The sequence below is a fragment of the Arachis hypogaea genome, chromosome 15 (assembly GCF_003086295.3).
Source record: "Arachis hypogaea cultivar Tifrunner chromosome 15, arahy.Tifrunner.gnm2.J5K5, whole genome shotgun sequence".
NCBI classification, from domain to species: Eukaryota; Viridiplantae; Streptophyta; class Magnoliopsida; order Fabales; family Fabaceae; genus Arachis; species Arachis hypogaea.
In genome coordinates this window covers 134683102-134827280 of record NC_092050.1, presented here as the reverse complement: position 1 = coordinate 134827280, position 144179 = coordinate 134683102, and the positions used below count along the sequence as shown (strand labels likewise).

The following is a 144179-nucleotide window of genomic DNA, read 5'->3' as shown; positions in this document are numbered from 1 at the left end:
TTGTTACTTAGATTAGGAAAAATTTCTTTTTTTTGTTTAGAGTCTCTTATTATTGTCGTGTTAAAATTTTAGAATCCTTATTTTCTTTTTTTAAAAAAAAAATAGTTTTCAAAAATAATTTCTCTATTAGATCCTGTGCCAAACTTTAAGTTTGGTGTTTTCTTGTTGATTTTCCTTAAAATTTTCGAAAATTTTGGTTTGGTTTTCTAAAAATTTTAAGTTTGGTGTTCTTTCTTCGTGTTCTTGAGTTTTCCTTGTGACTTGATCTTAAAAATTTTTAAGTTTGGTGTTCCTTGGTGTTTTCCCTCCAAAATTTTCAAAAATAGGGAGCATTAGATCTAAAAATTTTAAAATCTTGTGCTATCTTATTGTTTCTCTCTTTCCTCTAAAAAATCAAAAATATCTTTTCTTTTTTTTAAATAAATTTTCGAAATATATTTCTAAAATTCAGATTTTTTATTTCAAAATTTAAAACTTTTTTTTTCAAAATCATCATATCCTTTTTCAAAACTTCCTAACCACTTTCTCTCTCCTTAGTTTTTCGAAAATTTTCACTTAATTTTTATTTATTCTATTTTAATTTATTTCATTTTTGAAATAAATATATAAATAAATAAATAAAAATATTTTTCCTATTTTACATCATCTCCCTTTCTCCATCATGGATCTAAGTGGAAATGAACAGTCCAGGAGGACTCTGGGGTCATATTCAAACCCCTCTACTGCTTCATATGGGAGTAGTATCTGCATACCCTCCATTGGAGTCAGTAGCTTTGAGTTGAATCCTCAGCTCATTATCATGGTGCAGCAAAGCTGCCAGTATTCCGGTCTTCCACAGGAAGAACCTACAGAGTTTCTGGCATAGTTTCTACAGATTGCTGACACAGTACATGATAAAGAAATAGATCAGGATGTCTACAGACTATTACTGTTTCCATTTGCTGTAAAAGATCAAGCTAAGAGGTGGTTGAATAACCAACCTAAGGCCAGCATAAGGACATGGAAACAGCTGACAGAAAAGTTCCTGAATCAATATTTCCCTCTGAAAAGGATGACACAGCTAAGGCTGGACATCCAAGGCTTTAAACAAGGAGATAATGAATCTCTTTATGATGCCTGGGAGAGATACAGAGAGATACTACGAAAATGCCCCTCTGAAATATTTTCAGAGTGGGTTCAGTTAGACATCTTCTACTATGGGCTTGCAGAAGGAGCTCAGATGTCTCTAGATTACTCAGCTGGTGGATCTATCCACATGAGAAAGACAATTGAAGAGGCTCAAGAGCTCATTGATACAGTTGCCAGGAATCAGCATCTGTACCTAAGCAACAACCCTTCCATGAATGAAGAGGTTAAAACAGTAACTGCTGAACTCAGTCCTGTAAAACAAGCTGCTGAATTCAATCAGCAATTGGACTTTCTAACAAAGCAGTTAGCCGAATTTAAAGACAGGTTACAAGAGACAAGGATGGCTAATATACATATAGATGAACAGTTTAAGCAAACAAAGCAGCAGCTGTCAAGGCAAATAGCAGAAGAATGCCAAGCAGTTCAACTAAAAAGTGGGAAAACATTAAATACCCCACCTCAAGGCAGCAAAAAGCTAAGAAATGAGCAAACCACCCAAAATTCACCTGAGGACAGTAAGAGCCCAGGGAAAAATAATTCTGGCACTAAAGCGCCAGAAAATTGGTGGAAGGCTGGCGCTGAACGCCCAGACCATGGCCAAAACTGGCGTTCAACGCCAGAAATACAGCAGGACTGGCGTTCAACGCCAGAAATGGGCAAGGATCTGGCGTTGAACGCCCAAAATGGGCAAAATCTGGCGCTGAACGCCCAAAATGGGCACAGTTCTGGCCTTCAGACGCCAGAAGCAGACAAGGAGCTGGCGTCCAGTTTCACTCCATCTTCTAACTCTGGCACTCAAGTGCCAGTGAGGGATCAGACACACACAAATGCTGATAACAACCCCTCTAAAAAGGCTTCTTCAACCACTTCTGTAGGCAATAAACCTGCAGCAACTAAGGTTGAAGAATATAAAGCCAAGATACCTTATCCTCAAAAACTCCGGAAAGTGGAGCAGGATAAGCAATTTGCTCGCTTTGTAGATTATCTCAGGACTCTTGAAATAAAGATTCCATTTGCAGAAGCACTTGAGCAAATACCTTCTTATGCCAAGTTCATGAAAGAGATCTTGAGTCATAAAAAGGATTGGAGAGAAACAGAAAGAGTTCTCCTCACTGAAGAATGCAGTGCAGTCATTCTGAAGAGCTTTCCTGAAAAGCTTAAAGACCCTGGGAGCTTTCTGATACCATGCATATTAGAAGATAATTGCACCAAGACAGCTTTATGCGATCTTGGGGCAAGCATCAACCTAATACCTGCATCCACTATCAGGAAGCTTGGCTTAACTGAAGAAGTTAAACCAACCCGGATATGTCTCCAACTTGCTGATGGTTCCACTAAATACCCATCAGGCGTGATTGAGGACATGATTGTCAGAGTTGGGCCATTCGCCTTTCCCACTGACTTTGTTGTGCTGGAAATGGAGGAGCACAAGAGTGCTACTCTCATTCTAGGAAGACCCTTCCTAGCAACTGGACGATCCCTCATTGATGTCCAACAGGGGGAAATAACACTGAGAGTCAACGATGATGAGTTCAAGTTGAACGCTGTCAAAGCCATGCAGCATCCAGACACATCAACAGACTGCATGAAAGTTGATCTTATTGACTCTTTGGTAGAAGAGATCAACATGGCTGAGAGTCTCGAATCAGAGTTGGAAGACATCTTTAAAGATGTTCAGCCTGATTTGGAGGATTCAGGGGACATGAAAGAGCCTCTGAACTTTCTTCTGAAAGAGGAAAAACCTCCTAAACCCGAGCTCAAGCCATTACCACCATCCTTGAAATATGCATTTCTGGGAGAAGGTGACACTTTTCCAGTGATCATAAGCTCTGCTTTAAATTCACAGGAAGAGGAAGCACTTATTCAAGTGCTAAGGACACACAAGACAGCTCTTGGGTGGTCCATAGGTGACCTTAAGGGCATAAGCCCAGCTAGATGCATGCACAAAATCCTATTGGAGGATAATGCCAAACCAGTGGTTCAACCACAGAGGCGGCTAAACCCAGCCATGAAGGAAGTGGTGCAGAAAGAGGTCACCAAGTTACTAGAGGCTGGGATTATTTATCCTATTTCTGATAGCCCCTGGGTGAGCCCTGTTCAAGTCGTCCCAAAAAAGGGAGGCATGACAGTGATTCATAATGAAAAAAATGAACTGGTTCCTACAAGAACAGTTACGGGGTGGCGCATGTGTATTGACTACAGAAGGCTCAATACAGCCACCAGAAAGGATCATTTTCCTTTACCATTCATAGACCAGATGCTAGAAAGACTAGCAGGTCATGATTATTACTGCTTTTTGGATGGCTACTCAGGTTATAACCAGATTGCAGTAGATCCCCAGGATCAAGAGAAAACAATATTCACATGTCCATCCGGAGTGTTTGCTTATAGAAGGATGCCATTTGGGCTATGTAATGCGCCTGCAACCTTCCAGAGATGCATGCTCTCTATTTTCTCTGACATGGTGGAAAAATTTCTGGAAGTCTTCATGGATGACTTCTCAGTATATGGAGACTCATTCAGCTCCTGTCTTGATCACCTGAAACTTGTTCTGAAAAGATGCCAAGAAACCAACCTAGTTTTAAACTGGGAAAAGTGTCACTTCATGGTGACTGAAGGAATTGTTCTTGGGCATAAAATCTCAAACAAGGGAATAGAGGTGGATCAAGCAAAAATAGAGGTAATTGAAAAATTACCACCACCTGCCAATGTTAAGGCAATCAGAAGCTTTCTGGGGCATGCAGGATTCTATAGGAGATTTATAAAGGATTTTTCAAAAATCGCAAAACCTCTAAGCAATCTGCTAGCTGCTGACACGCCATTTGTGTTTGACACAAAGTGCCTGTAGGCGTTTGAAACGCTGAAAGCTAAGCTGGTCACAGCACCAGTCATTTCTGCACCAGACTGGACATTACCATTTGAGCTAATGTGTGATGCCAGTGATCATGCCATTGGTGCAGTATTGGGACAGAGGCACGACAAGCTTCTGCATGTCATTTATTATGCCAGTCGCGTTCTAAATGATGCCCAGAAAAATTACACAACCACAGAAAAAGAACTACTTGCAGTGGTTTACGCCATTGACAAGTTCAGATCATACTTAGTAGGATCAAAAGTTATTGTGTATACTGACCATGCTGCTCTTAAATATCTACTCACAAAGCAGGATTCAAAACCCAGGCTCATCAGATGGGTATTGCTTCTGCAAGAGTTTGATATAGAAATAAGAGACAGAAAAGGGACGGAGAACCAAGTGGCTGATCATCTATCCCGGATAGAGCCAGTGGAAGGGACATCCCTCCCTTCCCTTGAGATCTCTGAAACGTTTCCTGATGAGCATTTATTCGCCATTCAGGAAGCACCATGGTTTGCCGATATTGCAAACTATAAAGCTGCAAGGTTCATACCCAAGGAGTACAACAGGATACAAAAGAAGAAATTAATTACTGATGCAAAGTACTACTTGTGGGGTGAACCTTATCTCTTTAAGAGATGTGCAGACGGAATTATCCGTAGGTGTGTGCCTAGAGAAGAAGCACAGAGGATCCTGTGGCATTGCCACGGATCTCAATATGGAGGCCATTTCGGAGGTGAGCGAACAGCCACCAAGGTCCTCCAATGTGGCTTCTATTGGCCCACACTCTATAAAGATTCCCGAGAGTTTGTACGTAATTGTGACAGTTGCCAAAGAGCTGGTAACCTGCCTCATGGTTACGCCATGCCTCAACAAGGAATCTTGGAAATTGAGTTGTTTGACGTATGGGGAATTGACTTCATGGGACCTTTCCCACCATCATACTCAAACACTTATATTCTGGTGGCAGTTGACTATGTATCAAAATGGGTTGAGGCTATTGCCACACCCACCAATGATACTAAAACAGTGCTGAAGTTCCTCCAGAAACATATCTTTAGCAGGTTTGGTGTCCCTAGAGTACTAATCAGTGATGGGGGCACTCACTTCTGCAATAAACAGCTTTACTCCGCTATGGTTCGGTATGGAATTCGCCACAAGGTGGCCACTCCATATCATCCACAAACCAATGGGCAAGCTGAAGTCTCTAATGGAGAATTAAAGAGAATCCTGGAACAGACAGTAAATACCCGTAGAAAGGATTGGGCAAGGAGCTTGGATGATGCTCTGTGGGCTTACAGAACAGCATTCAAGACCCCTATAGGGACTTCTCCATACCAACTCGTGTATGGTAAGGCATGTCACCTGCCCGTGGAACTGGAACATAAGGCCTACTGGGTAACCAGATTCCTAAACTTTGATGCCAAATTGGCAGGAGAAAAACGATTGCTCCAGCTAAATGAGCTAGAGGAATTCAGATTCACAGCTTTCGAAAATGCCAAGCTTTATAAAGAAAAATAAAAAAAATGGCATGACAGAAAGCTGTCATCTAGAATCTTTGAACCAGGACAGAAGGTCCTGTTGTTTAACTCTAGACTCAGGCTATTCCCCGGGAAACTGAAATCCCGGTGGAGGGGACCATACGTGATTACAAGTGTATCACCATATGGTTATGTGGAGCTTCAAGATATTGATTCTGATAAGAAGTTCATTGTCAATGGACAGAGAATCAAGCATTATCTTGAAGGCAACATTGAGCAAGAATGCTCAAGGCTGAAGCTAGATTAAAAGCTCAGCAAGGTCCAGCTAAAGACAATAAAGAAGCGCTTGCTGGGAGGCAACCCAGCCATGGGGCAACAATCCTCTAAGCATTTTGCCCTATTTCTATTTTTATTCTTATTTGTTTATATAGAGTTCATTGGCAACAAGGTAAATAATCATTTACAGAAGACCTCGGCACACAAAACAGAGAAAAAGAGCTCACTGGCAAGAAAACGCCAGTAAAAGTATATTTTGAGCGTTCAACGCCCAAAATGGGCATCCACTGGGCGTTGAACGCCAGTAATGGTAGCAACCTGAGCGTTCAACGCCAGAAAGGGGCACCCACTGGGCGTTGAACGCCAGTAATGGCAGCAGCTGGGCGTTGAACGCCCAGGAGAGCAGCATTTGGGCGCTGAACGCCCAAAACAGGCAGTGTTTGGGCGTTCAAACGCCAGGACAGCAGGGAGGAGCCAAATTCATTTTTCCACACGTACTTCCATTTTAATTTCAAATTTTATATTTCAATGCATGATTTTTACATGAACATGTTAAGAACCCTGATTTCTAAAATCCTTAATTTCTAAAAATCCCTCTTTCCAAATTCAATCCAAACTCTTTTCAAAACTTTTCTGAAAACAAATCTATCTTTTTCACTCAAAAATCTTTTCAACTAATCCATATCTTTTTCAAATCTCCATATTATCTTTTTCAAAATTCAGATTTATCTTTTTCAAAAATCTGTCATATCTTTTCAAAATTAAACTATATCTTCTATCTTATCTTTTTCAACTCAATCTTTTTATCTTATCTTTTCCAATTTTTCGAAAACCCACCCCCCATCCCTTTAAATTTGGGTTCGGCCTCCCTCCTCCTCCATCAACAATTGCACCTAGCTCTCCTTCTATCCCTCTCCTTTCTTTTCTTTTGCTTGAGGACAAGCAAACCTCTAAGTTTGGTGTGTTTATCCGAGATCACTAAGATCATGGCTCCTAAAGGAAAACAACCCACTCCAAGAGGCAAGAAAGAGAGCGTTCCAAAACCACTTTGGAATCAAGGGAAGTTCTTATCTAAAGAACATTCAGACCATTATCTTAAAGTAATGGGTCTGAGATCAGTGATCCCGGAAGTTAGATTCGATCTGAAAGAAGATGAATATCCGGAGATCCAGGAGCAAATTCGAATCAGGAATTGGGAAGTCCTAGCTAATCCTGAAACGAAAGTAGGAAGGAACATGGTCCAGGAGTTCTATGCTAATATGTGGCAGACTGACAAGCAAAAACTATCTGGAACTGCCTTCTATGAATTTCGGACCATGGTCAGAGGGAAGATTGTTCATACCACCCCTGACAAGATCAGAGAGATCTTAAAGCTACCTCAGCTAAAGGATGATCCAGACTCCTTCAACAGGAGGATGATGAGAGCATACATTGACCTGGATAAGATTCTAGAGGACATATGTATCCCTGGAGCCAGGTGGACCACCAACACAAAGGGTGTCCCAAATCAACTCAAGAGAGAGGATCTCAAACCAGTCGCCAGAGGATGGCTGGACTTCATTGGGCATTCTCTGTTGCCCACTAGCAACCGTTCTGAAGTCACAGTTAAAAGAGCAGTGATGATCCATTGCATCATGATGGGGAAGGAAGTGGAGGTTCATCAGCTGATTTCAACTGAACTCTACAAAATTGTTAACAAAAATTCTAAAGAGGCCAGGTTGGCTTATCCAAGCGTGATTTCTCTGCTCTGCAAGGACGCTGGAGTAAGGATGGGAATAACTGAATATATCCTAATTGAAAAGCCAATCACCAAAGCATCAATGGAAAAACAACAAGCACAGGAGGATCCCATCAAGAAGAGAGCACAGGAATTCCTCCCAGAGATCCCTCAATCTGAATACTGGGAGTATCTTGAGACGTCCGTTACCAAGATACGGGAAGCTATGGAGCAAATAATAAAAGAACAGAAGGAACACAGTCAAATGCTGACCTATATGTTTAAAGAACAAGAGGAGCAGGGGCGTGACTTAAGGGAATTGAAGCGCCAAAAGTCTTCTCTTGTAGGACCAAGCACCTCAAGGATCAGAGGAACCCCCGTTCCCCCAGAATAAAGGTTGTTAATTTCCAATTTCTGCCTTAACTCTGTGACAGTGTCCTTATAGAAGTTTATCTTAGGAGTCATATAGTAGTAATTAGTATCTATTTTGATTTTATCTCCAATTAAGCTATAGTTTATTTTTCTCATCATCAGCAAACATGAATAAAGTAGTAGATCTTTTGAATAAGAGGCAATAAAATTTCGAGTTTTAATAAGAGAAATTCTAATTAGTTAAATGTGGTGGCAATGCTTTCTGTCTTCTGAATGAATGCTTGAACAGTGCATATGTCTTTTGAATTTGTTGTTTAAGACTGTTAAATATGTTGGCTCTTGAAAGAATAATGAACATGAGACATGTTATTGATAATCTGAAAAATCATAAAAATGATTCTTGAAGCAAGAAAAAGCAGCAAAGGACAAAGCTTGTAGAAAAAAATATATAGATGAAAAAAAATAAATAAATAGAAAGAACAAGAAAAAGCAAGCAGAAAAAGCCAAAAGCTCTTAAAACCAAGAGGCAAGAGCAAATAAAAAGGATCCCAAGGCTTTGAGCATCAGTGGATAGGAGGGCCTAAAGGAATAAAATCCTGGTCTAAGCGGCTAAACCAAGCTGTCCCTAACCATGTGCTTGTGGCGTGTAGGTGTCAAGTGAAAACTTGAGACTGAGCGGTTAAAGTCAAGGTCCAAGGCAAAAAGAAGAGTGTGCTTAAGAACTATGGACACCTCTAATTGGGGACTTTAGCAAAGCTGAGTCACAATCTGAAAAGGTTCACCCAGTTATGTGTCTGTGGCATTTATGTATCCGGTGGTAATACTGGAAAACAAGGTGCTTAGGGCCACGGCCAAGACTCATAAAAAAAAATCTGTGTTCAAGAATCATCACACTAAACTAAGAGAATCAATAACACTATCTGAATTCTGAGTTCCTATAGATGCCAATCACTCTGAGCTTCAATGGATAAAGTGAGATGCCAAAATTGTTCAGAAGCAAAAAGCTACTAGTCCCGCTCATCTAATTAGAATCTGAGCTTCACTCAAAAACTCTGAGATATTATTGCTTCTCAACCTATTAGTCTTCTATTTTATTTGTCTAGTTGCTTGAGGACAAGCAACCGTTTAAGTTTGGTGTTGTGATGAGCGGATATTTTATACGCTTTTTGGGGTTAATTTCATATAGTTTTGAGTATGTTTTAGTTAGTTTTTAGTCTATTTTCATTAGTTTTTAGGAAAAATTCATATTTCTGGACTTTACTATGAGTCGTGTATCTTTCTGTAATTTCAGGTACTTTTCTGACTGAAATTGAAAGAGCTGAGCAAAAATCTGATTCAGGCTGAAAAAGGACTGCTGATGCTGTTGGATTCTGACCTCCCTGCACTCAAAGTAGATTTTCTGGAGCTACAAAACTCGAAATGGCATGCTTCCAATTGCGTTGGAAAGTAGACATCCAGGGCTTTCCAGAAATATATAATAGTCCATACTTTGCCAAGGATAGATGACGTAAACTGGCGTTCAACGCCAGTTCTCTGCCCAATTCTGGCGTCCAGCGCCAGAAAAGGATCAAAAACTGGAGTTGAACGCCCAAACTGGCATAAATACTGGCGTTCAACTCCACAAATGGCCTCTGCACGTGAATTACTTAAGTCTCAGCCCAGCACACACCAAGTGGGCCCCAGAAGTGGATCTCTGCATCATCCATCATAGTCTACTCATTTTTTGTAAACCTAGGCTACTAGTTTAGTATTTAAACAACTTTTAGAGACTTATTTTGTATCTCATGACATTTTTAGATCAAAACTTTGTATTCTCTGACGGCATGAGTCTCTAAACCTCATTGTTGGGGGTGAGGAGCTCTGCTGTGTCTCGATGAATTAATGCAAGTATTTCTGTTTTCCTTTCAAACATGCTTGTTCCTATCTAAGATGTTCATTCGCGCTTAACTGTGATGAAGGTGATGATCTGTGACATTCATCACCTTCCTCAAACCATGAACGTGTGCCTGACAACCACCTCCGTTCTATATCCGATTGAATGAGTATCTCTGAGATCTCTTAATCAGAATGTCCGTGGTATAAGCTAGAACTGATGGCGGCATTCATGAGAATCCGGAAAGTCTAAACCTTGTCTGTGGTATTCCGAGTAGGATTCAAGGATTGAACGACTGTGACGAGCTTCAAACTCCTGAAGGCTGGGCGTTAGTGACAGACGCAAAAGGATAGTAAATCCTATTCCAACCGGATCGAGAACCAACCGGTGATTAGCCGTGCTGTGACAGAGCGCGTGAGCATAGTTTTCACTGGAAGGATGGAAGGTAGCCATTGACAACGGTGATCCACCAACACACAGCTTGCCATAGGAGGACGTGCGTGCATGAATCAAAAGACAGAGGAAAGCAGAGATTCAGAAGACAAAGCATCTCCAAAACTCCAACATATTCTCCATTACTGCACAACAAGTAACCTTTAATTTATGCTCTCTTGGTTATTCGCAATTCAACTGATAAACATAATTGACTTCCTGACTAAGATTTACAAGATAACCATAGATTGCTTCAGACCAACAATTTCCGTGGGATTCGACCCTTACTCACGTAAGGTATTACTTGGACGACCCAGTGCACTTGCTGGTTAGTGGTACGCGTTGTGAAAAGTGTGATTCACAATTCGTGCACCACGCACATAATCATCAACAACATTAGCTGCTATGCCATATGCTAACATCAGTGCATTTTTGTAGTGGTGACAAGCATCTTCTCCTAGTTGCATCGACCCTCTGTTGGAAATACGGATAGACATTTGAGAGGGTGTCTACTATCCGAAATCTCATCAGAAAATGTCAACATTATATACCAGCTCATCTACAAAGTAATCTTTGAAAACATGATCATGTCCTACTTCTTGATCTCTGTTGATCCATCAATGAGGAGTTGGAAAAGAGCTTCTTTCGATATCTTCTTCTTCTGAATCATTGAACAAACACTCATCGATCCAATTATCCATGAGTATATTATCTCGCCATCTTCTTTTATCATCAAAGTTTCTAGCCATTGACTGAAATATAATATTTAGTATTCTTTTGAGGTGAGAAACTAGTTTTAAAATGGAGTTTGTGATTGTAAATATTTGATAGTTGATATTTATAAGTGTATCCGCAACAAGTAATTATTTTTCAATGGTCATTTTGCAACGTCTATCTTACAACAGCTAGTTTTTTTTTTTTTTTTGTCTAATTTTGAAATGGCTAGTTTTGCAACGGTTACTTTCATAAACAATAACACATAATGCACAATAATGACTATCTCACAACAGCTAATTTTAAAAGTCACATCACAAATGAATAAAACATACCACATCACATACGGTAATACATAATAAAAATAAATTAGACTACTTGTTCGGTAGGTCGGTTACCGGACGGTTCGGATCGCGATCCGGGATGTTGGTAGGGATTCGTCAGGTCGTGGACTGCCGATCGAAGGATGCGAGGTCCCGATGTCCCGAGTTTCTCGTGGAGAGGGGGGTGTCACCTGCAAAGACACTCCGACGCTCTTGTCAGTAATGTGCAGGCGGAAAAGGTAGTGTGATGTGTGACGTACCTCGGGGGAAGAGCCAGTCTTCCCCTTATATACATGTTAGTGGTGGGCCCCCCATGGGGACAGGCCCATATCCTAAAGGATGCTGTCCCATAGCTGTGTGCGAGCCGTACAGAACGCGTGTCCGGGTCGGTTACAGGATGCGTGGCCGGACCGGGTGGAGCTCGGGTGGGTTGACCCGCGGGGATCTTGGGCCAGGCCGTAACAGTGCCCCCGACGCGCCAGTGATGGTCGTGAGGGCTATTGGTGGCGCGTGATGTTCCCGTTTCGTGTGTTGTCGTCGAATCGGCTGACCGTGGGGGAGACGCGTCTCTTGTGCGCGTGTCTTTTGGTTTGCTGAGGCGTCCGTTTGTCGCTTCGTTCTTCGCGTTGAGCATTAAATGCTCATAATGAGTTAAAAATCCTCGTGCGCAAAGACCATTTTGCCCCTGCCTCTTTTTGCGCTCCTTGTGGTGGTTTTTAAACAGTTTCTTTCTCTTTTCCTCCTACTCCTGCTATTTTCACCTTCCTCTCTCCCTGATATCTAAAATTTCTTGTTCGAGCCCCCTCGTGCCTCTTTTTTGTTCTCAAGTTCCTGCAACCAATTCAGGTAATTCTTGGTTCCTATTCTCTTGTGTTTACACTATGTTTTACTACTGCGTAGTTGCTGTTTGTGGTTGTTGCATGCTTGGTTTACTTTTGCCGAATGACTTTCCAATGCTGGGGTAGATGAATTAAGGGAGGGGTACCATTCCTGGGTAGGTTTTTAGGTGATTTGCGTGATAGGCGTAGCTTTTAACCGTATTTGGCCATGATTTGAGTTTGAAAAGGTGTAGTTTCTGGGTTTTTATGGGCTCCCGACCTCATAGACTGACGGAGTGGTACCCCGCTGTAGGTATGCCTCGCATTGTCTCCCGGGCTTCTGCATCTGGCGCGGCCTACGACCCGTATGCCTGGGTAACTTCCGATATAAAGGACTCGCCCAACCAAATAGATCTGGCGGAGTTGACCGAGTTCCGGCAAGCCGGTTACTTGTGTGGGGGAACAGACGAGGAGGTCAACTATGAGGACGCTGTTCCTGCCCCCAACGAGCGTATTTATGAGATCAATTTCCACTCTCCTCGTGTCCCCGATTGGATTTGGTTCTACAAATCCATGTTCACACAAGTCGGCGTTCGGATACCGCTTTCTGATTTCCAAATGGCGCTCCTCAACCGGATATCCGTCTCCCCCTCACAGCTCCATCCAAACAGCTGGGCCTCAATCCGCTGTTTCGAATTGGTTTGCGAATACCTCGAGCTACCGGTGTCGGTGGACGTCTTCCTCTTCTTCTTCAATCTTACTAATCCTTCCAAACAAGGGAAAGCTAGGAAAGGGTTCCTTTCTTTCCGATCTACCCAGGGTAGGAGAATATTCGGCCTCTTCGAGGACTCCTACCATGGGTTCAAAGATAAGTACTTCAAAGTTCGCCCCGTCAAAGGTCGCCACCCCTTTTGGTTGTCGTTAGAGGGGGAGCGCCTTATCCCAACTTATTGGAGTTTTGGGGCGGGGTCGAACTCTTTCATTAAGATGACGTATAAAAGGTTGTCGCCCGTAGATAAGCAAATAGCTTATGTACTTTCTGCTATTTTTGAAAAGAACCCCGTGAACCCCCATCTCCTCATGGGTGAACGGGAGGTCGCTAGGAGCTATATCCGTGAGTTGTCTTGTTTGCTTACCTTCATTTGTTTATTGTTGTTTTCTTTACCCGATCTAACGACTAATGCGTCTGTTGTTTGCTGCAGTGGAAATGTCTGCCACCGTGACCGGAGTTGAGAATTTGATGAAGACCTTTTTTGAAGCGAGTGACGACGAGAATGCCGAAGAAAAGGATGCCGGGAGGTCGGAGGGTCCTTCTGGGGAGAAGGAGAATCAGGCTGTGCCTTCTCCCCAGGATACCGGCGTGTCGGAAAAACATACTGCAGGGGCCCAGGCTTCTCCTATTCGTGAGGAGGTGCCCGTTGAAGGGTAATCGTCCTTTACCCCCCTGCCGGACAGTGACGTGGAGCTCATCCATACTCCCAAGAGGTGGAGGATGTCTTCCAGCTCGGAAGGGGCCATCACTATAATGGAAAGGAACTTTGATGCTACCAAATTTATTGACTCGCAGCTGATACCGGGAACGGAGGAGCATTTTCATGGGACTGAGCTGTCCGGGCAGGCGAGGTGGATGTACCGGACCTTGCTTCATGGAGCCGTGATAGCTCGAAAGGCTGAATTCAAGTTGTCGGGAATGGAGGCGCTCCGGAGGAAGCTCGAGTCCTCTGTCAAAGCGAACAATGACTTCAAGGTCCAAGTTGAACTGCTCCAGGGCCAGCTGTCCGAGATGGGGGGAAAGCTCAGTGCTTCTGAGGAGAAAGCGTCGTCCGTTGCGGAGAAGTTGAAGGCGTCCGATGAGACCGTGGCCCGGCTGGTCGAGCGTGAGATGACCTTGGAGGGTCAGCTGAATGCCGCTCAGGGTCGGGTTGCCGCCTTGGAGAAAGAGCGGGAACAAGCCGTCTCAGAGGCAAAAACCGCTAAAGCTGAAGCCGCAGAGCTTAAGAAGAAACTCAAAGTGACCAAGGAACAAGGGAAGAACACGATCTCCATGACCGAAGATGCCCTGAAGGCTCAGCTAAAGATCGCAGCTCCTGATTTCGACACGTCGGCAATTGGCGTTTTCAAGACTATCCAGGACGGAAAGATTGTTGACATGCCGAGGAAGTGAGATCTTGTAACTTGGGATATTTTGTCACGCATTTACTGAATAACTTATTGCTCATTTTTTGTTTTGACACTTTATAAATTATGCTTATTCAGTCGTTTGGCCGGGTTGTCGTTTACTATATTTGTTGCCGTTATTTCTCTCGGAGGTGGGCTCACGCTCGTTTTCCCGTTTTATGTTTGTTATGGCTTGGACCGCCGTGGTCGTGTTGTCGCCGTCATTGGCTTTGGCCGTAAGGAAGATGGCCCCCGGGGTGATCAGTCCCGGTCTGCCGTTTTAAGGTGCGCTTGTGCGCGGCACACGTAGGGAAGTGGTAGACAAGTACGAAAATTTTTGACAAGTAGGAGTTAATCGTTAGCTAGGCAAATTAATCAATACGGCGAGTATTTGACAAAATAAAAAGGTAAATTATCATGTGAACAGAGCAAGTATTTACTATCTGTTTTGGTTCTCAGGTCGGTGAGTCGTCTGGTCATGAGTAGAACCTTCTTAGGTTACCTGCATTCCATGTTCTAGGTATTTCCTTGCCGTCGAGTCTTTCGAGCTTGTAGGCACCTTTTCCGAGCACCTCTTTAATCCTGTAGGGACCTTCCCAATTTGCTGCCAGCTTCCCTTCTCCCGGGGTCGGCACGCCGACGTCGTTGCGTCGTAGGACGAGGTCTCTTTCCTCGAAATCTCTTCTGAGGACTTTAGTGTTGTAACGCAGGGCTATTATTTGTTTTAACGCCGTTTCTGATAAGTGAGTCATCTCCCTTGTCTCCTCCACCAGGTCCTTTTCCACCGCTTCGTTCACACCTGCGAGCAGTAGCCGGGGGCTTGGCTCGCCGATTTCGACGGGTATCACCACGTCGACCCCGTATGTTAGGCGGAAAGGGGTTTCCCCCGTGGCGCTTGGCTCGGTTGTTCGGTAGGACCATAGGACAGAAGCGAGCTCGTCGGCCCATGCTCCTTTCTTGTTGTCTAGGCGCTTCTTTAAGCCAAGTAGGATGACTTTGTTTGCGGCTTCTACTTGCCCATTCGTTTGGGGATGCTCTACCGAGGAGAACCTCTGTTTTATCCCTAGGCCAGAGAGGAATTCTGCGAACTTCTTGTCCGTGAACTGTATCCCATTATCCGAGATGACGACCTCTGGGATACCGAAACGGGTTATCACCTGCCTCCACATGAACTTCCGGCAGTTGGAGGACGATATTGTGGCCAGTGGTTCAACCTCTACCCTTTTGGTGTAGTAATCAATGGCGACAATGAGGTATTTGACTTGTCCTGGGCCGACTGGGAAAGGTCCCAGGAGGTCAACTCCCCATTGACCGAAAGGTCGAGTGGTCGTCAGTGAACTTAGCTCGGAGGCCGGTGCCTTGTGGAAGTTGGCGTTTTGTTGACACTTTATGCACCTTTTGACAAATTCCTTTGAGTCTTTCATCATTGTCGGCCAATAGTACCCGGCTCGGATGAGCTTCCTCGCTAGGGCTTTGCCCCCGATGTGGTGCCCGCAACACCCCTCGTGGACTTCTCTAAGTACATAGTCCGTCTGGTCGGGGTGTAAACATTTCAATAGGGGCTGGCTGAGTCCCTTTTTGAACAGTTGTCCTTGTATGATCGCATATCTGGCCGCCTCTCTTCTCAAAGTTTTGGCTGCTTTCTCATTGTCAGGTAACTTGCCGAGTTCCAGGAAGTTTATGATCGGGTCCAACCACGAGGGGCTTGACTCCGTCAGATGGAGAGCGACCGTTGGCTCCTTCACCATGCCCTGGATGAGAGACCGGTTATCCGCTCCCGGCTTCGTGCTCGCTAGTTTGGACAAGAGGTCCGCCCGTGTGTTCCTTTCTCTTGGGACGTGTTGGATCGTGACCTCTTGGAACTGACTTGTCATTTCTTTAACCTTTTCCAGGTATTTTTGCAGGAGGGGGTCCCGGGCTTGGTAGCTTCCGTTTACTTGGGAGGTGACGACCTGTGAGTCGCTGCATACTTCGACCTTCGTTGCCCCAACTTCACGTGCTAGTATTAGTCCGCTTAAGAGAGCTTCATATTCCGCTTGATTGTTCGACACAGGGAACTCGAACTTGGTCGATTGCTCGTAGACGACTCCTGCCGGACTTTCTAAGATGACCCCTGCTCCCCCGGACGTTTGGTTGGAGGCCCCGTCCACGTGGAGCCTCCACCGTGTGCCCTTTTCCTCGGAGGGATCACCCGTTACCTCAACCAAGAAGTCAGCCATTGCCTGGGCTTTGATTGCATGCCGGGGCTCATACTGCAAGTCGTATTGGGAGAGTTCGATGGCCCAGGTCATCATCCTACCAGCCAAATCAGGTTTTTGTAGTACTTGGCAAATTTCCTGGTCCGTTCTCACGACTATTCGGTGACCCTGGAAGTATTGCCTTAACCTTCGGGAGGAAGTTAGGAGTGTCAAAGCCAGCTTTTCCAGTTTGCTGTACCTCAGCTCGGCTCCTTGTAGAGCCCTACTCACGAAGTAGACCGGCTGCTGAGCTTTCCCTTCTTCTCTTACGAGCACCGCTGCAAGCGCTTCCTCTGTTACTGCCAGGTAGAGGTAGAGTGATTCTCCGGCCTTGGGCTTCCCGAGCACCGGGGGAGCTGCTAGAATCTCCTTGAAGTGGTTGAATGCCTCCTCGCACGCCGGGGTCCATTCGAATGCTATTCCCTTTTTCATCAGATTGAAGAAGGGCAGGGCTTTTGCTGCCGATGCACCGAGGAAACGGGATAATGCCGTCAGTCTCCCCGCCAATCGTTGGACATCTTTGATACAACCCGGGCTCTTCATCTGGAGAATCGCTTGGCATTTCTCGGGGTTGGCTTCCACTCCTCTTTGGGTGATCATGAATCCCAGGAACTTTCCTGCCTCCATGGCAAAGGCGCATTTGAGCAGGTTAAGCCTCATGCCGTGTTGCCGGAGGGACACAAATACGCCTCCCAGGTCGCTCAAGAGATCGTCTGGCCGTGTGGTTTTTGCGAGGATGTCGTCCACGTAGACTTCCACTGTCTTGCCTATAAGCTCACTGAATATTTTGTTCATCAATCTCTGGTATGTGGCGCCAGCATTTTTCAGACCAAATGGCATTACTTTGTAGCAATAGGTCCCTCCTGGCGTTATGAACGCCGTTTTTTCCTCGTCGGGTCGGTGCATCGGTATCTGGTTATACCCAGCATAGGCGTCCATGAAGCTCAGATACCGGTATCCCGCCGCTGCGTCGACGAGTGCGTCAATGTTGGGCAGGGGGTAGCAGTCCTTAGGACATGCCTTATTGAGGTCAGAGTAGTCTACACACATTCTCCACCTCCCATTGTGTTTCTTCACCAAAACTACGTTCGACAGCCAGGTCGAGTAGTCCAATTCCCAGATGAATCCTGTTTCAAGGAGGCTGGCCGCCTGCCTGGCCACCTCCTCTGCCCGTTCCTGTGACATCTTTCTCTTCCTCTAGGCCACTGGCTTGGCTTCTGGTTTGACGGCCAGATGGTGTGACATGAGCTGGGGATCTATCCCTGGCATGTCGGCTGGCGTCCAAGCGAAGAGGTCGGCATTGGCTCTGATCATCTCCATCAGAGGCTCCTTTAATTCATGGGGAAGGTTTCTGTTTATGAACGTAAATTTCTCGTCCCCATCACCAACCCTAAATTTTTCCAAATCCCCTTCTGGCTCAGGTCTAGGCTTATCTTCTATCCTGGCGTCCAGGTCGGCGAGGAAAACTCCTAAAGCTTCTTTGGACTTTTTCCTGAGAGAGAGGCTGGCGTGGTCGCAGGCAACCGCCGTTTCCAAGTCTCCTCTGATAGATCCTACGGATCCGTCATCAGCAACAAACTTCATCACGAGCATCTTCGTACTAATGGCAACCCCCAGGTCATTGATGGTTTTCCTCCCCAAGATAATGTTATAAGCTGTTGAATCCCGTAAGATTACAAAATCTGCCATGACTGTTCTTCGTCTCTGCCCCTGCCCCACGGAGGTCAGGAGCGAGATGATTCCATCCGGCTTGATGAAGTGGTCTCCCAATCCTACCACACCGTGCTGGTGGGTCGCCAGGTCGGCGTCTCTCAATCCCAGGGCATCGAAAACGTTTCTAAACATGATGTTTGAGTCTGCCCCCGTATCTACCAGGATTCGTTTGACGAGGCCTGTTCCGATCCTGGCCGTAATGACCATGGGTGGGCTTTCCGGCACCTCGTCGAACCATTGGTCTTCTGGGCCGAAGGAGATGGATGGGAGACCCTGGGAACTTCTAGCAGACAAGGAGGAGACCGTTAGGACCTTGGCGTCCTTTTTCTGTGCCGATTTTGACCTTGGGGCGGTATTCCTGACCGTTACTACGTTTACCACCGTGAGGCCGTGGTCGTCACCCTCTGGTTCTTGGCGTCGCCTTGTTGACCGGGACCTGTCCTCGCTATCGTGGTCCCGATTACGTCTCCTCGGCTCCCTTATAAGGTGTGAGAAGTCGGCAAGTTTCCCATCCCTGATTGCTTGTTCCAGGGCGTCCTTTAGGTCAAAACAGTCTTGGGTCTTGTGCCCGTAACCCTTGTGATAGTCGCAGTAGAGGTTCTTGTTTCCCCCCGTCCTGTCCTTCAGAGGTTGGGGCCTCGACAGCATCCCCTTCTTTGCAATCTGTTGGTAAACTTCGGTGATCGACGCCGTGAGGGGGGTATAGTTAGTGAACTTCCCGACTCTGGGGACAGGTTTGGGTGCTTTACCTGGACCGCCGTCCCTGGCGTGTTCCTTTGGCCTCTCTCTGCTCTCGTAGTGCCGGGTTTGGTTGTACGCGGGTTGCCGTTTATTGGCAGCCACGACCCGGCTAACTTCCTCATCGTTGATGTACTCTTTGGCCACGCACTGGATCTCTTGCATTGTCCAGACGGGCTTTGTGGTAAGATGTTTCCTAAAGTCCTCATTCGAGAGGCCGTTCGTTAGACACAAACTTGCCACCGAGTCCGTCAAGCCGTCAATCTCGAGGCACTCGTCGTTGAAGCGATCCAGGTACTTCCTGGTCGGCTCCCCGACTCTCTGGGTCACCCCCAGCAAATTGATCGGGTGTTTAGCTTTGACGATCCTGGTCGTAAACTGAGCTAGGAAGGCATGGCTGATGTCGGAGAATTGGGTCACCGAGCCTTGCGGGAGGTTATTGAACCACCGTATTGCTGGGCCAGCCAAGGTGACCGGGAAGGCGCGACATCTTACCTCGTCACCTACTCCTTCCAAGTTCATCCTGGCCTCAAAGGCCGTTAAGTGTTCCAGGGGATCTTGTGTTCCATCATAATTCATGTCCGTTGGCTTGTCAAAGTGTTTTGGCAGCCGGACCTCGAGTACGGAACGGTGGAAAGGGGTCGCTCCTATTATCACGGGTCCCTGGGTAGTTCTTCTCGACTCGACGTTCTCCCGACGCACGTCCTCGTCGCCCCTGTTCGATGCGTGTTGCCTCTCGCGTCTGGCATAGATGATGGGGTCTCGACTTCTTCTTCTGGCGCGTCCCCATCTCCCTGTGCTTTCCGACTCATACTGAGGGCTGGGTGTGCGCCTTGAGCGGCTCCTCGAGCGGGAACTGGTGGGGCTTTGCTCCAGTGCGTTGGTCGCGTTCTCTGTCTGCTAGCCTGCGTTCCAAGTCTTGCATCCTGTGGCGTAGCTCTTGCATTATCCTGGCGTGGTTGTCGCCAGTCCCTCCAAAGGGGCGTCTTTCGTGAGTTTGCGTCGTGTCCCTTGGAGGCAACCTCTGTTGTTGTCGAGTTTCCGTCGCAACGGCGCCTCCCCCAGGCACGGGGGGTGCGGCCTCGCAGCCTGTCCCAGTTTGTACTAGCACGAAGTCCATGGACGATTCCCCACAGACAGCGCCAATATTCAGTAGGTCGGTTATCGGATGGTTCGGATCGCGATCCGGGATGTTGGTAGGGATTCGTCAGGTCGTGGACTGCCGATCGAAGGATGCGAGGTCCCGATGTCCCGAGTTTCTCGTGGAGAGGGGGTGTCACCTGCAAAGACACTCCGACGCTCTTGTCAGTAATGTGCAGGCGGAAAAGGTAGTGTAATGTGTGACGTACCTCGGGGGAAGAGCCAGTCTTCCCCTTATATACATGTTAGTGGTGGGCCCCCATGGGGACAGGCCCATATCCTAAAGGATGCTGTCCCATAGCTGTGTGCGAGCCGTACAGAACGCGTGTCCGGGTCGGTTACAGGATGCGTGGCCGGACCGGGTGGAGCTCGGGTCGGGTCGACCCGCGAGGATCTTGGGCCAGGCCGTAACACTACTTATCTCTATGAATACAAGGAACTATTAAGTAAACTACTTATTAATTATTTTTTCACATGCAATCTCATGAAGAGCTTGTTGTTTTTTACTCATTGTAGACATGTCATCATTAAGTATTTGTATATCCATTTCTCTTTCTCTTTCCTTAGTTATCCTTTCTATTTTCCTTTTCTTTACATTTATCTCAATTTCTTTAATATACCTCTGAGTTTATAATTCTTGTTCCTTCATTGTTACTTGAATTTGTAACTCTTTTTTTTATTGACATAATCTTTTGTTTATGTTTTCTCTCCTCTTCTCTTTCCTTTTTTTTTTCTATTAGTTCCTTTTCTCTAACATTCTTAATATCTTTCATGAGAGACAGCTTCTTAACAATTAATGATTTCTTTTCGCTAAGATCTTTAGATATTTGTGCTTTTTTTTTATCCTTTTTCTTGCTCTTCTTTGGTCCTTGTGGACGAAGGGGAGAGTCCACATCGGTTTCCTCAGCCAATGATATTTCTGGATTTGATGATAATGAGTATGCTCCAATTACATTGACCTTAGTTCTCTCTGAGCCTCCACTTCGTATTGGGAGTTGGCTTCTCCATTTTTGTTCTAGATGAAGCATATTTCAATATCTCCTAAAAGTGAATTTTTGACCAAAATTTATGGAATAAAATTTATAGGTCAACCCCTATATATCATTAGCGTTCGAACCACTCCTTATGTTTCGACTAGCTTGACCTAGCAACCAGGAAATTGTGCAACTTCCTTATTGATCTTATATCATCGTTTTTTATATGCAACTACCACCATTTTCAGGTCAGCACTAAATTCTATACAATAGTTGTGAATTCGATTTCAAAATGTGTCACTCTTTTAGTCAGTACCAACTATAGGGTCAGTTGAAACATTCAACCATGCACCGAATAATATCTCATCCTCTTTCCATTATCAGTATTGAATACTATCTTGCTTCTTGCTTACAATTTTTAATGTCATCATCATTAAGGTTTGCTAGCATCTAATCCACGAGAGTTGACAAAATCTGAATACTGCGAATTTGGACTAGATTGTATTGGAGTCTAAAGAGATGGGTTAGAAGAGCTCTCAATGCACTAAATTGAGTTGGAAACGGCAATAATGTTGGAGTAACATTTTCGATAGAGGAGTTAAATATGAATGAAAATGGATAATGTGGTGTTTGTGAATTTTAATTTTGTGGTTGGAAAATAGGAAATTGATTATTATAAGGAACTTGAAAATTGAAATTAAAAAGATTTTATAAATTTAGACTTCGAAATGTATTTGGTAGTGTGAAATTTTGATTTGAAATTTGAACGTTTGAAGTTTGAGATTGTTGGATATTTAGAGTTTGAAATTTTTTTTGTAAATAATTAAAAAAATAAATTAATTTGGATCTTTTTTTGAAAAAAAATAATATTAGTAGAATTTTGATTTATAAATTTAAAAAATTTAAAAAATTATAAAAATAAAAATATATATAAATATTAATTTTTAATAATAATAGTAATATAATAATGATTATATGTTTTTATTAATATATAACTCTGATTTATAAATTTAAAAGAAAATTAAAGAAGAATAAAAGAAATTATAAAAATAAAAAAAAATATATATATAAATATTAATTTACTAATAATAACGGTAATATAATAACCATCGTATATTTTTATTAATATATATGTATGTTATATATAATATATGTGCAACGGTCCTTTTCATTTTTATTAATATATATGTAAGATATAACATATATGAAATGTTAATATATATGCAACGTACCACTTGTTAATATATACATAATATATATTTTTATTTTTTTAATAATTATCACATATTAAAATTTGATTAGAAGTACAAAGTCCCTCTTCAGATGGACTCTCCTTCTCAAAGCAAGAGGAGAACCTCCCTTTGAGTTCCACCCCCTTACACCTATCTGCTATAGTAACCTTTAAAATTCATCGTACAAAATTAAATTTTAAAATTCATAAAACCATAAACACCATCAAAATATAAATTAAATTTGAAAAACAAGAAGGAATATATATATATAGGCGGAAAGAGGACGCACACTCAAAATTCATCCTCACCTCCCTCCCGCCCAAGAATCCACCACGATGAAAACCCACTCCACACAGAATCGTGTAATTATCTGCCCAGATCGAGTAGGAACGAGTTAGGTACCTCAGTACCTGTTGGTATGTGTTATGTTGTTATTCCTACTTTTTTAAGTTTACTAAAGAAATCTTTAAAGCAATGGTTGAGTTATATCTGTATGAAGTAAACTAATAGTTTGATCTACCACTCGACTTTTTGAATTGGAATTTCATGTTGAGAGAATCCATTCCCTTATACCAAATGCCACAAAATTCATAAATTCCAATGTTTCTTAAACAACAAAATGAATAGATATACACCAACATGTTAGACAGTTAACGAAGGAAACAATTGGTTCACTTACAAGTTTTGGAAAAATGAAAAAAAGAAAAGGTGTTTGAGATTCAGTTTATTACTTTACAAGGTGTTTAAGTGTTTATGCTTATATTTTGAATCAAGTTATAAACCTTTGTTTCAATAATCTAAAGGGAATAAGAACAAAAATCATTGACCCTTTTTTATGAGTTGCCAAAACACTGAAACAGCATATCTGAAACATAATTTTTCATTCACGGTGTTCACATTTCAAAAACATCACTGGCTATACTCGGTTTAAGTCTCACTATTTTGTCTGAGGAACTGAAGGTCCTTCATTTGCAATTCCACAGCTTCTTTTGACAAGGGCTTTGCTTCCAGAACATAATCATCGCCACCTCCTTCTGCTACTCTCAATGCCTTGTCTCTTACCATCTGCTGGATCTCTTGTTGCTGAACCGATGGAAAAACAGCACTAAGCATTGTGATAAGCAACGTCTCGTCTTCCTCCTCTATAGGATCCTTTCCGAAGCAACAAACATAGGTTGCATCGAGTGCCTTCTCAACTCTAATCTCCATTGGAATAGCTGGTGGTGCAGCCTTCAGCTTTGCACGTCTCTGAAAGTTTAAAGATTGGTGTTTCTTCAGTTGTTAGAGTAATGTTACATAGATGGAGCTTTTAGAACCATTGAAAATAAGCACCGTGCATGGATGTAGAGCATTAAAACACAAGCAAACAACATCTAACATAAATCTTGGAGCTGAATTTCGTTTTCTCATGCTTTCAAATTGAGAACATATTGCACTTCTTACAACACAACATGGGCAGCCCAGTGCACAAGCAACCTGCGTTAACGCAAGGTTCGGGAAAGTGCCGCACCCAAAAGGTGTAATGTACGCAACGTCGCAACCTAATTTGATAATTACATCGGTGGTTGTTTCCACGGCTAGAACTTGTGACGCTGAGGTTACACCGAGACAACTCAACCGTTGCTTCAAGGCTCCCCTTTCTCTTAAAACACAACATGAATGATCATATATCTGAGAAGATCCCATTTTATGTCTAATTTGTCATTAGAGGGTTACCTAGGGATCTAGGAGAGTAGCAGGCATAGAGCACAGTTTGGTAACAACCAAGTCTCATCTCACTAGTGGAGTTAGTTACGTAGATCATATAGCACTGTAAAGCACAATTCTTAAAGTTGTGTATAAATTATCATCTTCCATATCTGGTGGAAAATCTTCGGATCATCCTTAAAAGTCTCAAATTAGCAACTTTATCATGTCAGTACGGTTGGTACAGGGCAGCTTGTATTATTGATAACTAACGAGCTATTGTTGCCGCAATGCAGCAACCAAATACAAATGAATACCTATTTGCCTTGAAGAGAAGGCAAATAAATGTTTAATATGCAAGGCCTCAGTGTGACAATTTTGCAGATAATATAAAATGAAATTGATACATAATACACACTGAATGACTGTTACAGTTACAAGAAAGGTGTATGTTTTTTCAGTATTTGCTAGTATGCAATTTGTTAAGACAAGCTTTTGAGGCACATGGTCGACACATAAGTCGCAATAAGACAGAGCATATAGAGTGTAAGTTTAGCAAGCCATGAGGAATTCAAACAGAGAAATGAAAATTGGAGAAAATACTATACCATCAGTTAAGAGATTTAAATATTTTGGTTGTATTATTCAAGACAATGGAGAAACAGAAGGAGATACAATCCTAGGATACAAGAGGGTAGATCAAAGTGGCGGAGTGCTTCAAAATACATTTAAAGCTAAACAATAAATGTTATTACACTACCATTAGATCAACTATGATGAATAGAGTGTTGGTCGGTAAAGAGTGAACACAAACATGAGTTTAGAGTGACTTAGATGAATATGCTTTGACGGATGAGCTATCATACTAGAATAGACATAATAAGGAATGAGGACACGATAAAGAAAGTTGGAGTGACGCCTAATATTGAAGAGATGATGGAACCTCCTCTTAAGTGATTTGAGAACTTGGTGAAAGAGGGGAGATCAGATGGAAGATACCGGTGATTAAGGGCATAGGAGACTAAAAAAGACGGTGAAAAGGTGATCAAAAGAGACAAAGTATGAAAGGGCTAGTTCAAACATGATTCATGATAGGGTGCAATAATATCACTTGATTCCTGTAGCTAACCCCACTTAGCGGAACAAGGCTTGTTCTTGTTGATTGCAAGCGTTTTGTCTTTGCCTTGACAAGGATTAAGCGGTGTTTAGCCAAGTCTTTTTCCATTGAGGTATATACTATTGAGATGAAAATTTGAAAATTTTCTTATCACTAAAAAATTATTTAGGAAAGACCGAAGAGAACAATGCAGAACATATATCATAATGTCCTCCCACAGACAAGAACAATGACAAGCCTGCAGAAACCTTTGAAGCACCATTTTCAACCATTCTTCTGAGCCAAATTGTTTACCATTTAGACTGATTCGGTCAGTTAATATAAACTGATACAACTCCCCTTCAAATGCAAAGTAGTATTAAGCAAGAGTCCCATTTATAATAAAACATTTGTAGCGGCTGATTTTGTAATTTACACGAAGCATTTTTATCAAATATGAATATACTAAAACTTGTAAGATACAAAGATAGAAGAAGGGACCAACCTCTCTTGCTTCATTCATCAAGGCAATAAAATTCTGCTCCTCAAATTCAATGTCATTCGAGATCCGCAGCCTCGCCACCCCTTCCAAAATCTCCTCAGTTTTCAGAAGACCAGCACCAACCGCAGCTAGCCAACAGCACAACAGAACATAAAGAGGATCCCCTGCCTAAATACAAAAAGATAACTAAACAACCCATTACCAATATTCATCAACATAAAATGTAACACAGAGTTTTGAGCATGAAAACCACTTCCACTAAATTACAGCTCTTAAACCCAAGACTGAAATTTGAACGAAAGGGTTAAACACTTCATCACCAACCTTTTATCCATTATAAGGTTACAAAGTTTGAGTTTTGTCGAATTATACAACCCAAGGTTCAATTTTGATTATGTGTGGTGGTTGGAAAAGAACTAAATGGATTCAAAATTGATTACCCGTCCTCTTCGAGTCTGGAACTCATAGAAAGCTCTGGAATCATTGATGGAGCACTTCTTGCCAACCCTTCTTCTGAACTCAGCAAAATCAATGATGTCACTTCCAACGCCACCTTCATCGCTGAGAATCCTAGCTATGAGTCCAACCACAGGCAAAGAACCAATGACCTTGTTGGCGAAACCAGAAATGGAGTTCTGGTTCTCCATGTAAGCTCTAATGGAAAGTTTCCTAACTCTAGAGGTTGAGGAGGTTTGCCTTGTGGAGTGAACATGATGATGAAGAAAAAGCAGAGAAGAAGAAGAGAGTTTAGAAGAAGGGAGGTTATAGAGATGAAATGTGAGATTGGTGTGAAGAGATGAAGATGATGAAGAGAGTGGTAAAGTGGACTTAAAAACAAGCATGATGGTCGTTCGTTGAACTTCGTTTCTTGGCCTCTCGTTTTTATATGTTATCAGGGAACTTTGATTCTATGCCACGAGGGGATTTTGCATTAGGAAATGGAAATTGTTTGGTGCTTTCAAAATTCTGTTTAGTTTGTCTAGAAATAGTCAAATAGAGATTGAGTAAAATGAAACTCATTTTTTTATTTTGAATTACATGAATAAATGTTAGACATCATAAAAAATTCTTTGGGTTTATTTCGAGCGCTTAAAAAGTGACGTTCTTTCAAGTTTTTGTGACTAATTTATTCTAGTATTATTTTTGAATTTGAATACTCTAAATTTTGAATTTTCACTTTAGAAAATAAAATTTGATCTCTCACCATTTATTTTATTAAGTGAACTAAGAAAAAATATAAGAGAGAAACTATTCAAAAATAAAAAATCACATTTTACCCTCTAAAATAAAATTCAAAATTTAAAGAATCTAAATCCTTATTTGTTGGCATGCTAATTAAGAGACATTTATGCACTACTAAAAATAGGATAAAATAAGACACTAAAAATAACATATAATAGACAAAATATTAAAATTAGTATTTTTATATTTTATTTGATAATAAATTAAAACAAATTATAAAAGTTTAATATTTTTTATTCAAAAAATTGAAAAAAAAATATAATAAAAAATATAATTACGAAAAAATAATAAAAAAATATTTAAATGTTTATTATTAATAAAAAATTTTAAATATTTTTATTTAATAAATACAAAACAAATACATTAAAAATTTAAATCTTTTGTACTTTTAATAAAAAAATTTTAATTTATCATCTTAATATACACTTTTAGCTAAATTCATAAAAAAATAAAAAATTTATGTTTTTTATTAATATTTATATATTTTTTATTAAAATAAATATAAAATATACTAATTTAATATCTTTAGATACAATATTTTTTTTATATTTTATCTATTAACTATAATTTTATATTTTTATATTTTTTATTAGTGTTTTATATCTGTAAACAAATCGGGTATAAATATTTTTCCTAAAAAAAATACTAAGGGTCCGTTTGGATAGATTTATAAGTAACTTTTTTTAACTTTTAACTTATGAAAATGTATAATATTAATGTTCGGTATAATTTTTAAAATAAAATTATAACTTTTTAAAAAACTATTTTGGTGTTTAAGGAGTAGTTTAAAAAAATGACTTCTCTCATAATAAAAAATTTTTTATCATTTTTTTTTTAAAATAAGTACTTTTAAAACTAAAAAAATAAACACAAAATAACTTATTTATAAATTACTTTTAATATAAATATTTATTGTTTAAATTATTTTTTCAAAAGTAACTTAATTAAGTTGTTTATCCATGACCTAAATCATAAAGCTTTTACATTATACAAAAGCTAAAGTAAGACACAGTCACGCAGATTCTATAAAAAAAAAACGTGCGGAACAAAAAAGCCTCTTCGCAAAGAAAACAGGAAGCGCAAAAACACGTTTCCTTGAAAAACGAGAAGCACAAAGATATCTAACTTATCTTTTAGTAATTATTTTATAGTTAAATATTTTGATTCCTAAAAAAGATTTAGTTGGACAGTTTAATATAATCAAATGTTAATTGTTGTGAAAAAAAATATTTGATTAAAACTAAATTTTTAAAAATATTTATAAAAACACTTAAATTTAATACGACATGAGAAATAGTAGAAAAAAAATTAATGTATTAAAAAATATTGAAAGGATTGAATTTATAAAAAATATGAAAAATATTGACAAAAAAATTAATTTAGTACACAATATTCAATTTCACAAATTAAAATAAGTCACTCAATATAAAATAAAAATGTTCATAGATCAAATTAGATCAGATTTAATTGGATCTAAATTTCGAATTTTACTTTAAAGGATAAAGTGTGATCTCTCACCATTTATTTTATAAGTGGGACTAAGAAAAAATACGAGAGAAAAATTATTTAAAGGTGTGATTTTCACACTTTATCCTCTAAAGTAAAAATTCAAAATTTAGAAGATCCAAATTCAGTTTAATTAGGCATGGACGTGACTCTAATAGGCCACTAAAACTATTTTAATTCGGTCTGAAATAAACCAAATTAATCTAATAAAAAATTAGTATATACAAATTTATAAATTTTATAAAATAAATTAATAAAATTTTACTTTTAGAAATGAAAATTAACAATACTATATCATATTTATACCAAAATAAATTATTTTAATACAAAAACAATCTTAATTGAAATATAAATATATAATATTTTATTATTAATTTTATTCTAAAATATATATATATATTTATTATAAAAAACAACTTTAGGCTTAATCGAGTGACTCAAAACATAACCTAACCTAAAAATAACGTCGAGTAAAAATGATAATCCGAAACCGACAAAATATACTTTGTATCCGAGTCTTGAACATCCTTAATGAAAAGTCAAGGACTAATTTGGTACACCTACAAAAATAACATAATAGATGACACGTAGACGAATAATGTTATTACATGTGTTATAGGATGACACGTGGCAAATAGTGTTGTGACACGTGACACACTCGTTTACGTCAAGTCATGTGTCACTGACTAATTCGTCATCATACCACTATACATGACTAAATCATAATGTAACATGTGTCACTAATGATCCACGTCATCAAATCGCGTTAGCATATTGTTGACAGAAAAAAGGTGAAAGACTAAAGTGTTGCACTTTTACCAATCTAAAAAATGTAATTAGTGAAATTTGAATTTTAATGACGAAATTGATGTACAACGTCAATTTTAGAGACTACTTTTGAGATTTTATTTTTATATTGGAGTTGTGTTATCATTCCTAATTTTTGTATACTAAATAAATCTAAATCTAGAAGCATGGCCTACCATATGTTTCATAGTTAGAGAAAAAATATAGAGAACTATTTTTTAATTAGCAAATAGTAGCTAACTTTAATATTTATTTAGGATTAGAATATATGATTTAGAGTTTAGAATTTAAGACAAATAAACTACCTTTAAAAAAAATTGGCAAAAAACTATTAGTTATATAGTATTATTCATATTCGAATAACTTGGGAATACAATAATAAAAAGCATAAGAAATAAACTTTTATTTAGTCAATATTAGTCAACTTTAGAATTTAAGTTTATAATTTAGAATTTAAAATTAAAGATTTATAATTTAGAGTCTAAATTTAGAATAAATGAAATAAATTTGAAAAAGTTAATTGATGTTGGCAGAAAAATATTGTGCGCGCACTTTTTTTTTTCTCTTCTTCGAATGCGCTTTTTATTTCTTACTTCTTTTTCTTTTGCTTCTTCTTACTTACTTACACTCCTACTTCTTTTTCTTTTTATCCTCCTTCTTTTTCTCTATCTTACTTTTTTGTTATTGTCATCGCTATCACCACCACCACTTCCTCCTCCTTCTCCTCTTTCTCCTTCTCTTTCTCCTCTCATTTTTTTCATTTGAGGTCTTCTTTTTCTTCTTTTTTTTCTCATCCTTTATTATCATCGCCATCATCTTCTTCTTAGTTAAATATCACACAATTAGTTTAACGATTCATTAAGTTGTAAATGGCATGGTTAAAAAATTTCAGTGTAAAAATTAAAAATTTTTCTGTGTCATAGTTAAAAAATTTTGATGCTATTTTTCTGAAAAATTCTACACAATTCAAAACTCTCATTCATCATTATCATCATCATCATCATCATCATTATCATCTTCTTTTTCTTCTTCTTTCACATTCTCATAATTATTCTTCTTCTTTATTCATATTCTCATAATTCTTGTTTCACACTCTTAATTATAACTTGTGTCATGGTTAAGAAATTTTGATGTCAAAATTAACAAACTCCTTGTGTCACGGTTAAAAAATTTTGATATTATTTTTTTTGTTAAATTTTGCATAACTCAAAACTCCTTCTCCTCTTCTTCTTCTTCAGTTTAATACCACACAATTAATTCAATGATAACAAAACACATCATTTAGTTAGAAATGATATAGAAATCTTTTGACAAATGATACAAAAAATCTAAAGAATCGCAAGTCCAAAACCTTAATTCACCCAACCAAAAAAATACATTCAAATATGTTTTAGAAAAAAAAATACATCAACTTGTTGTAAATGACATAGAAATGGCTAAACCTTTTATATATGAATTTAGTACTACCCAACTAGTTCAATGATGAGAAACATACATCATTTAGTTAGAAATGACACGGTTAAAAAATATATATGTCACGGTTAAGAAATTTTGGTGTTAAAATTAAAAAATTTTCTGTATCACAATTAAAAAATTTTGGTATTATTTGTTTGATAAATTATGCACAATTTAAAATTTTCTTTCCTCATCATCATCATCTTATTTGATATTCTTCTTCTTCTTGTTTGATATTCTCATAATTCCTATTTCACCCTCTTAACAAAAACCTATGTCACTGTTAAAAAATTTCGATATCAAAATTAAAAAACTTCCATGTCACAGTTAAAAAATTTTAGCGATATTTTCTGATAAATTCTTCATAACTCAAAACTCCACATTTTCTTCTTCATCATCATCTTCTTCTTCTTCTTCTTGTTTTACATTCTCATAATTTTTATTTCACCACGGTTAAAAAATTTCGATATCAAAATTAAGAAATTTCTGTGTCATGTAAAAAATTTTGGTACTATTTTCTTATAAATTTTACAAAACTCAAAACTCCTCTTCCTCCTCTTTTTCTTCTTCATCATCATTATTTTTTTCTTTCTTCTTGTTTATCTTCTCCTTGCTTCACCTTTTCATAATTCTTCTTAATAAAATTGTGAAAGAATAAGAAAAGAAGAGAGGAAGAATATTATACTTCTTGATTGATTGAATTGAATTATATTATGTAGGTAAAACTAAATATATATAGAGCATTGGGCTAAGAAAGATAAAAGCAAATAAAGATAAGATAAGAACAACTAAAGATAAGATAAGATAAAATAATAAAGACTAAAATTGTAACTGAATTTATGTATTCTGTTGGGTTAAATTTGTGGGCCACGAGACTTCTTTATTGTTGTCATGGACTAAGGTGGAAGAGTAGTTTAATACGCTCCCGCAAGCTGGTGGATGGAAGATGTCAATAATCCACAGCTTGGATAAGTTCCGATGAAATTGTTGAGCGTCTGATGTGGTGACGCGAAGGAAGATGCATGCGGCGGAGCTTGAGCTGCCGGCGGCAAAAATATAAAAGGAGATGATGTGATTGAGCAGCAATCTTCAAAAAATTGCGTGCGGCGGAACTTGAGCTGCCGGCGGCAAAAATATAAAAGGAGATGCTGTGCTTGAGCAGCGATCTTCAAAAAAAAAAAGCACGTAGAGCGCAATAAGATTGATCTTTAGAGGGCGCGTATGGCGCAATAAGAGTGGTCTTCAAAGGGCGCGTAGAGCGCGATAAAAAAAAAGAGGGCGCGTGGAGCGCAATAAGAGTGCAGATGGAACTGCTAAAACAGATGCAGATTGAACTGCTGAAACAAAATGCAGACATGACAGCTGAAACAAAATGCAGACATGACAGCTGAAACAGAATGCAGACGAAACTCCCGGAAGAAGGTGTAGATGAAACTGCCGGAAGAAGGCGCAGACAAGTCATAGTAACTATTCCATGAATGATAGTTAAATCCTGTTAGAACAGGTGTAACCAAGACCGATGTTGGATTTTTACTTGGATGGACGTAATAGAGATTGGTTAGATTCTGAGCTAAATTAAAAGATTAATTATTCATCGTGGTAGGAGGTTGAAAAAGAAGTAGAGTGATTTTTCACCAGAAAGATGATAGCTTATGTATCCTCTTCAAGGAGGATACCAAGACTCTGATACCATAATAAAATTGTGAAAGGATAAGAAAAGAAGAGAAGAAGAATATTATACTTTGTATTTCTTGATTGATTGAATTGAATTGAATTATGAAGGTAAAACTAAATATATATAGAGCATTGGACTAAGAAAGATAAAAGCAAATAAAGATAAGATAAGAACAACTAAAGATAAGATAAGATAAAATAATAAAGACTAAAATTGTAACTGAATTTATGTATTCTGTTGGGTTGAATTTATGGGTCACGAGACCTCTTTATTGTTGTCATGTGCTAAGGTGGAAGAGTAGTTTAATACTTCTTATTTTACACTCATAACAAAAAAAAAACAAAACAAAACAAAAAATACATAATATTTCAAATCACTGGAAGAGGAGGAAAAAAATGCATCAAAGAAGAAAGAATGCGAAAAAAAATTTATATTAAAGAATGCGAAATACGCGTTAGTAGGGAGTTGGAGCTAGGATGGCAATGGGGGCATTGGGGTGGGCTTTTGCCTTATCCAACTCCGCCCCACCCTACAATAACCTCATATAACTCGCCCTGCTCCTACTCGCGAATAGTGAAAAGTTAAACTCTAACATCTCCATGAGAGTACCCCCAGCCTTACGTGCCTCTATAATTATTAAAATCCAACAAATAAAATTAAATTTTAAAATTTATATAATCATCAATACATACATAAATAAATTAAAATAAAAATTTAAATATGATACAATATTATTAATTATTTTATATATATTACATATATTATGTATTAAAACTGTATATATTTATATATATTATATATATCAGGGGTGAACATTATCTAGATACGATCCGATCTGTCCAAAAACTCGCCCTGTTAAAAACAGTTGGATAAATTACTCATCCCGAGTGAGTTGGGCGGGATGGATACCCAGGTTCGAATAGTATTGTCACTCTTAATTGGAGCGTGTTGCTTTCATAGTTTTGTTCAATTTAGATTAACTTATTTAAATTTAATTGTCAAAAATTTTTTTTGTGTATAACTAAAGTGTATTATTAAATAAATCTAAGTACTACATACAATTAGTACTAATGTTACTTTACAGGTCGACCCAATCACCGTATTTTCAAAGACAAATTTTTTAGTACTTATAAATTTAATGTCAAAATTACCAAAGTTATTAATAAGTTTTAAATATTTAAAATTATTTATTTTTATATTTTTAAATTAAATATTAATTTATATATCTTTTTAATAAATTAGGTAACTATTAGGGGTGGCAAAACGGGTTGAACCCGTCGAGTCGATCCGCTAAAAAAAGGTGGGTCGGACTAGAATTTGGAACTCACTAAATTAAAAAAATCTGTCAAATCCGCACCGCCAAATTGGCGGGTCTTGACGGGGCAGGGCGGGCCGGTCCGCCGGGCCGAAGATTTTTATTTTTCTTTTTTTGATTAAATAAAAGAGTGATTACTATTATAAAATTAATAATTATAGAATTTTCAAACTTTTTTTTGTTTTTATTTTTATTCTTCTTTTAGTTATTAACTTTATTTATTTTATTTTACAATTTCGTATATTTGCTCAAATTATGTGACTTATTTTTTGAAAATAAAGATGATTCTATTGACAAATATTATTTTGAACAATTTTATTGAAATTAAAAATTAAAAAAATATAATAAAAAAATTATATTATAATTTGATTATTTTTTATTTATATTTGATTATTTAATTATTATTTTTTGGTTAATTTTAATAAATTTTATTTTTTCAAAAAAAAAAAAGAGTCAAGCGGGTTAGTCCGCTAACTCGCCAATCGGCTACGGGTTGGGACGGGTCGGCCCGCTTTGCCACCCCTGATAACTATATATAGATTATAGAGAGCATAGCTAGGGCTGGCAATTCATACCCTATCCGCGGGTACCCAACCCGGTCCAACCCGTTCGGGTAGGGTAGGCTACCCGATCCGCTGCGGGTAGGATAGGGTACGGTCTGGGTATACCCGGTCCAACCCGTTCGGGTAGGGTAGGCTACCCGATCCGCTGCGGGTAGGATAGGGTACGGTCTGGGTATGCCTGCGGGTAGGGTAGGGTACGGGTTTAGGGTGTACCCTACCCTACCCTACCCGCACCTCATATACCCGCACCTCATATATAACACATATTTTATAAAAATTAAGTATATAGTGAAAGAAGTGAGAGTTGAACCCACAATCTCCCTCATATAATGACTTATAATAAGTAAACAACCACTAAAACTAGTTAGTTAATTTAACAATTTAAAACATTAATTTTTTATTTTTTATGTTATTAATATGTATAAAATTCGAAATAGTTAAATTTTATATTTACTTTGAAAAAATTTGATATTTCTGCGAGTAGGGTAGGGTAGGGTTTAGAATTTTAGGATGTAAGTAGGGTTAGAGTTGAGAGATTCTCAACCCGCGAATAAGGTATGATAGAATTTTAATAAAATTTTCAACCTACAGATAGAGTTAGGGTAGGCTCCAAACCCTACCCTACCCTACCATTGCTGCACCATTTTCAAAATTTTAACCCGATAATTATACTCAGTATTAATTAAAAAGTAGTAATCAATAGTAAGTTATTACGAACCGAAGCGAAGAAACAAAGGAAAGCAAAGCAGCAGCATTCTCTCTCTCCCACACACACTTCATAGTTCATACTATAAAATCCCACTATTCTGTTTCTTTTCGAGCCACACTCTCTCTTTCCAATTCCAATAGACACGGACACGCGTTTGCTGAGTGAGCAAGCAAAGAAGAAGAAGCAGCAGCAGCAGCATGGGAGCTTGCTGCAACGGCGACGTTTCGTCGTTGCCTCACTCATACGACGCCGTTTCCGCCCGCGATCTCAGGCCCTCCAAGCATGTCCACGACAATCTCCATGGCAACATTTACCTTGACAACGTAATTCAATTTTTTTTTCTTCTCCTCTTTTCCAATTTTTCCCCCTTCTTCTTATCATTAAAATTCTTTTGTGATTGAAATTTCGAAAACTAGAAATTCTCCGCCATGTTACAATGCAAAAGGCGTTTATTGTTGTGATTGTTCTGTTTTTGCAGCTCAGTTTGAAGTTCATTGACACTGAGCAGTTTCAGAGGCAAGTTCGGGACTTTGTTTTCTACGTTCAACTGTGTCACTTCCAGAGTCTTATATTTTTATTTTTTTGTTCCTTCGTTTGTTAATTTTTGTTTATTTTTTATTTGCTTGTATTTGCAGGCTTCGCGAATTGAAACAACTCGGTGAGTTGAATCCCAGTTTATTTAGTTCAATAGATATTATTCAGGAAGTGGTTTAGAAGCTAATTTGCAATTTGGAATTGAGACATGCTTGCACGCTTACATGTTCTGAATTTTGTTTTGGAGCATTATGCACTGTTGTTGAATTTTTTTACTTCTATATGCTAAGATAATCTTTGGAATGGATGAGTTTAGAGAGAGGATGAAAATAATTGATTTTATTTTATTTATTTAATGAATAAATGATAAGAATCTTTAACGCAATGGTGAAGACTGTAGATAGCTTAGAATTCTTCATGCCGGTGATTGGCGTGCTGAATTCTCTGCATAGAAGTTATGGAATGTATACACTATACAATTGGAAGGGGAAGAGTGTGGACAACGAGGTTAGTTAGATTAGACTGGGCTGGGCATATAAAATTAATTATTAATTAATGGGAAAAGTACTAAATTAGTCCCCTACGTTTTTGCATAATCCTGTTTTGGTCATTAAGGTTTAAAGTGTTCTATTTGAGTCGATAATTTGGAGAATAGATACAAGCTCCAGAGGCACAAAATCAACAGTGGATGCATCAATACATGCATTTAACATTTTTTCTAGTTTTATAGAAAATATTTCATTTTAATTATAAAAAAAATGATAAATAAATGTATTAATGCATTCACGGTTGATTTTGTGCCTCTGGAGCTTGTACTTGTTCTCTAGATTATCGACCTTGTTCTTATATTGCTGTCATGTAGGACATTTTGTTGATTATTTATCTTTGACCACCGGTGGGACTAAATTGAAGCTAAATGAAACTTTTTTGGATTTAAATAGGACACTTTAAACCTTAAGAACCAAAACAGAATTACGCCCAAACGTAAGGGACTAATTTAGTACTTTACCCGTACTAAATTGGTCCCCTATGTTTAGGCGTAATTCTGTTTTGATCCTTAAGGTTTAAAGTGTTTTCTATTTGAATCTAAAAAAGTTTCATTTAGCATCAATTTAGTCCCACAGTGAGGTCAAAGTTAAATAATTAACGGAATGTCCTACATAACAACAGTACAAGAATAAAATCGATAATTTGGAGAACAAGTACAAGCTCCGGAGGCACAAAATCAACCGTTGATGCATCAATACATTTGTTTATCATTCTCTTTAGTTCTATAGAAAATATTTTATTTATATATTAAGAAAAATAATAAATAAATGTATTGATGCATCAACGGTTGATTTTGTGCCTCTGAAGCTTGTACTTGTTCTCCAGATTATTGATTTTGTTCTTGTACTGTTGTTATGTAGGACATTCCGTTAATTATTTATATTTGACCTCACTGTGGGACTAAATTGATGCTATATGAAACTTTTTTGGATTCAAATAGAACACTTTAAACCTTAAGAACTAAAACAGAATTACGCCCAAACATAGAGGACCCTTAATTAATTATAACTTGCTTATGCTGTGGCAGTTTGTATCAGTTTATCACTGCATTAAAATGGAATAAATAACAGACTATTAAGTACCAGATAGCAGCTTATATTATATATTGGAATAGATAACAGACTGTTATAACTACTTATTAGGATATATTATATGTCATTATAAATGGCAGTTATGTGACTCTACTTTTGAATAGAGGATAAGTTTGTTTGGTTCTATTATTTCCTCAGTTGAAGAATTGCATTGAAATGTTGATGTTGCTACTGTACTCTTAGGTTTTAAATGTATTATTATAACCATTAATACCAATTTTCATTAAAGTTAGTGTCTATAGTGAACTGAAGGTCTTTGAGTTGGGGCATGGTGGCTATTTCTATTTTTCGGAAGCTTTATTAGTACTTGTATAGTCGTATATGTTAACAAGGCCAAACTTGGAAGCAAATGATTTTTGTAAAAGTAGAAGTAGAATGGAGTATATGGAACATAAATTAGTGATAGATGCACAAATTATAATATGGATGAAAATTGGGACGATACCATACCACAAGCCAAACAATTTAACTATCTTGGATCCATTGTCCAGGATAACAGAATTAGAATCGTAGAATTCAAGCTACATGGATGATATGGAGGATGCTGCAGGCATTATTTATAATAAAAGAAAAAGTATCTTTCAAGATCAAAGGAGAAATTTCTGTCCACTTATAAGACCAAGGATTTTGTGTGGGATTGTATATTAAACAATAATTAAGTGACAATAACCTTAATCTTGCAGGGTTTAGGATGCTAACGTGGATGGGTGGACATACGTTAGACAATATTGTATTAGGAATATTGCATTAGAGAAAAAAACCTAGTTAGTGTCTTTTATGGAAAAGGTGGTAGAAAATTTTGTTGAAGCCATAGTACAGAACGTAACTAAGATGGAGGGTGTTTAGTAGCTAGAAGCGGACAGAGATCTAGATGGAATAAAGGAAATTATTGAAAATTATTAAATATGTATAAATGGTCTCACCCTAAGTATGATATATGATAGGGCACAATGGGATAAGTCTTTCTTCTTGTTGTTACTAACTATTAACACTAATTAACATATCTCTATCAATAGGAAAAGGACGGACATTGGCGTCTGTGATTAGATAAGAAAAGGATCTTTAGAAGTATTTAATAGGTCTCTCATGAGAGACTGTCAGCAAAGTGCTTTCTTATACTTTTCCTGTTACCACTAAAAGGAGGACTGTTGGAGTAAGCTAATGTTTGAAACTTCCACCTGGTTTGATATCAGTTTTTCAAATTTTAAGTAATGCAGAATCGAAAAGACAGAGAAGTAGAGAGAGAAAAAGAGAAGAGATTGTTTTTTTTTTCTTTCTCCTGACTTTTGTAATATGAAGCTGAAGTCCATAATTGAGTGACTTCTCTGTTTATATACTAGCAGAAGGTAGTTACTGCTGCTAGTTCTCAAAGCCTAGCTGAGACTTTCTAGCTTATTCTATTATTAAGTTTGTATGAACTCTTCAATAGATCAATTTGTTTTGTGTTTCAGGTTTGGCAAATATGGTCTATCCAGGTGCTGTCCATTCTAGATTTGAGCATTCTCTTGGCGTGTATTGGCTTGCTGGTCAATCCATTGAAATGCTTAAAAATTTTCAAGTATAAATTTTATTTTCACTGATTTTTGAGAGTATAAATAGGAATTTTTGAGAGCATACTCATAAAGGCATGTGTATTGTGATCTTTTCAGGGCTTGGAACTTGGTATTAATAGATTTGATATGCAAACAGTTAAACTAGCAGGTATGCAGTGGTTCTTAGGACTGTTTATGATTCTTATCCAATATTTAGTTTTAAGTGATCTCGTAATCTTTTTTTCTTGTTTTCTTGTTTGTTTTTTTTAGGACTTCTGCATGATATTGGGCATGGGCCTTTCAGTCACTTATTTGAACGTGAATTTCTTCCCAAAGTTACTAATGGTTCTCACTGGTACTCTTATTTCTCTCATGTTTATAATTATATGTTCTTGAATACAATAGGCTAATTTAGAGATATGTATTTTTATTTGTCTGAAATCCTTAAAAAAGTTATCTGCATTTCATCTGGTTTTTCTTGATTTCATTTCATGATCATCATTATTCACTCAATATGTTCTATATTTTGTATGTTCTAGGTCACATGAACAAATGTCAGTCAATATGGTAGATTATATTGTTAATGAACATCACATTGATGTTGATCCTGAGATGATAAAAAGAGTCAAGGTATGCCAAATGCCAATATTTACAACGGCCATTTTCTTGTTTTATTAGGTGTCTTTGAATTATTATTTCCAAAGCATCATTACATAAACTAGTATATATAGTTATCTGTATAAGATTTAGTGCTACTTGAAGTAGACTTGGAAGCTTTGCTTTGTACATTTTCGAGACATCTTTAGGGTGTTTTTGATGCCATTCTCCAATGTCCATTCTCTGTGCATGAGATTCTAAGTTGACAGAGCTTCACTTGTGCATGTATTGTTTTTCTTAAATATCTTGTTATCAGCATGAGAACATAGTGCATCACTCATTCACTCCAACAAATAAAAGTTTGGAATAGATTTCTGTCTTTTTCCTTGATGGGTTGTTACTATTGACAGGAGATGATACTAGCAAGCTCTGAATTTACTCTTCCCCGAGTAAGATTTTTTATTGTTGTATTTTAAAATATCTATTCTCAATACATATTGACTGATTTGTTTCTTATAATAGGTGTTAATTGTGAATCTTTCTCTTTTTCTTGTTATCTTTCCTGTTTTGGGTTATCTAGAGCTCAACTGAGAAAGGTTTCTTGTATGATATTGTTGCAAATGGTCGAAATGGAATTGATGTTGACAAGTAAGTACACAGAAAAGTTATAATTATTATTGTTATGTGGTATATATACTTTTTTCTATCCTTCCTCTTTAATGCAGTGACTGTGTGTGTAATGGTTTTTCTTTTTTTTTTTTTAATATATATTATTGACTTGCAGATTTGATTATATTGCCCGTGATTGTCGAGCTTGTGGTCTGGGTTGCAACTTTGAATTTCAGAGGTTTCATGAATTTATTGAAAACAACTTTCATGTCACTTATTAGATAATTTTCCTAGCAAGAAAGTAAACTGAGGTTACATATCATTTCTGGTATCTTAAATTATAATTTGACTTTCAGATTATTGGAGACCATGCGGGTTTTGGATGATGAGATTTGCTATCGTGCAAAGGAATGTTAGTGTATATCAAACATTGTTTTAGTGCCTTTGTTCCTAATTTAATTATATTGTTCTAATTGTTCTGGTCTTTTGGTTGTGTAATTTTGTAGATTTGAGCATCCATAAGTTATTTTCCACTCGAGCTGATCTGTACAGAACAGTTTATACTCATCCAAAAGTAAAGGTATGATATTTTAAGAGGAAGCCAACAGCTATATTTCTTTGTTATGGCAGATATTCTTGCTTTTCTTTGATTTCTCTTGTCCAAGTCTTTAATATCCATAAACATAACTGTATTGGCTTTTACTGTTTCTAATCTCGTCTTGATATTTTCACTTTTCAGGCAATAGAACTTATGGTGGTTGATGCACTTGTTCAAGCAAATGATTATTTGGAGATCTCATCTCACATTCTAAATCCTTCTGAGTACTGGAAGGTGAATAAGCCTGTTTTAAAAACATGCATATAAAATCTTTGATCGAGCCATAAAATATACTTAAATTTATTTGGGAATAAAAACAAAATGCAGCTGGATGACACAATAATTAAAACAATTGAGACAGCACCTAGTCAGGAACTAAAGGAATCTAGAGAGTTGATCCTGCGCATTCGAAGAAGGAATCTGTACCAGGCATGTTTTTACTAGTTAGTTTTCTGTGTTTAAAATTCCATGCAATAATGATCCATTGACGAGTATCTTTTCACATATGTTTTGCACAAACTATGCTAAGTCTTCTGTGTCTGTATCTAAACTTGCATACAGCCTGAAGAGTTAGTGTGGATCATCTATTTCTGTCTATTCAATTGTAGTTACGTGTTGTTGTTGAAGATCAGGAGCTTATCTTGTTCTTTTTGTAGTTCTGTAATGAGTATGCTGTACCAAAGGATATGGTGGAAAACTTTAAGGTGGTCACTGCCCAAGATATTGTTTGTTCCCAGGTACCTAATCTGTTTCAAACTTTCTCATTGGCATATACTTTTGCTTGTTTCTAAATTTCAATCAGTGGACTAGATTGTTTTCGTGTAAATACCATGACAGAAGAGTGGCGGAGGTACACTCAGAGAGGAGGACGTCGCTGTTTCTAATGTAAAAATTGATTTAACTCGTGGGAAACATAATCCTCTTGAAAGGTATTCAATGATCAGCAACAACACTTGTCGAAATACAGTTTTTTGTTTAACTTCCTTTTAGCATCAACTAATCTTCGTCTCTACCTTTTGTTGTGTGTTTCTCTTGCAGCATTAACTTCTTCAAGGTACAGCAATGAACCTTATTTTATTTTACCGACACATTTCATCAATAAGCTTAATATATTTTATTTGGGTTTGGTGGTGCCAAGATCTTTGGACTTGTAAACCCCTTGCCTGAAGGCTATTTGACATTTATAATTTATATTTTCTTTTAGTTTTCTTGCTAGCTAATTAGGTCTACTTTGTATGTATTACTAAATCTGTTGGGATATACACCAATTTAGTTATCCAGCTTCTACTTTGCTCTTGGATGCATTTCTTTTAAATAAATAATTGAAAAAGTAACTTCTGCACAAGTGTCCACATACAAATGTTGCTGTGAGAGCTCAAAAATGTATTTAGTTGCATAATCAGCTTATACTGAATAAGAAGGCTGGACGGACACTTTCATTGTTCAAAGTTGTTTAGCACACTCCTCCCTGAAAGCATACAACTATATGATTTAAAGTCTCTGATTGAGCAAGTTAAGTTGCATATCAAAGCAGTAGGATGGTAGGTGGTGTTTCAGGATTCTTCACATTAATATATTCTTGTACATAGTTTCATGAATGTTTTGTGGGAAAACTTTTCAAGCTTCTGCCAGGACAGAATTGTATTAAATAGTTTGGCAATATACTGGATTTCGGCAAACTCTGTTTTTATTATCATTCAATTCTTTTTTTTTTTAAGTTTTTGGAGATGAGCAATAGTGTTGTTTAATTGAAAGTTTGAAACTACACTTTCAAGTATGGAAATCCTGAAGGTGTATTTTGTCTTTTGCCACCTGCTATATTACATTTAGTCATTAACTTGTTAAGTAATCCATTCAGGATTATGATAGTGATGAGAAATTTACAATTTCCAATGACCGCGTAAGCCACCTGCTGCCAACAACTTATCAAGATATGATAGTTCGGGTGTACGCCAAAAAGCCAGAATTGGTCAGTGGAATCAAATCCATTTATACTCTGATCTTCTTTACCTGTTCAAATCGGCTGTCACTTATGCTCTGCTTTGTGCAATCCTGTAGGTTGAAGCTATTTCAGATGCTTTTGAAAACTTTCAGTTAAAAACATATGGGATCAAAGCACAAGTACACTCAACACCAGAGAAGAAGAAACGTCGATACACTGCATGTATATGAGGTCTATCCACTTTTTTGGCCTTTCATTTTCCCCCTTTATTTTTGTGAGTAAACTGCTGCTTCTCTTCCTTATTTAAGTTTACAAGTACTTACATTTTTCCACAATCAAAATATAGCTGAGTCAATAGGGTCACTGTATTGTTTGAAAGATGATTTTTAATGTTATTTTCATACAAGAAACGTGTGCTACACTCTGGAGACTCTAATTGAGTTTACAAATTAAAGTGTTAATTAATGTATAGCAGGAAATTTCTTCAATGGTTTTTAGTGTAACAATTTTCTTTAGCTGTGAATGTCAGTGGGAGCAATCTTTTCTTGTGTTTGTTAGTTGGCAGTTGCAACTTGCAAATGTTACCAACCTTTGTTCCTGAAAATGGCTCCAATTTTAATGAGTGAGAATGACCAAAAAATATCTGATGACCAATGCAGATATGCATCACTACCAGCTTAGGTGCTAAGACTAATTTACAATTATGTCTAGTTGACAAACTTTCCTGTGATGCTATTACTAGGGTTTAAGTGTCAGATTTATTTCCTTAGCCAATCACGTCATTTCAATTCACAAAACAAAATTATGAATTTGATTCTAATGCACTTAATAGGTCAGTTTTTTTGTTTCATTCATTTAGTTTTATACATAGAGTAAATTATACTAATCGCTAACACCTCTTTATTTGTATTTAATAAAATTTGAACACTAATTGTTCCTATAAACATGACATGATCCCCCATCTTCTAGAGAGCTTAGTGTATGCATGAGAAAACAAAGGGCACTGTATAGAATATAACCTATTATAGGATAGAATTTTGCGTAATTCATCCTATATTTTATATTAGAAAAAGTGTTTCACCTTTATCTCTGAGTGAGTGCATTGACAGTTTAAAACATTTTACACAGTTGTCTAATCACATTCATTTTTTTGAGTGACCATTCACTCAATGTAAAAGGTAGTTATTTTTGTTGATGTGGCGTTATATAATTAGATGCATGTGTAAAACTGTTCTACATTGACAGTGCACTAAAATTAGATTCTTATCTCTATTATCTCATATAGTATAGTATAATAAAATATAATATTACATGACATTACAAAAAAAATTTTCATTGTATTGCATTGCATCGTTGACTTGTTAAGGCAGATAATCCAATTGCATGTGCGTCCTGTGACCGTGAAAATTGTGGTGCTGAAGCTAGACCACAATGCATATCTTACCATATTTGATGTCTGCATACATCACATATGATCTTACGTGAATTTTTTTTGTTTTAATTATACGAAGGTTACTTTTTCCTCCATCACTCTTCTGGAGGCGCCATTGTGTGTTTTGTTGTGAAGGGTTTTTTTGCTAGTGTTTGTATTTTTTGAGATCACGGATGTTAAGTGTAAATAAAAATCGCTAGTGTTTTTCCTTCTATTCAGTTGAAACTTAGCATCGTGATTCATGAGTATGTCGAGGCATCTTTTTGTGGCACATTAAGTCATAAAGTAGGATTTCACGGGCAAGCAAGATCATACCAACCTAGAAATAATAAGCGTTGCCTCTATTTTATCTTAATTTATTTGCACTATTAATGTCTAAATCTTATGATTTACCCACAAACCTATTTTGGTCGACCTTTAAACAAGAGATCGATAAAGACATGAGGCATGCATGATAGATGAACAAATGCAGAACCTGTTTTTCTAAAATATCTTGTTAAAATTTGAAACTCAGTTTTCTGTTTAACAGGATTGTTGACTTCATATTCAAGTTATTAATTTAAGATTGCTTAAATCTTAACCAACTTGTGCATAACTGCATACCACGTATTTTTTATAATGTTATTCTGCATATGTATTTTCTTATACTGTATGTTTGCATAAATTTATATAAAAAAAAAAAGAAGTGACAATATCCATTTCCCAAATTTATTATCGATAATTCATTTGGTGATGTACGAAGTGAATATTAGATTTGAGAATTTCTTTGCTAAAGAATGCTAAATTTGTTAGAAAAATGTGCATTACATATGATATCTCTATTCTTGGGCAATTTACACCTTTAAAATAATTGGAGCTTAAATTTACACAAATATAACATTTTTAAATAGTTTATAATTTGGTTCTAATTCTAATCTATATAAATCGTTATAAGCTAGAGAGTTATTATAATATATTCTTAAAGTAAATACATAAGTTTACCCACATTACTTTTAAAATATATTTTTCTTTCTATTAATGCCATGTCAGCAACATTGCTTACTTGGCAAAATATTAAAATCGACCACTCAATTTTTGCCAAATTAACTATTATTTCCAAATCAGCAAAAATATATATATATATACAAAAATTTGTAATCAAATTTGTAACCTACAAAAATATTAAATTCATATTCATATATTTATTATATCTTACCGTTATAAACAATACAATAAATTTATAACTCCAATAATTAATTTATTAATTTCTATAAATAGCTCATTAAATATAATAAACATTCATATTACAAATGTAATAAGAATATTATTAATCATAATAAATTTTACGTTATAAATATTTAAATTTCATATTTTTTGAACTACTTATATAAGTCTCTTATCACTATTCCTTCAAATGATATCAAATTTAGCACAAGAAATTTATTTTCGAACTACACAACATCTTAAACTTACTCAATGGAGTATCATTCTTTGGACAATATCACCAAACAAAAAGACAATTAGTTTATCAAAGTTCGCATGGTTCATCTATGGGAAACATTAACATCCACAAATGAAAAAGAGTCTCTTTACTTAGAAATGATTATATTAGATGAAAATGTACAAAACAAACATATTTATTATATTTTTAAATTAAATTTACGAAAAAAATACTTTAATTATTTTTGTTTTTTATACTTTTTATATTATTTTATAATACTTTATATATAATTGTATTTTAATATCGTTAAAATTATACTATTTTTAATATGCTATTTATTATTCTTTTTTAACTAATTATGAACTATGATTTACTAGCATTGCAGGGATGAAAAAGTCTATACTATAAAAAATATAAAAATAGAAGATACAAATGATTTGTATAGGCCAATTAAAGGTATAATGAAAACAAACCTTTTACTCAAAATTTTGCATCACTTGAGACATTACCTGACAGAGTGGGTCAAAGAAAAATACTAACAGGTAATTTTATTTTATACTATTTCAATTATTCTTATTAAAAATAATTTATTCAAAAAAAAATCTACACATTTTTGTTCTTTTATTGTAGATGTCATTAGAAAACTACATTAAGAGATTAAGAAGAAAGAAAACCATACAAATTCAAGATACATCTTCAGAAGAAAAACATACATGCAAAGATGGAACAAACAATATAATAGAAAGTGCATACAACTCAACAATTCATAAAGAACATGCTTCACAAAAACCTCGACAGAAAGAAGAAAACAACAATTATAACAATAACTATTAAAGAAAGAGGAGGACGAGCGCCACATAAGAAGACTAAATCTATCAACTAAAACAAATGCAAAAATCAACCTACCAAATAAAAATGTCACTTTGTACAATTCTAACATTTAAATCTTTTGTACTACAAATTATTTTAAACAAAACACCTTTTAAATTTAACTTTAGTTTACACATTCAATTTAATTCCACAAAATATAGCCATTTTTAATATTTATTATATATTATCATTAATTTACCATCCGCACATTCGCGCGGGTCTCATTCTAATTTTTATGTAAACCGTTATATCCTATCGCGGATTACGTGGGAGCATTTTACGTAGCTTATAGTGAATTACATATTGAATATTTTTTGGATAAATTAAATTTTTTAAGTTAAATAATTTCATATTTTTATATTAAATTTTTATCGTAAAAGGTTTAAAATTTAATTTTTGTTATCTAAATAAAATTTAAGATAAATAAAAATAAAAATAAAAAATTTATACATGATTTATGTAGAATAACATATAATTTTGATATATATATATATATATCATGTTGAATTAGCAATAAATCATATTTAAATAACTTGATTTAAATTTATTTAATCTAAATATCATACACATGCCTGATCCATTTTTTAAAAAAATGTTAAGATGATTCTTTAAAAATAATTATTTAATAACTTATTTTAAATATAATTATTTAATGTTACAAAATTATTATTGTATTATATTATTCTTTATTTTTTTTTTTAGAGTACATTATACAACTATCAAATTTTTAAGTGTACGATAAATATTTTTATAAATATTTAGAGTAGTAGCATACGGCCTAAAGCTTTTCCTTAATAGAATATACATAATAACGTACTCCAACTCGTACGAGATTTAATGTATTCTACAAAAAAAAAATGATATAATATAATAATGACAGTAACTTTAAATAATTATATAAAAAATAAGTCACAATTATTTTTAAAGAATGATCCTAACATTTTTCTAAAATGGATAAAACATGTGTATGGATTTTCCGATTATTTACATCAAGCTATCTAAATAGGATTTATAGCTTATTCAACCTTGTTTATATATTTCAATAGTATTATTCTAGGTAAATTATGTATAAATTTTTTATTTTTATTTAATCTTAAATTTTATTTAAATAATAAAAATTAAATTTTAAATTTTTAATTATAAAAATTTAATATAAGATTATAAAATTATTTAATTTAAAATTTTAATTTATTAAAAAAAATTCAATACGTAATCCACTGCAAACTACATCACTAACTTTCTCATAATCCGCAATATCTTATAGTGTTTTTGTATTCCAGTTATTGTGCATAATCTTTCTTAGGCCTCGCTAGTAATCCGCAATAGAACACGGTAGTTTATATAGATTAGAGTTAGCACTGAAATATATTGGTGTAAATTTGAGCTTTAATTATTTTAATGGTGTAAATTGTCTTTTATTTTTTTTTTTTATTATAAAAAGGATAATATTTATTTTTCGTTGAAAAACATTCTTCATTGTAGCATCCCTCGTTAGATCTATATAGTAAGAAATTCGAAAATAATAAAAGTGAGTTAAGACTTAAAATAGTTCCTCAAGTTACACTCGAGTTTTATAGTAGTCCCTGAAATTAATAGTTATTCATATGTATTTCTGGAGTTGTACTCCGGGACTCAGAGTCATCAGTATTTGTCGTTAACTAGGCTCCACCAGAAAGTTGAGGTGGACTCCCTTTTAACACGTTGGTAAAGTAAGGGATAGATGACGTGGACGAGAAAATATTTTATGAGTAATTTAGTCCATGAATCAATTTTAAAAAACCCTAATCCCCAAAATTAAAGACCCTATTTACATCCCTTTTGCTTCTCTTCTCTAACCTCACATATGTTCTCCTATCCATCTTCAAAGTTATATAGTTATGGCCGGCGCGAGCTCAAAGCCTCAACCTTTTCTATTGTTGTCTCTCGCCGGCCTCCATCTCGTCGCCGCACTGCTCGCTAACCTCTCCGCATCATTGTGTAGTCTCGTTTCTCGTCCTCAATATTGATGCTGTCACTGTTGCCATTCTGGATGCAACAACTTCAACCAGTTGACCTAAATGCTTCTAAAAAAAATATTAATAACTGTGTCCTTTTGCTAGATAAAACTGAAACAATCAATAAAACAAGTTCAGTAATACATATGTTATTATTAACCTAGAAAAGGACTTCCATCTTATATGAAAGAGAAGTTTTTTCCAACAATTCAGAGGATGTTTAATAAATTCTACTCAACGTCCAAACTTATCTTTTTAACAAGTAGACTTCAAATGCAAAATAAAACTACTAACTGACATCTCCAATAATTAGAAGATACACAATTTAGAATCCGAACTAACAAGAATAAATTCAACTACATCAGTTCTAGACAGTGATTTTTTTGGTATATGATAGCAACAACAACCCTGGACAAACTACATTACCAACTAAGAAGATCAAAATTTTACTTTAGCAGAGAGAATTACAATCTAAAACTAAATACACCCATACTATAAAAATTGTATGGAGCTTCTCTCTCAACCCCTCCATTTTAAACTTAAAAATCAAGAATAGTCATGTCATGTTAGAATAATGAATAAATAAATAAATTGTTAATCCAACACAAGATTTCTGATACACTCAAGACAAAATTAAAACCTCAACCTACTACAAATATAAATAATTTTCTTGTACCAATACACTTTAGTTATTTGTGGCTGAAGGCTAAAAATCAATCATGTATTAACTCAGATTACTATATTTTCATATCTATAAAACTTATAATCAAATAAAAAAGTTCACCTCACTATTAATTTATAAGTAAATTAAAAAAAATCCAAAAAATTTATCCAAAAACATTCATAATCCTTAAATATTGATTATTGAAAAGGTAATAATACCCTGTATAAACAAGGGTACCAAAGAAAACCTTGAAAATAAATATGTCATATATAACAATTATTATCATATCCATAGCAATCAAATACGGCTAAACAATTGAAATTAAAGAAAATATCATTACCAGGTGGTACCTATGGTCTAGATAATGTACATGAATCCAATAGACTGTGAAGGATCTCAAGAAACTGGCAATACATGTTGTCCCTAAAATTTGTTATCATTCCTTTAACCGGTATAGGATAATATGTCTAATAAATGCCTTATGAGTAATTTTATACATTCATGTCATAAGAAAAATGTGACCTCATTCACATACAAAGCATACCAAAAGTCCAAGAAATGTTATTCCTTCCTGCTGAACAATATAGGATCGCAAAATATTAAGAACTTGATTCAAAAAGAGAATCAAGATATCTGTTCTGCAACCATCATAATAAGTTCACATTAGAAATTAAACACAGAAAATGCATGAACACCCAAAACTGAATCATAAACAGATCAAGGTGATAAAAGGAAATCAATACCCAATTAACACCAACTTCTTATCTTGACTTTGCAAAGCCTGGGTGATGACATCAAAGACGCCTTCATTCATTAAAACCCTAAAAACATACATAAAAATTAAAAGCTAAGAACCAACAGGGTTCATAAAACCTGCAAACCTAGCTAGAATAAATCAAATAAAAAATAATTAAGAGTTAAACATCAGTGCTACAAGTCAAAAAAGTATTATAAGCGAGTATAATACCTTACTATAGTTGCACATTATTACAATGTGAAAGATTACATAATATCAGTGCTATAATCTTGGTCGAAAAACTCTAATTAGTTACATGATCACAATATCACATGTAATTACCTAAAGAGCCGAAACTGCTGGACCATCTGTAAGCTCTTGCTTAAGGACAAAATTTGTGCAGAAAATATATCTATTTATCCCATAAATGATGCATATCAAGTTTAAAATAAAAATCAGCACCAAAAAAGACAACAATTATTAAGCAATATAGCTTTAAAAAATTTAGGAGCTATAATAATACAAGTTAGGATAATATCCTCACTAATGTAGCATATCAATATATGATAAAATTCAAATATTCATTTAGAAAGAGAAACATCACCCTGATGTTAATATCAATATATTACAAGAAGTAAAACATAAATCCTATAGTCAAACAATAAATGAATTTCAACCCTAAACCATATTATCACTAACACAATAAAAAAAATTGAAACAGGAATCAATCAAATAATCCTAGTAACTACTAAAGAAAAATAAAATAACAAGATTTACCACAAACAGAGCATCTTCTATGGCTAGACAGATCCCTTTTGTGTATCTCTGTTAAAGAAATTCTTTTTTGAAAACACTCTCATAAATGACGACGAAAAAGCCAACTGTGGAGACCAGTCGAGTTTTGAAGGAAGACACTGTAGCAGCCTCACTCAGAGCAGCGCCATTAAAGATAGGTTTTGAAGGAAGACGTTTGTATCTGTTTTGGAAGGAAGAGGAAACATTGAGTTATGCTTCTACCCATGAAAACGACGTCGTTTGGCCCAAATTAGGCACCAAACCAACACTGTGTCGTTTTGGGCTTGCCAACATGTTAAAAGAGAGTCCACCTCAGCTTTCCGGTGAAGCCTAATTGATGGAAAATGCTTGAAGGACGACTCTGAGTTTCGAAGTGTAACTTCAGGGATGCATATGAGTATCTATTAATTTCAGAGACTATTATAAGATTCGAATGTAACTTTAGGGACCATTTTGAATCTTAACTCAAAGTTGTATGTAATGTTAAGTCATGTTCTCAAAAAAGTTAAAATTTGAGGTTTTTATACTGTGAAGTAATTATCATAATCAAACAACAATATTGTTGTCATCATAAAAGTAATTCTCATAATCAAATACCTAAAATTTTGTTGGCAAGCACTAAGCAGTACACGAATTACTACTTTCTCTTGGAAATAAATATCATTTTTCCATTTAGTATATTGAAAAATTAATGTTGGTTTCTTAAGGGCATTTGTTCTCCCTATTAGTAAAGAAAACAGCTAAGCTTTTATGCATTATTGAATTTTATCACTCAATTAGTGTTATATTCAAAAGTAAAATTCAAATTCTCTTTCCTAATGTGCTTTTTGTTAAAAAAGGTGGTTTTATAACTAAAAGAAATGAGCCATTATTAATTTTTTTATACATGTTGAATCATTTTTTTTAAACAAATAATCATCTATTCAAATCGTTAAATTTATTACTATACAACTCTTTTCAGCTACCTTTATTTTTCAACAATTGATTCTTCTGATACGTTTTAATAAATGCCAATTTATCGTGAGATTTGAAATGGATACACTATTGAGTGCAATTTATGTAAACTATCGTTGAAGCATAATCCAGTACAGGCTTTATTCAAGTTCCTGATACCTTTTACTCACCCATGATTCCAGTGTGTAAGACACCGACTTAAGTGATCATTTTAAAATTGAAAGCATCTTTAGGGGAAAAGGGGAGATCAATTTTTAAAGTAATCATTGGTTATGGTCCATCCACATAAGCATTTCAGTTTTCAAATCAATCATGATGATGATGATGATCTAATGTTCTGTAACCAACTCTTCTATCAATGCCATAAAAGTTAGTTTGATTCTTGCAATTGCAACAACCTATTTCTTTTGAGACCTTGAACTTTATCGTATGTGATTTCACAAGAATAACCTTCCTTATTACCAGTATATGATTTTCTATTTCTTAAGCTAACATAGAATAACACATTTAGTGGCTACAATTTACAAAGTACTTAAGATGCAACCTTCCCCAGATGATTTTTTTTTTAATCTTGTCATTGAAATTCTATTCACCCAAAATAAGTTTTTTCTGTTAATCAAGGATCAGGTGCCATGTTTCTCTTAAATTAAGCCAGTGCTAGAGAGACATTTGGCATGTGAAGCCAATGCAGCATGATGAATAAAACACTGAAGAAACTAAAATTGAAATGTACAATAGGAGAAAATGAAATTATGAATAAACAATAATAAGTAAAATAAAAATAAAAAAAAAATACGAATCTGCATATGTCACCTGAATGGAATCATTATTGTCTGAGAACTGAGGACATTTATATTAGCAAGTGGACTTTTATTGAAAAATCAATATTAGCAAGTGTACAAGTATATATGTTACTATTTTGTTTTCTACAGATGAATATCATTGATATTCTATTGTTTATTTTATCTATGGTCAGAAACTTGAATGTCTCAGTCAGCAATTGCCCATAGTTTAATGGTGTGATGCCCCATACATATTCCTGAAAGTAATGATCTCATTTTAAAAATAGGTACTACTATAAAGACACTAAAAATACTTTTTTTAAACATTTATATGGGTTATGATATTATTAAAAATTTTTATTAAATTAATTAATAATTTATTTTTTAATAAATCATAACAAAATCAATTTATTATAACAACAATAATAAACTCAATTATTTGTATTATAATTATTAGATCAGATTTGGTCCGATCGATTTACACAATATAAATCAAATCATGTTTAAATTTTTTGATAAAAAAATAAATATATCCTTGATTTTTGTTTTTTAAAAAAAAAAACCTATAATTCAATGAGTTATATAAATTAATCAGTTTGACCGGATCTAATTTTTTTATTGTTATAAAAAATTCGGTTTTATTCTAATTTATTAAAAAACTAAAAAATTACCAATTTATTAATACGTCTAATAATAATGCAATACATAAGTATCTTAATAAAAAGGCGTTTTACTTTATGGGAGCATCTTCCTTTCAAAATAGCTCGTCACTGATTTTCTTTTTTCAAAATAGCTCGAACAGTGCAATATATACCGAGAAATATCTTAATATGTATTTTTGTAAATGTGTTTCTTTAAAAAAAAATCTAATAATAGTAGCGCAACGAGTTTTATTGTGAGGGTTTCCTTATTTGTTAAGAATATAAAAGTAAAATGTTTTTTTTTTAATATAAGATTTTAGAATATATAAGGATTTTAATACACTAAAATTATCTTTTACATAAAATTTATATTTATATTCTTAATAAGTACCTTGGTAAAATCCTTTTTATTATTCCTTTAAAAACGTACCAGTTTCATAACTACGATTTCTCCTCACCAAGTGATACAAATGAGTAGCTGACACTAACTTGTGGTTTATTCTTTACTTCTTTAACCTTTAAGTAGGCTTTTTTAAATGCATTATTGTGTTATAATTTTTTGGTATTATTGCAATTAAGACAATATTTCGATATATATTCTAATTCCATTTAATTGGCCAAGCAAAACCGATGGTCATAACAAGATAAATATGGGAGTGACACCAACAGTAGCAATGATATTTGTATAAAATTTAATTTTGTTAAATAAATAAAGTGATTACTTTAACCCAGATATCTTTATATAAAAAATAATATTATGAATTGTTAAATAATTTAATATATTTTATTAAATTATATAATAATTCATAATATTATCTAAATAAATATGTTGAACTATTTAATAGTTCATAATATTATTTTTATGTAAAAATATTATCATAAAAATAACCACACTTAAATAATATTATTTCCAATCACGTATTATATTATACTTACTATAAAATGAAGTGGGGTATTTATATTTTAGTAATTACTTGTAAAATTTATTGTAAATAGTGTAAAATTTAAAAGTATTAATTTTTTAACTAACTAGTTATCTATGAAAATAACTTCTCATTGTTCGTATCTTCATATTCAATTCTCCAACCTTCGTAGGGTATTTTATATTTTAATAAATAAAATAAAGGTAATATTTACCGAAATAAATATTTTTATGGAAATTTATCGATTTAAATTTTTTTATTATACCTCGTTTATATTGTAAATAAGATGATTTTTTACGTATCTCGTTTACAGTATGAAAAAAAATCAAATTGATATGTATATATCTTGTTTACACTATAAACGAAATATATATCTATATCTCGTTTACACTATACATGTATTTACAGTGTAAACGAGATACATGTATTTTTTTTAAAAAAAATTGAAAATAATAAAAAATATTAATAATATCAATAATCTAAACTTTTGGCATGCAATTAGTATATAAAAAGATTGGTAGAAGAGATTAAAATAGATATGTTTCATCAATTTTAATTCATTTTAAATGATAAGGATTAACACCAGTTTAATTGGAAATCATTAAACTCCTTACTATTAATATGGTTACCTCTTTTTTAACTATCAACTGTTTAAAAATTTAAAATATAATTTAAATACACTTAATTTATTTAATGACCTAGTTAATGCATGTTACTATTTTATTGGTATATAATATGAAATATTTTAAATTAATTATATAATTATTTTTACTTTTAAATTGTGGATGTTTTAAAATATGTTATAAAATATTTGAATGAATTTATTTTTAATGTATTGATAATATAAAAATAATTATACGATTATCTAAAGATTAGAAGCAATAAGTAATTATTTAATGCTTAATATGATATTGGTCATTATGATAACTACGTGAGAATTGAAACGGCTCACGTAGTTATCATCATGACCAATATTATTGTTTCTTGTTAGATAATTTCTCTTTTTGAATACTAATCAATCAAACATATTTATTTTCATCTCTTCTACCAACTTTTTTATGTACTAATTGCATGCCAAAAGTTTAGATTATTGATATTATTAATATTTTTATTATTTTTAAATTTTTCTTTTTTAAAAAATTACTCTGTAAACGAGATACATGAAAAATCATCTCGTTTACACAGTAAACAAAATATGGCAAAAGAATTTAAATTGATAAATTTCCATAAAAATATTTATTTCGATAATTATATTTATTTTATTTATTAAAATAAAAATTCCACCTTCGTGGGCATGTCCAGATTCTTTATTATGGAATTGAAATCCAATATTCAATTAGATTTATTACGCATTTTTTCCGTTCTTTTAGAATTAATGTGTACTTTTTTGGGGGTTGTTTTGTTTTTTTTAGTTAATTTGTGTCTTTTATGACATGTTTGTGTCCTTTATGGGATGTTTTTTTACCTTATTAGATTAACACTAATTGCACCTTTTGTATAATGTTTTGTACTCTTTTACCCTAATTTGTGTCCTTTCTGAAATGATTTTGTAGGTGATTGCAAGCTATATTCACTCTACAAACACGAAGAACAAGAAAAAGAAAAGGTAAAAAACAAGAAAAAAAGATTTAAAGTTTTATAAATATTAATTTTCTATAAATTTATATTTTTTTTCTCTGTGAGATTTAAGATTTTGATATTGGTTATATTTTAATTTTATTGGAGAATTTTAGCTTCTTATGTTGCTGATCTTGACGTCTTCTTATTTTAATAAATACATCTTATCTTTAATTAAAAATTATTATTTTTATGTTTATTGTGTTAAATAAAAAAAAACAATTTTCATGGATGTTGGTCTGCTAGTTATATTAAAGAGAAAATTAAAAAATAAAAAAAATTATTTATATAACAATTTTTAACATTTTACAAATATTTTACCCAAACAAAGTCCTTGCTCTCTCCACGTCCGCATAGTAATATGGTCAAAGAGAGCGTTAAACTAACGTATGAGTCTGATACCAAACCAAAATGAATTTGATTATGTGAAGTGTTGGAAGTTGGAACCATTGTTCTAAAAATCGGACCGAATTGACCGATTTAACCGATTTAATTGTGAATCGAAAGTAAACGGTTCGGTTTATTCCTAAACCGTTTTTCTACGTCGAAGCGACCGGTTTTTGGCCGGTTGAATCGGATAGAAAACCGACCGGTTTAAAAGAAACGGCGTCGTTTTTGCCAAATTTGCTTACTTTCACTCTTGGTTCTGAAGCTCCTTCGTTTCTTTCTCCCTTTCTCCCTCCCTTTCTTTCATTCACAGAAACTCAGCCAAAAAACCCTAGCACTGTAAGCCTACACCACCGCCGCCGCAAGGAGTGGCATACTGCCGCCGTCCGTCCGTATCTAGCTTCCCTCGTGCTCCAAGTCTTCAACCCCCGTTCGCTGTCACCGATCGCAGCTGCTTCCTCGAGCTCGGCGTCCGTCGTCTTTGTCTGCTCAGCCGCGCTTCCGCCGCCGTTGGTTGCCGTTAACGTTCGCGTCTTCGTTCAGCCGTCGTCTTCGTTCGCGTTCTTCGCCGTTCAAGTTTGCTCGGGGTTCACCGTTCGCGTTCACTCGCCGTTCACCGTTTGGGTTCGCGTTCGTCTGGAAGCCACGTTGCCCTGCTTCAAACTCTGCGACCAACCCGCGCGCTCCACCTAGCCGTCGAACTGCTCTCTTTTGTCGCCGCCGTGAGTTCCCTAAACCCACCACCAGACAATACACTCACACAACACCAATACTCTGCTTCAAACTCTGCAACTTATTTCTATTACAATAAGTAACTATTTGATTTGGCAGTGGTTTGGATTTTTTTCATAGACTGAATTAAAGTATACAATAGTTATGTTCTCTTCTCTATCACATTGATACTAAGCTTTGAATTCTCTTATTTAGTTTCAAGTTTACCGCACTCAACATGTTTGATGAAATGCTTTAACCATATTTCGGGTTGGTTTTTATCATTTCTAGCTTTTAGAAACTTAGTAAGTTGATTGCATGTGAAATTAGAATAATTGGATCTTAGTAATTAGGAAATTTTAGCTGCACAAATAGCATCTTTGTAGAAAATATATTAGCATCATGATTCCACTTGCATTAATGTTCTTCAGGTAAATTTTAACTGTTAGTGTGAACTTGTTAATTTGCTAATTGTTCTTGTGTTGTTGTTCTGTTGTTCTTCTGTTATTTTTATTTTATTTTTTTTTGTTGTTGTGATTTTTTGTTCTTGAACTTGTTAAGTTGATAATTTGCTAAATTGTTGGGCTGCTGTTGTTTTAATTTGCTAAATTGTTAGGTTTCTGTGATTTAATTTGTTGGATTTTCTATTTAGGTCTTGTTCTTGTTTATTTGCTAAATTGTTGTTGTGTATTTACACGTTGTCTTTGCTTGTAAATTTTATTGTATCAAATGATTGAATGAGAGTAAATTGTGGAATCTGAGGCTGGTTTGGTGTCCATTTTCATTTTAGTGTTGATTAAGTTTTCTTTTAACTTTGGACAATTTCATTTTGCGATCACCCGATTTACATAACAGAGCATTTTAATCTTGGCAGAACTTTGTCACATAAATTGATTGCTATCCAATTTAGCTTGTCGGATAAGTTTGGATTAGTTTGTGTTAATTTTAATATGTTTGGCATCAAATTTTGAGTTATATACCTTACTTTATATGCAGAGCAAGATGATTGATAACTGTAATATTGAAGCAGCAGAGATGTCTGCTACTGCTAGTTTAAAAAGACTTTAGTATTAATTTTACTTTTAAAAAAATATGATTTGAAAATTGAATTTCTAAAAACTGATTTTAAAATTGGATTTTTGGTTAAAAAATCTGGTTTTGAGATTAAAAAATCTGGTTTGAAAATTGGATTTCTAAAAACTGGTTTTAAAACTAGATTTTTGGTTAAAAAAATATGGTTTTGAGGTTAAAAATCTGATTTTAAAATTGAATTTACAAAAAAACCCGGATTCAAAACCGGTTTGTATATAAAACCGAATTTAAATATTAAAACCAGTTTTTATTTTTCCAAACCGGTTTCCTTTTTTAATCTGATTCCAATTTGGTTTTATAAAACACAAAACTGGTTCTAAAGTGAATGCAGTTTGGATTTTTAAAAATTCAAACCATGCCCACTCCATATAACATAAAGGAGTATTTTTGGTCACGGAATGGGCCGGACGAACCCGACCCATAACAGAAACAGAGATCCGGATCAACCCAACAAACTCTAACACTAAGCACAGTAACTGAAAACCCCTCCAAAGAAACCACCGAATTGAGAAAACTCTCTGTTCTTGACGTCGTTGCTGTAGTCGACGCCGTCACTGTCGCCGTTGTGGCAGCAGGTGGCTGCGATGTCCCTCTTCTCAAATCGTCACTGCTACGCTATGTGTCATCCCTCCGTAAGTCTCTCTCTGTCTCAGTTTTATTTTCAACTACTGCTAATGCGCTTGAAGTATTATATTTGTTCAATGAAATGGAATTCCCAAGAGAAGAACTTATTTGTAAAAAGAATCATGTTGCACTCTTTGTGAGAATTTCTTTTGGCTTTCAGCTTGTTGCATATTTAATTGTGATTCACTGAATTAAGATAAATAGGATAGCTAGATATGATGCACTATGATATATAAGTGGTGACTATTTTTGCTTTGTTACTCATAAGAATAAGGTACTCTGAAATTCATGTATAAGGGATGATAGATATAGGGTTAGGTTGCATTGATCCGTCTTACTTTTACGAGTGGATCCTTAACTCTAGAGGATTGGCTTTATCTAGTTGTACCATCAATTCTTTTTTTCTTTTTTTTTTGTCTAGTTATGATATAAATGAATATGATAAAGGAGTGTTAAATCATATGTATATCTAGTTGACTTTTGTACTTTGGTTTGTTGTATGTTCTATATACTATAATATAATGCTCTTAAGTCTTACCTGTGATGTATTTTGTAATATGATGGCCAAATATTTTTAGTTAAGGCAAATAGTGCATGATCTTCTTCTGGTATTTTCTAAATTTATATGATTTCCTGATATTTGATGACTTATACGTAAATCTCTTTGTTTGGGTGATTGTATGAAACAATAGAGGTACAAATGTTGTTGGTGTTTTTGAATGTTGCAGGAATGTGCTTTATTGTCTTCTTTGTTATTGTAACCAATGTTGACAAGTTAGAAATATTATCAACCATCAATGGATAATAGGTCTTGGCATCATGTTAGTTTTGGTGAATGGCTAATTTAGATGCTTTTTTTGCTTAAGCTTTAGATTCACGATTTCATTAATTTTTTGAATACTTATTCTTTACATTTCTGGCTGAATCATTTTCCTTGCTTTTATGATAAACAGGTTAAACACACTCTTTCTCTCTGTCGTTGTAGTTGGTTGGCTCAATACCAAGCTTCCTTAGAAAGATATTATCAATCAAAAGTTTGAAACCAAGAGTTCCCTTTTTCTCCTGGTTCATTTACTGGCAAGTACTCCTGCTGCTAATAAGCTTTCAATCAATGTTCTTTGTCTTTAACAAACCTGCAGTCAAAACAATCAAAAAGTTGCTTGGGCGCTTTGGAGAATCAATTATCTCCTTTGATGGCAAGGTTTCTGTTAATAGTTTTTTACATATCCAGAGGTATAGTTATGTCAATGTGTACATGAAATGGAAGAATGATTCATACTATGACTCGATTGAGGACATTCACCAGTCCATTCTGCTCAAGCCAATAATTGCCCTAAAAAACTGCATTGCTCGGAATCCCAATGAGTGCATCCCTATCTCCGATGTGTCGAAGAGGGGATTACAATTGGATGTGCCCATGAAGGTTGCCAGATTTATGAGACAGTATCCATCCATCTTTGAGGAGTTTACAGGTCCTCAATACAATCTTCCTTGGTTCAGGTTGACACCAGAAGCAGCCGAGATTGACAAGGATGAGAAGAGAGTATACAAAGATTGCAGGGAGGATTTGCAATCCAGGTTGAAGAAGATGATATTGATGACCAGAGAGAACGTTCTTCCTTTAAAGATAATTCAAGGGATGCAGTGGTATTTGGGCTTGCCTGATGACTTTTTGCAGTATCCAGAACGAAATCTTGATGACTCTTTCAAGTTTGTGGAGATGGAAGGTGGATTGAAGGCATTGGCTGTTGAAAGAAGAGAAAAGATTTTCTCTGTAATGGAAGAGAATGCGATGAAAAAAGGTTTGATCTTTGGGGGAACAATGGAGGCCATTGAATTTCCCTTATTCCCATCAAAAGGTTTGAGGTTGAGGACAAAGATTCAGAATTGGCTAGATGAGTTTCAAAAGCTTCCTTATATTTCACCTTATGATGATTTCTCAAACTTGGATCCAAACAGTGACATAGCTGAGAAACGACTTATTGGGGTTCTTCATGAATTGCTTTCGCTTTTTGTTGAACATTCTGCAGAGAGGAAGAAGCTCTTTTGCCTCAAAAAGTATTTTGGGTTGCCACAGAAAATGCACAGAGCATTTGAGCGGCATCCTCATATGTTTTATCTATCTTTTAGGAACAACACTTGTTCAGTTATTCTTAAGGAAGCCTATAGTTTCGATAGATCAGCTTTTCAGAAGCATCCTTTGTTGGGTGTTAGGAAGAAGTATATCAAGTTGATGAAGAAATCACAAGTGATTTTAAAGAACAGGAGGGTGAATAATCGATTTTCTAAGAGTAGTTCAAAACAGGATTTAGATTCAGATAATGTTGATAAAGAGGAGCATGAGATTGCAGCATGCTCTGCGGAACAGGTTGTATGAAAATTTAAAAATTTATTATGGGAAAAAGAAAAACAGATCAAACGCCACACTGTTCTTCACTGAATGAGAATGAAATGGCCTATTAGCTATTTCAATATGGATTGGTGGCAGATTTAGTTGTATTATTATTGTCCTAAGATATTTTCAGTTCCGTATCTATTTATTAGAAAAAATATTATCACTCATGTGATTAGTGTTAAGTGACAATCTGATTAACTATATTTGATTCTTTAGCATTGTACTTTGGGATCTCAAATGTTTTACACAGCATCTCAGTTATTGGTGAGCAAAACCCAATTTGCAGTCCAAGTTACTTTGTCATCACCTTATAATATTAATGAAGAAAATAAACCTTGAATATTAGTAGGTTTTTTTTTAATTAAAATGAAAATTTCAACAGCAAATGAAATATAAAATATTCACGAGTCTGGGTTAGGTTTTTGGCCCGGGTCCGGAACGGCCGGTTTGACGTTCTCCTCCGGTTTTTAGAGAAACGGTTTTGGGGGCAAATAGGACTGTGTTTGCTTCCGGTTCAAGGTTAAACCGGTTGAACCAGTTGATTCGGTCCGATTTTCAGAACATTGGTTGGAATACTCTCAGGGGCAGTTTGTCCAAGTCACTAATCATATACTCATATGATTACAGTTTATGTATTTATTTATTTGTTTGTTTGTTTTTGAGCCTTTAACTGTTTGCATGATCACCCATTGATGAAGCCAAAGCTTCTTTGAAAGAGATGGTATTGTGCAAAAAAGGTACAATGACCGTGAATCCCATAAATGTCACTTTTAATTAAAAAATGGAAACTAAAAAGAAAATAGGAATAGAACCACAAAACAATACCCTAAAAAGGGAAGAGCCACATACACAGAAAAGAGAGATGTTTGGTTTCAATAAATTAAAAACAAGAGATAGCAAGTGGAGGCGAGATAGGTGGAAAAAACCCAGCATATTTTTAAAGTAAATTTAATTTTTTTAAAGAATTTTTTCAGTAGATGATAGTAAATTTTAGTTGAATCTTGGATATGCATATAAATTTTAGAATAATATCTCAAATTAATTTTTAAAAGAACTTTATTCAAATACTTTAATTTTTTGTAAATTTTAAGGACTAAATTAATTTATAAATTTTATTATATTAAAAAATTAGTATTTACATTAGATTTTTCTATCTAGTAAATTTAACCGAAATAAAAAATGCTAAATAAATACGAAAAATAAATCACTATTATATATATTATTTATATATTTTTATTGTATATTTTATATTAACATATATTTTATATAAATAATTAATTTAATAAATAATTTTTATATACTACTAACACTTTATAATAAATTTTAAAATTAAAAAAACAAAAAATATTAAAATTTATTATTTTTAATTAATAATTTAATTATTTTAATTTAATAATCTAACAGCATATTTTACATCATATTTTTAAACAATTCACATTAAATATTAATAATTAATTAATCACTAGAAATAATAAATTCTCACTGTGCTATAATATTTTTGTAAATTCTTATATATATGTAAAAGAAGAGAGAAAGAGAGAGCAAAGTGGGTCAGAAAACACACGTCGTGTTCAGGCAAAATCCATGTGCCCACATGGATGATTGAGAGAGAGAGAGAGAGACTGTGGTACATGTCTTTGTACACAACACACAGCCCCCATTATTTATATTTATGACCTCAACATCAGCACAACAACAAAGAAGCCAAAGAAAGAGAAGCAGCAGTGGCAGCAAGCACCATTACAACACAACATTCACAAACACACATATATAGACCCAACAAGGAAACACTGCTCAAAAACTGAACTTGATGCCAAAGTTTGTAACTTTTCATTTTTCCTAAGCAACTTTACCATTAAAAACGGTAACGGGTGTGTTGTGATTCTTGCTTTTGTGAGCACTAGTGAAGAGAAGAACTGATAGAGAGAGAGATGAAGAAGAATGAGAGTGGTGGTTATGTAAGAGCGGATCAGATAGATCTGAAGAGCTTGGATGAGCAACTACAAAGGCACCTGAGCAGAGCATGGACGATGGAAAAGAACAAAGAAAAGCAGCAGCAAGAAGATGATGCTGCCATGGCTGCTGCTGCTGCTGCTGCTGAAGGAGCAAGGTCATCATCAAGAACAAGGCAAGAATGGGAGATTGACCCTTCCAAGCTCCTAATCAAGTCTGTCATTGCTCGTGGAACTTTTGGCACTGTTCATCGTGGTGTTTATGATGGCCAAGATGTTGCAGGTAAAAAAAAAAGAAAGCAGTGTCTTTCTTAGGCCGTGTTTGGCAAGTGTCTCAAGAGTCATGACAGTAAATGCAAAAACAATGGTATAATATAGGCAGAAAAAGTTTGTGTTTTTGTTTATGTCTTCATTGTCTGCAGTTTTTATATGAACAGAAAATCAGGCTAATTTTGTTAAGAGAGAGATTTTGCTAATTTTTTTAATATCGGTATCCTCATTAAAAAACAGTTTCGTGTTTCTCATTATTGCTGTGTTTCTGTTCTAAGACAACTGCACAGGAGAATCTGAAGTTGTAATGTTTGTTCTCATAGTTAACTGTTTCAAGGTAGAATCATGCACAGCTTAGTTCATTACCCTTTTCTGCGTGTTTGTTTTTTTTTTTGGGAGTGGCAATTTCGGTATTTGACTTGGAGAAACCTGATGTTTTTTTCAGCTGACAATGTTGCATGTGTTGTTCTAATGTCATCAACCTTCCCTCTCCCTTTTAATGAAAATGTTTTAGTAGGTTGATGAGTTGCTAAGCTCTTCTTTCATGTAAAATGCCAAGATTCCTTACACATGTTTTAAAAACAAAAAGAAAAAAAAAGGGGGAAATGTACTAATACCTTTCATCAAATTTATGCAGTTTCTAGCTCTAAATTTTATATGAAGTTTTGTTGAACATGATGTTTCAGTTCAAAGTGTGACACCTATGTTACTTAGCCAACAGATCCATTGATTTTAAGCTTTTCTGGTTCCTCAAACTTTTTTCTTTATACTTATTATTTCATCAGTTTGTAACTTAATAAAAGTGTTGGACATGAGTCCATATTTCGTTTCTTTTTTTATTTCCCTGAGTTCGTTTTTTAACGAGCAATGGAACTTTGTAGATCTAGATTTACTGAATCCGTGATTCACAAGATTGTGTATCTTTTACTTCTTTTTTTATTATTATTTTTGTTATCTAGAATTCACAAGATCCAGTTGACTTGGTAGTTATGTGCATGAACTTTAATATTCTTCTTATCTTTTTTTAAAACTTTCATGTGTTCTTTCTTGTTTGTTTCTGATATGCACCTAATTTTACTACTTTGAGTCAATGTAAGGCTGAGAACAAAAGTAATAATAATAATAACAATAATAATAATAATAATAATAACTGAAACTTGTGGATGGTAATGGCCGGTTATTATGCTGCCACATAATAAATTTCTCTGATTAGAATAATAAGAATAATACATTTTTTTCTCCTTGGAGTTAGCTACAAGTACTCTTCAAGTTAAAGTCATCATTAATGTTAGTGCCCTTGTTTTAGTTTTTCAAATGTTATATTTTAATATGGTGAATATTTTATCCTTAATGATTCATGTGTGCTGAACTCAACCCTGTAACTTTCATCTGAATTTGAATAAAGAAAAATTCAAAGTAAGTAGTGAAGACAGTTCTCCAACTGATGTAATAACGAGCAATTTATCCATAATTTTCATTTTGTTTTGTCAGTTAAGCTTCTTGATTGGGGGGAAGAGGGCCATCGTTCCGAAGCGGAAATAGCTTCTTTGAGGGCAGCTTTTACACAAGAAGTTGCTGTTTGGCATAAGCTTGACCATCCTAATGTGACCAAGGTAATGTTTAGGTCCTCAATCCTCGTTATGTTCTTTTATGTAAACCGATTCCCGGTTGCTTCCCATTATAGGTTTCTAAAACCATGCCATTTTCTACTATGAATCAAATGAGATAAGAGAGATCAAACAAAGAAACATAACTAAATGGGAAAGATAGTTGATGCATAATGGCATAAGAATTGGATGTTCTAGGAGACGAATATCATCTTAAACTCGGACTATTTGCTCTCGCCATGAATGTATGTGATATCAAAACGATTTTGGATCACATTTTTGCTTAATGAGTTTCATTAATGCTTTTTTTTTTTTCTGTTGCTTTTTCTATTATTTTGGGGGTTGGGAGCGGGATTGGCCAGTAGTTGGGTGGGCGAGGACAACATTATGATCCAAACTGTGGAAAAATACACAGGGCTAAAGAGTGATCCAATCTATGGTACATTAAGTTTTTGCCATAGTTAGAGATACAGAATAAAATTTTCTGTACTTGTATATTCTTCTTCATGGACATTGTTGTTAGTGTAATTACTCATGCATTTTTGATCCCTTAATTGCTTACATCATTTGATTACATCCTACTTAGCATTGTATTGTATTATGGAAGTTAATTGTGTAAAGTGCTTAAGGCCGGAGGAAATTGCTGTCATTGGTTTTTCCTTCTAGAATAGATTTCAAATAAAAAGCATGGGATTTCTCTTACTTATTCCTCATGTCACATCCATTTTGCAGTTCATTGGGGCGACAATGGGAACATCAGATCTACAGATACAAACAGAGAATGGTCACATAGGCATGCCGAGCAACCTCTGTTGTGTTGTGGTTGAGTATTGTCCCGGAGGTGCGCTGAAGTCTTATCTCATTAAAAATCGGCGAAGGAAGTTGGCTTTTAAAGTGGTTGTCCAACTGGCACTTGACCTTGCAAGAGGGTTTAATCCCTATGCCTAATCTTTGTTATAATATTAGACTGTTTTATAAACTTTCTTTCTGAGCTGGCAACTTTTTTTCATTTTACTTTTTAGGTTGAGTTATCTCCACATGAAGAAGATTGTTCACCGAGATGTTAAAACGGAAAATATGCTTCTGGACAAGACGCGAACCTTGAAGATAGCTGATTTTGGTGTAGCTCGCATCGAGGCTTCCAATCCTCATGACATGACTGGTGAAACCGGAACTCTTGGTTATATGGCTCCTGAGGTATATACTTAAAAACGTTTCCCACGTGTGTTAAAGGTGCATTTGAAGTATCTGATAGTTGAAAATTGTTAGATGATTTGATATGTTACTAAATTGTCATTTAACATTTCTCAACTATGAACTTCACATTAAAACAACTATATGTGATTCTAACTTTGAAGCTACCAAGAATTATATCATTAAAAAATGTGTATATTCAACTTGGAGTTTAGATACATGATCCTCAGCAAATATATCCTGCTATATTTCTAGAATCAATTAACATGTATCATAATTGGTTCATGTTGAGCTTAAACATATCTGAAGAAACTCTATTGTGCAGGTTCTAAATGGTAATCCATACAATAGAAAGTGCGACGTGTACAGTTTCGGTATATGCTTATGGGAGATCTACTGCTGTGACATGCCATATCCTGACCTTAGTTTCTCGGAAGTAACATCGGCCGTCGTACGACAGGTATATCGAGCATACTAAGTGTGGGCTTTTTTACCAATGTGCCACTTTTTTCCGAAACTTATTACTAAAATGTCATTCTCTTGAAACTAATTACTCAGATGTTACTCTTTCTATATTTACTATAAACAACCATGAAATGAAATATCAAATCAGTTGTCACTGGTAAAAGGGTAATAATTAGTTACAAAAAAGTCACATTTTGATAACAAATTTCGAAAAATGTGACACATGGGTAAAAATTCAACTAAGTGTCTCTACTGCACAAATTTGGTGTTTCCCCTTTTGTTCCCAATTGACCATGCGTAGTGGTGGACTCTATAAAACTGCAGAACCTGAGGCCGGAGATTCCGCGTTGTTGTCCAAGCTCTCTGGCAAATGTGATGAAGAGGTGCTGGGATGCCAATCCCGATAAGCGGCCGGAGATGGACGAAGTGGTGTCGATGCTGGAAGCTATTGACACCTCGAAAGGCGGAGGTATGATCCCTCTTGATCAACCTCAGGGTTGTTTATGTTTCCGGAGGTATCGAGGACCTTGAACAAGATTTTTCATACTATCAAGGAATCTAATCGATTGCAAGAAAGGGAAGCTATACAAAATCAGTTTGTAATTTGATTTTCATTCAAAGGATAGGAGAAGAAGAAGAAGAAGAGAGTGAAGAAGAGTGTGAAAGGCATAGGTAAATGAAGAAGAGCTCTAATATATACTTTTTGTAAAGCTAATTTGTGCTCTCCTCATTGCATCCATTTTTATGATATATTTTCTATGTAAGTTCCTCTCATACACTCTTGGAAGTAGTAGCACTCCAACACCAATATCAAGGATGGTTGGTTCAGTTCATGATTTTTCTTTTGCTTGCAAAGTGATTTTCGTTTAGTTTTCTTATGTTTTTCTCATGAACAAATGAGTGTGACATGTGATAATGGTAATTAAATTAGTATTAAATAATAGAAAATAGAACAGTTTATACATAGCCAAATGCTTAAAGGGAATATATACAATTACTTTTATAAACTTATTGTTAGCAAGATAAGGACGTGAGCTTTTAAGAAAATATTTTTTTAAAGTTATTTCTTTTAAAAGAATTTATAAAAAAATAAAAGTAATTTATATTTAGATATTTTATGTCAAAAATATTTTTATTTATCAATTATGTTTAGTTATAATTATATAAAAATATTTATTTATTTATTTATTACATAATTTTTTTTTTTAAAAAAAATTAACAAAAATAAATTATAATTTCTCAAAAAAAGATATTTTTTATTTTTTTAATGTTTTATTTTTATTATTAAAAATTTATCAAATACGTTAAAAAAATATTTTTTTATTAAATTTTTTTATTTTATTAAGTTAATGACACCCAAATAAATATAATAAATATGATAATACAAAGAGAAATTCTTTAGTATGGATCACATGAAACATCCATACATATGAATTTGTCGTGGCAGTTAGTATGTTGCGACGTGTAACTTTCTTCTTCTGTAGTACATGGAGAATTGCACACCTAAAAGAGTGGCAGTGCTGGTGGTGATTGTAGCAAATGGTTAGCAGACGCATAACTTTCTTCTTTTGTGGTACATGAAGAATTGCACACCTAAAAGAGTGGCAGTGCTGGTGGTGGTTGTAGCAAATGGTTAGCAGAGTGTGTCAACTGTATATATTAGACAGATCAATGTGTGTGTGATTGTGGTTTTTTGAAAAGTAGGCTTGGGTTTCTTTAGGGTTTTTTGGTTTTTTGGTTTTTTAAGATAATATGGAGTAAATACCCATAGTAGTCCTGAGATGCACGTAATTACTCATAGTAATCTCTAAGATTCTGATTTTCCTATTGTAGTCCTCCAGATAGAGTTCCGAGCACTCAAACTAGTCCCTGACTATATTTCAGGTGATGACTCATCACTGGAGCGCTGAGGTGGCATCGGATTGCCACGTGGGACGTGTCCAAAACGAGGTCGTTTTGGGTTTGGCGCCCTTGAAAGCCAAAAACGATGCCGTATAGTTGTTACTTATTATGAAAAACAGTTTTCTCTCCCAACACAAACACTTCGTCTCTTCTTCTTCCACCCTCTGACTTCTTCTTCATCTCCCCATCAATGGCGTAGCCGTAGGGTTGTATTTGCTGGGTTTACGAAAATTTGAGAGAAGAAGTCATCTGGTCAGAAGTTGTTATCGATCTTCCCTTCCCTTCCTTCACCACAAACACGAGGTTCTGACGTTGTGATCAGACTCAAGGTAACCTTCTTTTTTTTTTTTACTTTGCATTTTGAATACATTGTTGGTTGATGATAGCATTGGTCAGTGTAGTTGAGGTTTTGGAGTTTTGGTGTCATTGTAGTGTCTAGGGTTTGAATCTTGGTTGGGGTTTGTGGGGTTGCTGTAATACCCGAATGAAACAGGGAAGAAACAGGGAGATGTATGGAGGTTTGGAAAAATATGTTTTCTTGTGGTGATTATTTTTCCTTTTTAATGCATGAGTAGGCTTTCAAATTCTCCCTATATATTGTAAAAATTTTAAATTTCTTGCAGATGGAGGAGAAGTTGGACATCATGTTTCATCATTGGGGTGACTTCAAAAAAAATGCAGAAGGGATTATAACATATTCTCCGGACAACAAGGCCTGTTTAGGTGATCTAGACACTGATACTCTAGATGTCTTCTACATACGGAACTAACATAAGGAGCTTGGGTACAATGACATAAAACAGTGCTGGTGACATGTTCCTGGAAAAGGTTTGGAGAATGGGTTGAGAAATGTAAACAGTGACAAAGAGATAAGAGAGATGGTGAATTGTGCTAGGACAAATGAGGGATTGATTGATATATATTTCGAGCATACAGTGTCAGTGCCGGAGGTGTTAGAGGGAGATAACACAGTTGTGTACTTGGATGATCATGGTGGAAAGGGATGTAATGCAGGTACAGATACTGATGTGAGTCCCCCACTTACACAGACTCATGCACTCATAGTTGCTCCTCCTATCCCTAAGGTTGCACCCAATACTTCTTGCAAATCCAGTCCCAAAAAAAACAAAACATCTCCACGGCAATCACAACCATCACACTCCAAAACTGCTAATCCTTCCAAGACAACCAAACCTCTCAAGAAGACCAACTCCCCAAAAGCCACCAAGCCCACCAAGCCCACCAAGCTCACCAAGCCCACCAAAATCAGCCAGCCCACGAAACCCAATCAGAACACCAAATCAGATAAGAGCAACAAGCAGAAACTGTCCAAGAGACCAAGTATTTCCAGGAGACCCTGTACACGGTCTGCTGCTAGAGGATTTACTAGCAAAGTGTTTAACAATGAAGTTCCCTTTGATGTATCTTCTGACTCCTCTGACAGTGAAGAGGATAGCATGTTTAAGTCAGGTCCGGATGAGGGTAGTTCCTCTGATTCTGAGGCTACAGGGAATGATCCTAAAACTGGGAGTAGGATTAGGAGAAACATGACACATGCAGCGGTGGGTAAGAGAAATATTAGTCCACTAGGTAAAGGGAAGGAGAAGATATTACATGAAGACGATGATTTGGTGGAGGAGGTGAGCGACGCTGAGGTTGACCTTGGGTTTGTGGGTTGTGTTCATGAAGGGGTAGAAGATGGACTAGACCCAGGTGTTGATTCAGATGGCACCAAGTCTTGGCACTCGGAGGAGATGAAGACGCCTCCAAACTCAGAAGATGAGCTGGAGGAAGGAAATGAATCTAAAGAGGCAAGTTTGCTGTTTAGGGAGGGTGCAAGATTTGGAGAGCTGCACCTTGAGGTAGGCATGAAGTTTGAAACTAAATGGGAATTTAGAGAAGCTGTGAGAGAATATACAATCCAAGAGGGTAAAAGCATAAAGATAGTGAAAAATGATAACATAAGGTGCCAGCTAGATGGGGAACGAACAGAGCTTCCACCTGCAGTGCTACCTCCACCCATCATCGACATGAGTAGCAGCCCCGGATGAGAGTGCATGAATAGGAAGAAGTGTATGGAAGAAGAAGAAGAAGAGGTGAACAAGACGAAGAGGAGAGGTGTATGAGAATTTGGGGATTTAGGGTTACATATACTAGGAGGGACCAATCTGGGTAAAAATTGGAACTTAGCCAGCTCAGCTAGCCGTTGGCAGCCCTCCAGCGTGGCAATCCTAGGCCACGTCAGCGCTCCGGTGATGAGTCATCACTTGAAATATGGCCAGGGACTAGTTTGAGTGCTCGGAGCTCTATCTGGAGGATTACAATAGAAAAATCGAGATCTTAGGGATTACTATGAGTAATTGCGTGAATCTCAGGGACTACTATAGGTATTTACTCGAAAAAGGAATTGGAGTTGAAGGAAAAAAAATAAACGTTATGAGAATCTTTATTTTTTATTCTAAATAAATGTATATTATAATTAATCATATAAAGTTGAATGGTTTTTTATTCTGATCTTTGAGTGTGAGTGATATTTTTCAGGGTGTTAAAGAACATTTAATGATATAATTAAGTTTTAAGAAATCTTTCATGACTTAATTGTAAGGTGTGTAAGTGTTGATGCATTTTATTTTATTTTATTTTTTTTGTCTGCTTTAGACCGATATGATTTTTTTTTACTTTTTTTTAGTTTATATAAAATGTTTTAAACTTTATAATTGTTTTGTGTAAGTATTATAATGTTTTAAACTTTATAATTATTTTTTTAATTTTTGGTTAACGAGTACATATTAATTAATGTTTATCATTGTTAGTGGGTCGGTGAATAAAATGGAAGAGTAAGGAAAAAAATAGTAACAAAATTGGAGTTAAACCCCAAAGTGATCTCTGAGATTCACAAAATGCACCGATTTAGTCCCTGACTTCCCAATTGCACTAATTACATTCTCCAGATTGTAAAAAATGCATCAATGTGGTCCCTCTCAAATTTTTCATTCATATTGCTTGCCGGCAGGAGTGACGTGGCGAATGATTGCCACGCTGGAGGATGAGAAACGTCGTCGTATTGGCAATCATTCTTCTCCCGCTCTTTCTCGTGCTTCTCCCTCTTCAACCTCTCTTCCCTCAACTCCTTCAAAGTCTTCCTCCCATTCTTCTTCTTGTTCTCATTCTTCACTTCCCCATCACTATCATCCCCACCGCCTTTCTCATCGGTGCCATTACGAATCTCAAGATGCCAAGGCATCTTCACACCCTTCCCTGCTACCCCATACCCTAACCTATACTTCTCATCCTCGGGACCCACCACCACCCCCGAGGACTTCCCTTCTTCTTTCTTCATCCTCTTCTCCTTCTTCCACCCTTCCCTTTCCCCTAACAACTCCTTCCTCTTCTCGGTTTCTCGTATAGGATCGAAAATCTTAATCCCCTTGAACAAGTTAATGTGTCTGTTGTCACCTGAATTCTTCAATTCTGGTTGTTCTTCTTCTTCCTTCCCCTTCTCTTCCTCTGCCTTGGCCTTAATGAGAGGATCCAAACCCCTGGCGGTGTGGAGGCGCTCGAGGCGGAGCTCGGCGCCGCCCTTTCTGACCTCGTCGCACTTGATCTGCTCGTCTCTGGCAGCTTGCTCCTCGTCGCGGCGGACCTTTTCCCTGTTCTCGTAGTTGTAGATGTTCCACCGCTTCTGCGGGAGAATGTTGAGGCCGCCATGGCCTCCCATTTTCGGTAGCTTAACGATTTAGTTTGCTGAGGTTGGAGATTATTGGCTATGAAATTCATAATATCGATGAACTATGAGCTTGATGATAGGCCTCTTTCGATTTTCCCAGCGAGAGATACGATATTGATAACAAATTTGCAATACTTTGTTGTGAATTTAGTTTGGAACACGTTGTGTGTCCGCGGGTGTAATTGGAAATTCTGAAAATCCTAAGACAATACTGTAAGGGGCTAAATAGTGATAGTACAAAGTAACCTATGCCAAATCAATATGATCCTTCTTCTTTGTCTTCAATTTGTGTCGCCTCTCCATGTGGCTTCCTGCAACCAAGGAGATGGAAGGTGAAAAAAATTCAATGCCGGAAGAACAAGAACAAAAAAAATTAAGAAATTAATTAAGCAAATTAACAAACGAATACAACGCAGCAAGAACACAGCAAAGAGAGGACTCACCTACTAGAATTTCGGCGAGAACGGCGAGAAGCAAAGCAACACAGAAAGACCGCGAGAAGCACCGTAATAGGCAAGAACTACGAGCATCACGGCGAGGAGGGTAAGAAGTTGCTCGGCCAACATGGACAGAAGGGGATGACAACTTTAGAGTTGGGGATGATGGCTTGGGTCTCCAGCGTGGCAATCATTCGCCACGTCACTCCCGCCGGCAAGAAATATAAACAGAAAATTCAAGAGGGACCACGTTGATGCAGTTTTTGGAATTTGGAGGACGTAATTAGTGCAATTGAGAAGTCAGGGATTAAATCGGTGCATTTTGTGAATTTCAGGGACCAATTTGGAGTTTAACTCAACAAAATTGGCCTTTTAACTTTCGTTGATATCTTCTGTTTATTGGTCTTTATTATGACTACTTATGGTTGGTTTCTTTATTCGTTCAATCACTATTTATTAGACAGTACAAAAAAATTTTACTGTCTAGAAAACACAACTCAAAATCCATAGGTATAGATGTTTCATGTGATCTATATTAGAGACTTTTCCTAACACAAAAGAAGGGCAATGCAAAGTATTTTGGAATATGTAAAGTCCGAGAAAAGGCTCTATTCAAAGGATGTAATGTACTCGACCTAATATGATAATTATAGTTTGAATTTGTGGTCTTAAGGTTATACAGAAATAACTATTGTTTAAAGATTTTTTAGTATTCATATTTTTCTATGCATTACATTCATAATTACATATTTATTACGTCCAATATTATTAAATTATTCTGACAATAATTAAGAATTACAAAATAAGATAATTTAATTACTACAAAAAATTATCAGAATAGCGACCGATTTTAGAGACTGAAAAATTTGGTCGCTAATAGCGATTCATTTAGCGACCAATATAAGATTTCTAGGACCAAAAAAATGTTGGTCACTAAATCGGTCACTAAGTTTCATTCAGCGGTCGATTTTAGCGACTAACGAAAATGGTCACTAATAGCAATCGATTTGGCGATCGATAATATTTTTCTTTGATCAAAATGGAGTTGGTCGCTATTTTTAATTTAGCGACCGATTTAACAACCAACAAAGAAATAGACTAAAATTAGTTGGTCACTAATTCGAACGCTAAGCTAAGTTGGTGATCGATTTTAGTGACCAATTATAAAATACTATTTTAAAGATGTTGATCGCTAAATTGGTCGCTATTTCTAAATTTAGCGACTAATTTGATGACAGAAATACGAAAATAGTGTTATAAGCTAATCACTTGCTAAATCCATCTCTAGTTTAAATAAAAGGGAAGGTACTCGGTTAATCTAACCCTATCCTAGTCGGGAGTGGATCCTCTCTAGTGAGAAAAAAACTGGATGGTATCCAGTGTTCAATCTAACCATTCATTGTTCTCTCTCACTTATTTATTTCTGGTCCCATTCAATCAAAGGTGATAGATAACATTGTATTCTATCAATTGTTAAAAAAACTGGAGATGATCCTTTTCCATCCTAGCCACCCTATCCTCAGATTCCTCACACTTCTCACTAACCCTAATGTGACCACCGTTGGAAGCACAACACCCTCTCCATTTGGGCCGTCGTTGCCGTAGCCGTCGTCGTCTGTTGTCTAAAGCCTTCAACCTTTTTTGTCATTGGCTCACTGTTTCTCACTTTCTTTGTCGCTGGCTCACCGTCTCTCACCTTCTTCTTGCTGTGAAACTCTTACGATTTCTCTCACCTCGATCTCACTCTAAAGATCTCTCTCACCTTGATCTCGATCTCACTCTCCGCTGCTGCTTCTAACTCACATTGCCTTTCCTTATTGCTCTGCCCCAAGAAGGTATTCTCTTCTCCCTGTCGATTTGAGTTTTGCTATGTTTCATCTGTTTTTTGTATGTAATTAATGTTTCTATTTTTTACTGATTTTGAAATTAAACTTCGAATAAAAGAACAAGCATATAATTGTTGTTGCAGAACTTTGTTTCTTGTTGTTGCATATAATCTGAGGAAGGACTTAGTGTAGCATGGAGAATATGAGTGCTTGCTGAATACTATGGAAGCGTGTGTCATTGATATCTAGTCTCAGTTGGTAAGAAGTTAAGAGATTAGGAGTTCACTACTAGCCACTTAATATTGATTATTAATTAACTAATTAATTAATTGGATGTTTCTTTAGTTGAGGATAAAGATTGAAGAGTATTATGGTTTGTTGAAAAAGAATGTTGTTAATGTATAACTACAAATTTCCTTCGTTATTGTTTGCATAATCACCTAATTTTGGTTATACTTATTTTAGTATTCTTTTATTGTAGTTGTATGGATTTGTTTGTTGCCATTGTATTTATCAATGGTAATTATATTGAAGCTTAATATGAAAAATTACTTAACCAATTTATTTTCCTCTGAGAGCATGGTTTTGCAGCACACATGAATATTGCTCTCATACCATTGGACTGCTTTATAGTCCACCTCCTTTGCTGTAAAATAATATATCATGATCACAAGACTTCTCATTCAAATTTGAGGTACGTCAATTTCTCCATTTAAATCTTGATTTTAAATTGGTCTACAAAAAGCCTTTTGGTCTTCTAAGAATAATTTTAAGGTAACAAAATATATTACCTTTTTCATGACACGATTTATGTATTTGATTTTGTTTTTTGTTAGAATATTTGAAAAATTATTTAGAACATTTATAAAAAATAAAAAATCAATCTCAGGATATTTTTCAAGCTTATTTTTAAAGTTTTTGCTATTCACTTAAAAGTCTTTAAAAAAATTCACTCAACATGACATTATCAAATTTAAAAGATTTAATACTTCTTTTTTTGTAAGTATACTTACAAAAAACTGCATTTTCCAGGTTTTTTTTTTTGAATATTTTCTTGTATTTAGTGCATTTTTTCAATTTAGAGTAATTTGAGAGAGCTAAATATGAATTTTTTTTTCTACATTATTTTGTCAAAAATTGAATTTTTTTTCATGGTCAAAATAAATGGTTGCATTCCAACCTTCCTGTTCTTCCACAGGTTCTGACACTACCCTTACATTTTGATAATAGCCATCAGAGTTCAACTTAGGTGAACTTTGAATGGTTCAGTTATCACTTGGTAGTGACTAATGAGTATAGTTCATCCCATCCTTATTCAAGTTTAAATTATAAGATAAAATAACAACGACCTCCCTGAAGTTAAATTAAATTACAATAGTAGCCCTTGATTTGCCATGTGTAAGTGTCATAATAAAGATTTCAATGTCATTTTATAAATACATGGATACTGAATATCAGAAGATAGCTCATAAGTTCCCCTAAATTTGAAATACAAAATAAATATATCACATCTTAATCATACGAATAGCTCTGGTACATGGATGCAAGAAATTGTATGGCCTATAATTTCCTCATAGAACAATCATTGTTTTTGATTTTTTGAAGAATTGGTTGAAACAAAGCTACAATGGTTTCTGAGAGAACAATGAGAACAAACTTGGGAGTGAAACTATGCAAATGTTACATCCTGGTTTTCCCTAATAGCCTTGAGAAAGCTAAGTTCCAATAAACACTCATGTGAAGTATTTAATTTAATAATAGCAAAAAGCACATAAATTAAATTAAAAGACTCTTAGCCAGCAATCTTGTAGCTTGGATTAACCAAATTATCAAGGCCAGACACTACCTGCATTGATTCTATGACATCACCAACCTTGAGGTCCGCCAAGAAATCCTCGTTTTCTGTTACATAGCCGAAGACAGCATATCGGCCGTCTAATATATTGGCGTTGCTAGGAGTTAACTCGCTTTCTTTCAGTAGCCAAAATATCTGGCTAGATCCCGAGTTGTTCTCGAATTCCTGCTCAACAACACGAAAGGAGTGAATAAAAGTGAAAAGGATTGGAATACTTAAAGATTAGTAATGTTGAAGAATAGATTCTTACATCTCTTGCCATTGCCATTGTTCCAAATGCATTAAATGGAAGCTTTGTTTGAGCCTTGTATAGACCAAGCTCCTGCGCAAACCGGATCATTATCAACAACAAAATATCAAGTTTTCAGCTGTGAGGTTTTAACAAGATAGTTCCATTTAAAGCAAGTATTGTTTAAGCCTCGATGGTTTCATATTCTTGTACTGCTTTGCTCAATTTGGGTGGGACTTTTCAACTTTGAGACGATATGTGAAAGGTTTGAAATGGTTTCACAAAGGGTAATAATTTGAGAGAAAAAAATGGGGATGCACTTCGGCATGTTATAATTTATCTACACGTAGTAATAAATAAAGGGTTTAGCTAATGTGTCCTAAGGATACATGTTAAGATTATTAGTAGAAATTTTTAAACTTTTTACTTTAATAAATGCATAACAAATGCATTGAAAACTTAACCTTTGTCTATTTTCCATAAAAGCTTTCTCAATCGATAACCTTAACATGTACCCTTAGCTAAACCCATAAATAAGTTAGCTACAAAGGAGCAGATAATTAATGAGTGTGATGTGATAATAGCAAATATTTAAGATTATCTTATCACTTAAAAAAATCAGAACATTATATTTTAATCCAATGACCCAAATTCATCTATCCCACTCTCACAATTAGCCACTACTGGACTCGCAAACACTTACATCATTGATCATTCCTGGCCTGGCTTCTTAACACAATAATAAACAAGCATATAAAAAGCACTAACATTAATAAGTTTTAGCTTACCTCTAGAGTTGCTCCATAAAATGGTTCCTTTTCCCCATTCACCATAATTTCTAAAGGTATTGTCCTGGTTTTCTCTGTGCTTGGATCAATAAAACCCTCAGCAGGGCCTTCAGGATCACCAGTTTGGACAACGAATCCATCGGCTGCAGCAAAGGGGGGGAAAAATGAAAAAATTCAATAGCGTGTCTAGGTGAATGGAAGATGTAGCAACTAGCAAGACAGAAATGCTCAATTTGAACATCTTACAGATTCAAGTGACAATACAATATCCATGCAAGTTCAATAGAAATGAAGTGCTGTCAATAACATTTCTTAATTGGTAATAGTGTTAATTTACATAGAAGTTTCTTTTTATGCTTGGGTTTTCAATATTCTAAAACAAAGACCAAAAAGATTTAACATATTCTTACTAAATCACATTCAATTAGAAGGGAATAGTATATGTACATGATACATGTTTAGGATGGCATTTTCGTCATTTTAGAGACAAGGGGAAGAATGGTAATCTTGTCATGTTCAAGAATCTGAATACTAGAAGAATTATACTATGCCGGTATTGGACTTCAAGGAGATCAAGAATTCGTCTTGAAAACACTGTTGGGCTTCTTGCTCCAAGACCAGCGTAGTATAATTCTTCTAGTATTCAGATTCATGAACATGACAAAATTACCATTCTGCCCTTTGTCTCTAAAATGACGAAAATGCACTCCTGAACACGTATCAATACAATAACAGATTTATTACCTCTCTGGATTTCCATGCCGTCGTAGAAGTGCCTTTCTACCAAATCGACAAAATTTCCAGCAGTTACGGGGGCATTATAACCGTCAAGAACTATATGGAAAACACATTCCTCAAGATTTGGATTGTCCTTGATCTTGACCTTCATATCCACTGCTGCTCTCCCCTTCAACAATGGCATATTTCGGTATTCCTCGGGAACTTCATATGGGAATCCATTGACCATGTCTTCTTCAACACTGCAGAAACGCAATGCCCCCTCAGCTGCAGTCAATGAAAGGTTATATATGAGAAAAAAATCTTTCTCAAGGAGATTAACTTTCCAAGTCTGCCTCAACTTCCAATTTTTTACAGAGGATACAGGCCACTAAACTAGTTACATATCTGACTGCAGCCATGCCATTCACTTAGCAACTTGATGAACTCGGAGTCGAGGCCAGCCAGTGTACTAATTGGACTGAGATTACATTCTCCCAGCCAATAGTAAATCAAAAGCAAGTTTTCATCACCCAAATCAGCCCCGATGGATCATCCTATAACTCATAGGATATGTTGTTGTCTGTGTCTAAATAAAAGAAATGTATCAATATACAGGTTGCAAATTTTGTTTGCAATTAAGGTCACACACCCTTTTTACATGAAATTCCTCGAGTCCTAGACCGAGAACTCTTTCTAGCAGTTCCTATGTTGGCCCACTGGTTGGACCTAAGGCTCAGCTCATTTACAGGGTCAGGCTTTGGTCCGGGCTTAGTAACTTGCCCCATGGACTTAAGCTAAAACTAGATACTAAATAATATAATTGAAGCAACCAACCCTTGATAGAGACCTCTTTTGGAAAGTTAGTTACTATGAATCTATGACCAGAATAGGGAACAAGGAGTGCTTTATGTTGTCATATCATCTATATAAAATTTTGAAATCCTAAATTCTCAGAGTTTCAGATTCTTAATAATGGACAGATAGAGCGAAAACTGATGCTGAAAAGCATCTTGTGGTGAAAACAATTAGTGATACAACTGTGAAGATACTCACCCGCCAACGTAATTAAGTAGCTCCTTCTGTTTCGGTGCAACAGCATCTCGATTCCTATCCTGTATTATCAGTTCAAGCTCATCCATACCAGCTTCCAGCTTATTAAGCAATTCGATTCCGTGTTCTTTCTTTGATTCTGCTAGCCCTGTTACAATTAGGGTCTTCCCTTGCTTGAGAGCTCGAGATGCCTGCCTCACATTCTACATTTCAAGTAATGTGACTCAATTTCTACCCTTAAAGGTAAAAGAAACCAAAAGTTCAAAATCTGAATTAGCACTACATTAAAGATCAAGAGAATAAAAAAAATTATGTCTTACTCTTTCAACAGAATCAAGTGCTTTGACTCCAGCAACCTTAAGACTATCTGTAATATCTTCAAGTGGTTTTTGTACCTCTCTGATTGCCTTATTGTCAATGGGAAGAGCATATCTCAATAATGCCCCGGGATCCTTGATTGGTGGTCCAGATATCAACACAGCCAGATCAGGCAACACAGGGCTAGTTGTGTGAGCATTGGCAGGCAACCCCAGTGCAGGAACTCCGGTCATCAACCCAACTGCAAGTGCTATAGAAATCGCACACTGCTTTAAGGAAAACGAATTCCCTTTCTGTAATAAAATGTAACAAGATAAGCATTATGCCCCTAATCATACATCACAACTATAATCATGCTTTCCATTTTTGGTCCTATTTATGTCTTAATGTCTTAAAAATATCTCAGTCTTACCTTTTCGGCATTCAAATTATAAAAGGACAAACTAATATGAAGGTCAGGTTGTAATTGTAATGTTAATGGTTGTGTTCATTATTTATTTGAATGTGATCATATTGAACCGTTTTGAAGACTGTAAGGATGAAATAGAACAAATGAAACTGCTAGAACAAGGTCGAAATTCATTATAATACTTGAAGGACATAAATGAAAAGCACATAAAATGTTTCTATTGAAAATTACAAAAATGAGCAAACTAGTAATGCATATTATTCCCAACTATTTACTATGTAAGTATGTAATAGTACTACAGGACTGGATACTGAAGCAAATCAACTAATCAAGGTTCATACTCATAAGGACACAAATAAGTCAATTATTAGTACACTTAGTTGCTTTGAAATATTTGAGTTCATTTGGGCAATTGCAAGGCCCTTTCAATCAAATTTGGTTTCCAAGTTCAAAATTCCAAACTTCTACTTGCACGTTTTGAATAGATGATATACTACACTATATTGATGTGCACATAATAATGAGAACTTCTTAGTCAGAAACATCAATTACGAACAAGATTAAGCTCAGAATCTCAAACAAAATGTTAGTGGGGTGTCATATTTTCACTAAAGCTTGGGTTTTTAAGAGACTTACATCTTTACTCTGAAGTTCAGAATAATGGGGTGGTGGTTGGTAAGAGCAACGAGCAGCACTGAAACCTCGGAATCCTCGAGCATTGGTAAGAGAAAGAGGGTAGGTGAGACGTTTGGAGTGTGCATTATTGGAGATGAAGAATTTGGATGTGGTGGCTGCAGAAGCATAGTAGTGGCAAGGAATGGTGGCTGCCATTGAAGTGATTGGAGAGAAATCAAAGGAAAAATCTCGTGAAAGAGAGAGTAGAAGTGGATGGGAGATAAGGTGTTTGGTTTTGGGAGCGAAGTTTTGAGGTGTTTGTGTGTTGTGTGAAAATGTGACATGATTGGAGAACATCATCATCCGTCCATCCGTCTTGATGCTTCGGATAAGATAACATTAAAATGAAGATGGTCCCACAGAAAGTGCACACGTCGTAAGGAATAAGGATTAAGGATGGAATATTATGGGGTTTAATTACTCTGGTGGTCCCTATAGTTTCGCAAAATTTTCAATTAGGTCCCTATACTTTTTTTTTCTTTTAATTGATTCCTTGCACCAAAATTATTTTTTCAATTGGGTCCCTACATTTTTTTTTCTTTTATTTAGGTCCCTGTACCAATTCTTTTTTTTTTAGTTGGATCCTTATAAAATTAAGCTAATTACTACTAAGAGGGACTTAATTGAAAAAAAAATTTGGTGCAGGGACCCAATTAAAAAGAAAAAAAGTATAGGGACCTAATTAAAAATTTTACAAAACTATAAGGATCAACAGAATAATTAAACAAAAAATATGAAAAGAAAAACTATAACTAAACAATGAAAATACTAAATAACGTGAATAATGAATATATTTGATGTTTATTTTATTAAGTATATGAATAATTATTCTAATATTAAAATTTAGATAAATAATTTAAAAATATAGTATATTTTTATTTTATTAATAATTATTTATGTTGTTTAAAAAATCATTAATTACTTAATATAACCCTTAATAAAAAATAACCCGATAATATTAATTTGACCAAACAAAATATATATTAGATATGTATTCTCAAGAATTTTATACCAAATGAATTTTTGTCAATGGCCAAAAGTTTCTTATAAAATGAAAAAGGTATAAGCATATAGCAATAGAATTTTGTCTTTATTTTTGCATTTTTTTTCAAATAATTATCTAATTAATTAAAAATCTCGATTACATGCACAAGTAGTGAATTTTTTATTATTTTAATCAAGTTATAATATTATCTTTTAGAAACTTTTTTATTATTTTCATCTTTTGGTTATTTTTATAAGCAATCATTTTTCATATAATTTTGATAGTTATCCACACATAAAAATGTTGAGAATCTTTCATAATTTTAAAAATTTAATTCATGATATTTTTTGTGATTATTTATTTTTAAAAATACTAGTAAAATTATTCTAGGAGTTTAATCGGATTTCGAGTTATCCGATTTATCCAATTAATTTAAATCAATATAATTTATCTATCTCATAATTTATGGGATAATCAAATCTAAGAACCAAGCACATTGAAATAAAAATAACACATTGAAATAAAGGTGTTATTTTCTAATTAATAATTTGTGTGTGCAGATTTTTGAATTAAGGTGTTATTTTTTAATTTAATTTGATGATGAACAAACATTATTAAAAAAATTAATTATAAAATTATTAATTTGATTTTAAATCATATTTGCTTAATTAATAATTTTGTGTATGCAGATTTTTGTGTTGGGCCGAAAAGAAAAGAAAAGAACCTAAGCCCAATAAAATCAAAATTTCAGCCTTGTGCAATATCATCATATGAATGATGGCTGAAGTATTTTATTTTTTGGGTCAGATTGGATTATTGCTGCTACAAGCCCAATTACAATCTTTGCTAAATAGACCAAAGCTTGGTCCGAAACTATTAAGCAAAGAAAGCAAAGTTTTATTGCTTCCAACGGATCTCATTTTTCATCATGTGATGGAATTCAAATTTTATTAAGAAGAATTAATGCAGACCTTAAAACCATGAGAGAGAAATTGTAGTTGATTTGATTGATTGCCTTAATGAGGCACGCTACCTAAAGCAAAGGGAAGCAATTAATTCATTTTAATTCATCAAATCTATTTGATTGCTTCTCTTTTTACTCTTTCTACTATCTCATCTCTCTCTTTTCTTCGGTCATATCACAGAGGAAAGCTTGGAAGCTATGGCTAGCTACCGAAAAGAAGAAGAAGCACGCTACAAGACCATCACAATGATGGCAAGAAAAAGAAAATTAAAAGTATGTTGTGGCTGAGATTTTCATCATTTATGGTAAGATTTGGTGAAGAGATCTTAGCTTCTCCATACCAAAAATGGAAGAAGAAGATTTCGGTCAGTAGAGAAAGATCTTTGGAGGGATGGCTTGTCTCTGATTTTGCTCAACCACCACAGGAGGTAGCTACAGTGGCTACGTGATGGAGGAGGCAGAACTTGGAGCAGATGAAGCTGTCATCATCATAACTCATCAAGGGCTAGGAATCCGTCTTGGAGAACAAGGCAAGATGGAGGGCTCGGATTGATGAAGAGTGGTGACCAAGGAAGGACTAGAGGTAATTGCATGTTGGATTTTGCATTTGGTTATCTCTCCTCTCTCTCTGGCCGAACCGTTTTGCATGAAGAAGAAGAAGTTTAGCTTGGTTTATTTGGTTTCAACCATGGAAGCTTCCCCCTATATATAAGGGAGAACAGCCAGGGCTTGAAGCAAGGAGTGAGAGTGCAAGGCACAGAGTTCTCATAGCTACCTAAACTAACAGAAGTTTTTCTCCTTCAATGTTCTTCATTTTGTAATTTTTTTTGTTTAATTTTGTCTGTCTTGAGTCTCATAGAAAAAGGCAAACAATGAGGTTTGTAAGAAAAAGTCATAGAGTGAAAAAAGAAAGAGAGTGAAAAATTAAAAGAAAAAGCCATAGATGTCCTTAGAGTTCCTTTATACATCTGTGTTGTGTTTCATGATTTTGTAGGAATCCCCTTGCAAGTTGGGTTAGCACTTTGCAGTTGGAAGCTTGGCAGTGACCAAGTCAAGTTCAGGATTGGGATTAGATTCTGGACTTGTCCCGGATAGGAAGAGTAGTTCCTAGGAAGAATTGGTGTTTGTAATCAAGAATGATTATAGTGAAATTCTATTATTGTTGTGATGGAGACTGGATGTAGGCTGTCTTGTACTTTGCAGCTAAACCAGGATATATCTTGGTGTAATTTTCTCTCTCTTCTACTCCATTTCTATTTCTGCTGCCCAGGAGATAAAACTGAAAAATATCTCGTGCCGGGTGACGAGACAAAAAGAAAAAGTCTCGTGGTTGGGTACGAGACAAAAATAAAAAAGTCTCCAGAAGTTGTTTCAAGGACCAGCAAGTGTTATTAAGTGAAAAAGGGGCTAAGATTCAACTCCCCTTCTCTTAGCCACTGAAAACCATCACATACTAAAGAGATCGTTTTTAAAAGGTAACCTATTTATTATATTTTGGGTGCGCTTTAAAAATGATGCCAAATGTATTTAGGGCCAAATCTTGACACTTACTGAAATTTTTTCCCTATTTCCCTCCTAAAGCACGCACACACATACACCTTTAATTCGAGTAACCCTTTCTCCCCAAAACCTTTCGTGCACACCCCTCAACTTCGCAATTCTCACCTTCGACACTCATCACCTATGACACTCATCACCTACGACACTCATCACCTTCGCCTTCTCACCGTCGCCATTGACCGTCGCCCCCCAATCACCACTCACCACTCACCACTCACCACCAGTCACCACTCACCGTTCACCATCGACACTCATCACCTTTGCCATTGTCACCACTGCACTGACCGTCGCTCTTCTTCCCTGTCTTGCACTAATCGTCGCTGCGTCACCCTCACCGTCGTCATCTCTGTGCAACTCATCATCACCCTCTTTGTGCTCACATCGTTGAATATGTATGTATTGATTTCTATTTGGTTCTAAAATTTCAGAGGTTTATGGTTCCAATTTTAGGGGTTTTAATTTGCTTTTAATCTATGAAATATGGGTTTGTAAATTGTGATTTGATAACATACATGCTGTTGTTGATGAAGATGCGTGGTATTTTAGGGTTCTTAGTTTGGAGTTTTGGGATTGATTACAACGTGCAAATCTTTTTTCAAGTGGGTATAAACAAAAAAGAAAAAAATTGGCATGGAAATGATGGTTATAGTAAAATATGAATTAACTTTGGAAGTAAGAACTAACTTCAATAATTTGAAACTGAGGATTGGATTTTGATGGCACACTTAGACACTGTTTGGATTTTTTTCTATAGAGATTGAGGGACAAAGACAGAAAAGAATATTTCCTGGCCTCACTTTTAGGAAGTACAAGAAGATATAAGAATTTTCTGTCTTGGAGGATAAATTTTGTGTTTCTGTCCCTATCCTTGTTTCCACAACCAAACAAAGCTATATGTCTATTTTCTCTATTTTTTTTTAGTTTGTGAGACTGAATCCAAATGTAGCCTTAATATCTAAGTATGTTGAGGACAAAGTTTTGGTTCCAAATAGTCCTAAGATACAAAATAGGAACTGGGAGTTGGAGAGTACCTTTTGTTGACCTGAACTGACTTCTTGCTATTGTAAACTTCGTTGCAAATGAAAAAATATTTCTGTCATATCAGTTAACTAAATTTGCAAAATCATAATTAAGAATTTATACTAAAACAAAGCATGTTTATAGGATTAACTCATAAATGTAATAGGAGATTTTGCTTCTCCCTTTTCTATTTTAGCAAAATTAGAGTGCCTTGGACTTTTCTTATTACTTTGTACTGGTAAGAGTGGTATTTTCTTTTAGTTTCTCTGAGTGGCTCCCAAAGTAAAAATTTTTAGTCAACGAGAAAATATTATAATTTTTATTTTTTATTTACCTTTTGGAGAAAATGAGAAGTATGATTAACAAGAAGAGAAAGATGTTACAGTTATACTCATGGATAAGAGATACTCCTTCCAACAGATTTGGAAAAAACAAAAACCAAAATCAATAGGATTGTCTCCTCCTTTTGTTTGTTGAACAAGCCCCTCTTCAATCATAGCCTTAGATAGTTAATCCACATCAGTCTGCAACCTTTTCCATTCCTTTGTATACCTGTATGCACATGTAATTGTTTCTTGATTACAAGGGAAGCTACAATTGATTCCAATCAGAAAAAGAAACTTAATTATTTCTATGATATATCAAATTTCATGAATGGTGTTAAATGCTAGAGAAGTCCATTGTGAGTTAACAAAAGTTGTTTAGTCATAGTTTCTTTGCATGTTTCATTTTCTGAGTGAAAGCTTGCCATGTTATTATTTGATGGAGTATTTCTTTGGTCTTTAAAATATTGAAATTGATATCACAGATTTTTAAACAAGTTTTTGACACTTATTTAATACTGCTAAATCAAGTTGTTGGCAACTATTATTGCTAATTTGCTATTCATCTTATTGGTATTATGTTGATTTGGTGGAAATTTATCATATATCCAAGAAAATGTTAGTTTTGTTTAACCTTTTTAAAATTTTAGTTTGAGTTTCCTAACATTAAATTATCATAAATATTAATGTTAAGGTGTGAGTGAAGGGTGAATTAGTTGAGAAAAGCAGCTCAATTCCGAAGCAATGTTGCTGTGGCTGATATTGAACACTGTGTGCGCCTTATTGGAGACAAATCACTTGAGTATATTGATTTAAAACCAGGTTGAGATTTTGAAATTTTAATTGGTACCATTTTTTTTCTAACTGAAATCTTGAGGATTCAAGCTCCTAATTTTAGTTCACTTCTATTAAGTTAGCTTCTTTTGAGTCTTGAGTGCTTTATATCCAGTATTGAAAAATTATTTTGCTTTGTATTTTTCTAATGATATTAGTTAGGAATAAAATTAATTTTTTAATTAATAAATATAAAAATTTAACTTTGTAATAATATTGAATCTAGTAAAAGAATTTTAATAGAAGAGCTTGTAATAAAAGAATTTTAATTTTATATTTTAAAAATATATATTTACTATATGAAAAAATAAAAAATGTCTCTAAAATATTCAAAAAAAAAAAAACTAAAAGACTATATTAAAGTATATTATTAAATTAATAGACTAAATAAATTATCATTAAACTATAACCTTTATATTATGTGATTTGGCCTAATCTCTAATTATGATTATGGTCTAATCTCTTGGAATTTTACTTGGTAACAAACATATTGAAGTTTTTAGTTAAGGTCTTTCCAGCAGATTTTGTCAAAACGTTAATCGTATCATGGCAAGGTACAATGCATGCTTTTTATTCTTTTCACTTTATGATTATGCTATTAATTCATGTGTAGCTCCACCTTAATTTTTGTGTTAGTTTTAAAGTTGCAATTTAACTTATTATATTTGTACTATAAATTCTTTGTTTTCCTTTATTTTTTTTACTTCAATGAGTTTCTAGTAAAATGCTTAGAGAATTACTTCTAAGACATAGAACTATTTCCTAACCTAACTACAAGGCTATGAAAGTCCTTTTCGTTGCCCATTCCCGTTAGATTTTATAATACCCTTCCTCCTCTATTTTTGTTATCTTCACTTCGCGACCGTTGATAGATTTTTCTCCTAAAAAATTTAATAATTATTGACTAGGTTTTGTAATATGTCAAAGGATTGGATGGATCTACCAAGGTATAGCAAAAAGTATATCAATGGTGTTAATAGTTTCTTAGACTTTGCATACTCTGAGGGAGAACCGGATGGACAACAAATCCAATGGCCTTGTAAGAGGTGTTGCAACATTGAGTGGTATAGAAGAGATGTTGTATTTGACCATTTAGTAGCCGATGGATTTGTTAAGGGGTACAGAACATGGATTAATCATGGGAAATGGACAATCCCGATGGTGGTTGGTAATGATACAGATGACGAAGAAGGTGCACGCGATGACATTGAAGGACTGCTTAATGATGCATTCGGAGATGTGCCTCACGCTAAGGGTGTTATTATAGGTCAAAATGAAGAGGCTAAAAGGTTTTACAATTTAATAGAGGGGGCAAGTCAAGAGTTGTACCCGGGTTGCAAGAAATTTTCTACATTATCTTTTATCATCCGTCTATACTTGTTAAAGTGTTTTCACGGGTGGAGGAATGCCTCCTTCACTTCCCTTCTTGAGCTATTGAAAGATGCAATGCCTGACATTAACATACCTTCATCTTTCAATAAGACGAAGGCTATAATAAGAGATTTAGGTCTCGATTATAAAAAAATTGATGCTTGTCCTAATGATTGCCTCCTATATAAGAAAGAACTAAAGGATGAAAAATAATGTCGTGTCTGTGGAACTTTTCGATATACTGAAAATACTAGTGATAATAGCGAGAACAACCTCACAAGAAAGGTTGTCCTATTCCTGCAAAGACTTTGAGATACTTTCTTATAATTCCAAGACTTTAAAGATTATTTATGTGCTTAAAGATGGCAGCTAGTCTGAGGTGGCGCGATGAGGAGTGCGTTAAAGATGGGATGTTAAAGCATCCTGCTAATGGCCTGGCATGGAAGAACTTTGATGAAATTTATGAAGACTTTGCAAAAGAATCATGCAATATTAGACTAGGCTTGTCAAGTGATAGGTTCAACCCATTTCGTAGCATGAACATTGCATGGACCCGTGATGTTGATGGTATACAACTTGCCTCCATGGATGTGCATAAAACTCGAATATTGCATGCTTTCTTTACTTATTCCTGGGCCACAATCACCTGGTGAAGATATTGATGTGTATCTACAACCGTTGATATAATACTTGAGTTATTGTGGAAAATAGGGGTCAAAACTTATGATGCGTCAAAGAATGAAACCTTTCAAATGCGGACAGCTCTTTTGTGGACAATCAATGATTTTTCTGCATATGCTATGTTGTCTGGGTGGAGTACAAAAGAAAAATTGGCTTGAACTTGTTGTAACAAAAATATCTCTTATCTACAACTAAAATATAGTCAGAAGACAGTTTATATGGATCATCGTGTCTTTTTACTTATGGATCATCCATGGAGAACCAATACAAGGTCTTTTAATGGGAAGCACGAATTAAGACCCCCTCCACCTGTTATAGAAGGAACGAAAATTTTTGAGATGCTACAAAATATTAAGAATATTTTTGGGAAGAAGCAAAGTACATCAAATAGTTTCCCATAGAATTGGAAAAAAAGATCAATTTTCTTTGAATTGCCTTACTGGCATAAGAACCCGCTGCGTCACAACTTAGATTTCATGCACATAGAGAAGAACATACTTGACAGTGTAATTGAAACTCTCTTGGATATCCCAGGCAAGACAAAGGACCATTTGAATGCTCGATATGACTTAAAAGATTTGGAGATTTGGAAAAATCTTCAACCAAAGGAGTTGAATAATGGCAAGAGAACAAAGTTGGCAAAGGCATGCTTTTCTATGATTGCTGCAGAGAAGTCAATTTTTGTGATATTTTGAAGACAACAAAACTACCTGATAGTAGTACTTTGAATATATCATGTTGTGTACATCTAGGAGAAAGAAAAGTTTCTGAGTATAAGTCCCACGATGCTCGCTTTATGCTACACTATTTACTACCAATACCGATTAAAAGCATCCTTCCTGATCATGTGGCCATTCCGTTGATTCGACTAATTTCCTTTTTTCGTCGCTTATGCAAAAAATTCATCACACTGGAAGAGATAGATCGACTGGAGTTAAGGATTGTGGAAACATTATGCCACCTTGAGAGGATCTTTCCCCCTAGTTTTTTTTGACATAATGGTTCATCTTCCCAATCATTAGCAAATGAGGTGAGATTGGGTGGTCCGGTGTAGTTTCATTGGATGTATCCTCCAGAAAGGTACATGTGTACATTAAAGTCATATGTACGCAACAAAAGTTGCCCCAAAGGTTCTATTGCAGAGGCATAGCTGGCTGAAGAGTGCTTAACTTTCTGCTTAAGATAATTGCATGGAGGTGTGTGAACAAGACTTAATAAGCGACCTCAAAATGATGATGATCCTAACGAAGACGAAATTGTAACATCAAAGTTATTTTCTAACAAAGGTCGTTCATTTGGAATGGAAAATGGAGAACCAATTAATCTCGTGACATATCAAGTGCTCAAGTCCATGTGTATGTATTACACAATTGTGAAGAAGTTGTAGATTATGTTAGGTAACTTAACACAACTTATGTTTATTCACTAAATCAAGTGCATTTATATTTTTTTCAATCAAACATAACTATTATTAACTATAGAGAGCATGAGGATGAGGTTAACAATCAGCGGGAAATAAAATGGAGAAAAGCAAAAGTTCACAGTAAAACCTTCTCGCAATGGTTTGAAACTCATGCGAGGGATCCAAATGTGCCTATTTGGCTAAAAGAATTATCTCGAGGTTCAAGCTCTGTTGCAAGAAGATTTTCTGGATATATAATTAATGGATACAGATTTTCCACTGTGGAGCGTAAGGCAAGGAGAAAAACACAAAATAGTGGTATCACATTAACTGCTTTAACTTCAAGCTTTGCAAGTGCTAAAGATAAAAGTCCAATAATTCAAGACACTGTAGCCTATTATGGTAGGTTGTTTGAGATAGAAGAGTTAGACTATTTTGGGCATTTTAAAGTTGTATTATTTCGGTATGAGTGGTATGATGCTGTGAGAGATAAGTATGGTCTTACATTTGTTCACTTCAATAATTAATGCTACCAGAATGAACCTTTCATACTAGCATCTCAAGTTATGTGCAGGATCCATATGAACATAACAGATGTTATGTTATGAAAATTGTCCTAAGAGACTTATTTAAAACAAGTGACGAATCTGAGTCTGAGGCCCGTAAACCTTCTATAGTGAACAACACGAGCATATAACGAGCCTTGCTATACCAGCTGATGATGGTGAACTTACTTTGGAGAGGAATGATCTACGACCTACGGTTATTAAAACGGTTCCCCAAGTGCTTTCGCCCAAGAATATGAGGCAAATTTCATTGGAGATTCTAATTCTGATGGGTCATCCTAAGCAATTTATTGCTTAACATATGTATACCTAAGTTTTCTTCTTCACCTTTTTATTTGTAAGTCATATTTTTGTTTTAATTTCTCATTTCGTTAGTTTTTTCTTATATGATATGTCACTTTATGGCTTATATTAACTCGAGTTAACTAATTTATTTGTGTAAGAATAAAGAATTTATTGATCTTAAAGCAACATCAAGTAAGAATTTGCTTCGACAATTTGAAGCCAAGGGACAAAAGATTGTAAATAAATGCTAGCAATATGAGATACAAGGTGCAGCACCTAATGACAAGGAGGACACTATGCCAAGGTTGGATGTAGTCAAAGGTAAAAAAGAGTTGAGTGCAACCAAAGGAGTGAAGAAATCTACCTCAAAGAAGCTGGATTTTACTCATTTACAAAGCACACTCGATACAATCAGCAAAAGGACAAATTTCACGCCTAAAACCTTGGAAGTACAGCCGAGCATTCCTGTGGAATAGCCAGAAAATAAAAAAAGAAAGAATCCCTTGACTGTGACTATGGCTGAGAAAAAGAAGCATGGAGTGCAAGGTGAACCGTCAACACAAGGCTTGAAAAATTCTAAGCTTACAAAGATGGATGCAGATGAACTTAAAAGGAAGCTCGACGCAATTCGTAATATGAATAATAGTGTGCCAACAAGTGTAAGCTAAGAGCGGAGTTGTGCAAATTCTACTCAGCCCAAAATCAACCAAGGGCAGCAGCAGATCATTCGAGTCACACATGATATGACTCAAAAAAGGCAACGTGACACTACTTTGCCTAGTTCAAACACTACCCCACAAGCTGAAGATTTAATGTCAGAGCAAGATGAATCAAGAAAGGAAAAGAGCAAGCCAAGGTAAGATTAAGCGATTCGGGATGCTTAGAAGCAGTTCAAGGGAAAGATTAAGCAAAAGCACTTTGTTCCCTTTGATACTATCGAAGATATGGTGAAAAATCGACTAACACAAGTACCAGAAAGTCAATTCATAAAATTGATCTATTATTGGAGTCATCCTACAATTCAGGTAAAATAGTTGGTACTTTAATTGCAAATATATTACTGTTTGTTAAGACATAAGAAAAATAATGAAAATTGAATTGATAATGTGGGAGAAGTGAAAGTATATATATGGATAAGGGCAGCACGTGATTACGGGGGATATATCATTGAATATTATCTTGCATTGCATTCCTGAGTGATGATGAGATTTTCTTTTTTGCATATTAAGAACGTTCTTAGTCATTGGATATATGCCTTGTTCGAATCCACGATTATTCTTAGTATGTTCAAATATGTCCTCTCTCATGCTATACAAACACATATCTATGACAAATTAGATATTTAAGCACATTCTCAATAAAATTAGATAGTATTAATTTTGTTGAAGATACATTTATTTGTTCCTAGATTCCGACAATTTTATCAGGAGCATATATATTAGTTAAAACTTTTTAAAAAATAATTAGTCATCCAAGCATATTTTTTCTCTTTTATGGAGTGAGACTGACTTTTATATGTGCACCTTTTATATGTATGCTAATTTAATTTTGCATCTTGATAATTTGAGCCCCGATTTCTAAATTTTCTAATTTGCTTGTATATGTATCTATTACACTGAACTGACTTGATAATCAATGTATATGGGAAAAATTTAAACATATATTTAAAGAGAAAGGGATTAGAGGTAGGTTCCTAAATTGAATTGAATTTTCTTTGGAGATATTGCTAAATTAAACTATTATGGCAGGGGTAGGTCGAATTAAAGTGCCAATTCCATTCTGAATTTCTGAACTTCTGGTTTTACAACTCTATTTTTGGCAAATTTGTTTGTTGTAATTTTGATTTGCTGCAATTCTATTTTCTGTAGTTCTGTTTTGTGCAATTTTATTTTCTGCAATTTTATTTTGTGTAATTATATCTGCTGCTATTTTGTTTACTATAATTTTATTTTCTAAAGTAAAATTTAATTATATTATTCTCTATATCTATGTGCTAACTTTTTATTCAATTATAGTCAATAAGTGAAAAGAATAAGAAACATAAAGAACAACAAAAGTTTCAACATCGCAATCAATTTCGGAAGAGTACGAGTGGCTCTGGTATACTTATTTAATATCCATGCTGGGATTTGTTTAGTTAATTTTAGTTATGTTGTTATAGTCTTACTTATTTAAGACTTTATTTTGTAGCGCGCAACAAAGGGAACAAATGAGAAACCAAAAAGGTTTGAAATGTTCATTGCTACTCGAACAAGTCAGAAAAGGAAGGAAGTTGATTAGGAAACACAAGATGCAATTGTATGAGAGTTCATTGAATTATTAATGATTATAAATCAAATTTAGGATATGGTAACTAATTCTATTTTAAATGTTTCTTCTAATAAGGAAGACTTCCAAAATCGGCAAGCTGCTGGTGAAACAGATGAGTAAGCTTTTGAGTCTTTATTTGAAAAAGAACAACCAGGTCGGGTTAGGTGCTATGGAAGATCTGTTACACGACGTGACTTAAAATAGCATGCAGAAATTTCTAAAATCAAGCAGCAGCACCAAGAGGAAGCCACATCTTTGAAGGTTGAACTTGGAGACATGAAGCCCAAACAGCAGCACCAAGAGGATGAGCTTCATGGATTGCAAAACATGATTAAGTTACTAGTTCAGCCATCTGAACCTGAAACGAGGGCAGAAGAAATTGAAGCTTTGTTACAAAATGCCCAACACTCTCTAATTGATGTGAATAGCGCTCATGAATCAACTCATATTCCGAACATAGATATGGTATGACCACATTTTTCTTATTCCATAATTTTTTACTTCGATGCTGAGTTGATATTCAATCAATTATGTTTTTCCAAGAAAGAATGCATTTGTTTGAATTAGGTGACAAAAGTTTACCCAACATATATATAGTTAATTGTAATTAGGATGAATTAGTGACATGGTTGTTATTCTGTTAGCTACTGCGTTTGTGTATTAAGCTACACTTGGTATAGTTCAATCCAATAGAAGATTAATATGTTAATTATTTTTTTCTTGTTACACTTTTTTCAAATTATAATTATTTTTCTATATAATTATGCAGGATAATTCTGGAGATGTGAAGAAAGATTGAGATGTTTATCATGATGGTTTATTAGTAAAGATGGAGTGTTGAAAATTGAAAGATGTATGGTTGATGATGATGTCTTTTATTAGAAGATACATTTGTATGATATAATATTTTGGTTTTTTCTAGTTTATTAGTAGTAAACTCTAAGTGGTCTCATGCATATTTTGATATGAGTATGCTTATTTTAGTGTGAGATATATGAATACTCAAAATTATGATCATCCCAATATTTTTGGTTCATTATATAAATATATTTTGTTTCAGGATAATTTTTATTATTTAAAGATTATTGTATGGTATTATTATATATTTATTTTTATTTTATAATAATTAACTAATTTAATTAAAAATACAGGATTATATATAATTATATTCTTAAATATTAGGTTTTAAATAAAAAGATTATTAGAAATTTTTGTATATATATATAAACAAAAATTTAAAAAAAGATAAGGAACAAAAGGCTACACTTATATAGAGTAGCTTTAAGTATACTATTTGTTATGTTTATAAAGTGATGCGGTAGCCTTGAAAAGTGTAGTCTATTCTTTTGATCCTGAACAGCATCAATTAAAAAGTGCACCTTATTCTCAAAGACCAGAAGTGTAGTCTTTGATACAGAAAAGCGTAGTCTTTGAGAATAGACAATACTGGTATAGGCATCCCCTACAAAAGCGTCTCCGAAGCCTAAAAAGCGTAGCCTTTGCTTAAGGCATCATTTTTTTTTATTTTTGGCTACACTTTTCAAGTGTACATGAATGAGTATTTTTCTTGTAGTGCCATTACCAGTATTGAATACTATCTTACCTACGATTTTCAACGTCATCATCATTGAGGTCGATAGCATCTTATTGTCGAAGGTTGGCAAAATCTGAATATTGCAAATTTAGACTAGATTGTATCGGACTCTGAAGGGATGAGTTAGAAGAGTCACCAACACCAGATGAGTCATGTCTCGATGCACTGAATTGAGTTAGAAATAACAAGGATGTTGGAGTAACATTTCCGATAGAGAGGTTAAATATGGATGAAAATGGATAATGTGGTATTTGTGAAATTTGATTATGTGGTTGAAAAATTATTATTATTATTATTATTATTATTATTATTATTATTATTATTATTATTATTATTATTATTATTATTATTAGGACCTTGAAAATTAAAATTAGGAAGATTTTGTGGATTTGGACTTTGAAATGTATTTGGTAGTGTAAAATTTTGATTTGAAATATGAGAGTTTGAAGTTTGAGATTATTGGGTATTTGGAGTTTGAGAAAAGTTGTGTAAGTAATTGAAAAAAGAGTTTAATTGATTTGAATCCATTTTTCCGAACAAAAAATCATATCAGTAGAACTTTGATTTTGTAAATTTAAAAGAAGAATGAAAAAGAATAGAAAAAATTGTGAGAATAGAAGTATATGTAAGTAATATATATAAAATAATAAAATATTAATTTATTAATAATAACGGTAATATAGTAACGATCATATATTTTTATTAATATATATGTTATATATAAATATATACAACAATCATATATACATCCCTAACACACACACATATATATAATATACAACGGTCAAAATAAACAACTTAAATTTATTTAGCATTTTAAATTTTGTAAATAAAAATAAACAACTCACTCAAAAATTATTTTGTACTATGTACAAATTAATTTTATTTTTTATGTAAATAAATTTAATTAATTATGATTTAATATACCAATATAAATAATGTTCAAAGTATTTCAATAAGTACTTCTGAGAATTCTTTCACATCTTCCTCTACTATATCTTGATTTAATTAATTATAATTTAATATAATTATTTATTTTTAAAATAACTTGTCACATGGCAAGTTATTATTGACTATTCAAAACTCTTTTAAATTGAAGCTCTTTTCTCTCGATATTTGTATTGAGGGGCACGGAGTCGGTGTGCCGAAGATGTTTGGCTGACCAGTGCGCATAGCACTTATCTTCGGCTGACCGGTGCGCCTGGTGATGATGGCCGTTGGATCTTTTTTGTTTTTCAATCCAACGGTAGAGATCACTTTGTTGCTTCCTTCCTTTGATTGGATAGTCAATGCCTTTTGTTGCTTTTGTGTTAGAGGGGCTATTTTACAAAATTTACTTTATTCCTGGTTATTTTTGTTAGATCTAAAAACTATCTGGGTTTATGTAGAATTAGTTAATGATGTTTTGAGATAAAACTAATTGCAGCTAATGATTATGTATTACGTTAAATCAGAGGCGATCGATTTGGGCTGGGAAGGAAGGAGATGTGTCGTGGACGTCGTTTGATGCATACAAGAATTAAGTTGCAGGGAGTTTTCCCCTGCGGAATCACAGTGCAAAGTTGCCTATTCTCTGAATGGCGCATCTGCCGCAACTCATTCGTTCGAAGGATGATGAGACGTTAGTGTCATCGCCGGAACGGGATTCAATCGCCATTTGATAACAAGGAGTGTTTTTCGGGTAGATGTATGGCTTTGCCGGAGATGAACAACAACGAAGGATTGAAGCGGCGTGGAGATGGTGGACGAGAGACTGACGAAGGAGAGGCATAAGGTATTCCGGGTCAGGCGGGTCATGTTGGAACACAGTTGGGTTGAACTTGGTTGCATCCTGATGGGCCTGTATAGTATCATTTTTTTATATGGAGTTGCATGTTTTTTCTGAAACGAATGTTGGGCTCAAGTGTTCGTTTATTAATAATGTTGTTTAAACTAGATCAATGGTTTAGTATGGTCCTTTTTACTATACCAAAAAAAAACCTCACATGACTGAACAAAGAAGAGAAAAACCAAAATAGTTATTGTATGTATAATTAGTTGTTAAACAATTTAATAGCAGTATTGAATTTTTGTAGGATATAATAATTAAAATACTCTGTAAAACCAACTTAGCTGATTAATGTAAGATTTTGTCATAGGTGCAATAATAATTGACGATGGTGTATAAAGTGAATAGAAACGTTGAATAATGAAGATGCATATATGTTCCAATTGAACACAGGATTATATTCGTACAATATAATTGGTTGAGAGTTTGAATACTTGTCCTTTAAAAAATAGAATTTCCATTCATTTTTTAAAGAGTTTTGATTATTTAATTGCACTAATTGTTTTATTATAACCTGAGAAAGAAGTACTTTGATTTTGTTTAAATCAGTGCCTTCGTATTCTTTGTTCATCCAAGCAATCTAATTGGAAAGATGTTTATCTTCTATAATTTGACATAATATTAGTATATGCTAAAAATGATACTATGTTTACATTCCTTTATTTTATTATCTAGTATAAAATGATGGTATGTGCCCTTAAAAGATATATAACTTTTGTTTGAAGGAACCCGTAAACATTCTTGACAATCAAACGCGCTTCTTGTGGTGTAATACCAATTTGCAAGAAAGGATAAATCGATAAACAGGTCTTTGATAACGCACATATAAATAGTTGCCGAAATGTTCTGAAATCATGATTTGAAAATGGCATTTGGCACCAACGCAATGTAAATCCCTAATTTTGTGTCAACCGCCCACATGACTTTAGACGTGTGTTTTAATATGGTTGATTTATAAGTAGAGGGTCTGAGTCATGAGTAATTTAAAACAATTCCAGATAAACAAACATTAAGAACAAACCGATGAAAGTAGATATAATTATATTAACCGAGTTTTAAGTAGCATTACAGAAGATCAAAAGGGAAACAAAACAAACAAAGCAAATAAAACATTCGTACAGGCCTCAACGGAAAACAACATGACATAAAGATATCAAACATGTGTAGCATGTCAAACACCCCTGACCCCGTCTTTATTCTGCCCGGCTAGCTCCTAATCGTTGGAGTTGTGTGTCGTCTGCGGCGCTTCACGACCAGCCTGACGGAGCAAGAACTTTGGATTGTTATCCAAAACGTCGAGCCTGCGTTCCAGGTCACGCCACGGTGGCACCTCATGCTGTTCCCGTCGACGAAGCTTGGCGATTTCTACCATCATTTTGTTTGCTTTGTCATCCATTTGGCAAATGGTCATTTCATTCTTTTGCCGCGCCATGTGCAATATCGTTTCCAGGCATCGTCGTGCCTTTTCTTCTTCCTCCAGTTCATCCTCCTTTGCCTTTAACCTGACCTTGGCGGTAAACCTTTGCGCCCTCGCCTGTCTGAGTTCTTCTTCAGTCATTTCAAGTCTAGCCTTCAAAATCTTCTCCCTTTTGACCAGTGTAGCCTCAACGAGGTCACAATCTGCGCACTTTTCATCTTTACGGATGATGTCGATCAGAGCGGCAATTGACAGCTCTGCGAAGTCGTCGGGACTAATGGTGTGGTTCGTGACGAATTCCTGCGACATTTTCTTAGAAGAAGACGGCGACATATGGCCAACGACGAGGACCCTTCAAGCAACAATTTTTCTTCCGGCGACGACGGTTCTCCTCTGGATGGGTCGTTCTTAGGCATGCGATGTGGAATCTTCCTTTTGAGGTAAGTTTGAGAGTGCGTAGTGTACGCCGTGAGATGAGATGGGTGTGGCAGTCTAGCAGAAGTTGGAGAGTAGAGGAGGGTAGTAGAAAGAAGGAGAAGGAGATGGAGAGGCAGAGAAGTTATATATATATATATAAAAGGGATATTTTTTACATTTCCTATGCATTAATTATTTGACTGTGTGTTACTTGTGTAAAGTGAAAAGTTGTTTCGTATTCTTTTTTTGTACTTAGCTTGTTTTAAATTTTTTATCGAACATTTAAGTTTTTTAAAAAATAAATTAATCACTTTTAACATGTTTAAATATTGTACTTCTTTTATTTTTGGAAAAATAAAAGATTAAATTAAATTTTTCGGCAAAAAAATAAGAGATAACAGTTATTCAATGAGTAATTAAATTAAACAATTAAATTAAGAAGAATAGAACCCTAAAGTCGATTAAACCATTCAATACATGAACAGTTAGTATTAAATTATTGCTTTGTAAAATCAAAGCATTTAAATAGGATAGCACAGTTATTATTAAATTAAATTAAATTAAATTAACTACTCAACTAGTTAATAATAACGATCATTTCTCCTCTATCAATTAACTGGTCTTATCCTGAACAATCGGTAAAGAAACGTACGAGGCACTGAACCATAATTTGAAATGACAGTATATAATAACATTAAAAAGGATATAGTAGGAACACAAAACGCGTTGGTGGTCCTCTATCCTCTTGATATTTTCCAAGCCCCCTCCCTCTAAAAGTGTTGGAAATGGCTGGAACATCCAAGAAGAACAGAAAGAAAAGGAACGTAGTCATTGCGTACAAATGTTTGAGTAATATTCTTCCTCGCGATATATGGGTGAGGATTGCCATGAAGGTTGCATCAAATTCGATTAAGGATTTGTTCAACATGTAGGCGACTTACAAGGTGTTTTTGGGTGCAGCGAGGTCCGGCGCTGTTTATAAGTACGCGTCGATGTTGGAGTTACCGATTGCGTCCTTTTTATATTACTATGACAATCCAGAAAAGAGTTTCCTAGATTGTTGCACGGAAACAGGAAATCCGGCTGCTCTACTCCGGGTAGGGATGATTGATTTCATCTGGAGTGGCCACTGCATCGGTGGAATGGACACCTTGACTATGGCTGCAACGGGTGGCGATGTTGAAGCCTATTACTTGTGTGCGATGCTGCTACTGTCTCATGGCAAGGAAGATGAAGGGAACATGCGAAGGGAACTTGAATTTTTTGAAACTGTACGTGCTTCTAGGGTGGTCAAAAGGTGCAAAGAGGTCTTCAGGTAGGTATTTGAGCCTCGGTAGGTGGAGGTTAAACCGTCAAATCCTGGACAGTCCGAGGTTTGTCAGTCTACCAGTTGCCCTACTCGAGGCACCATAGGTGTTGTGGAAGATTTGTCCTGTGTTTCGTGTGTGCAATGCATGGTGGATTATGAGGTGCAGGGGTTCTTGGAATCGTTTGTATTCGAATGAAAATATCTATTTTGTGATTTGTGTTGTTCAAGCTTGTTGTTTATGCTTTTCGTATATGATATTACAGTATGTAGCATTATCTCCTCTTTTGTTAAGAATTTATGCATGGTGATCCTCATATGGAATATATTTTTATTATGTTTTTGTTTTTGTGCGTGGATAAATCTAAGTTTGATCTGGTATGAAAGATTTGTTGGATGATGATATAACATTAAGTCTGCGCCTATACACAAATTATTACAATTCGTGGGGAAGGCAAACGGCACATGTGAAATGATCCATTATTACTATGCTTTAAAGATGCACAGATGCATAACCTTTGATAAAAGCAGTATTTCATAATTCCTTAGCTAATAGGCCAAGCCGAAACAAACAAACAGTCCTGAACAGTACAAGACCATAACGCGGGGGAGGGGTCGGGTTACGGTGTCTCCATCCCGTTGCGACACTATCCCATATTATCTCGGGCTTGTCCTCTCCAACAAAATATTGGCCAGCTGCTGCATAATTCTCCTAGTTGAGTCTTGAGGTCCCCTTTCTCTTTCTCGAGTTAGGATACATGACCTTCGATTAACGCAAGGTCTCTCGTAACTACTCAATCGATGGACCAGCTGCAATGGATATAACTTTGTTAGCAACACACTGATAATGATGCAAGTTACTAGATGTGGAGACGTCGCAGGAAGACAACTTCCACTTACCATGTGCACCTAATCCCTCCGCGCGAGTCGATGTCACTGCCGTATCGTGCTGTGGTCCACCAGGAACAATTCGATTGAACTCCAACACTGGGAGACTGCGCAGTGCCGAAAAAGGTGACGCAGAGACGTGAAAGCATTCGTTCCAGGCATTCGTGGCCTCTTCGTAACTTCGGTAATGGAGGAGCAGGTTTCGGGGAAAGCCATCCACCTAATCCGATGTAGCTTCCTAGGAAGAGTAAATTCTGGGTGTCATCCCTCTAAACATGACATAGCATGCACCTTCTGGCCGAATTGCCATCCGTCTGTTCGTTACGCTTTCCCTAACGTGACTGGCAACTTACTGGGGAAGGATCTATCGAGGAGATCTGGTTTTTTGTTGCAGGGGGAGGGAGGTTAAGCTTGATGGTGGAATACGGTTTAGGGGTTTTCTCTCACCTCGAGGCTCAGAAATGAAAGAGTAAATTGAGGAACTCCAATGGTGCAATAGTAGTAGAGGTGTACTTACATGCGGACCCTAGGTTCTGGTGTACTTGCACCCACTAAGATAGAAAAAAGTAATAATATTTGTTCTATCCATCAATATATTAATTTCACTGCAATTAATTATGTTTTTATCTGGGCTCAAATTTTTTAATTTGTATTTAGAAATTCATGTAACAACCACTCAACGAGTTAATTGTGAAACTTTAAAAATCTGTTCTACAAATATTGTTATGGTTAATATTATGAAGATTTCAGATAACTAGTCCCGAATAATTAGTAATTATTAAAAAAGTATTTAATTTGATAAATTAATTTATTTTGACCATTTATGAATTTCTTTAATCGAGTTAGAAACCTTTAATTTACACAATTTATACATGTATTAATCGTTTCATTTGATGATTCCCAATATTAATTGTTATCGAGGTCCTTAATTAAAAAAAAAAATTGAAAACAACCAAGAATCATTGACGTTTTCCATTTTCGGATTTCGAGGCAACTTGGAAAATGAAAACGGCACTGCCCGTTTGCAGAAGAAAGACACTTTTACTTAATAGTATATAGTATATAGTATATAGTATATAGTTTATGTATGTATTAATTATCCGGTTTTATCCAGAATGTTAGGTAACGAAACATGTGAGACGTTAAACCTTAATAATTAATGCCAGTAATATATAAAATATTAACTTTTATATGATAGAAGATAATTGTTGTATTTGATCACAAAAGCAGTTAAATAGGATATATACGTTTTGGAATTAATATAATTGTACTATCGCGATAAGTTTAAATAATAATATATAATAGCTAACATTTTGTCCCTTTATTGGTGGTTGTCTCTCCTCTTGATAATCTACAATAATCCCCCAACCACCCCCTCTACCAAGCCCTTGCAAATGGCTGGAAATTCCAAGAAGAACAGAAAGAAAGGAAACGTATCCGTCGAGCACGAATGTTCGCTGAATCTTCTTCCTCGCAACATGTGGTTGAGGATTGCCACGATGGTTGCATCGAATTTGATTCAGGATATATTCAACATGCAGTTTGTAACACCCTACCACACAGTCTTATGCTTAAGTCATAAAACAGAGGTGGTGAGGTATTACGACCTTTAAAGATAAATATAGTACGTGTAGTATTGCAAAAAGGTTTATAACTAGGAGCCTTTGAAGAAAAGTGGGTAAATCAAAACCGATAAATCAAAAGCGCAACACTCCGATCGATAACGTAAATGAAGCGGATTTAAGATAATCTAACATGAAAAGCCATACAGAAGAGTGCCAACAATATATATATTAAGGCTCAGGACTCGGTTTGCAAAGATAACCAGTCCAAGCATACAGTATACATACATATATAGTAAGGAAATCTCAAAAGACAACCCAAAAGACAATATATAAATCCCGTTTCTCCAAAATAACCTCTAAGAGGAGGTAATACAATATATATATATACAGTGGACAATATAAGTATCTAACAATTATACATGATCAAAATAAAACCCAAAAGACTAAGGATCTCCGCCAAAAGGAAGTCTCCAGCATGCCTCAGCGAGGGGCCTCACGTCCTGCATCTAAAAATTACAAAATCCGCATGGGTGAGAACCGGAGGTTCTCAGCATGGTAACAGTGCCCAAATATCTAACATGTAATGTCCTGGGAAAGCCAAAGGCAATCCTAGAACTTCCAAATTATAATCAAAGTGCATAAACATAACTACCATAACAAATGTAAATAGGCGACTAACTTAAGGATCTTCGGTCTAACTATATATTCCCTTTCCAAATCCTGCGATCCTCCCAACCGCCAACAGTAATGGAAAAGAAAACACAAGTATATCAAGCAAAGAATGCACAAGTAGGAAGCAGATAAGGCAAATAGGCAATTAGCAAGTAATGATGAAATCACTTAGGCAATCCAAACAAATCACATATAATGCATATGATGCATGCCTGTCCTAGTGGCTGATGAGTCTCATCTGTCAGTTGCAAAGCCAACCCGACATGTCCTGGTAGCTAACCATTGGACAGAACATTAAATACGGAGCAAGTGGGACAACGCCTCAACCCTTGCATCTTACCCACGTACCCGGAGCAAGGAACAACTTAACCCTGCCTCTTACCCAGGCAGTGTTACATTTTCGGCCCGGAGCAAGTGGTAACAAAACACAGCCCTTGCATCTTACCCGCAACCTCATTCGGAGCAAGTGGATAACACCACTGCATCTTACCCGAAGTCACATACAAAAACACACTTTCATTATCATTACCATTCATTCATTCATTCATTCATTCTCAAATCATACCCGGAGCAAGTGGATAACACCACTGCCTCTTACCCGGCGTTCTCACCTCTTACCTGGAGCGAGTGGTTATTTCCCACCGCCTCTTACCCGACACCTCTATCTCATTCGATTATACGCGTATACATAGTCCATTCTAACATATAATTCTCCTTATTCCTTCACCAATAGCATTCTTATTAACAATTATTAATCATCAACAATACTAACCATTCTCGACAACTATAATAATTCTCAACATTAATCATAACTCAACATAATATCCCCTTTCTTCCTCTACAAGTTACCCTTCCCCTAGCTTACTCTCATTCACTAGGCATCCTATATCAATTTAATATTTAAGGGATGAAATTGGGGATTTATAAGTGTGAAATAACACCTTGGAAGGTTACAAGCTTGTTGGGAATGTGAAAGACTTGAAAACAATAGTTTTAGAAAAGGACTGGGTCACGTGCGGACGCACAGGGGTGTGCGTGCGCATGCCCAGAAATATTTTTAGACGTGTGCGTACGCACAGGTCTGTGCGTACAAACAGAAAGCAAAATCTTTAGGGTGGGGGGGCGCGCACAACGTGTGCGTGCGCACAGGGTGTGCTGGCACTGCCACCAGCAGCCCTGTCTCTGCGTGTGCGTACGCACAAGGCTATGCGTGCGCACAGGACCAAATTCTCGCCGAGTGTGCGTGCGCACAAGGCTGTGCGTCCGCACACAAACCAGAAATCCCAAATTTTGCAGAAGCCGCAGAATTCAGATTTTTAGCCTGAACTTCCAATGATCATATCTCTTTCCACAAAATTCGGATTTCAACCAAATTTAAACCATTTTGGAACTTGTGAAATTATCTTTTCATCGATATAAAAACCATCAAATTTCAAAAACAAAAGCTCAAGATATGATCTGTTGAAGTTCACCAAAATCCCCATTTTCACCAAAACTTATAAACTCCCCTTTTTAAAACATTCACTTACCAAACTCATTCAAAACCAACCAAAACCAAACCTAAGCCACACCAAGTTCCAATATACTTCATAACATACCTTTTGTGCCATAAATCACCCTTTTACACTAATCAAAACTCAACCATTCACATCAAGCATATTCCAACTTCTCAATCCAATCCACAACTCAATAATTCAATCTCAACACATAGTCAACATTCATATTTCAACAACATACAAAACACTCCATTTCACTAACCATCAAACATACACCAAGGCATACATATCTTGCATACCATATCTTATCAAAACTCAAAAATCAATAACCACATACATAATAATGCAATCCATCTCAACCCATTCAACTCATGTCCATCAACAGAGTCTCACCATTATCATCCATCAAGCATATTAACCCACATCACATACAACTTTCACATATTGTACCAACAATTATTATCATTCACAATTACCCAACCACTACTCAAATACTCATCTCAAACCAATAATCACATAATCATATAACAATTTCAACAACCAATTAACCATCATCACAAATTCAATTCCTATCCTATGGGTCGCTAGCCTAAGTTTTCACACCATATTACATTTTAGATACAGGAAACCGAAACCATATCTTGGCCGATTCTCCACTCAACCCGGAACACTTTCAATTTCACTTTCCTCAAGCCTTCAAGGCTCCAACACCTTTCAAATGGATCTTCCAGCACCAAAAGTCCACTCCAAGCCTTTCCAAGACTTCAATCAAGCTCCAATTTGATAATTTCAACTCTAATTCAACATAAACTCAACTAGTTCATACAATTGAACAATTTTAACACTAGGGCACATGAAATTGGACAACCACAAGGGTTTGGAGTTTCTTTACCTTTACCCACTGATCTTTGAGCAATACCCACAAGGAATCAAGTCTAGTGAACCCCTAAAACATGAAAATCATCAAGGAATTGAGTTCCTCAAACCTTAAACCCGAAATGACTTTACCAGCAGAAATGGAGCTAGAAAAATGCAATTTACTTACAATTTTGTTTGGATAGAATTGAAGAGCTCGACGAGCCCGACGCATGGCCGCAAACGGCTCGTCAATTGGAGCTCCGGATCAAACGTTATGGCAACTTGAACTTGGAATGAGGGTTTGGGAACTTCTCCTTCTTCCCCTTTCTAATTCAGCGTGTGTGTTTGTGTTTTGAGGGAGAGAGAGTGCTAAACTCTCAATATTAATGAGGTTTGGCTGGGCCTTAGGCCCAACTTGGGTCTGGTTGGCTCGGTTTGGCCTGTTCGGGCCAATCTTGGGCCGATTTCTTTAAAATTGGTGTCAAAATTTTCGTTTTAAATTTCTCTATCACATTAAACCATAAAAACTTCATTTCTCACTTTCTAGAATATATTTTAATTTATGGGTTAATTAGTCACTAATTAACCGGGTTTTACACAGTTGACTTGTAAGGTGTTCCTGGGTGCAGCGAGTTCCGACGCCGTATACAAGCATGAAAAGATGTGGTATATACTGTTAGTGTCTTTTTTATTTTACCTAGACCGGCCTGAAAGGAGGTTCCTTGATCGCTGCGTGGAAGTAGAAAATGTGGATGCTATACTCCGGCAAGGGTTGACGGAGTATTTCTTGATTGCCTGCCGTGACATTCGGATGAAACTGCTTGCTAGGGCCTCAACGGAGAACAGCGTCGAAGCCGGTTACTTGTGTGCCATGCTGCTACTGTGTGATTACGAAGATGAAGATGAAGTGCAAAGGTGTGTTGAAATGTTTGAGGTTATCCGTACTTCTGGTGAGGTCGAAAGGTGCAGGGAGGTCTTCACGGACATTTTCTGGGAGTGATGGGTGGACGAGAGACCGTCGAATCCGGGACAGACCGTGGCTTGTCGGTCCACCACTTGCACTACCTGCGGCACCATGGCTGATGTGAATGACATGTCCCGTGTCTCGTGTGTGCACTATTTGGCGGATGAGGTCAAGGTTTTCTTGGAAATGTTTACATTTAAGTTAACGTGGCTGTTTACCACTCTTAGTAATCTGCCCTTAAATGTGTTGTTTTGGGTTTATCTTTATGTTATCTACCAATACAGTGGCTAGCAAATGCCAAATTGTTATGAACGATTATCCTTCATTAACCCCTTGCTTTGTGTTTTGATTCTGTATCTATTTTTTTTTGTGAAATAATGTCATTGATCCATTAATTTAACATAGTTAACAGGCATTGTTGTTCATCGTCAACCAAAAAAAATATCTCTATTCAACGTATATCGACTACTGTGGATGGCACAGAGGAAGCAATAAATGCATATATTAGTTAGAACTTAGGCCAAATCATGCTTTCTTTGGGAGTGGGATTTGACATGCACTTTTTCATTACCGAAGTGACGTCTGAATAGACAGAAGACTGTTTAATTAATTAACCTTTTGACATCCATTTTTGCTTGGGACTGTGTAATATTTTAGAATGTGACAGTGAATTTATACAAAACTGGTAACTTAGATAGGCAATGGGAAGTCATCGAAAGGGATAAGGTAATTAATGGCAACAAAATTTTTTCTTATAAATAAAGTATTGAATACGAAATGTCAAAACACATATAATAGCAATGCACAAAATGACTTTTTAAACCAATATTATGTCAACTTCTAAATACGTGTTTTACGTATGTTTAAATAAGATATAATGTATTTTATGAAAAAGGAACTTAATCTATGTTTACTTATGAGTGTTCGAGTGAAAAAAAGTACTGAACATCAAATATTCCAAGTGTTAACGTGGGTTAACTTTTTCACAGTCCCCAAGCGGCCAAAGTTTGAAATTTTTTAGTAATTCATTTGATTCGACTAAATTTGAACAACATATAAAAAAGATTTAAATAATGCATAAAACTTGTTTGACGATATATATAATTACATAATACATATATTAGATAAATAAGAGTTATATTGCCTAATAAAAAGAAAGTTGAACCTAATCCTAGCAGTCGAAGAGGTTGGCAAACATTATCAACTCATAGTCGGCCTGATAATGTACACACAGAACATGAATAGCACCTACATCACCGTCGTTTACGTGCCACCCTCTTCCATGGCGTTGATAGTCGTAAATAGCACCCATGTGGCCACGGCTTGGGCATGTTTGCGAAACACAGACTTGATTCTTTCCATTTAGTACATGCACACGATGCTAATGTGTCCACGAACGTTTGATAACATCTTGGAACCCCAATCTGCAGATTGTTAGGGCACTGGATGCCTCAAGCTCACAAAACGTTTCCATTCCCTTGTTCTTTGTTTCCTCATCATCGTTACGTAGCATCAGCATCATTAACATTGTGTACTGGGCGGCCAAATGGTTGTGGGCTGCGGCAGCGTGCAGCAATTCCATCCCCACCAAACGATGATCGCGAATGAAAAGGTCTTCCACACTAACCCGAAACAGAATTTTCGAGTGTTTGCTCTGCCTGCATCACTCTAAGAAGTTCCATCCCTGCTGGTGCTCACGATACGCCTTCCACCAGATTTGTTGCGTATATGGAATAGAGACATGTTGGTAGGGGTGGCAACGGAGCGGGTAGGGCCGGCTTTTGCTCTACCCAACCCCGCCCCGCCGTACAATAACCCGCATAGAACCCACCCCGCTTTTACTCGTGGGTAGTAAAACGTTGAACCCTAACCCGCCCCACCCCTACCTGCTCCTATAATTATTAAAATCCAATAAATAAAATTAAATTTCAAAATTTATATAACTATCATCACATACATAACATAAATTAAAGTAAAAATTTAAATATGATACAATATTATTAATTATTTACTAATTATTTTACATATATTATACATATTGTATATTAAAATTATATATATTATATATATAGCGGGGCGGATAGGGGCGGGTATTACTGAAACCCGACCTCGCCTCGCCCCTCCCAAGAACTCGCCCCGCTAAAAACCCGCCCCGGTGCGGGGCGGATAATTACCTGCTTCGAGCGGGTAGGGGCGAGGTGGGTACCCGCGGGTTCAGGTGGTATTGCCATCCCTACATGTTGGTACACAAAACCCTTGTCCCCTGCATTATGTGCAGCGGTGCACATCCTAAGACTGCACAAGTCCCTCATGGAGTTTGCTGCGGCCCTTATGGCAATTAAAGCCCAAACATCATGGGGAAAGTTGGCCGTGTCTCTCGGATGCTCCATTTCTGCTCCCCTGATGATGAATGCCCGATACGGGAAAGGAACGGGGAAATAGGTATAAGGAGTGGATTACACAAGGGACCAATTAGTACTGGCAATGGTTGTTGTTTATGGTGTCTTTATAGGCTCCCGGCACTGTTTGGGATGGTGTCCCATCGGTTGTGTATGGTGCCACCCCCCACCGATACACATATCAATTTAGTAACATGCATCTTCACTCCCCCTCACCTCATATATGGCTTCTTTAGCAACCATGTCCCTTTGTATTCAATTTATTATTATTTTTTAATTTTTTAGTGTGGAAACTCTTAATTAATAATATAATAAAATGGAGGTGAATTATGTAAAATGTGGTGTCCACTTACTAAAATAGGTTATAAATCAAAATTTATAAAATTAAGTTAAAATTTATAAAATAATTTACTAAAATTTTTTAATATTTGTCGTTCGTTTTTCCATTTTGTCGTTTTAGTTTTCTAGTTTTTGTTATTTTTGTGTTGTAGTATTTGATCAATATAAGTATGGATTTAACCAAAACATGGTTTGGCTATTATTTGTTGGGATTTGGTTGGTTTCAGATTTATATACGAGAAATCGGTTAGATAATATAAATCGATGTCAACTATTTTAGTTATGCAGAAGTTATATGACACATAAAAAACATAACATTCATTATACGATAAACAACAAAATATTCATTATATGGCAACCCTAAACTCTAAGAGTTGATTCCTCAACCACAATACACCAAATGGATATGCGAACCCTAAACCGTAGGTATGTCAACAAATCATTCCAACTCGTAGTCGGTATGACAGTGGATGCATGGAATATGATCAGCACCTCCGAAACCATGGATGGAGCCTCACTCTACTGCCTTTTGGCGAAAGTCATACAGAGGACCCATGTGGCCTCGGGTCAAGCATCTGGTCGAGTCACGGACCGGATGTTCTTCTCCCGTTTCCGGCATTTGGACTTCATCCGACCAAGAAATTATGAGAACGTCAAAGCAAGCTAAATAACACGTGGAGAGTAAACCATACGATCAAGCGCGTGAAATAGTTCCATCCCATTCTTTTTTGGCTCGTTGTTGTCTCTACGAAGGAGCAACTCCATTGAAACTGTGTACTTGGTAGCGTCGTGCCCTTTGCATGTGGCATCTGCAACATTTCCTATCCAACGGCATGGTTTCGTCATATGTAGAGCTCCTGTAGCGCCTCCCGAAACAGAAGCTCTGGGTGGCCAATCTCAAAGCACCGGTCAAAAAATCTTATTGCTTCCTGGTCGCAGTGCCACCACCACCTCAAGGCATAGGGGGTGGGTTTTCTTTGTCTTGTGCCTACGCGGATTCCATGCTAAGGCTCTTCCACCTTCATTGGATGGCCCCTCGGGTGGAAAACTGGTGTCGGCTGCATCTTCGTTCTCGAAGTGTTTCAGCATCAGCATGGCAATGTCACTTGAAAACTGGAACTTTTCAGTGCTGTGACATGCAATTTTGCACACTCTTCGATACCAATCCATCAGGCACCAGTGTTGCGTTAGTTGTACAAAATCCTAAACTACGCCCATTGAATTCACCGCCACGACTTTTGCATCCTTGGTCTATCTCGGCAATATCAGAGACCTTAGGATCACATGAACATTGTTAAGAACAAGCACCGCAATTATATGTTCGCAAGGGACCCCGAAACATTCCATCCTCATGCACGTGCATCAGATCTCGCACATTTCAGACGTTGCAACAACACGCGAATCTTTCCCCAGAGTGCCGTATCGAGAGACAGTGTGGATAAAATACGAACCGTTGTCTTCAAAATCAACCACCCTCATTGCACAGGCCCTATCAAGAATGGGAACAAACAAATAAAATATTTCCCGAGTGTAGTTCTCGGCTGGAAAGTGCTCCAATTGTTTTAGGTTAGTGGTCATAACAGGGTCACCCTTTGCACACTCAAAATCAGCTCCCACTTCCTTTGCACGAACGAACATCAAGCATCAATTATAACGACGTAAAAAATCAGTGTAACTATATCAAGATTTAACATACCGTGATATCACAACGTGAAAGCCCTCACACCTTGAGGTTGTGCAAAATCTGGCAAAGAACTTTCCTCGTATGTATGCTGTTGCCTAACTATGCCTTCTCTCGTATATGTCTTGTACCCATCTTTTATCGGCGACGCCAAATTTCTCCACCATCTCAAACCACTTTCTCTGGAATGTTCCGAACTTATAGATGCCAAGCATGCAATCCTTAAACATCTTGGTGAAGTTAGGCTTTTCGATATTGCTTGTGGCATTTCGGAGGAGGTGCCAAGTGCAGAGTCGATGGTGCGCCTTTAGAAAAACTTGCTCAATCCCAGACTTCATTTGCCTGTCACCGTCGGTTATTATGGACACAAGAGCTTTCCCTTTCATTGCAGTTTGCAAATATTGAAGCAGCCAGACATAGGTCTCTTCTTTCTCGTTGGCCACGAGTGTAGCGGCAAAGACAATCGTTTGGTTGTGGTGATTCACACCAGAGAAGACTACCAGAGGTGAAAGGTAAACGTTTTTCTTGTACGTTGTATCAAATTCAACCACATCCCTAAATACCTGGTAATCAATTTGGCTGGTGCCGTCACACCAAAACAAATGTTGTAACACGCCCTCCCCGTCAACAACTTCTTTGTAATACAGTGCTGGATCATTTTCCTTGCACTCTCGGAGATACCTTAAGCACGATTCCGCATCTAGGTCACCCTCCCTTCGTTGCTTTGCATTTACATCATGCATGTCCCTTGTTGTGTAGGGGACATTATGATACCCGCAGGCTAGGCTCGCCATAAAATCGCGGATTCGTGAGACGCCAATGCCACCTTTGTGCATGTCGTTCATCTGCTCAATGTCCGCTTCGCTCATCCTCCGATGGCTTGAGAGCATGGAAGAAAATCACAATTCAAGAACAGGGTGGTTATGCGCGTCTGAAAAGTATGCAACGTACCAACGTTCGGATTTATCGTCCATGTGAACATGCATCCTTGCAGGGCATCCGCACTGTGTCTTGGCCCTCGGCCTCTTTTGCCGGTTAGGAATTGAGTAGAACTTCAGCGATCGGTACCTTTGTATGTGGCACACAAATTCCTGCCGTATCCTTACTTTGCCACATTTTTTGCTCCTATAATGTCTCGCGCCGAAGCCATGGTGCTTTGCATATTGCTGGTAGAACTCAAACACAATGTCAACATCTGCAAAATTGAAGCGACAAACTTCCTCCTCGCTCAAGTTCACAAAATCAATCGAACCTATCAATTTATCAGAATCAACAGCATATAAGTCATCATCCAGAAAATTGTCATACATTCCTCCGACGTGGTCCAAATTGTCTTCCAATTCAACCCCATCCTCATTGTCGACATCGGCCTCTGTATGATGGTCGTGTTCTGTTTCATCTTCGTGTAAATCGTACTCATCCGACTCCATCCCTATAAAGCCTTCGCCCTCAACCGATCTAACTCCATGGTCTGCTCCGTCGTACATTTCTGCTTCGTCGGAGGCACGCACGCCCCCAGGGATATCTTCATCCCCGGCCACCCTTTCCCAAATAACAACAATACGGTAATTCAGCAAAACACACAAAATTGGGGGATATCCTTGAACAAAAATTGGCGACATATAAGGAAACAAAAGGGGATATATAAATCAAGTGCAGGGTAACAATATAATGGGTACCTTCTTTCCATTGATGGAGATGACGACACCATCAAACGCTATTCATCGAGACAGCGACGCTATCAACTACCGAAGACAATCGACAATGAAGATCAGTACCGTCGTGGTCAGATGTGAAGCTGTTGGTGTGCTTGAATTCGCCTAAACAGAAGGGTTAACACTCAACAGTTTCTCAATCCAAAAAAAACAAGTGTTTCATGGTTCAAAAACTGCGAATCTCGTCTGATGAGTTGCAGGAATAAGACGCTGCCAAAACCACCATGGCTGAGTGGGGAGGAGAATGGGGAGGTTTCAGTCGTTGTTGGCGGTGGAGATAATGGAAAGGGCGGTGCGATTGCGACGGCAGGGGAAGGAGGAAGAGAACATGGGCTGGAGGAGGATGTTATCAGCAGTAATAGTTAACTGAATACTTAGTTGTTAGACACTAAGTTAAGTGTATTCATTTAAAAAATTGAAAAGTGACTCCTCTATTTTATACAAATTGTGAAAAAGACCCCAAAAAACATACATTTATATTTTGACGTTTCCTAGCTGATCGGTGCGCCAAATAATTTTTTGGAGTTTCGATGTGCAAACATGTGCGGCGTCCAAATTCGTGCCCTGTATTGAGACTCTTTATCTCTCTTCTTTAACGGTGCAATAAGGACCATTTGTCAGTGGAAGGACTCATCTTTCAAGCATTAGAGTTGTTCTAAATCCTGCATATATATTTCTAGGTAAGTATGACAGTGAAATTAATATCAATATGAGATATACTTTTTTTTATAAACACATATAATATGAGACTTTTATATTAAATTATGAAACATGTTAAGAAATAACATATTTGATTAATATTAATCAATTTTTTTGCTAACATCTTATTTTTATACTATTAAAATTTAAGATTAGAGTTTGTTTTGGTGTTATTAAATTGTTAAATATTTTTATTTTTAATCATTTAGTGTGTTTGACAAATTTTTAATAGTAAAAGTAAAAATATTAAAAAAATATTTTTTTAGAAGTTATAATTTATATATATTTTTTTAAAATTTCTTACTTAAAAAAATATTTTTATATTATTGTATTTAAACATAATTAATAGATAAAATTGTTTATATGAGATATCCAAATATAAAATTATTTCTACTTTTTCTAAAAGATCTTTGGAAAAAAAATAACTCAAAAATTTTTTTATTAGAAACCGATCCAAATAAGTCTTTAGTGTTTAAAATTTTAATATTTTGTATTAATTAAATATTGATAAAAAAATATATTTTATTAATTATCTTATATTTTTTTTCATAATTAATCGATGGTTAATAATATATACTTTAACGTGCAGTGGACAAGTTTGTCTGGCTACGAGATGACGAATTTTTAATGAATAAAAATTCTAATTTATTTTTCTACTTAGCTTCTTAATTTTTAATAAGTAAAATATTCATATATATATATATATATATCACTTTTAAAAATATAAAATTTAAAAAAATGAAAATTTATAGCACTCCTAATTATTTAATTATTTTCCAAGTTCGAATGCCATAAATTTATTTAATATTGGTTGAATCAATTATCACATACTGCTAGACTAATGTATTTTGTGAAAGAAAAGAAAATTCTCATCTCTTTGTTTTTCTTATGAAAAATTTGATATATATATATATATATAATTTGGACGGCGGTGGCAGAGATCAGAAAAGAGTGGAATAAGTGGTGATAGTTCTGACTTCTGTAATTAGATTAGAATGTGGCGAGTTTATAAAAAAAGGAATGAAATTAGAGTTTCATTAAATAATTTTAAAAATATTTGTAATAAATGTAAGAAAATAATAATTATTATTAAACTTTATTTGAGATATATTTATAATTTATTTTTTATGTACGTTAAAAAAGTATAAAAGACTTGAACTTATTAAAGGCAGATCCATAATTGCCTATAGAGACTTTTATTTAAGTATTTCTCGATGTAATCTACAAGGACCCAAGAGATTTTTGTGTTATTAAACTTTTACGTAAACGGTGATTCATTATAGTGGTTTATATCTATTTTTTTTTAATTCTACAAGCTATAGCAGTTTACATAAAACGCGTATAGGATCTCAATATAATCAATTCCTAATTATTGTATTTGAGTAATAGAGTAAATTTCCATAATAGTCCCTGAGATTCGAGTCGTTACTCAATATGGTCCCTGAGATCCCAATTGCACCATTGTAATCCTCCAGATACGGCTCCGGGCACCATAATAGTCACTGTACAGCTTTCCGGTGATGAGTCAGCATCAAGACGCTGAAGTGGCCTCATTTTACCACGCTGAATGGTGCCAACGGCTAGTTGAGTTGGCACAGTTTCAATTTATACCCAATGTGGTCCCTCCCTCTATATTTAACCCTAAATTCCCAAATGTTCAGTAAGTTAATTTCTTTTTCTTCTCCATCGTTGTTTTCTCATTCTTGTTGTTGTTGTTGTTCCTGGAGCTGGAAGTGAATATCCATGATGGGTGGTGGAAGCACTAGAGCTGGAAGCTCTATTAGTTCACCGTGTAGTGGCCATCAGATGAGAACGCAAAGCAAGACAGAAGATCTGGGGTGCCAGAATGGTGCGGTTGCGGCTGCCGGCCAGTTCTCAGGTGATCTGGGACAGATTCAAACCCAAATAAACCATTTTTTTGCTGTCCCAATTATAATGTGAGTTATTAGTATTACTTGTGTTGTTATGATTGCTCCTACCTACCTGACTGTTCTTCTCTTGTTCTTCTTCCCTGAAGCTTGAGCATGTTATATGTTTGCTTGATAACAGACAAGTGGAAAGAGATGGTGTGGGCTTTTTGTGTGGGCAGATACTGGGCAGGATGAACTAGTTGAGAAACCAGAATCTTATGGAGATAATCATGAAGTGAAGATGAACTTTGATTGGAGGCTTGGGAGATTAGAAAAAGATGTTCGGAATCAAAAATTGGTTAACCAATTGTTGGTATTAGTTGTGTCTGTGTTGATTGTGTTAATTGTTATCCTGTATTGTAAAGCATGAGTTAAAAGAGTTGGTGGTGTGTACCCTGTATTCATTGAATGAATAATATGTAAAAAAAATGATAACATGATTATGGTATTAGAAACTGTGGAATGGTGTTTGTTGATGGAATGTAAACTTGGATAGCTCAATTAATGAAAATAGTAATATGCTAAAGAAGGCAGCATAAGTGATTGAAACCAGCGAGCACTGTATTAAGATAATGGTTAAAACTTAAAAAGATAAGTGTATTAAGATAATGGTTCAGCTTAACACAGTTAGTCACATAACACAAAGGGCAGCCAACTAACATGAGCATGTTAAACAAAGTCGCCTCAAATGGGAGGACTTTACAGCAAAACATAAAGGATTGTTTTTTCCTTGTGTAGTCTTTGTCTAGCAAAAAGTATTAAATTCAAAGCAGAAAGCCCTATACATATTAAGCTAAAGTCTTCAATTCTTCTTTCTTGGAGCCTTAAATCCTAGAGTTGGGATGAACTTCATGTAATTGATGAGTCTTGTTGCAGTTCCTGAACTAGCACCCTACGTGGGATTCACTGGGACAGAAGTTGCTAGTGGAGAGGATCTTCTCCTTGGTGATAATTTTGAAGGCCTTTTTATTCCATGATCCTAGATAGAAAAAATTTACATTACACATAAATGATGATTCACTTGAATCACAAAAAATTTAAGAAATGTAAATAGGAAGTTACCTTTTAAAAATCTTCTACATCAAAAGCAGTTGGCTGAGATATATCTATCTCTACAGGTTGTGCATTAGAAGTGGCTGGTGCAATCTCAGTAGACTGCACAAGAGAATTGTCTTCTGGTGGCTTGTTAACCCGAGACAGTACAGCACATGCATGCACACAAGGAATACCTGCATACAAACAACAGCCACAACAACCATGGGTTTTAGTCATATACCATTAATCAGATTATTACTATAGCACAAAAACAATTATTATAACAATACAAATAACATGTAAGCATCCAAAATTGGAATCCTCTGGCAGCAGACCTTGTACAAGGTCTCCTAGATATACTATTTTTGTTGGACTGCTTGGACTTGTTGGTTTTATCTGTTTCGGTGTTTTGGGCGGTCTTGATGGGCTTCGTGGGTTGGATGCTACCAGTGGGTTTGTTTGGCTTGGCTCCACTAACTTTGTTAATGGATTTTTGGTCTGATTTCGATCTTTTGAAACTGTTGATGGTGGTCGTGTACCTTTGGTGTTTGAGGCAACTTTGGTGTTTGAGGGTAATGGTTGTATTAATCTTGGAGAATTCTTTTTCTGTTGTGTATTTCCCTCCAAAACCCTTGGCAGTTGATGCTCCATGCTCGAAATATACATCAATAACTTCGTTATTGATCTTAGTTAGCACACTTCACCATCTCTCTTATCTCCTTGTCATTATTCATGCTTCTTAGTCCGTTCTTCAAACCTTTCCTAGGAACTTGCCACTAGCATTGCTTTATCTCATCATAACCAAGCTTTTTATGGTAGTTCCTTTATTTAGTAGAAGACAAATACAATATTGACTCCTAGACACAGAATTTTTAATTGAACAATAAGATATGTATGTTTCAAGTTCCTTAACATCACATCTTCTACAAACTTAATAAAGAGTATGCTTTTGTGATAACATGTTGCTGTTTATTTCCAATCTTCTAATAAAATTAAAGTGGCTTAAGTAAAATAGATCTTTTAAATATTCTCATCATTATACATAAGAATTGAATTAGACAAATTATATATTATACAAGACAACTGCAACAGAAGTATTTATAGTATTGTCTACATTACAAGTCATTACAGTACTCACTCATATAACAGACATTAACATATAAGATTTTTATCAAATAGAACACTCAGGATCATGAAACAGAGCATCATTTTCAAACAGAGCATGACCATAATAAAAAAGAGCATCTCATGAAATCCCAACCTAATCAAACCCTAGAAACATAGTAACAGGAAAAAAAAAACCATAATTCCAACCACACTCACAACACAACACAAGCATATACAAAAACCATCATGCATTGCAAAAAAGAATAAAAAAATTTACCTTTACAAATGGCAGAACCCCTTGTTTCTAATGCAAGAGGAGACGAACGATGAAGTGAAACCTAATTTTGATGTCTTCTGAGTGCAAGAATTTCAACCTCACCAATGGAACCCTAAGGTAGTGGCATTGATGAAGAGAGGAGGAAGAAGAAGAAGAAAAGAAGAAGACATAGGGTGGAAGTGGAGAAGACAAGTGAAGGGAGGGTGTGGTTTTGATCAAGCCCGTTTCATATTTTTATTTTGGGTCAAACGACGACGTTACTAACAAATTGGGGCGCCAACCCAAAATGCCAACGTATTGGCTCTCCAATGTGGCAACTTCGTGACACATCAGATCGTCGGTGATGACTCATCACCGAAAAGCTGTCCAGGGACTATTATGGTGCCCGGAGCCAAATATGGAGGATTACAATGGTACAATTGGGATCTCAGGGACCACATTAAGTAACGACCCGAATCTCAGGGACTATTAAAAAGAGATTATTTTATTTGTGTTTTTTATCCTGAATAAAATTATAATTCATATAACAATAGAAATTATAGTATATGTTTATTTATGGAGCAAATAGCTCTTCTTGTTCCCAAAAGATACCTAGTTTGACAAAAATGATCTTTAAGGTGGTAACAATTAATCGACCCCAAAAGAAGGTTGTTTCTTCGATGGGAAAGAATAAAGTGGTGCTCCAAAATTCGTGGTTTTATTTGAAATTAGGAATAAATTTTTGGATTATATTGTAATTATTGAATTCTTTTTGGATCATATTGTAAAATTAAAAAAAAATAACAATCCCATGTTATATTTGTTATTCAGCTGACAAATGTAAAATGAAATCAACCTTTTTTTACAACCAACCTTTAAACACCTTCCATTTCTTTCATATGTGAATATCGATAATTAAATTAAGGGATAAGTACTTTTTTAGTCCCCAAAGTCTGGGGTCAAAATCAAAATCGTCCCCAACCTTTTTTTCTTATTAAAATCATCCTCAATGTTACAAAACGTTATAAAATCGTCCTTTTCTACTTTAATTTTATTTTTTTACCAAATTACCCTTATTAAATAATAAAAATAATTATAAAATTATAAAATAAAATAAAAAAGAAAAAAAAGAAAGAAAACAAAGGGGAAGGGGAAGGAGGAATCACACAGAGGGTGAGGGGCAGGGAAAAAGAAGGGGGAAGGGAAAGGGGGGAGGTCGTGCACCTGCCGCCGCCCCTGCGTCCAACCCGCAGTCACCGGCCGTCGCAAGCTCGCATGGAGGTACCGCTGCTGCCGTCCAGCTCCCGACCCTCCGCTGTTCGCTGTTCGAGTTCTCCCTGCCTCTTCCCGAAGCCGCCACTTGCCCCTGCCTCAGCCCACCGCTGCAACCCTTTCTCTTTTCTTCTTCCTCTACTCTTTTGCATTCTCCTCTATCCACTGACCCATGGCCGAACCACCACCAGCGACTACCTTAGCTGCCTCTAACAGCTGCTGTCCTCACCACCGTCGCTAGTCACCGCCGCTGCAACATCCACCTCTCCCCTGATTTCTTTTTGCTTTGTTCTTCATTACAGGTTCATGAACCAACCCACTTTCAGTTCCTCTAATTTTCGTTTAATTTAACTTAGGTTTAATTAGAATTTTAGTTTAATTTTTAATCAGTTCTAGTTGCTTCGTTAGTTTAGTTAGATTAGATTTTTTTGTTAATGGATACTAGGTTATTAGGATAGGTTAGTTTAGGCTTGTTAGTGGTAATAGGATTGTATGTGTTTGGATTTCTGAATTGTTGCTGGTATTGCCGTTGAATTGTATGTGTTTGCCTTATGAAGATTTTGTTATTCGAATTGTTGAAGATTGTGTTAAATATGTGGGTACCTACTTGAATATATGGTTGTTGTGGATTAAAACTGGTTTCATTAACAGATTGCTGCTAGAGTTGTTGAAACCTGTAGTTTGGTTTGCTTTGATTGGGTTTGGTTGCCAGCGGAGAGGGGAAGAGCGAGCTGGATTGATGATGATGGTGAAGAAGATGAAGCTATGTTGAATTTGAGAAGAAGAGAAGAAGAAAGAAGTGTGAGAAGAGGAAGGTGAAGAGGGGTGGATGTCTTCCGGTAGTGGTAATTGTCGCGGCGAAGGTGAGAAGAAGAGGGTGATGGTGAAGAGTAGAAGGAAGGGGATGGGGGGAGGGGTGGGGGGAGAGACTGACGTAGGGAGTGGGTTACGGTGAGGGGGTGGGAGTTACGGTGAGGGGGTGAGGGAGTAGGGTGAGGGGGTGAGGGAGTGGGAGCTGATGAAGGAGGAAGGGAAATTGGGGCTGGGTTTGGGGTGAGGGGGAGAGACGAAGAGATGCTGGGTGTGGGTGGGGTGGGGTTTTATTTTTTTTAATATTATTTTTATTAATAGTTAAGGGTAATTTGGTCAAAAAAATAGAAAAGGACGATTTTATAACGTTTTGTAACGTTGAGAATGATTTTAATAACAAAAAAAGATTAAGGACGAAATTGATTTTGACCCTAGATCTTGGGGACGAAAAAAGTACTTATCCCTTAAATTAACTTGTTTATTTAGAATGACCCTACGAAACTAGAAGCAACATGATTTGTCTAGCTATTACACTTGTTAAAAGAAATTGAGGTTTGAAAAGTCAAAAGGTAGAGTTCAAATTGAACAAATCATGCAAGTGACATTTCTGTTAACTTCTTGCTGCCAATGCTCAGGACAAGTTTATTAGTTGTACAAGCATTTAGAAATTATATTTTTGTTACAAGTTGTATTTTAAACCACCGTCAATAATACCAATAAATTGGTGGTAGTTGTATATTTATAAAGGTGATTGCTCTCATATTTCAATATTTGTGATAAAACTCATATTCTGTATATGTGTACCAATACATTATAGACATGTGACATTATTAATCTTAGTCAATTAATAATTAAATAATTTAAAAACTTAAAATTTAATGTATTTCAAAAGTATATTAAATATTATTTGTATACAAATACGAATACGTGTATACTTTAATCATATATAATTAACTATGGTTAAGTATTTTTGTTTATTAAAATTAATACAAAATTAAAATAAAAAATCTCTTCCTTTAGTGTTCTCTTCCTAAAACACTAGTTATTGTCTTTTGTTCTAAGTCAGACTCTTGAACACCCAACCCCTCAGATCTAAACCTCTTCCACCATCGCCGTTCACCCCCGCTGTTCACCACCGCTCACCGACACCACCAGATCCCTTCTATCTCTCACGCCTTCGTCTACCTCCATCTCCATCACTGTCTATGCCGTTGTTAGCCTCCGTGACTCCGATTATAGCGCCCTCTGTTTTTGCCTCCAACAGTAGTGTCGCCGCCGTCTCTCACGTTCTAAGCCTCCGTGACCCCTGTGTTCGCCGCCTCCGATCCACCAGCGTAGCCGCGTTCTCCATCACTGTCTCTGACGTCCACACGTGACCCCTAACATTAGGTTAGGTTTTCATCCTTTAAATTATTTTCTGTTCACCCTCTGTTCAAACAATAAATTTCATTTTTTTTGTTAGCTGGGCTTGTTTCGATACTTGTATGTTCAAACCGTGATGAGTTTCATTTTGTTGATCCCTTTATGGATCAAATTTGCTGCCATGAATACAATTTTTTTAGCTGTATATCTACTATATAGATTGATCTATTAGATTAATTGCACTATATGTTATGATATACTCTGGAATTTGAAGTAATCACTTACCTAATTGGAATTATCTTTTTAGTTGTTGTGCCAGTATAAGTTCACTATTTAATCCTAAAATTGTTATTTGGATTCTTCTTTAATTATCACTCCAAATTACAGAAGAAACAATAAATGATTGGTTGTGTGTATACCAATTTCATGAAAAGCATTTGCATTAGTCAAACATGTTGCTGACTACGTACTTTGCATTCCTTGAAGTAGTCTTCGTATTTTTCATCCATTCACATTTTAAGATTCTGGTTAACAATAAGAATTAAAACATTATCCACAATAAATTATCAGTAGATTAAAGTTTTAGGAAGAAAAGAATGAAAAAAAGGAAGAGAAGAAAAGTTTAAAGAGCGAGTTTAATATTTAATTTTCTCTTGAATGCAGCTGAGTTATATTTGAAGTTTCGGAATTCGACCTATCATGAAGCTCGGTTAAGCTTTTTTTCATTTTTGTTTGGAGTTTCGGAACTTGACATATCATGGCTGTCTAATTTAATTTAAGTTTTTTTTTTGTGTTTGAAGGCAGCTTCATCATTTCCATTCTTAATTTTTTTTTGTATCTAATTTAATTTGGTTGTGTTCGTCTTCCATCTCTCATGTCTATGGGCATTTAAAAAGTTTCATGTTCAGTTTAAGTGGTATCTCTTCTCTGATTATCATGAGTTGTGTAGAGATGTTATTGGTTTCAATCCATCACATCTTCATTGCCAATCTACAAATCACACCCAAATAAAGAGGAGAGAGAGAATTAGCTAATTGACTTTTTTGTTTTTTGTACTGTACAGAAGAATGCTGGTTTCACTTTCAGTCGGCCAAAATTGCCTCATTTTTGTGAATCAACCTATATGTAAGACAGAAGTAGCATTGTGGGCTACGACTTAGATTTGGGGAAAGAGAAGAGGTTGGGGATCAATTATTTTTTTTTGTAACATATTTAAATGAGCAAGTATTTATTTGAAGTTATTCACTTTTAAAATTGATTAGTAACGTATTATTTATTAATTGTCATCATTATTATTAAGTACAATAGTGAAGCAAAATATTATGTCATTTAAGAATTTTTTCAAGCAAGGTTGGAAAGTTAAATTGTATATTATTTACTTGAATAATAATGCTAATAGTCAACAAATATTTTTAATATATGTGTAATTACTAACAATATTTTTTATGTATTTATATTATTTTTTATATTTAATAAAAGAAATTATCACATAATCTCATCAGTATTATTTTTTTGAAATCATTCTTTTGAAAAAATATTCTAGAAACAAATAAATAATTTATGTTTTAAAATTTGAATTGAACTTGATTACTTATTAATTACTGATTATTATCATAATTATTAATTATTATTTAACATTTATTCTCACCGATCAAGTATAAAGTAGTAACGTACTAATAATTTAATAAGGTATGTTTAAAAACAATAAATTAAATTAATGTATCTTTAAAGGAAAATACCGAAATAGTTGATTTCCAAAATCAAAAAATTATAAAGACATTAATTTGGAGCATAAAAACAATGGCTTCAATTGTATTATGCCACTAAATATGCATGGATCATAACTTGAGAAAGGTGTAGGTAGATTTAAAAATTTTTAATATTTGCATGCTTATCTAACTCATGATGAAATTGAATCTGTACACATATTAATAAGTCATTAATTGAATTGAATGCATTCACGCATGAATCCATCAATCAAAATCTTATAATCTTATAAAATACATTAAACCTTAAAATACATTATAAATTTAAAGCATTACATGAAATATCATCAACCAAAATCTTATAATCTTATAAAAGATGAGGACAAGTGAGGCTCCATTACAGAGTTAGGGCATGAGGGTGCCTTCTAAAGCACAAAGTTGTGGAACGGTGCGGCGGAACAGCTGGCCGGGTTATAAATAACCTTATATATACGTTACCAATATATTGCTACTTGATATATGAAATAATAAATGTTAAATAATCTTATACAAAATAATAACCATCATGATGATGACTATAAATAAATGATTTATTTCTTTTTTTAAAAAGATACTTTATTAATTTATTAATACGTTACAATTAAGTTGTTATTACAATTATGAAATATGCATTTATTGTCAATTCATTCAACTAATTGTCTCATGGTCAATCCACTTCTTAATCGCCTCATTGTCAATTCTGGGGATCAATTTGCGGTCAATAATTATTTTATTATTTAATTAATTTTTTCTTTTATAACTTAATCTCACATCAACTCATTATTAATATCGTGTGATAGGTTGTGAGTAACAGGAAATACAAAAAATTGATGCATAAATTAGTATTTAATACTTAACAAACGTGAAATTAAGATTAACTTTGTGCTTGTAAATGGGCTTAATCTCGATAACCAAATTAAAAATGTAAGACGGTAATGAAATTATAGTTCCTACCATGAACTAAGTTCATGTCCAACCTTATATAGGCCACATTTGAACTGACAAATAATTTTGACAAAAAATTCTTTAATTTTCCGTAATAAGTTATAAAACAATTTCAATAATCTATCTGTTGAAATTAATTCAGATAATTCCACTTATGAAACAATAAAATGTCGTCACATAAGACTTAAAAAAAAACTTTTTGTATGTTCTTCCTTCTCGATGCCAAGACTTCCTATCACGAGTCACTGCTTTCTATTTTCATTAACATCATGAACCTCTCCATTCCAAAATAGATTTCCATTAGGCACATTATAATAATATGGAGAATATGACTGGTACAAAGGTGTTCCATTGTATGGATGATAAGGTGGAACGGAAAATCCTGGAAAAGTAGGATACACAGGTAATCCATTCAAATGCTGGTTCTGGAACTTCACAAGATCTATTGGATTAGGTTGACATGTTTTTCCAGTATCATGGTTATTTGGTTGCTCACTCTAAAAAAAATACACACAACAAAATTTCAATATTATTTTAGTAAAAAAAAAAACACTATTATTATATGTGTAATCCATTCACGATACGAACCTTATGTACATTATGTCTATTAGAACACCTTCGCTTATACTTTTTGGACCTTAAACTTGTGTCACCAACTCTTGTATGCTACATACAGGCATCTCACATGACATGATTAAGTAAGTACAATTTTAACTAAATAAAAACAAAATATATATCTAATGAAATCTAAAAATAAAATGTATATATAATAAAACTGCTACAAATTACTGTTTTTGAAAATTTTTTTTTACAAAAGTTATATACAAGACTTCAAAAGTAAAGATAGAAAAAAAGAAAATAAGAATGGTTCTTATGAAAAGGCAAGTTTATACATTGAAGTTCACATTAACATACCTCGGTAGCCTTAACTCCATTCTTATTCTTTTGTGTAGCTAATTTATTTGTTCCATTGTCACTAAAACATCTGTGATCTACACTCTGAACATTGCTCTCATCATTACTTTGGTGAGTTGTTTCTTCCTCAGAATAACTCTACAATATAATAAAATACATTAGATAATATTTAAATAAATAGATATATAATCTTTAAAAATTTTAATAAAATAGAAAATTAAAATTACCTTCGCATCATTGAGTTCATCACTCGATTGGTGATGACCAGTATGTAGGATGTCTCTACTATATAATTCTGGCCACCTTCGAATCGTATGACCACAACGTGTATAATGAGAACACTTACGAGATTTTACCGCCCATCTATTTTGACGAGAGGCTCCCTTTGTCTTCACAACAGTTGGGTCATCGACCATACACGCATTAGAAAGAACATTGGAGTCAGGATCGCGTCTCTTTTTAAGCTTTTGAATTAGTCCAAAAATGTCATCTCTAATCTCCATGAAGTCATCTCGGTTCTTTAATGCTGACTCACATAATGTGAAACACAGTGTTGCTAGAGCACCATATCTAATACCATCAATATTTTCAGAGTCAGTTTCTGCGGATGTAACTGAACATACATAATCTTTCTTAGCATTTTTAGTCCACCTCGTGCAGACAAGAGTATCAGGAATGATATCGATGTGGTCATGTCTCATAGTACAGAAAATATGACAACATGGAATGCCACAAATTTCAAACAAATGACAATCACAAGCAAATTTTTTAGTGGCTTTATCATATTGTACTTCACATTCCCTCCCGGGTTGGCTATATTTATTTATTCTCACCTTAACTTCATTGTTGCTTACTGAATGTGTAACAACATTTAACTTGCCAGCTTCTTCTATCTCACATTGAACCTCTTTAAACATGCTTCTAGTGAAAATATCGGCTGCTTGCTTCTCAATGTCTTGAAGACACGTGGTCAACACAGGAGTTGTAAACAATGATTTAAAATCAGATAAGAGTTCATTTTTTCGATACTACGTCAATGCTTCATTAAAGTTGTGTATCAATTCCAAAAAGTAACAGTTTTTACTAATGTAATTCTTTATCAAAGAGTGGATACCTTTGCATTGTGACGTAGTCCTGATTCCACCGAAAAACTTATCATTTAAATATGAGGAAGCCCATATTTCTTTGATCCCGTATGTCTTTTGCAACCATTCATTCTCAGAAAGCCCGTACTCAGATATCAAGTTATGCTATCTTCTCGCAAACTCTTTAGGAAAAAAATTTCCATACATTAGGTGCTTTAACCCATCTAAGAATTTTGAATTCTTTATAGCTTCACAAGCATTACGGTATAGATGCCATGCACAAAGACGGTGTGCAACGTTTGGAAGAACTTCTTTTATTGCCTCCCTCATTGCAAGATCTCCATCTGTCACCACGGCTATAGGTTGTTTATTACCTATTATCTCCATGAACATATTCAACACTAAAATATAGGTTTCCCGCTTCTCATCGGATAATAAACCACAACCAAAAATGCATGTTTGTCCATGATCATTTGTTCCTGAGAAGACAACCAACGGCCAAAACATTGGTAATCAGTGATGCTAGATCCATCGGCCCAGACTAAATTATCAAGCTTACCATCCTTCAAAGTAAACTTCCCTTGCAATAGTGGATCCTCATCTGCCTTAGAAATTAGGTACTCAATGCTGCATGTGCATCACCATCTTTTATCTTTGCACGCCTAGATCTGTCAAAATAATTGTATAGATCTTTTTTTGTGAATCTCGTCCTGTTCGAACCTTCTTTTTGTGCCACCATGAACCCCATTATATGACAGGTTCTAACACCATAAAAGTGCAAACTATCAGCCTGTGCTTTATCAGCGGCAATCATTGTTCGATATGCTGGAACAAACTGGATATACTTAGGTGGGATGATGTCATGGTTGTGAGTCTCTTCAAATTTGGTGACTCGCCACTTTTGTAAAATCAAGTCATAGTGAAATCTAATCTTTGCTTGACATATTACACGTGTGATTGGCTTGTGATCCTTTTTTCTGTTCTCCATCTCCAAGTACTTTTTTCTATGTGTACCCTCTCTGTTACAAAGCATCTGTCGCATATTAAGGTTTCCATTGAAATCTTGTCCTTTTTCGTCAAGCCTCGCAACAAAACCGTGCACTCTAGCATAATTTCTATAAAAATCACAACATTGATCAACGGTGTCAAACTCAATACCCCACATGTCATCATAGCTTAATTCGTTTAACTTTTTCTCAACTTCTTGAATTTTATAGCTACAATTCGACACCTCCCTGGATTCACTAAATTTACCCTCATTGTTGATAATATCTTCCTCCTCCTTATCAGAACTACTATTATACCGAAAACACAGCTCATCATATTCGATAGACTCCTCTAAGTTCTTATTGTCATCGATGTTCATGTTTATGATGAAATTCTATTGAAAAAATAAATCATAAAAATATTTAATTAAGATACTAACAAACTTTACAAAAAATAACTTAACAAAGTAAAATAAATGATAAATTAAGCAATTATAATCCGTCAGATTCAAAAACCCCATATTCAAAAAATCCCATAAAAAAACATAACAAAAGTATTCTGAATAATAAATCATAGTTTGAAATAGGGGGACTTTCACATGTTAATTGTAACATCCTAACTACCAAAGCTCACACTTCCGGCTGCGCGACTCTGATAGCTCGGACATTACGACAACACTTATAATATTTAATACTAAAATATGAGCCTGTTTGAAACTTTAAACCGCAGTACCTCTCCCAAAAATACTTTTGATATACAACATACATCCATACAACTTACAGAAACTCATAAAGAGTACATCCATATATATATACATACATATATATAAATATTATTACAAACATTAACCAATACAATTCCTATCCCTCTTACAGAATATATCAAGATAAAGGCGAGGGTACAATAAACCATAACTAAAACAATACAGAGCATCTCAACAACAACTAAATAAACTCTTCGTAACTTCTGCGCCCGTATCCTGAAAGGGGAAAAATGTAGGGGGGTGAGAACATCATCCTCGAAAGGGTTCTCAGTAGAGGGTTTTTGGGAATTACTGTAATAGGATACATGAAGATAACCGCACCAGTGATTCATAACCGTCTTATGCCTCTTTTCAAAAACAACGGTTTACAATGAAAGTAAAGTCGAAAATCTTTTCGGAAAGAAGAACCATTCAATTCTCAAAAACTCAAAAGCCTTTTAAAACGGTTTATCTATGCGGAACCAAAATAGCCTTTCATAATTTTATTCCAAACCAGAAACACAAAACTGAAATCAACCATCAGTTCATCTCTTTCCAACCACGGCCCTAGGCCCAAACAATCCAACCAACAACCAATCACCACAATCCAACAGAGTCCCAGATGCAAACACAGATAGGAAGTTCAAGCACAAACAAACAGTTATTACAAGTAGAACAGTTAGCAATTAATCACATAGGCAAACCAAGTGTAATATGCACACCCAACCAATGTCACACAAATGCATATGATGCATGCCTGTCCCTAGTGGCTGATGATATCATCTGTCGGTTATAGAGCCAACCCGACAAGTCCTGGTAGCTAACCATTGGACTGTCCCTCTGTCGTGCATCCTCAACTCGAGTTATTCTCATCATAAACTTGATCATAATCATGATCCATATCCATCACCCTTACTGGTGAATATTTACGGGGGCGAGCTCATCCGGGCCTTTCACAGTGCCCGGCCACACTTACGACATAGGGTCAACAGAGTATCAAGTCTCGACCTGGAGCACGTGGTGGCTAGCCACTACTACTACCCAGGGAAACTCGTATCTCAGATAGTGGAAGTGCAACATTCACATTTATCAATGATTCAGCATAAACATGCATTCAATCTCATTCATGGATCAACATCCATCTCAGCCATCCGACTCACGGTTCAGTCCATAACCAGCCAATATTCATATCATGCACAGCCATTCTGGCTCACGGTTCAATCCAGAACCAACCAATATGTATAATCATACACAGCCATTCCGGCTCACAACAAAACAGCACTTCCACCATTCAACATCATTAAATTCATAAAGTCAGCATTTAAGCCATAAATCATTTTCTCAATTCATTTCACTTTGAAATCGAGTTTCAACTCTTTTCAGCCTTGGCTTTAAAGATCTCATTTTTCAAATCATCTCAGGCTCATAAGCCACTTTTACTCAAGGTAAATTTCCCTTTGAAAACAATGCCACTCTCGGCATCCTCTTTCCAAACTTCCATAACCATGGCAAGTTAAAGATTTATTGTGAAACATTCAAAATCATCCATTCAACAATGGGATTTTATAACAAAGTTTCTCGGCAGAGTCCCAAGTCTTTAGGGGAGAATAACATATCTCATTTCGCCAAATTCATTTAAAATCATTAAAACATTGGCTTTCTGATTTGAGTAAGAAAATAGGATCTAAGCCAAACCGAGTCACGTAATCATTTACTTCTTTCAAAACCATTTCCTTTTCTTAAACAAAAACCGGCTTCAATTCCATAATTAAACCTGAAGCGTTTCAAACTGATAAGAGAATCATTTTTGTTGTGTTAAACTAGAGTTCAAAGGGTACTCTGAATCTTATTCAAAATGTCAAAATAATGAGGTTCGTCAATCGAGATCCACTTCCTTTTAAAATCACGAAAACTCTTCCAATGGACACTCTTTATGTTTAATAGAGAAAAACATAAACCAGTTTTACCTTTTAAAACAGCCTCAAGGCAAAATTCCTTTTCGAATAACTTGTGCCCAAAGACATACTATTCTTCTCGGAAAAGTAAGGAGGAATCATGATTCTCTTTTCAATAATTCTTTCAAAGCGTAGCTTCATCGCTTTCATAATTGTTCTAAGTAAAAATAATAAAAGAAGCCATAAATTCACAATCCTCCAAGTAAATAGGAAAGGCATTAAACTCCAAATTTCCCAAATAACATTTCAAATAAAGCCTCGGATTTTATAGAAATTTCGGCAGCATCTCCCCTAAAACTTGGACTTTGCCACCCAGTTCGGGTCTCAACTAAACCGTTCCTCAATCCTTTTCAACAGTCCAAAACCCAAAAATCAATTCAAATTCACGCTAAATCCAACAGTCGCCTCAGTGGCATATCTCAAGAAAACCATTTCAAAGTCAACTCAATATCAACCGATTTAACTCATTTCCAAAGCTTTAAAGAAGCGGTTCAGCAATAAATCATTTATCAAAACCAAATCAATTAAAGCAACCCAGGCTGGATTTCAAGAGTATTCTATCTTTCACATCATCAAAATAATCAACTCAATTCAAATCAATCCTCAACGGATTAAACTCAGGTTTCAAATATTTTAAGAATCAGCTTCAGAACATTACATTTCACAAAGCCGCACAACAACTCAGCCAAACCAACATTTATAAACATTCGAGTCAATCAAATAGTACATAAGGCCGATACAATCACCAAATACACATTTTCTCACATCAGTATCCATATGTAATAATTCCAACATGTAAAAATATAGTTTTTGGAAAGCGCCCCTACCTCAAAATGCAATTCCATAATCCAAACGTCTCATAGAGTCCTTTCCGCCTCATTCCGAACTGACGGCAACCAAAACCTCGGCTCCCAGTCACGTTCGCAATGACCATAGCAACACTAATCGCAACATACAATAATCAGGACTCGACCCCACGTTATCAAAACTCGTATTCATTAACCATACACAACAAAATACTAACGCGAGGCTCTTCGAAATATACTTACTTACTGAGACTAAGAAAGGACGGCTGAACCGAAACAGCGGCGGTCTCCAGGCCGGCTCGGCAGCAGCCCGGCAGCCACCTCAAGCGGCTGCGGTGACAATTCCGATCACGACATCTGAAACCAACACGCAGCGACTATAGTATTCCCGGAATTCAAAAAGGATAGAAACCACAATTAAAACCCTTACCGGCAACCTTTTCCGGTGACGGCAGCAGTAGCCAGAAGCTTCGGCGGTGGTTCCGGTGGCCTCAAGAACTCTGGCAGCGGTGCTGTCAGACTCCGATGGTGTTTCAGGGCAGCTCCGGTGGCAAAAAGGTTTTTCGGCGACCATACACAGCAGACCCCCAACCACAGCAACAACTAGGAGACCGGCGGCCATGGCGGCAGACTCTGACGGCACGGCAGCAAGGGCGGTGGAACCACCCACCACCATCGTGCTTCACTCTCTCCGCCAGCCCCCCACGAGCGCGTTCTTCCTCTGTTCGCGCCTCCATCAGCACCGGCGAAGACAGCTTCTATGGCAGTTCTCGGTGGCGATGACACAGGCGGAGATGGCTTCCCCCTGTCGCGCTCTCTCTCTCTTCCTGCTTGCAAAACTCTGATTTCTCTCTCCCTCTGTGCTTGCCGACAGTGATAAGGTGGCGGCGGCAAACCCTAGTAGTGGCGGCGGCATGGCGTGGACGCGGTGGTGATGAAGGCGCTGCGGCTCCGAGCCCGTGACCATCCCCATTCGCGAGCCAACCCCTTCTCGGTTCTGCTCTCCCTGGCGACGGCGCAACCGGCGCGGTGGTGGCAGAAAATTGGAGCGTGATCGGCGGCGAGCTGGACGTGGTGGCAGAACGCGGCTGGCCGGCGAGCTGCTGTTTCCCCGGTGCTCTTCCTTCCACTGGTGGTGAAGCCCTCCCTCTCTGATCTCCCCTTTCCCGATCCCCCTTCCTTTCTTTCTTTGTTTCTTTCTTTCTTTCTTGAGGAACAGGGTGTGTGTGTGTGTTAGTATAGGGGCTGCGCAACTGCTACTGAGTCTTGGGGGAGAGGGTAGATGGGTTAGGGTTTAGGCAAAATTAGGTTTAGGGGTAATTTGGTAATTTCAAATAAAATTGGGTACAATATAATAATTGAAACCCAAATTAAATCCAACACTAATTATATATATAGAAAATACCATTTGTTCCTCACTTTCACAAATTATTTCCAATGAAATGCCCAAATCTAAAAATTAGGAATAATATAATTATTTTCTCTATTTTCCCAAAATAGTAGTAGTAATATTTAAAATATTAATTATTCAATCCAAATCATATAAATTCCTTATTATTTCATAACTGCCAACTTTATAATTTAAATATAGGAAATAGTCCAATAATTATAAAATTAGATAATAACCATAACTTATCTCAAATCCAATAAATCAAAACTTGCCTTAATTATCTTTAATAAAATAATCTCTGAAATTAAGGCTATAAATAACTGTAGGATTTGAGACTTGATCATAATAAGACTTTTCAAATATTTTGAGTCTTACATTCTACCCACCTCATAAAAATTTTCGCCCTCGAAAATTGATACAAAATGAAAGAAATTCCATATCAGTTCACCTTTGAACACATTTAAGGAAGAAGCAAAAATATCTCAAAATATAATCATATATACGATTTTCAAATACTTTGATTGTCATAAGCATAAGGATGTAAAGGTAGGAGTGTGATTGCAAAGCAAACGTTACAAGGTAGGCTCCATGCAAAAGATAACATGGGTCAATCATGTGGTAGAAGGGCAAGGCATCAAAGGCTATTAAACAGGATGGAGTTAAAACGACGTGCTTAACCTCCGCACACTAATCTCATATCAACCTCCAAGTTTCAACTTTCCAACTCCATCAAGCACTTTACAAACCCCAAATTTGATCACAAGCCTGACAACCACAAACCCGTTTGCAAGGAACAAAATGCCCACAACTCATACGTTGCACCTACCGCTTCAACTTCCGTATACACATCACGTCTTAAAGAACTAACGTATCGCGTTAATACGTCTACAAGTCGCACGTGATACCAAAACAATTCTCGAGTCTACTCAGAAGAATACGAGATCTTAGAAAGGAGAGACGGATGTCAAAGACAATACTCATAGATTTGAAAGAATATATCCAATCCCAGATAAACAAGGATGTTCAAGCAATGAAGTTTGCTAGACATGATTCAATTGACAACTTCAAAGATAACCCTTAGATCAAAGAAGTTCAATAGGATCAACAAGAAGATAACCAGCGCATCAGCTTGAAACAAACTCAAACTGAGTCGATAAAGTATGAGGTTTACAAAAGAGAATATCTCAAACCCAAGGCAAAGCTCACAAAACTCAAGGGCATGATTAAAAATACTTCTGAATACATTGTTTTTAAAAGAATCGAAAACTTGCAGGAAAATCACCTCGCAGTCTAAAAGAAAAGCCAAGCAACAAATATCCTTCAAGAGAGTAACAAAAGCATAAATGTGGCTTTACTTCAATACAATTCCATGTTGAAGTAGATTTTGTAGAGTTCCAAAAACAAATGCACACAACTTTGGCTAAGAGCTAAAATATTTCCTCAAATATTTTAGAAAGATAATTAGATGCACAACTTAACCAAAAGCAGTTCATAAAAACTCGGAAGTAATCAAATGCTTGTTCAAAATTCTCAAAATTTCATATTCAAACAAGCATGTATAACATTTATAGCAAGTACGAAAGAGGAAGTTAAACTCTTTTTAGAGAAGAAACTCCGAAGTAAAAATTTGCTTACAATTTGGTAAAGGAAATAAGTGGTGCGTTACAAACGAATCGGTTTCCACTAAACAAGGAAGTTCTCCAAAACCTCATTTAAAATAGCGCATGCCAATTTTTAAATTAACTTCATCAATATTGAACAATAGTTTCAATCTAAATCATGCAACAGAAAATAAATTCCGTTTAAAACTTCTTACAAGAGAATTTAAAACTTCTTTAAAAAGTCCAAAACAAGACTCCAAAAGTGTTCTTAAAATCACCATCTCAGGAGAACATTCAAGAAGTTTAAGATGTACTAAAAAGGAGTCAAGCTTTGCAAGAAAGGATCTTAAACCAAGGTAGCCCAAACAAGATTCACTAGGCATGAGTCATCAAACAAGCTTTCAATTGATCCAAAAGAATACAAAAGTCATAGGAAAAGACAACTCAATCATTAGTAATTTCTCAAAGATAAATCTTTAACTAAAAACTCTTGTAGAGAAAATGAGAGAATAAACAATGCACTCATTTGAAACGAATCAAACTGACTCACATACGGATGAGATTCACAAGAGAGGACAAACCAAGATCAATGGTAATTTCACAAGATGTAAAAGATTAGTTGAAAACAGAATCACGTATGACATTCATAGAGGTAAGAAGCTTAAGGAGGAACGATTCCATTCATAAGAAGAAAGCTATGAATCCAACATTTTCAGAAGAACAACAATGGCATAAACAACATGGCATGCTAAATCAAACTCAATTCAAAATAAGTTAAGTAAAACTTATCAAATGAAACTCAACCGAGATAAAAGTGAAAAATTCTTTCTTTTCAATATTTGAAAATACCCAAATGCATAATCAAATGAAGATGTGCATTGGAACTAAAGTAAAATTACTAGAAGGTCAAACTGTAAATTAAAGCAAATGCAGTTCCATAAACCAGTAGAAGTACAGGCGGGGTATTGGAAATAAATAGTTGTTAAACTGTATAAGTAATCTCAAAGTTTCTTATATAGAAAAATATATATCTAATCAACAGCAATTTATAAAATCTCAAAATTGGCTGTGATCACCGTCAAGTAAGAGAAAAACTGAATCAACAATTTCTCAAAGAATGGACTCAGAACCCGGAGTTAAAAGTCACAGCACATTAAGACAAGTTCAAAGCTATATCAAAGAATACTTGAATCAAGAAGAACTCAAACAGAGGAAGATAGATGCAACAGGGATCTTAAACCAGCATATGCACTTAAGGTCAAACAAGAATGCATATCGATAGAGGAATAGCGTTGAAAAATCAAACTACTTTCCAAAGGATTAGAAAACAAGGACTTCAAGTTAGGATACAAAAGAACAGGTCAACTCGAACAGAATTCAAGACACACAACTGAATAGCCTCGAGAAATAGTTTCTAACGTGCCCAAAACCCGCGATTCGCTTTACTCAAAACTCGTATATCATCTATGATAACCCATCAGTGCTTTCATATACATAATTCACTAGTATTAAGCCGGCCAAACTTAATATCAAGAATTATACAATGCAAGACTAACAGCGTTAATCAATAGATCGTCATGTGCATAAAGCCCTAATTCTCGTCATTCGACAAGACCTAATACATGACAAACACTCAGAGTATGCAACTGAAGCGTAATCGGTCCATTCCTCAGGCTCTACAGGAAAGACCGCTCTGATACCATAATGTAACATCCTAACTACCAAAGCTCACACTTCCGGCTGCGCGACTCTGATAGCTCGGACATTACGACAACACTTATAATATTTAATACTAAAATATGAGCCTGTTTGAAACTTTAAACCGCAGTACCTCTCCCAAAAATACTTTTGATATACAACATACATCCATACAACTTACAGAAACTCATAAAGAGTACATCCATATATATATACATACATATATATAAATATTATTACAAACATTAACCAATACAATTCCTATCCCTCTTACAGAATATATCAAGATAAAGGCGAGGGTACAATAAACCATAACTAAAACAATACAGAGCATCTCAACAACAACTAAATAAACTCTTCGTAACTTCTGTGCTCGTATCCTGAAAGGGGAAAAATGTAGGGGGGTGAGAACATCATCCTCGAAAGGGTTCTCAGTAGAGGGTTTTTGGGAATTACTGTAATAGGATACATGAAGATAACCGCACCAGTGATTCATAACCGTCTTATGCCTCTTTTCAAAAACAACGGTTTACAATGAAAGTAAAGTCGAAAATCTTTTCGGAAAGAAGAACCGTTCAATTCTCAAAAACTCAAAAGCCTTTTAAAACGGTTTATCTATGCGGAACCAAAATAGCCTTTCATAATTTTATTCCAAACCAGAAACACAAAACCGAAATCAACCATCAGTTCATCTCTTTCCAACCACGGCCCTAGGCCCAAACAATCCAACCAACAACCAATCACCACAATCCAACAGAGTCCCAGATGCAAACACAGATAGGAAGTTCAAGCACAAACAAACAGTTATTACAAGTAGAACAGTTAGCAATTAATCACATAGGCAAACCAAGTGTAACATGCACACCCAACCAATGTCACACAAATGCATATGATGCATGCCTGTCCCTAGTGGCTGATGATATCATCTGTCGGTTATAGAGCCAACCCGACAAGTCCTGGTAGCTAACCATTGGACTGTCCCTCTGTCGTGCATCCCCAACTCGAGTTATACTCATCATAAACTTGATCATAATCATGATCCATATCCATCACCCTCACTGGTGAATATTTACGGGGCGAGCTCATCCGGGCCTTTCACAGTGCCCGGCCACACTTACGACATAGGGTCAACAGAGTATCAAGTCTCGACCTGGAGCACGTGGTGGCTAGCCACTGCTACTACCCAGGGAAACTCGTATCTCAGATAGTGGAAGTGCAACATTCACATTTATCAATGATTCAGCATAAACATGCATTCAATCTCATTCATGGATCAACATCCATCTCAGCCATCCGGCTCACGGTTCAGTCCAGAACCAGCCAATATTCATATCATGCACAGCCATTCTGGCTCACGGTTCAATCCAGAACCAACCAATATGTATAATCATACACAGCCATTCCGGCTCACAACAAAACAACACTTCCACCATTCAACATCATTAAATTCATAAAGTCAGCATTTAAGCCATAAATCATTTTCTCAATTCATTTCACTTTGAAATCGAGTTTCAACTCTTTTCAGCCTTGGCTTTAAAGATCTCATTTTTCAAATCATCTTAGGCTCATAAGCCACTTTTACTCAAGGTAAATTCCCCTTTGAAAACAATGCCACTCTTGGCATCCTCTTTCCAAACTTCCATAACCATGGCAAGTTAAAGATTTATTGTGAAACATTCAAAATCATCCATTCAACAATGGGATTTTATAACAAAGTTTCTCGGCAGAGTCCCAAGTCTTTAGGGGAGAATAACATATCTCATTTCGCCAAATTCATTTAAAATCATTAAAACATTGGCTTTCTGATTTGAGTAAGAAAATAGGATCTAAGCCAAACCGAGTCACGTAATCATTTACTTCTTTCAAAACCATTTCCTTTTCTTCAACAAAAACCGGCTTCAATTCCATAATTAAACCTGAAGCGTTTCAAACTGATAAGAGAATCATTTTTGTTGTGTTAAACTAGAGTTCAAAGGGTACTCTGAATCTTATTCAAAACGTCAAAATAATAAGGTTCGTCAATCGAGATCCACTTCCTTTTAAAATCACGAAAACTCTTCCAATGGACACTCTTTATGTTTAATAGAGAAAAACATAAACCAGTTTTACCTTTTAAAACAGCCTCAAGGCAAAATTCCTTTTCGAATAACTTGTGCCCAAAGACATACTATTCTTCTCGGAAAAGTAAGGAGGAATCATGATTCTCTTTTCAATAATTCTTTCAAAGCGTAGCTTCATCGCTTTCATAATTGTTCTAAGTAAAAATAATAAAAGAAGCCATAAATTCACAATCCTCCAAGTAAATAGGAAAGGCATTAAACTCCAAATTTCCCAAATAACATTTCAAATAAAGCCTCGGATTTTATAGAAATTTCGGCAGCATCTCCCCTAAAACTTGGACTTTGCCACCCAGTTCGGGTCCCAACTAAACCGTTCCTCAATCCTTTTCAACAGTCCAGAACCCAAAAATCAATTCAAATTCACGCTAAATCCAACAGTCGCCTCAGTGGCATATCTCAAGAAAACCATTTCAAAGTCAACTCAATATCAACCGATTTAACTCATTTCCAAAGCTTTAAAGAAGCGGTTCAGCAATAAATCATTTATCAAAACCAAATCAATTAAAGCAACCCAGGCTGGATTTCAAGAGTATTCTATCTTTCACATCATCAAAATAATCAACTCAATTCAAATCAATCCTCAACGGATTAAACTCAGATTTCAAATATTTTAAGAATCAGCTTCAGAACATTACATTTCACAAAGCCGCACAACTCAGCCAAACCAACATTTATAAACATTCGAGTCAATCAAATAGTACATAAGGCCGATACAATCACCAAATACACATTTTCTCACATCAGTATCCATATGTAATAATTCCAACATGTAAAAATATAGTTTTTGGAAAGCGCCCCTACCTCAAAACGCAATTCCATAATCCAAACGTCTCATAGAGTCCTTTCCGCCTCATTCCGAACTGACGGCAACCAAAACCTCGGCTCCCAGTCACGTTCGCAATGACCATAGCAACACTAATCGCAACATACAATAATCAAGACTCGACCCCACGTTATCAAAACTCGTATTCATTAACCATACACAACAAAATACTAACGCGAGGCTCTTCGAAATATACTTACTTACTGAGACTAAGAAAGGACGGCTGAACCGAAACAGCGGCGGTCTCCAGGCCGGCTCGGCAGCAGCCCGGCAGCCACCTCAAGCGGCTGCGGTGACAATTCCGATCACGACATCTGAAACCAACACGCAGCAACTATAGTATTCCCGGAATTCAAAAAGGATAGAAACCACAATTAAAACCCTTACCGGCAACCTTTTCCGGTGACGGCAGCAGTAGCCAGAAGCTTCGGCGGTGGTTCCGGTGGCCTCAAGAACTTCGGCAGCGGTGCTGTCAGACTCCGATGGTGTTTCAGGGCAGCTCCGGTGGCAAAAAGGTTTTCCGGCGACCATACACAGCAGACCCCCAACCACAGCAACAACTAGGAGACCGGCGGCCATGGCGGCAGACTCTGATGGCACGGCAGCAAGGGCGGTGGAACCACCCACCACCATCGTGCTTCACTCTCTCCGCAAGCCCCCCACGAGCGCGTTCTTCCTCTGTTCGCGCCTCCATCGGCACCGGCGAAGACAGCTTCTATGGCAGTTCTCGGTGGCGATGACACAGGCGGAGATGGCTCCCCCCTGTCGCGCTCTCTCTCTCTCTTCCTGCTTGAAAAACTCCGATTTCTCTCTCCCTCTGTGCTTGCCGGCAGTGATAAGGTGGCGGCGGCAAACCCTAGCAGTGGCGGCGACATGGCGTGGACGCGGTGGTGATGAAGGCGCTGCGGCTCCGAGCCCGCGACCATCCCCATTCGCGAGCCAACCCCTTCTCGGTTCTGCTCTCCCTGGCGACGGCGCAACCGGCGCGGTGGTGGCAAAAAATTGGAGCGCGATCGGCGGCGAGCTGGACGTGGTGGCAGAACGCGGCTGGCCGGCGAGCTGCTGTTTCCCCGGTGCTCTTCCTTCCACTGGTGGTGAAGCCCTCCCTCTCTGATCTCCCCTTTCCCGATCCCCCTTCCTTTCTTTCTTTGTTTCTTTCTTTCTTTCTTGAGGAACAGGGTGTGTGTGTGTGTTAGTATAGGGGCTGCGCAACTGCTACTGAGTCTTGGGGGAGAGGGTAGATGGGTTAGGGTTTAGGCAAAATTAGGTTTAGGGGTAATTTGGTAATTTCAAATAAAATTGGGTACAATATAATAATTGAAACCCAAATTAAATCCAACACTAATTATATATATAGAAAATACCATTTGTTCCTCACTTTCACAAATTATTTCCAATGAAATGCCCAAATCTAAAAATTAGGAATAATATAATTATTTTCTCTATTTTCCCAAAATAGTAGTAGTAATATTTAAAATATTAATTATTCAATCCAAATCATATAAATTCCTTATTATTTCATAACTGCCAACTTTATAATTTAAATATAGGAAATAGTCCAATAATTATAAAATTAGATAATAACCATAACTTATCTCAAATCCAATAAATCAAAACTTGCCTTAATTATCTTTAATAAAATAATCTCTGAAATTAAGGCTATAAATAACTGTAGGATTTGAGACTTGATCATAATAAGACTTTTCAAATATTTTGAGTCTTACATTAATCTCATGTACTTTGAAAGTTTACTAATCGGTTTTCAAAAGTGAATAACATCAAATCTTTTTCTAATGCTAATTATGCTATTTTAGAGAACCAAACACCAAAACACAATCCAAGGCATAGATCAGACGAAATAGGCATAAGTTCTATGACTTTAATTTTCTATAATTCCATATATTAGACAAATAGAAAAGCCATAACTAAGACTGCCATGATAGGTCGAATTCCGAAACTTCAAACAAAAATGAAAAAAGCTTAACTGAGCTTCATGAAGTGGCCAAAATAATTAATTAAAATACTTATAAAGTTTACAAAAAATGTGTAAAAAAAAAGCTAAAACAAATGTATTCTGAATAATAAATTATCATTTGAAAATTTACTTTTCACAGGTTAATCTCATGTACGATGTTCTTGGTGATTTCGAGATCATAGCTATATGCAAGCTTCAACAAGAACTCAAACCATTTTATCCCAATAAGCCAATTACCATAATTCCTTTTCTTCATTATTTTCTTCCTAAAACTTTAATCTACTACATTGACAATAATTTATTGTGGATAATGTTTTAATTCTCATTGTTAACCAGAATCTTAAAATGTGAATGGATGAAAAATACGAAGACTACTTCAAGGAACGTAAAGTAGTCAGCAAACTATTTGACTAATGCAAATGCTTTTCATGGAATTGGTATACACACAACTAATCAGTTATTGTTTCTTCTGTAAATTGGAGTGATAATTAAAGAAGAATACAAATAGCAATTTTAGGATTAAACAGTGACTTATACTGGCTCAACAACTGAAAAGATAATTCTAATTAGGCGAGTGATTACTTCAGATTCCAGAGTCAATCATAACATATAGTGCAATTAATCTAAAAGATCAATCTATATAGTAGATATACAGCTCAAAAAATTGTATTCATGGCAGCAAATTTGATCCATAAAGAAATCAACAAAATGAAACTCATCACGGTTTGAACATGCAAGCATCGAAACAAGCCCAGATAACAAAAAAAATGAAATTCATTGTTTGAATAGAGGGTGAACAGAGAATAATTTAAAGGATGAAAACCTAACCTAATGTCAGGGATCACGTGTGGACGTTAGAGACGGTGATGGAGAACACGACTACGCTGGTGGATCGGAGGCGGCGAACACAGGGGTCACGGAGGCTTAGGACGTGAGAGACGGCGGCGACACTGCTGTTGGAGGCAGAAACAAGGGGCGTTATAATCGAGGTCACAGAGGCTAACGAAGGCATAGACGGTGATGGAGATAGAGGTAGACGAAGGCGTAAGAGATAGAAGGGATCTGACGGTGTCGGTGAGCGGTGGTGAACGGCGGCGGTGAACGGCGATGGTGGGAGAGGTTCAGATCTGAGGGGTTGGGTGTTCAGGAGTCTGACTTAGAACAAAAGACAATAACTAGTGTTTTGGGAAGAGAACACTGATGGGAAAGGGAAGGGGTTTTTTATTTTAAGTTTGTATTAATTTTAATAAACAAAAATACTTAACCATAGTTAATCATATATAATTAAAGTATATACGTATTTTGTATTTGTATACAAATAATATTTAATATACTTTTAAAATACATTAAATTTTAAGTTTTTAAAATTATTTACTTTTTAATTAACTGGGATTAATAATGCCACATGTCTATATTGTATTGGTCCACATATACAGGGTATGAGTTTTATCACAAATGTTGGGGTATGAGAGCAATCACCATTTATAAAATATGTTCCATCGAAATGAAAATGAGCATGGTTTTGACAAATTAAAAATGTTTCTCTGTTCCTTCCTTTTATATTAATGTTAGCGAGTTTGAGTAAAAAATATGATAATATCATTTATGTAAGTAAGTAATTTTGGGATCAATTAATTGTGGATATTATATTTATATTTAATATCAGAACAAGTTAATCCAGCATTAAGTATTTGAAAGTTTGTGAGATGTGAAAAAAATTTACACATAATTATTTGTTCATAGAATCAGTATGACAAACACTTTTAATATTGCTGTTTGATTTAGTCTCAAATTAGATAGAAAACTCGATTATAGTTATTAAGAGACTTTGATATCTACTCATTTGAAAATTCTGAATATATGAAACTTCATTGAACCGAATTTGCAAGAAGAGTTGATGCTACCCAACAAAGGATAGATCAATTAAAGCTATCTCAATTTTATCAATGTGTAGATTATAAGGTGTTTGACAAAATAGTAAATGGCAATAGCATAAAATAAGCATGAAACATGCTGAAGTTATCATAAAAAGGTGTAAATAAAGTCCAGAAAACAAAGTTATAGTCCTTGCAAAGAGAATATGGAAGGTACTAGATGTCTAACTCAGAAACTGTTGAACAATATTTTACTTGTGTTACAAATATTACCAATAAGATGAGAGTTTATGGAGAAGATATTTCTGATAGTAAAGTGGTGGAGAAAATTTATTGCACCATGCCGATGAAGTATGACCATGTGCTGACTACAGTACTAGAGCCCCACGATATGGATACCATGATGATTGCAAAGTTACAAAGAACCATGGAAAGTCACATCAACAGAATATTAGAAAAGTCAGAAAAATCAACCGAAGAAGCCCTGAAAAGTCAGGTGAATTTAAATAATATTGCAGAATCAAGTCATACACAAGAAGGATGAGATCGTGGTTTTAATTATCAAAGTAGAGGTAGAGGAAGTTGCGGAAGAGGTTGTGACAATTACAACCAAGGAAGTTGTACTAATTTTACACCGCCTAATCAAAGAAGAGGTGAATCAAATTTTATGCTTGCCAACCGAGGAAGAGGTCGACGCAACTTTTATAAAAAAAGAACCAAAACCAATTTCAATTACTTTCATTGCAAAAGTATGTACACAATGCAACAGTGCAGATTTAGAATAATTAAAAATAATCAAGCAAATGTTGCAGAAAACCAACATCGAAATACTAATGATAATCCAAATACCCAAACTTTACTTTTCACAAGTAATTCATGTGGTTAAGATAAAAATATATGGTTCTTGGATAATAACTACAGTAGTCATATGTTCGGTACACTATAAGGGATACAGGAAATTGCGGCGGTTCCTGGAGTGATTGGCGGCGGTTCTTAGCCGCCGCGAAATATGATTCCAGCAGTTCCTTAAGCGTCGCCTATTAGGGGTGGTTATATGATTTTGTGGCAGTTCTCAAGAACCGCTGGCACAACCACCGCAAAACCCAGAAATAGCGTCACAATGTTTGGAGTCGGTTTTAAACCGTCGTGATCTGCCCAACCGTGATCCACACGAGATAATCGGCGGTTTGAAACCGCTGCTGTTTAATGGCCATGGATTTGTTCACATGTAATGGCCGCTAGTGCGGTATTTGTAACCCACTAACTAACCGGCAAGTGCACCGGGTTGTACCAAGTAATACCTTACGTGAGTAAGGGTTGATCCCACGAGGATTGATGGATCAAGCAACAATAATTGATTGATTGGCTTAGTTAGACAAACAGAAAATGGTGTTGAGATGCAATATAAAAGACATTAAACAATATAAAGAATATTGAAGAAAGGCAAGTAAATACTTTGGGAAGAAAATATGGAGAAGATAGTTAAGGCTTCAGAGTTATCTATTTTTTTCGGATTAACTTTTCTTACTAATTATTTTAATTATGTAGGATTTAATTTATGGCAAACTATATGTGACTAGACCCTAATTCCTTAGACTTTCCTAGTCTCCTCTAAAATTCATCAACAGCCAATTCCTTGGTCAATTAATTCCAATTAGAGAGTGATGATCAAATTCCAGTTTATATGCCACAAAAACTCTAATTACCTAAAAAATAAAAGGATTATATGTCACGTATCCCGTTAAATCCAGATAATTAAAATTTAGGAGAATATGTTTTCAAGCTGTTGTTCAAGTAAAGAGCTTTTCCAAGTTATACAAGAACTTAAATAGAAAGAGGGTCATACTTCCGTTCCACCCAAATTCATAAGATAAAGAGCGAAAACAATTCTTAAATTATAAATCCATGTATAAATTAAAATAGAAAAAGCAATAAAATCAATCCATAGAAATAGACAGAGCTCCTAACCTTAACAATGGAGGATTAGTTGCTCATGATTCAGAGTAGAAAATAAGGATTCTAATAAAATATATTTTGGTAGTCTGGGATCGAATAATGTTGAGGTCGTTTCCCTCTATTTATATCTAATCCTAATTAATTTAAAATATATCTTTAAAACTAAAATAATATCTTTTCCTTTTTTTAAAATTTGAATTTAAATTAGAATTAATTATAACAATCAGCAAATCTTCAATTGATGGATGGGGACCACTTGGCTTCACTAGGATCCACACCTAACTTGGGCTTGGCAGCATGAATTGGAGTTTAGTTGAGTGAAGCTGCGCCTAACTTGGGCTTTAGTGCACCTAACTTGGGCTTTAGTGCGCCTAACTTGAAGTGGGCAGGACCAATCTCGCGTATTGTTGTTGTGTCTTGCGCCTAACTTGAGAAATCTCAAGTTAGGCGCAGCCTTGGCAGCGAGTTCGGAGAAGAAGTATGGACTATTATATATCGTTGGATAGCTCTAGAAGTTAGCTTTCCAACGACACTGAAATCACATCTATTGGATTTCTGTAGCTCAATTTATTCAGGTTTGAGTGTAGAGAGGTCCGGGTTGACAGCATCATTCGCCTTCTTCTTTTTTTCTGCAGAAACTCCATCAAATCCAGCGAAATGCTACCTAAAATAAACAGAATTGCACAAGACTCAAAGTAGCATCCATAGTGGCTAAAAGATAATTAATTCTTGATTAAACTCAACAATTTAAATGCAAATTCACTAGGAAAAGATAGGAAAGATGCTCATGCATCACAACACCAAACTTGAATTGTTGCTTGTCCTCAAGCAACCAAAACTAATATAAGCTTAAGATGTGAATTTGCATGAGAATGAGAGTTCACTTAAGCTCATGTCTCTTCTATAGTGGGGTTTACAACTGCAATCCTGAATAGTTTTGGCATCTTACTTTATCCTTTGAAGTTCAGAATGATTGGCATCTATAGGAACTCAGAATTCAGATAGTGTTATTGATTCTCCTATAGTTCAGTATGTTGATTCTTGAACACAGCTACTTTATGAGTCTTGGCTGTGACCCTAAGCATTTTGTTTTCCAGTATTACCACTGGATACATAAATGCCACAGACACATAGCTGGGTGAATCTTTTCAGATTGTGACTCAGCTTTGCTAGAGTCCCCAGTTAGAGGTGCCCAGAGCTCTTAAGCACACTTTTTTTTGCTTTAGACCACGACTTTAACTGCTCAGTCTCAAGCTTTTCACTTGACACCTTCACGCCACAAGCATATGGTTAGGGACAGCTTGATTTTAGCCGCTTAGGCCAGGATTTTATTCCTTTGGGCCCTCCTATCCATTAATGCTCAAAGCCTTGGATCCTTTTTACCCTTTGCCTTTTAGTTTGAAGGGTTATTGGCTTTTTCTTCTTGCTTTTATTTATTTTTTTCTTTTTTTTCTTTATTTTATATAAAAAAAATTTTCGCAAGCTTCGTGTTTTTCACTGCTTTTTCTTGCTTCAAGAATCAATTTTTTTATGATTTTTCAGATTATCATTAACATTTCTCTTTTTTCATCATTCTTTCAAGAGCCAACAATTTTAATATTCATAAACTTCACTATAAAAAATATGCACTGTTCAAGTCATGCATTTAGAATCACAGAAAGTACCACCACATCTAAGTAAATAAGACTATTCTTCAATATAAACTCACTTTCTCATGCAATACATCACTTTGTATTTTTTTTATTTGAATTTCAAGCTCAGTGAGTAATACATGAGACATCTTTTCGGAATTAAAGCAATTAAGAGAAAACTAAACTAGACCTAGGATTCTAACTAATAAAGGATCATGCAACAAACAAAGCAAAATAGCAGGAAACTGGAACACAACATAATAAAAGTGGGAAGGAATAAAAAATGAAAGGAACTCAACCACCTTAGTTATCCGAGCGGTCGTTTTATTCTTCAGGTTGTGCTCTTTTGTGAAGATGATTCACCTCTCTTAGTGCAATAAAAATAAACAGAA

The 144179-nt window shown here is 35.7% G+C and overlaps 10 protein-coding genes and 1 long non-coding RNA gene across 13 annotated transcripts; 6 read left to right on the top strand and 5 right to left on the bottom strand.

Moving 5' to 3' along the window:
• Positions 1-17579: 17579 nt before the first annotated feature.
• On the bottom strand, positions 17580-19412 carry LOC140179340 (uncharacterized). The gene is made up of 2 exons (XM_072218097.1): positions 18255-19412; positions 17580-18092 (listed from the first exon to the last, which is right to left on the bottom strand). Exons 1-2 carry the CDS (start codon positions 19410-19412, stop codon positions 17580-17582), a joined length of 1671 nt encoding a protein of 556 aa, XP_072074198.1.
• A 3574-nt stretch (positions 19413-22986) lies between these two features.
• On the bottom strand, positions 22987-26481 carry LOC112750795 (photosystem I assembly factor PSA3, chloroplastic). The gene is made up of 3 exons (XM_025799646.2): positions 25904-26481; positions 25467-25631; positions 22987-23427 (listed from the first exon to the last, which is right to left on the bottom strand). The coding sequence occupies exons 1-3, from the start codon at positions 26303-26305 to the stop codon at positions 23107-23109; spliced, it is 888 nt and encodes a 295-aa protein (XP_025655431.1). The 5' UTR covers positions 26306-26481; the 3' UTR covers positions 22987-23106.
• Positions 26482-34717: 8236 nt separating this feature from the next.
• LOC112750794 (uncharacterized) lies at positions 34718-42675 on the top strand. 2 transcript variants are annotated; one of them, XM_025799645.3, is made up of 19 exons: positions 34718-35058; positions 35214-35251; positions 35371-35393; positions 38361-38467; positions 38559-38610; positions 38712-38796; positions 38981-39071; positions 39449-39487; positions 39619-39686; positions 39823-39885; positions 40004-40059; positions 40154-40227; positions 40387-40479; positions 40573-40674; positions 40902-40982; positions 41086-41174; positions 41284-41299; positions 42104-42214; positions 42304-42675. In XM_025799645.3, exons 1-19 carry the CDS (start codon positions 34933-34935, stop codon positions 42415-42417), a joined length of 1428 nt encoding a protein of 475 aa, XP_025655430.1. In that variant the 5' UTR covers positions 34718-34932; the 3' UTR covers positions 42418-42675. The 2 variants fall into 2 exon arrangements, with proteins under 2 accessions (XP_025655430.1, XP_025655429.1); XM_025799644.3 differs by having other exon boundaries at positions 41083-41174.
• A 12921-nt stretch (positions 42676-55596) lies between these two features.
• Positions 55597-60447, top strand: LOC112750793 (protein WHAT'S THIS FACTOR 9, mitochondrial). Its single transcript, XM_025799642.3, has 3 exons — positions 55597-56124; positions 57110-57837; positions 58783-60447. The coding sequence occupies exon 3, from the start codon at positions 58941-58943 to the stop codon at positions 60204-60206; it is 1266 nt and encodes a 421-aa protein (XP_025655427.1). The 5' UTR covers positions 55597-56124; positions 57110-57837; positions 58783-58940; the 3' UTR covers positions 60207-60447.
• A 1279-nt stretch (positions 60448-61726) lies between these two features.
• Positions 61727-66545, top strand: LOC112750792 (serine/threonine-protein kinase 54). The gene is made up of 6 exons (XM_025799641.3): positions 61727-62459; positions 63938-64059; positions 64786-64982; positions 65076-65250; positions 65573-65707; positions 66037-66545. The coding sequence occupies exons 1-6, from the start codon at positions 62156-62158 to the stop codon at positions 66241-66243; spliced, it is 1140 nt and encodes a 379-aa protein (XP_025655426.1). The 5' UTR covers positions 61727-62155; the 3' UTR covers positions 66244-66545.
• A 1000-nt stretch (positions 66546-67545) lies between these two features.
• LOC140178981 (uncharacterized) lies at positions 67546-70213 on the top strand. The gene is made up of 2 exons (XM_072216833.1): positions 67546-67943; positions 68238-70213. The coding sequence occupies exon 2, from the start codon at positions 68493-68495 to the stop codon at positions 69663-69665; it is 1173 nt and encodes a 390-aa protein (XP_072072934.1). The 5' UTR covers positions 67546-67943; positions 68238-68492; the 3' UTR covers positions 69666-70213.
• Positions 70214-70552: 339 nt separating this feature from the next.
• On the bottom strand, positions 70553-71899 carry LOC112747167 (uncharacterized). The gene has a single exon (XM_025795163.3). It carries the CDS (start codon positions 71330-71332, stop codon positions 70553-70555), a length of 780 nt encoding a protein of 259 aa, XP_025650948.1. The 5' UTR covers positions 71333-71899.
• A 3271-nt stretch (positions 71900-75170) lies between these two features.
• LOC112750791 (peptidyl-prolyl cis-trans isomerase CYP38, chloroplastic) lies at positions 75171-79959 on the bottom strand. Its single transcript, XM_025799640.3, has 7 exons — positions 79610-79959; positions 78567-78857; positions 78250-78449; positions 77221-77456; positions 76477-76619; positions 75710-75781; positions 75171-75624 (listed from the first exon to the last, which is right to left on the bottom strand). Exons 1-7 carry the CDS (start codon positions 79949-79951, stop codon positions 75397-75399), a joined length of 1512 nt encoding a protein of 503 aa, XP_025655425.2. The 5' UTR covers positions 79952-79959; the 3' UTR covers positions 75171-75396.
• A 3194-nt stretch (positions 79960-83153) lies between these two features.
• On the top strand, positions 83154-93014 carry LOC112750789 (uncharacterized). 2 transcript variants are annotated; one of them, XR_003814360.2, is made up of 7 exons: positions 83154-83549; positions 85195-85322; positions 89798-90664; positions 91655-91739; positions 91830-91937; positions 92029-92414; positions 92719-93014. It is a non-coding gene; the product is annotated as an uncharacterized lncRNA (long non-coding RNA). The 2 variants fall into 2 exon arrangements; XR_003176007.3 differs by having other exon boundaries at positions 83194-83549; positions 92025-92414.
• A 4193-nt stretch (positions 93015-97207) lies between these two features.
• LOC140179339 (uncharacterized) lies at positions 97208-98524 on the top strand. Its single transcript, XM_072218096.1, has 2 exons — positions 97208-97228; positions 98138-98524. The coding sequence occupies exons 1-2, from the start codon at positions 97208-97210 to the stop codon at positions 98522-98524; spliced, it is 408 nt and encodes a 135-aa protein (XP_072074197.1).
• Positions 98525-109054: 10530 nt separating this feature from the next.
• LOC114925363 (protein FAR1-RELATED SEQUENCE 5-like) lies at positions 109055-110242 on the bottom strand. Its single transcript, XM_029292970.1, has 2 exons — positions 109505-110242; positions 109055-109312 (listed from the first exon to the last, which is right to left on the bottom strand). The coding sequence occupies exons 1-2, from the start codon at positions 110240-110242 to the stop codon at positions 109055-109057; spliced, it is 996 nt and encodes a 331-aa protein (XP_029148803.1).
• Positions 110243-144179: the final 33937 nt, after the last annotated feature.

Coding starts and splice junctions, on each gene's coding strand:
- LOC112750793 (XM_025799642.3), top strand. CDS start 58,941: ATGTTCTTTGTCTTTAACAAACCTGCAGTCAAAACAATCAAAAAGTTG.
- LOC112750791 (XM_025799640.3), bottom strand. CDS start 79,951: ATGATGATGTTCTCCAATCATGTCACATTTTCACACAACACACAAACA. Junction 78,858..79,609: donor CTGAACTTCAGAGTAAAGAT/GTAAGTCTCTTA, acceptor ATTTTATTACAG/AAAGGGAATTCGTTTTCCTT. Junction 75,782..76,476: donor TTTATGGAGCAACTCTAGAG/GTAAGCTAAAAC, acceptor CGGTTTGCGCAG/GAGCTTGGTCTATACAAGGC.
- LOC140178981 (XM_072216833.1), top strand. CDS start 68,493: ATGGTGAATTGTGCTAGGACAAATGAGGGATTGATTGATATATATTTC.
- LOC140179339 (XM_072218096.1), top strand. CDS start 97,208: ATGTGGAATCTTCCTTTTGAG. Junction 97,229..98,137: donor TGTGGAATCTTCCTTTTGAG/GTAAGTTTGAGA, acceptor TTCAACATGTAG/GCGACTTACAAGGTGTTTTT.
- LOC112750795 (XM_025799646.2), bottom strand. CDS start 26,305: ATGCTTGTTTTTAAGTCCACTTTACCACTCTCTTCATCATCTTCATCT. Junction 25,632..25,903: donor TCCAGACTCGAAGAGGACGG/GTAATCAATTTT, acceptor TTTTGTATTTAG/GCAGGGGATCCTCTTTATGT. Junction 23,428..25,466: donor TGATGAATGAAGCAAGAGAG/GTTGGTCCCTTC, acceptor TTAAACTTTCAG/AGACGTGCAAAGCTGAAGGC.
- LOC112747167 (XM_025795163.3), bottom strand. CDS start 71,332: ATGGGAGGCCATGGCGGCCTCAACATTCTCCCGCAGAAGCGGTGGAAC.
- LOC112750794 (XM_025799644.3), top strand. CDS start 34,933: ATGGGAGCTTGCTGCAACGGCGACGTTTCGTCGTTGCCTCACTCATAC. Junction 35,059..35,213: donor GCAACATTTACCTTGACAAC/GTAATTCAATTT, acceptor CTGTTTTTGCAG/CTCAGTTTGAAGTTCATTGA. Junction 40,228..40,386: donor ATACTCATCCAAAAGTAAAG/GTATGATATTTT, acceptor TTCACTTTTCAG/GCAATAGAACTTATGGTGGT.
- LOC114925363 (XM_029292970.1), bottom strand. CDS start 110,242: ATGAGCGAAGCGGACATTGAGCAGATGAACGACATGCACAAAGGTGGC. Junction 109,313..109,504: donor GCGTCGCCGATAAAAGATGG/GTACAAGACATA, acceptor GTTCGTGCAAAG/GAAGTGGGAGCTGATTTTGA.
- LOC112750792 (XM_025799641.3), top strand. CDS start 62,156: ATGAAGAAGAATGAGAGTGGTGGTTATGTAAGAGCGGATCAGATAGAT. Junction 64,060..64,785: donor ACCATCCTAATGTGACCAAG/GTAATGTTTAGG, acceptor TCCATTTTGCAG/TTCATTGGGGCGACAATGGG. Junction 64,983..65,075: donor GCACTTGACCTTGCAAGAGG/GTTTAATCCCTA, acceptor TTTACTTTTTAG/GTTGAGTTATCTCCACATGA.
- LOC140179340 (XM_072218097.1), bottom strand. CDS start 19,412: ATGAATTATGATGGAACACAAGATCCCCTGGAACACTTAACGGCCTTT. Junction 18,093..18,254: donor GCCTCGTCAAACGAATCCTG/GTAGATACGGGG, acceptor TCCGTGGGGCAG/GGGCAGAGACGAAGAACAGT.